At 42.5% G+C, this 114,412-nt stretch overlaps 5 protein-coding genes across 15 annotated transcripts; 1 reads left to right on the top strand and 4 right to left on the bottom strand.

Annotated features, from left to right (window-relative positions):
- Positions 1-8,363: 8,363 nt before the first annotated feature.
- Positions 8,364-15,671, bottom strand: LOC109906578 (transcription factor p65). Of its 2 annotated transcripts, none has more exons than XM_020504336.2 (11): positions 15,531-15,671; positions 14,090-14,125; positions 13,625-13,761; positions 12,815-12,960; positions 12,311-12,402; positions 11,728-11,859; positions 10,473-10,577; positions 9,866-10,081; positions 9,665-9,742; positions 9,498-9,575; positions 8,364-9,296 (listed from the first exon to the last, which is right to left on the bottom strand). In XM_020504336.2, the coding sequence occupies exons 1-11, from the start codon at positions 15,535-15,537 to the stop codon at positions 8,482-8,484; spliced, it is 1,842 nt and encodes a 613-aa protein (XP_020359925.1). In that variant the 5' UTR covers positions 15,538-15,671; the 3' UTR covers positions 8,364-8,481. The 2 variants fall into 2 exon arrangements, with proteins under 2 accessions (XP_020359925.1, XP_020359926.1); XM_020504337.2 differs by lacking the exon at positions 15,531-15,671 and adding an exon at positions 15,192-15,288.
- A 6,255-nt stretch (positions 15,672-21,926) lies between these two features.
- LOC109906577 (serine/threonine-protein phosphatase PP1-beta catalytic subunit) lies at positions 21,927-55,337 on the top strand. The gene is made up of 8 exons (XM_031792160.1): positions 21,927-22,085; positions 43,213-43,344; positions 43,667-43,897; positions 50,538-50,642; positions 51,073-51,144; positions 51,664-51,815; positions 54,312-54,446; positions 54,855-55,337. The coding sequence occupies exons 1-8, from the start codon at positions 22,034-22,036 to the stop codon at positions 54,957-54,959; spliced, it is 984 nt and encodes a 327-aa protein (XP_031648020.1). The 5' UTR covers positions 21,927-22,033; the 3' UTR covers positions 54,960-55,337.
- Positions 55,338-55,345: 8 nt separating this feature from the next.
- On the bottom strand, positions 55,346-84,509 carry LOC109906576 (equilibrative nucleoside transporter 2). 3 transcript variants are annotated; one of them, XM_020504335.2, is made up of 13 exons: positions 84,248-84,509; positions 70,479-70,535; positions 70,034-70,115; positions 69,031-69,176; positions 68,592-68,731; positions 68,208-68,342; positions 67,912-68,009; positions 67,255-67,324; positions 66,505-66,683; positions 62,838-62,940; positions 62,575-62,660; positions 62,134-62,333; positions 55,346-58,935 (listed from the first exon to the last, which is right to left on the bottom strand). In XM_020504335.2, exons 2-13 carry the CDS (start codon positions 70,508-70,510, stop codon positions 58,824-58,826), a joined length of 1,383 nt encoding a protein of 460 aa, XP_020359924.2. In that variant the 5' UTR covers positions 70,511-70,535; positions 84,248-84,509; the 3' UTR covers positions 55,346-58,823. The 3 variants fall into 3 exon arrangements, with proteins under 3 accessions (XP_020359924.2, XP_031648017.1, XP_031648018.1); XM_031792157.1 differs by lacking the exon at positions 84,248-84,509 and adding an exon at positions 72,069-72,562; XM_031792158.1 differs by lacking the exon at positions 55,346-58,935 and adding an exon at positions 60,697-60,980.
- A 1,415-nt stretch (positions 84,510-85,924) lies between these two features.
- On the bottom strand, positions 85,925-98,824 carry LOC109906575 (uncharacterized). 5 transcript variants are annotated; one of them, XM_020504333.2, is made up of 6 exons: positions 98,255-98,764; positions 98,050-98,141; positions 95,973-96,099; positions 95,696-95,838; positions 86,947-87,033; positions 85,925-86,794 (listed from the first exon to the last, which is right to left on the bottom strand). In XM_020504333.2, exons 3-6 carry the CDS (start codon positions 96,055-96,057, stop codon positions 86,216-86,218), a joined length of 894 nt encoding a protein of 297 aa, XP_020359922.1. In that variant the 5' UTR covers positions 96,058-96,099; positions 98,050-98,141; positions 98,255-98,764; the 3' UTR covers positions 85,925-86,215. The 5 variants fall into 5 exon arrangements, 3 of the variants coding, with proteins under 3 accessions (XP_020359922.1, XP_020359921.1, XP_031648016.1); XM_020504332.2 differs by having other exon boundaries at positions 98,260-98,753; XR_004203393.1 differs by lacking the exons at positions 85,925-86,794; positions 86,947-87,033 and adding exons at positions 91,403-91,663; positions 91,765-95,164 and having other exon boundaries at positions 98,255-98,824.
- Positions 98,825-100,788: 1,964 nt separating this feature from the next.
- On the bottom strand, positions 100,789-110,589 carry LOC109906574 (uncharacterized). Of its 4 annotated transcripts, none has more exons than XM_031792152.1 (6): positions 110,498-110,589; positions 109,304-109,413; positions 108,634-108,745; positions 108,380-108,498; positions 104,257-104,349; positions 100,789-103,910 (listed from the first exon to the last, which is right to left on the bottom strand). In XM_031792152.1, the coding sequence occupies exons 1-6, from the start codon at positions 110,529-110,531 to the stop codon at positions 103,197-103,199; spliced, it is 1,182 nt and encodes a 393-aa protein (XP_031648012.1). In that variant the 5' UTR covers positions 110,532-110,589; the 3' UTR covers positions 100,789-103,196. The 4 variants fall into 4 exon arrangements, with proteins under 4 accessions (XP_031648012.1, XP_020359919.1, XP_031648014.1 ...); XM_020504330.2 differs by lacking the exon at positions 110,498-110,589 and adding an exon at positions 109,557-110,370 and having other exon boundaries at positions 100,798-103,910; XM_031792154.1 differs by lacking the exons at positions 100,789-103,910; positions 104,257-104,349 and adding an exon at positions 104,493-105,522 and having other exon boundaries at positions 110,498-110,588.
- Positions 110,590-114,412: the final 3,823 nt, after the last annotated feature.

Genomic DNA, 114,412 nt, shown 5'->3' with positions numbered 1-114,412 from the left:
CACAAAGTTGGGAGCACAGAATCATCTAGAATGTCATTGTATGCTGTAGCGTAGAGCTGTCCCCGACTAAAAAAATCTTGGCCAACAGTTGTCCTGCTCTCTCGACCAATTGATTGGGCGAAATGTTTAAACGTATTTTTCTATATATAGACAATCTATGTGTTTGAATTAAATCAACTACATATGCACTGAGCTTGTCTGATGCTTTAGCATACTGTTTAATGAAATAATTAAGACACAAAAATGACTCAAGAAAGAGCCCAATAATCACACTGTGTTAAAGAAAATGACAGCGAAACAACGCAGCGAAAAGCGAACACAGCACAGTAAGTGTTTATTGTGCTGTTCGTGCTGAAGCTTCAACATCATTTCAGCCATTTTGTTTCTTACTTGTTTGTGACTGAAAAGTTCTGTTACCGAACTCCCTAATTTGTCTCGGGAAAACATTCTCTATTACCTCAATCTTGGCTCTCTTTACGTGAAACATGTAAGCATCGCATGCATGTGACCAATAGGGCCTGAACTATAGCCTATCATAATCACATCAATAAATGTGTTATAACAAACTCTGAATAGAGTAAAACATAACAGCAAAATGTATGTGGAGGACGTGAAAAAGAAACTCGAAATGGGCAAATGTTTACTGGTTGCTCAGGAGGAAAAGGGGAAGTCAGATCTGTGGCATTTGACTTAGTTGTGGACTACTTGAGATCAAGAAAACGGAGGGTATAGGAGCAAGCATTATGTGTGCCAAACAGTTGCTATTAGATTACATTATTATTATTATTATCTTTTGACCATTTGGAACAGTGTACATGTAAATAACACTAAATAAATAAGTGTGAAAAAATATATATACACTACAGTTCAAAAGTTTGGGGTCATTTAGAAATGTCCTTGTTTTTGAAAGAAAAGTAATTTTTTTGTCCATTAAAATAACATACATTTGATCAGAAATACAGTGTAGACATTGTTAATGTTGTAAATGACTAGTGTAGCTTGAAACGGCTTATTTTTAATGGAATAATGGCAATGCAAATAGTCTATGTAGCCATTTGATTAGCTGTTCAGGAGTCTTATGACTTGGGGGTAGAAGCTATTTAGGAGTCTCTTGGACCCAGACTTGGCACTCCGGTACCGCTTGCCGTGCGGTAGCAGAGAGAACAGCCTATGACTAGCGTGGCTGGAATCTTTGGCAATTTTTAGGGCCTTACTCTGACACCGCCTGGTATAGAGGTCCTGGATTGCAGGAAGCTTGGCTCCAGTGATGTCCTGGGCCGTACGCACTACCCTCTGTAGTGCCTTGCGGTCGGAGGCAGAGCAGTTGCCATCCCAGGCAGTGATGCAACCCTTCAGGATGCTCTCAATGGTGCAGCTGTAAAACCTTTTGAGGATCTGATGACCCAAGCTAAAATCTTTTCAGTCTCCTGAGTGGGAGGTTTTGTCATACCCTCTTCACGACTGTCTTGGTGTGCTTGGACCATGTTGGTTTGTTGGTAATGTGAACGCCAAGGAACTTGAAGCTCTCAACCTGCTCCACTACAGCCCCGTGGATGAGAATGGGGGCGTGCTTGGTCCTCCTTTTCCTGTAGTTCACAATCATCTCCTTTGTCTTGATCACGTTGAGGGATGGGTTGCTGTCCTTGCACCACACACCTCCTCCCTATAGTCTCGTCGTTGATAAGGCCTACCACTGTTGTGTCATCAGCAAACTTAATGATGGTGTTGGAGTCGTGCCTGGCTGTGCAGTCATGAGTGAACAGGGAGTATAGGAGGGGGCTGAGCATGCACCCTTGAGGGGCCCCTATGTTGAGGATCAGCGTGGAGGATATGTTGTTACCTACCCTTACCACCTGGTGGTGGCCCATCAGGAAGTCCAGGATCCAATTGCAGAGGGAGGTGATTAGTCCCAGGGTCCTTAGCTTAGTGATGAGCTTTGAGGGCACTATGGTGTTGAACACTGAGCTGTAGTCAATGAATATCATTCTTGAATATCATTCTGTGTTCCTTTTGTCAAGGTGTGAAAGGGCAGTGTGGAGTGCAATAGAGATGGCATCATCTGTGGATCTGTTGGTGCGGTATGGAAATTGGAGTGGGTCTAGGGTTTCTGGGATAATGGTGTTGATGTGAGCCATGACCAGCCTTTCAAAGCATTTCATGGCTACAGACATGAGTGCTACAGGTCGGTAGTCATTTAGGCAGGTTAACTTAGTGTTCTTGGGCACAGGGACTATGGTGGATTGCTTAAAACATGTTGGTATTACAGACTTGGACTGGGAGAGGTTGAAAATGTCAGTGAAGACACTTGCCAGTTGGTCAGCGCATGCTCGCAGTACAGGTCCTGGTATTCCGTCTGGCCCTGTGGCCTTGTGAATGTTGACCTGTTTAAAGGTCTTACTCACATCGGATGCGGAGAGCGTGATCACTGTCTTCCAGAACAGCTGATGCTCTCATGCATGTTTCGGTGTTATTTGCCCTGAAGCAAGCATAGAAGTAGTTTAGCTCGTCTGGTAGGCACGTGTCACTGTGCAGCTCTAGGCTGTGCTTCCCTTTGTAGTCTGTAATGGTTTGCAAGCCCTGCCACATACGACGAGCGTCAGAGCCGTTGTAGTACAATTTGATTCAGGGTTAGAGTCTCGCTCCTTGAAATCGGCAACACTAGCCTTTAGCTCAGTGCGGATGTTGCCTGTAATCCATGGCTTCTGGTTGGGGTATGTATGTATGGTCCCTGTGAGGACGACATCATTGATGCACTTATTGGTGAAGCCAATGACTGATGTGGCGTACTCCTCAATGCCATCGGAGGAATCCCGGAACATATTCCAGTCTGTGCTAGCAAAACAGTCTTGTGGTTTAGCATCTGCTTCATCTGACCACTTTTTTATTGATCGAGCTTTATTTTTTGCTTGTAAGCAGGAATCAGGAGGATAGAATTATGGTCAGATTTACCAAATGGAGGGCGAGGGAGAGCTTTGTATGCATCTCTGTGTGTGGAGTAAAGGTGGTCCAGAGTTTTTTCCCCTCTGGTTGCACATTTAACCTGCTGATAGAAATTTGGTAAAACTGATTTAAGTTTCCCCGCATTAAAGTCCCCAGCCACCAGGAGCGACACCTCTGGGTGTACGTTTTCCTCTTTGCTTAAGGCGGAACACAGCTCATTGAGTGCGGTCTTAGTGCCAGCATCAGTCTGAGGCGGTATTGTAGACAGCTACGAAAAATACAGATGAAAACTCTCTAGGTAGATAGTGTGGTCTACAGTTTATCATGAGATAATCTACGTCAGGCGAGCAAAACCTTGAGACTTCCTTAGATATCATGCACCAGTTGTTATATACAAAAATACAGTCTGCCGCCTCTCGTCTTACCAGATGCCGCTGTACTATCTTGATGATGCTTCTACACCTGCATTGCTTGCTGTTTGGGGTTTGAGTCTGGGTTTCTGTACAGCCCTTTGAAATATCAGCTGATGTTAGAAGGGCTATATAAAATAGATTTGATTACCTTCCCTTTATTTAGCCCTCAGTAGCCTCAGTCATCAGGCAGTATTTGTTTGTTTTGATTCATGTTCTGTATGCTTATGTTTATCTGCATTTATCATTATTAAAGTCACCTTCTGCACCTACATCCTGACTTCCGGCCTATACGTGAAAATGTCTTTCCTTTTTTAATGTTTGGCGTCAACATATTTTGCACTCAGTTAATTACAACAGTTGCCAAATAGCTTAAAATAAGTGTATCATCAAGGCAAACGGTGGCTACTTTGAAATCTCTTCTTTTTTTTTATATTCTGATTTGTTTAAACAATATTTTGGTTACTACATGATTCCATATCTGTTATTTCATGCTTTTGATGTCTCCACTACTATTCTACAATGTAGAAAATAGTTTTAAAAAAATACAGTAAATCCCTGGATTGGGTAGTTGTGTCCAAACTTTTGACTGGTACTTTATACTTGTACAAAATGACATTTTTCATTAAAGCAGCACTGAATAAGTACAAGGTTATGGTTTAAATGTGCTAATTGACCATGTAAAATAAACTGCCACTGATGTTCATATACCATACAGCAAAATGTAATAATGAAAACTGCACTGAGAAAAAGCATAATTGACATAGTGATGGACAGAAATATATTGAGATACTGACTCAAAACTATTAACATGATATGGAAAGAGTCTTATTTTTAACTGATATATTAACAATGCATCTAATACATTCTAACATATTGTACATTTATAAACAGCAATATCCTTCCTGTTCCAAAGATGTATTGAACATTTTAACCTAAAATGACAAGTTATACTTGCAGATGTTGACATGGTAAAGCTGTACATAACGTTAAGATATCCCGTCATCAAGGTGAGTACTATAGGTCACGTACACAGAGTATACAAAACATTAAGAACACTGGCTCTTTCCATGACATAAAACAAATCAGGTGAAAGCTATGATCCCATATTGATGCCACCTGTTAAATCCACTTCAAAATCAGTTTAGATGAAGGGTAGGAGACAGGGTAAAGAAGGATTTTTAAGCCTTGAGACATGGATTGGTGTATGTGTGCCATTCAGAGGGTGAATGGGCAAGACAAAATGTAAGCGCCTTTGAATGTGGTATGGTGCCAGGCACACCGTTTTTTTGTCAAGAAGTGCCATGCTGCAGGTTTTTTTCCACGCTCAACACTTTCCAGTGTGTATCAAGAATGGTCCACCACCCAAAGGACATCCAGCCAACTTGACACGACTGTGGGAAGCATTGGAATCAACATGGGCCAGCATCCCTGTGGAACGCTTGACACCTTGTGGGGTCCACGCCCTGACGAATTGAGGCTGTTTCCGAGGCTAAAAGGGGGGGGGGGGGGTGCATTAGGAAGGTGTTCCTAATGTTTTGTATACTCTGTGTATATCATCACCTAAGGCTTATGTACATTGAAATTGCAAGCTTTATGGTGATATTCCACTACTTTAGTATACCCACTCAACTGTAAGTGGGGAAAATGCTAAACTCACCCTACTCCCCATAATAGAATAATGGTCACATTTTGTGATCAATTGGCAGGTTCAACTCCTGGTCTGTTGGCTCAGCAATTTCTCCTCACCTCGAATATTTAGCCAATACCCACAGGGCACAAACTGGTTGAATCAACATTTCAACCACAGGATTATGTCATCCATAACCTTGTATAAAATGTTGAAGTTAAAACAATGTCAGATCTTTAACGTATAAGTAAAAACAACAGGCTGGGCAGCACCTCCTACTAGAGAATTGATCCATCAAAGCTACCCTTTGGTCTCCCAGCCAGGGTTTTAACCAAGCCCAGCCCTGATTAGCTATGTTTGACACTGACTATTACCAATGTGCTATCGTGAGAATGATTGCTGAGAGATCTCCACTTTAAAACTAAATAGATTCACTGTTGCTATACGTTATTCCAAAGAGTAGGTTTAACAGAGCAAATTAAATGTGACCCTACTTTATCGCTTTTGTCATCAATGATGCTATTTAGGCCTGTATAGCATCTGCAAAGTAATCAACAGCCATGGTTGGAATTCAACACATAATTCAACTAAAAATAGACCATACAAAAAGGCCTAGGCTTTCAAGCTCTGGTTTGATTTCAAATGTAATGCTATTTAGAGGACGAACAGGACTACATCAAAATAAACTTTTAACGTTTGATTTGATTTCGTCCTATTCTCTAACTGAATGATTGAAGTGGAGTCATTTAGAAACCCTGAAGCTCGTTTGGGACCAGAAGGAAATACCACTGCCTTTGGAGATAAGAAACAAGCCTGGGCTTTATACACAACCCAGTGGGGGTGTATCTTTAGGGGTGACAAAAAGGGACGATTCAGCTCATCCTCGGGCGTTGCAATTGCTCACATACTGGCAGATACAAACGGGCTACTTCCCTGTAGCTCTCCCTTCCCTCTGTTAATTGTGTACAGGCAGGGTTCTGCAGCTGTCCTAATAAGCATGTCCACAATCCACATAGGGAAGAGAGCAGAAAGCATCACTTTCGGACTCTTCTATTTGCCAGCCTTCAAATGACTGTCCTTTGAAGCCCTTTAGAATAGCACAAAAGGTACAAAGGGAAGTTGGGTTGGAAGGGAGCTGGGCCAGTTGCATAAATCTTAAGTGTTTCCCGTAAGGGTTTACCTTTTGGACTAATTTCCCCTTACCTAAGGGAATTGTTCAAGGGCGTTGCATAGAGCCCCTCAAATATTTCCTTAGTTAAGGGCATACTTAAGGGGTTTTAGGGTAGTTTGAAGGCACGTATAGCGGAAGGAGTATCTGGTTACCATGGAGATGGCCTGTTTCACTGACTAAACATCTCCTCAAAGAGATGGCTTTCATTTTGTGAGATGGCAAAATAGAACTTCTACAATCAAGACAGGATAACCAAATTGCTTCAGATAATAAACCACTTCCTTGTAGTTACTTTTTTTCTCAACTTGTTTATATTATTTTCTCGTGCGTCAAGCTAGCTTACAGAGTACAGTGGGGCAAAAAAGTATTTAGTCAGCCACCAATTGTGCAAGTTCTCCCACTTAAAAAGATGAGAGAGGCCCGTAATTTTCATCATGGGTACACTTCAACTATGACAGACAAAATGAGAAAAAAAATCCAGGAAATCACATTGTAGGATTTTTTTATGAATTTATTTGCAAATTATGGTGGAAAATAGGTATTTGGTCACCTACAAACAAGCAAGATTTCTGGCTCTCACAGACCTGTAACTTCCTCTTTAAGAGGCTCCTCTGTCCTCCACTCGTTACCTGTATTAATGGCACCTGTTTGAACTTGTTATCAGTATAAAAGACACCTGTCCACAACCTCAAACAGTCACACTCCAAACTCCACTATGGCCAAGACCAAAGAGATGTCAAAGGACACCAGAAACAAAATTGTAGACCTGCACCAGGCTGGGAAGACTGAATCTGCAATAGGTAAGCAGCTTGGTTTGAAGAAATCAACTGTGGGAGCAATTATTAGGAAATGGAAGACTTACAAGACCACTGATAATCTCCCTCGATCTGGGGCGCCACGCAAGACTCACCCCGTGGGGTCAAAATGATCACAAGAACGGTGAGCAAAAATCCCAGAACCACACAGGGGAAACCTAGTGAATGACCTGCAGAGAGCTGGGACCAAAGTAACAAAGCCTACCATCAGTAACACCCTACGCCGCCAGGGACTCAAATCCTGCAGTGCCAGACGTGTCCCCCTGCTTAAGACAGTACATGTCCAGGCCCGTCTGAAGTTTGCTAGAGAGCATTTGGATGATCCAGAAGAAGATTGGGAGAATGTCATATGGTCAGATGAAACCAAAATATAACTTTTTGGTAAAAACTCAACTCGTCGTGTTTGGAGGACAAAGAATGCTGAGTTGCATCCAAAGAACACCATACCTACTGTGAAGCATGGGGGTGGAAACATCATGCTTTGGGGCTGTTTTTCTGCAAAGGGACAAGGACGACTGATCTGTGTAAAGGAAAGAATGAATGGGGCCATGTATCGTGAGATTGAGTGAAAACCTCCTTCCATCAGCAAGGGCATTGAAGATGAAACGTGGCTGGGTCTTTCAGCAGGACAATGATCCCAAACACACCGCCCCGGCAACAAAGGAGTGGCTTCGTAAGAAGCATTTCAAGGTCCTGGAGTGGCCTGGCCAGTCTCCAGATCTCAACCCCATAGAAAATCTTTGGAGGGAGTTGAAAGTCAGTGTTGCCCAGCAACAGCCCCAAAACATCACTGCTCTAGAGGAGATCTGCATGGAGAAATGGGCCAAAATACCAGCAACAGTGTGTGAAAACCTTGTGAAGACTTACAGAAAACGTTTGACCTCTGTCATTGCCAACAAAGGGTATATAACAAAGTATTGAGATAAACTTTTGTTATTGACCAAATACTTATTTTCCACCATAATTTGCAAATAAATTCATTAAAAATCCTACAATGTGATTTTCTGGATTTTTCTTTCTCATTTTGTCTGTCATAGTTGAAGTGTACCTATGACGAAAATACAGGCCTCTCATCTTTTTAAGTGGGAGAACTTGCACAATTGGTGGCTGACTAAATACTTTTTTGCTCCACTGTAGCTGTAGCTAACTAGCCAGCTAGCTTTGTAGCCATGGATCGTGCACCTTCCATTGTTTAGCTAGCTGGTTGACGTTTTCCTTTTGTAACCAGAGCAGATGAAAATCAACATTCACCTCTATACATGCTGTTTCCATTGACAACCATACATAATGAGGCAGTTAAGGGACCTCGTGGACACCCTTAACTTTTGTACTTAATTTAAAACGGGGAAAATTCACATCTTGTGCAACTGACTTAAAATGACAGGAAAATACAAGGGGGAAATTAACTTAAGTTGTTTTATGCAACCGGGCCCAGGGTCTCAAGGGCACAGATAAAAGTAGTCTACCAGGGGGATTATGTCAGTAAACATGTCAGTCAAATCACACGGTTGTCTCTTAGGTCTGATGTCCGGGCACAAAACTGTATTGGTTGCCACTGTTCAGGATGGACATGAGACGGTCTTCGTCCATGGAGCTTAAGACGTCCAGGTCGTCAAGGGCGGCCGGCTGGCTGGCGTTGCCGGGGGAACTGTCCATCATGCCCTCGTTCTGGAGCAGGCTGACAATGCTGTTGGGGTAGTTCATCCAGGTGCTGCCGCCACAGCCGGTGTGGTGGTTGGCTGGGTCTGCTTGGTTCTGGGCCGCGTTGTTGGCCACAGTGTTGGTGGAGGGTAAGTGGCAGGGTGCCTGAGGGGCTGACGCCTCACTGCTCTTTGGCCCTTCTCCAGCCAGACAACTCTGGCCCAGCATAGCCTGGAATTCTTCAATGTTTATACTATCTAGAGTCCCTGGCGCTTGTGCCTCAGAAAAGCTGGGGAATTCGGGTAGCTCCTCATCCACCTTGAACTGGGAGCCTTGGACCCCGAAGGTAGAGGTGGGCTCTGGTGTAGGGGCTGCACTCACCGGCTCCTGGGGACAAGCAAAGTTGTGGAAAGCGAATCCGTTGAAGTCCAACAGGTTTACGGTGGAAAAGGCCTGGGAGGAGGCGGCTGTGGCTGCAGAGGCCTGGGGGTTGGTGGTGAAGCTGGCCACAGGGGTGGCTTTGGGCTGGGAGTCCAGAGTCAGGCTGTTGAGGAACTTCCAGGTCTCGGCTGCGGTGGAGGAGGCTTCTGCTTTGGGCTGGGTTTGAAACAACTTGCCTGGCTGGGGGCCGTTGTAGTAGGGCTGGGGCTTCACAGAGAAGGCACTAGGGGGCACCACTGGGTTCATCACTGCAAGAGAAACACAGTCAATGCCACTGTCCCTTACCCAATTCTGTATACTGCCAAATGTACAAATAAACGTAGGGTCCCTTAACAGTAGTATCTATGTTAACTTTGAATAACATATAGAATGTTACATATAGAACAACACCCTTTACCGTATTAACGCACCCATTAATAATAAACAGCTAAATAAATAGTATGGTTTACCAGGCTGGCTAGCTGCTGGCTTGGCGGTGACTGTTCTCCTGGCAATGTTGAACGGCCTTGTCTCTGCTGGCATGGTCCCTGGAATTCAAACATACACCATCACACACTAAAACCATCAGAGGACACAGCTGTCTAGTTCAGCGACATGGATCATTTTAGACACTTACCCGACATCAGGGACCCCAGCTTCAGATTCTGTAACATTCCCTCTGTCCGTTTTCTCTTCTCCATCAGTCTATATTCATCTGTACAGTGAAAGATTCTAGAGTTAGCCTGGGTAAAATGTTTTGCTTGACAACCACACAGGCCACAGGAGTTATGCCATAGAAAACAAAGTGGATCGCCATCGCAACGGAAAGGGAAGTGACCTGGGTCGGAGGGCAGGAACTGGAAGTCCATTGGCTCGCTGACCTCACGATCCGAGGGCCTGCGGAGCTGCATCTTCACTCGGATTGGCTCGGTCAGGTTGGTGTCGCAGTAGGGCGGGGTGCAGAACACAATGGCCACCTGCCTGTGTACGTCCGCCTGGGAGAAGGTGCCCTTCCCCTCCCACGAGCCCTGGAAGAACCGCACCTCGATGTCCTCTGTGGAGGGGAGAAAGAATGGGGTGGGAGAGGGGATGGGAAGGAGGAGGGGTGGGAGAGTGAGATATGAGAGACCGGCTTAGAATCAATTCCCCCAGCCAGTCTAACTGACTTGGTAACATTCTGTAACAACATTCTTTCATTGGCCCCCTTTTTATGTCATACAGGAAGGATATAGAACCAATGAACTAGGTTAAGTTTGACCAATTAAACAAGTGGTTACCAGTGGGCTTATATACACACAATACTTTCAAATCTGTGTCTGGCAAAGAGGAACTACAACAACAAAAAAGGCATACATGAACAAAGCCGTTGGCGCAAGGTTAAAGAAACTAAAAGGCTCAACTCATTAATGCCAACAAAAATAGAAGCGTGTGCGTGTGACAGAAACCTTTTTGCACTTTGTCACAAAGTAAGAAGATCTCATCTCCCCCTATGCAGCTTCCAGAGTTTCTGTTCACTCGACAGATCTTCAGTTCTGCTGTGTTGGGTGCTCCTGTGAGACAGAAACGATAGAGATGAAGTGTGAAGGGGCTTCATAAATGAGTGAAACTGACACTGAGTCAAATGTGAAACATATGTTTTGGCACTGTTTAACTGTTGGAAGTTCTTTGGAAATATGTTGTTGAGTTCTTAGGAAAATTATGTCCCGCTCTCATGCTCTTGTGGTTATAACCCAAATGTCCACATTTATTTTCAAGAAATGTAATTTGAGCAGTTTCAACAGCTGTGAAGAAGGGGGGGGGGGACACTCTCAAAAGCTGGTTTGAACCGAACGTTGTACTGTGCAGGCTTTGGGTTTTAATGTACAACAACATTTGTATATTAGTAAGATCACCTGCCAAAATTGTGGGGTGTGTATGATTGTGTGTGTGTGTGTGTCAGAGAGGATGTGTGTGAGAGTGGGAGTAAGTGAGAGAGGGTGTGGGAGGAAGGGAAGAGCACGTAGGCCTATGTGTGTAAAGTTACCTGAACAGTAGATGGTTAGTGTTTTCATAACATTGTCAGACAAGTTTAAAAGCTCTTTGTATCCATAAAGCCAAGTCTTTTTTTCCCTATAGTCACACCCATTTAGAATGCCTGAAGCTTTAACAGTACTTAAAAGGTGTGTGTAAGGAAAGAAAAGTGTGTGTGCAAGTGTTAAACAACAAGGGCATTGATGAGAGGGAGCAGGCCGACTTAAAACATTGGGAGCATCAATAGCTGAATGTTCCAGTGACTTTTGTGTTAATGGGGAAGATGTTCAAACGTTCTGGTGTAGGTCCTTCTGTGTTTGACACTTACAATCAACGCATCGTTTGCCTGCTATTTAATGCACTGATGATCCAATAGAAAGAAAAAAAACGTATTTAGCGCAAAATTTGTGCAAATTCAAAAACTGTTATCCATCGCAATTTACTCATGCCATTAACTCACTTATTTGAAACGTTTCACAGCCCAAATGTGAATATATATGTACGCAATTTGTTTTGCGTTTCCCGTGATTCTTATATTTATTATTTCGTTTTTTTCTCCTCTTTTTGTGTGATTTTGCTCCCTCTGGGTTACTGCTTGTATGTACACAATAAAACAGGAACACCCAGGACAGAACAGTCAGAAGAGTCAGTGTGTACTTGGTGAGCGTTTGGTGTGTGTAGCAGACTCACTGTTGTCGTAGATGGGCTGGGACACCACAGGCTCCAGAGGGCAGAGTTCCCCGGTAGGCAGAGTGATCGAGGCCTGGAAACACAGCCTCACTGCATTTAGGTCAAACTCCTCCCACATGTTCGCCTCAGGAACTGCAGACAAAACAGCACATCAGACACAAAGCAAATTGGTGTGGCATCGGGGATAGGATACAGTCGGTATCAGATAGCCAGTAAGTCACAGTCAACAGAGGAAAAATACATTCCTACTCACATGATATCATTGGAATTAACCAAGGCAAACAAACATGAAAATTCGATTGGAGGAATGAATTTTATAACTGGTATAATGTTATGACAGTGGATTGTCACGTACGGTGTGTGTGTTTTTGGTTTACCTATCCTTATGGGGACCAGAAGAACTCACAAGGACAGTAAAATAAGGACAATTCGGACAAGTGGGGACATTTCGCCAGTCCCCACAAGGAAAAAGGCTATTTTAAGCGTAGGGGTCAGGAGTTAGAGAAAATATCATTTTGAAAGGGAATCAATTGTTCGGTCCCCACAAGGACAGTAAAACAAATGTGTGTGTGTGTACACTCACTGTTGAAGGGGTTGTTTTGGGTCTGCAGCCTACAGGAAACTGCCTCGGCCACATCCTTTTTCTTCACACACTGAATGCCCAGGTTCTGAAAACTGAGAGCAGACAGTAAAACAAGGAGTCAGAGTGAACGTGTGTGAAAGTGAGATACTGTAGATATCGACACACAAGAGGGTGCTTATTCAACCATCCTCTGCTTCTGGCCTTTACAAACCAAGACTATGTGAAACAACTTATCCTGAATGGTTATATAAATCATTAACTGGTACCCTTTTGTCATCCAAGTATATGTCCTCTATCAAGATGTTGGCAGGTACACTCTGCACAAAACAAACATTATGTTTCTTTGTATTTCATCACACCCCCACCCACTAACAAATCTGCCCACACACACACACACCCACACAGGTACACACATATCCACACCTGTCTAGTAATTTTCACAGACCTGCCCTCACACCCACCCTCAAGCCCCGGACACACACACACAGGGACCCTCCGTCTAACCTGTGTACTCGTCTCTCCTGCAGGTCTGCCTCATAGTAACCATGTTTGCAGTCTTTCCCCACCAGTTCGTGGGGGTGGGGCTTGTGAGGTGGGTTCTTGGTCACCAAGGAGACGCGGACACGCAGGGGGCCATTGTAGTTGTGCACCTGCATGGGACCAGCCAGGTTAGCAGGATGAGTATCATCACTCACCTTAGAATCTCCACCACTTCCTTATCACCTTCAAATCTCTATAAATCAAGTGTCGTAAAGCATAATGTAGGACTGATTAGACTGCTATACCATGGTTATAACTAGACAAAACGGCTCGTTTGTATAACAAATCTTACTTTGATTAATAGTTGAGCCATCGACTATCTCAGAATATATGGTGACTTAGCTACAATTCTTAAAGGAATACATCGAGATTTTGGCAATGATGCCCTTCATCTACTTCCTAGTCAGATGAACTTGTGGATAGCATTTTTATGTCTCTGCGTACAGTTTGAAGGAAGTTGCTAGCTAGTGCTAGCACAATTGCTACCTAGCGCTAGCGCAATGACTGGAAGTCTATGGGTATCCACTACCGATAGACTTCGTCATTGCACTAACACTAGTTAGCATTGGCTCGAGAAATCGACCTCTAACTTCCTTCATACTGGATACAGAGACATACAAATGGTACCCACGAGTTCATCTGAACTGGTGAAGTAGATAAAGGGTATCCCTTTAAGGTCTCGGAATGAATTCATTAAGCTACAGAGTAAACAATGGCATGGAATCATTTGAAAATGACAGGTTGATTATCCGTGTGATTAAAGGGCGCCCTCACCTTAATGGCGGGGTGTGTCTTGGTGGTGTCATTGCTCTTCTCTCCCGGGGTGCTTCCCGCAGAGCGCCCCTCACACTTGTACCTGAACCTCATGCCCCTCTGCTTGGGCTGTTCAATGATCTCAATGAAAGGATTACCTGCACACACAGAGAGACAGAGACAGATATGATATATATATGGAGAGAGAGAGAGATAGATAAATATATATATCTATAGATAGAGAGGGGGGGAGCCCAATGTAATGAAGGTCCTAGTGCACCTCTAAACTATCACAATGTAATGTACCTAAAGCAGTGTTGAGCTTTCGCAACAGCTGTGATTCATCATGTTTGTATGTGTTTTAAAGCAAAGCTGAAGATCCAAGTCAATACATTCATGAGGGAGAAGCCAAAAAGTTGACTCACTGATTGTCACCCATCAACATGAACAGGAAACAGTTACACAGAGTGATAGAAATCTCATTACCTTGGTTCAAAGGGGGCTGTTCCCATCCATAAATTCCTAAGGAGATGGGAGGAATTGACAAACATTTACTATAAGAAAGAAATCAGTAAGAAATGATCAATCAAAATCCACAACCTATAATTTCCCTCAACTACTCTCTGGTAAGTAAAGGCCCACAATAACTGGTGCCATTGAAGATCACAACAGTTCAGCACAGATCTGCGATAGAGATTAATCTCCTCCATATGCAGAAGGGTGTTAACTAACAGTAGAATTCAATAGGTTTGCATTGAAAACACTGGAGGTTGATCTTAAACACAATAGCAGACAAGGCATGATCGCTCATAATGTTTGACCTGCCAGGATTGCCCTGAAAGTGTACGGCGAATGAATAAAGAAATGTATTTAGACAGGGACAATAAAAGGTCTCAGATTACATTGCTCCTATTGTGTCTGTGAGCAGTCGGAGTCCAATTTAACACATCTTCACTAAAGGCACTGCCCTGGTTCATGGAAAAAGACTGTCCTGGTTCTTTGAAAAATACTGTCCTGGTACATAGAAAAATACTGTCCTGGTACATAGAAAAAGACTGTCCTAGTTCATATTAAAATATTGTCCTGGTTCATAGAAAAAGACTGTCCTGGTTCATATTAAAATACTTTTTCTATGAACCAGGACAGTCTTTTAATATGAACTAGGACAGTATTTTTCTATGTACCAGGACAGTCTTTTTCTATGAACCAGGACAGACTGGAAACTTGATTTGTGGCGCTTGTTCATAGCCCCACCCACCACTGTTTCGTGATGACTTTTCTTTGAAATGGCCACTCTCTAAGAGAAAGGGATGCCTTCCATGTTTGTTGATTGTCGACCTTCAAGTCTACAACGTAACTTTTCGTAATGTCATATTGTTGCGTGGCTTTATTAACAAGCTATTAACCTATATATAAGCACAAAACATTGATGACGTACGATCATTTCATAACGTTACATTGCAAACGTTTACCCACAGCTAGCATACGTTCATCATTTATTTTACGACGTAATCTCGGGTACAACGGCGTCCCCTGATTAAGTGTCAAAATTGTATATATTTTCATAGGCCTACGAGTTAAATATTACCTTGCGGCGAAAGTCAAAAATCTTGGAGAATCACATAGGCGCTTGACTGCCGTTCTACTCTAATGTTTGGATAATAAACATTTTTAAAGCATCCATAATGAACATAGTTCTACTAGATATTATGTGCAATTCTAGAGCTATAGCCTAATAGACGTAGGCCGATCTACTTCCTAGTACAGTGCTGGCAAGTCAGCGCCAATTATCTCCATTATTTTGTATTGACGTAGTACAACACCAATAGTATGCGGGCTTCACCCTTGTGCGCAAAACAAATTGCTAAGTTTCCCACGACACTCCAACATGCATTTACCTTGCGGATCAGTTTGTAAACAAACTTACCATCCATTTCCAACGTCGGCCACCGTGATTAATCGAATAGCCTTTTCCCTATAGGTTGTTTGTCCCTTAAACACCGTGTCACCTTCTCTTGACAGCTTGTTCTTTCGCCTCCCTCTCGCCACCCCCAACTTCGAGACTCCAATGCAACTTACCACCTCCCCCTCAAATGGTGCGGAAATACCCAAATGACGTGGGCCTATGTTAAAGGGGCAATCTGTAGTTGCTACATCCATTTTTGGATTTCTAATTCATTATATGTACCCATCGATTCTTGAAAATATAACTTAGAAATTGCCTCATGAGCTTAGTTCAACTCTCCAAACCCCATCGTAGCCCCAAATATAAACTTGTTTTCCTTGTAAACACAGTCAACTTAAACACTATAGCCACAAAACATGGATAAACAAAATGTTGACATCATGGATGGTCAGTTACATCATCCATCGCTCTGTCTATGAATTTGAAAATGCTCTAATTTCTTCAGCCCCATCCCCCCAGCTTTCTACCGAAACAGAGGAAGGGAAACGCTTTCATTTGTTTTACTGCTTATTGCTGCTTTAAAACTATATAGTACAATGGCAAACAAGTAGCCTACACAAATAATCATATTCTGTTTGTTTTTTTATTAAACATGAAATCTTGAATGAATCCAATTAACCGAAAAGTACCCAATTGTCATACTTGAGGAAAGGTAAAGATACCTTAATATAAAATGTGAAAGTCACTCAGTAAAATACTGCTTGAGTAAAAGTCTAAAAGTATTTGATTTTAAATATACTTAAATATCAAAAGTAAATAGAATTGCTAAAATATACTTAAGTATCGAAAGTAAAAGTACAAATATTTAAAAAAAATCCTTATATTAAGCAAACCAGACAGCACAATTTCTTTCTTTTTTAATGTATGGACAGCCAGAGGCACACTCCAACACTCAGACATAATTTATAAACAAAGCATTTGTGTTTAGTGATTCCTCCAGATCAGAGTCAGCAGGGATGACCAGGGATGTTCTAATGATAAGTGTATGTATTGGACCATGTTCTGTCCTGCTAAGCATTTAAAATGTAACGAGTACTTTTGGGTGTCAGGGAAAATGTATGGAGTAAAAATAACATTATTTTCTTTAGAGATGTAGTGAAGTAAAAGTTGTCAAAAATATAAATAGTTAACAGCAGTTTTAACAAGTGCCTTGTTAAAAGTTCATTTGTGGAATTTCTTTCCTTCTTAATGTGTTTGAGCCAATCAGTTGTGTTGTGACAAGGTAGGGGTGGTGTACAGAAGATAGCCCTATTTGGTAAAAGATAAAGTCCATATTATGGCAAGAACAGCTCAAATAAGCAAAAAGAAACGACAGGCCATTATTACTTTAAGACATGAAGGTCAGTCCATCCCGGAAAATATCAAGAACTTTCAAAGTTTTTTCAAGTGCAGTCTCAAAAACCATGAAGCGCTATGATTATACTGGCTCTCATGAGGACCGCCACAGGAAAGACTGAGTTACCTCTGCTGCAGATGATAAGTTCAATAGAGTTAACTGCACCTCAGAAATTGCAGCCCAAATTAATGCTTCACAGAGTTCAAGTAACAGACACATCTCAACATCAACTGTTCAGAGGAGACTGCGTGAGTCAGGCCTTCATGGACATAAATAAGAAGAGAAGAAGAGACTTGCTTGGGCAAACAAACACGAGCGCTGGACATTAGACTGGAGGAAATCTGTCCTTTGGTCTGATGAGATTTTTGGTTCTAACCGCCGCGTCTTTGTGAGACGCAGAGTAAGTGAACGGATGATCTCCGCATGTGTGGTTCCCACCGGGAAACACGGAGGAGGAGGTGTGATGGTGTGGGGATGCTTTGCTGGTGACACTGTCTGTGATTTATTTAGAATTCAAGGCACACTTAACCAGCATGACTTCGACAGCATTCTGTAGCAATACGCCATCCCATCTGATTTGTGCTTAGTGGGAATATCATTTGTTTTTAAACAGGACAATGACCCAACACAGCTCCAGTCTGTGTAAGGGCTATTTGACCAAGAAGGAGAGTGATGGAGTGCTGCATCAGATGACCTGGCCTCCACAATCAAACAACCTCAACCCAATTGAGATGGTTTGGGATGAGTTGGAGCGGAGAATGAAGGAAAAGCAGCCATCAACTGCTCAGCATATGTGGGAACTCCTCCAAGACTGTTGGAAAAGCAGTCCAGGCGAAGCTGGTTGAGAGAATGCCAAGAGTGTGCAAAGCTGTCATCAAGGCAAAGGGTGACTACTTTGAAGAATCTCAAATATATTTCGATTTGTTTAACACCTTTTTTGGTTACTCTATGAATCCATATGTGTTATTTCATAGTTTGCATGTCTTCACTATTATTCTACAATATAGAAAGTAGTAAAAATAAAGAAAAACCCTTGAAAGAGTAGGTGTGTCCAAGCTTTGGACTGGTACTGTATATGCTCCGAATCTATTTACAGAAGATATAGGCCTACTGAGAATGGATATGTACAGCAGTAGATATATAGGAGTAAGCTATGTCATGAATCCAGTGGGCCCTGTATTAATAAATACGCAATGTGTATATACAGTGTAACAAAAAAAAATCCTATTTTGTTGCATTACAACCTGTAATTTAAATGGATATTTATTTGGATTTCATGTAATGGACATACACAAAATAGTCCAAATTGGTGAAGTGAAATGAAAAAAAGTACGTGTTTAAAAAAATTATTTGCCTACCTCCTCATGCCTTTTGCACACAATGTATATAGACTCTCTTTTTTTCCCTACTGTGTTATTGACTTGTTAATTGTTTACTCCATGTGTAACTCTGTGTTGTCTGTTCACACTGCTATGCTTTATCTTGGCCAGGTCGCAGTTGTAAATGAGAACTTGTTCTCAACTGGCCTACCTGGTTAAATAAATGTGGGGGGAAAAATACAAATGTTTTTCATCTGCAGGAACTGGGAAACTGGTCAGAATTGAAGGAATGATGGATGGCACTAAAATCAGGGAAATTCTTAAGGGAAACCTGTTTCAGTCTTCCAGAGATTTGAGACTGGGACAGAGGTTTATCTTCCAGCAGGACAATGACACTAAGCATACTGCTAAAGCAACACTCGAGTGGTTTAAGGGGAAACATTTAAATGTTTTGGAATGGCCTAGTCAAAGCCCAGACCTCAATCCAATTGAGAATCTGTGGTATGACTTGAAGATTGCTGTACTGCAGCAGAACCCATCCAACTTGAAGGAGCTGCAGCAGTTTTGCCTTGAAGAATGAGCGAAAATCTCAGTGGCTCGATGTGCCAAGCTTATAGAGACATACCCCAAGAGACTTGCAGCTGTAATTACTGCAAAAGGCGGCTCTATAAAGTATTGGCTTTGGGGGGGTGAATAGTTATGCATGCTCAGGTTTTCCGTTTTTTTGTCTTATTTCTTGTTTGTTTCACAATAAAAAATATTTAGCATCTTCAATGTGGTAAGCATGTTGTGTAAATAATACAACCCACCCCCCAAAAAATACATTTTAATTTCAGGTTGTAAAACAACAAAATAGGAAAAATGTCAAGGGGGTGAATACTTTCGCAAGCCACTGTATGTATGTGAATGGTGTGTATAGACAATATGGACAGTAGCAAGTTTGTACAGCAGTAGTTACATAGGATGAGCCACAACTAAAATGCAGTATATGCATATGGAAACATTATTCAAGTGACCAGTGTTCAATGAGTCTTTATGTACAGTGCATTTGTAAACTATGTCTGGCAAGGACATTCAGAGACTTGTCCCGAAGCCAATCCTGCGTTGTCTTGGCTGTGTGTTTAGGGTCGTTGTCCTGTTGGAAGGTGAACCTTCGCCCCAGTCTGAGGTTCTGAGCGCTTTAGAGCAGGTTTTCATCAAGGATCTCTGTACTTTGCTCCGTTTATCTTTCCCTCAATCCTGACTAGTCTTCCAGTCCCTGCCACTGAAAAACATCCCCACAGCATGATGCTGCCACCACCATGTTTCACCGTAGGGATGGTGGCAGGTTTCCTCCAGACGTGATGCTTGGCATTCAGGCTAGAGAGTTCAATCTTGGTTTCATCAGACTAGAGAATCTTGTTTATCATGATCTGAGAGTCCTTTAGGTGCCTTTTGGCAAACTATAAGTGGGCTGTCATGTGCCTTTTACCGAGGAGTGGCTTCTGTTTGGCCACTGTACCATAAAGGCCTGATTGGTAGAGTGCTGCAGAGATAGTTGTCCTTCTGAAAGTTTCACCTCCACAGAGGATCTCTGGAGGTCTTTCAGAGTGACCATCGGGTTCTTGGTCACCTCCCTGACCAAGGCCCTTCTCCCCCGATTGCTCTGTTTGGGCGGGCGGCCAGCTCTAAACTTCTTCCATTTAAGAATGATGAAGGCCACTGTGTTCTTGGGGACCTTCAATGATGCAGAAATGTTTTGGTACCTTAACCCAGATCTGTGCCTCAACACAATCTTGTCTCGGGGCTCTACAGACAATTCCTTTGACCTCATGGCTTGGTGTTTGCTCTGACTGGCACTGTCAACTGTAGGACCGTATATAAACAGGTGTGGGTCTTTTCAAATCATGTCCAATCAATTGAATTTTCCACAGGTGGACTCCAATTAAGTTGTAGAAACATCTCAAGGATGATCAATGGAAACAGGATGCGCCTGAACTCAATTTTGAGTCTCATAGCAAAAGGTCTGAATACTTATGTAAATAAGGTATTTCTGTTTTTCATTATGGGGTATGGTGTGTAGATTGATGAGTACAATTTTTTATTTAATCAATTTTAGAATAAGGCTGTAACGTAACAAAATGTGGGAAAAGGGAAGGGGTCTGAATACTTCCCGAATGCAGTCTCAAAGGTGCAGGGTAGATTACCAAGTGGTAATCGGCTAGTGACAGTGTCTAAAGTTCAGAACAGGCCGGAGGTTAGCTGGTGATGACTGTTTGACAGTCTGATTGCCTGGAGATTGAAGCTGTTTATCAGACTCCAGGTCCCAGCTTTGATGGACCTGTACCGTCTCCTCCTTCTGGATGTTAGCGGAGTGAATATGCCATGGCTCAGGTGGCAGAAGTCCTTATTCAACGAGTTTTAGTGCAATTTACAGCTGTATTAGTTGTATGTTACATTCTATTCTATTCATAAACCCATATATTCTATTCTATTTTATTATTTTTGCCTATATTGAATGCCTGTTAATATGTTGAAGCTGAGTAGGGACGTCAGAGACTAGGTCAGCAAGGCAGAATACAGTGGTTTGGTATATACAACTGGGCCAGTAGACCTACAGGCATGTGCTATCACTATACTATACAAAAAAAAAAAGTTAAGTCCTTATTGTACCTACATGTAGTGTGGGTCGTGCTAAAGTACAAGTACCTGTATATGATCTTTGTAGAACATACATTGGTACTGTCTTCAAGCGAGTCTAAAGGGGAAAGTCACCAGTGTGCGCATGTATCCTCGTGCGCTCTTGGATCATGAGCCAAAAGGCCAAGAGAGAGCGCCAAAAGCCAAGTTAAGAAGCGCGAGCTGACCCATCACACTCTCTCCAGTCTCTACTAGCTCACTCAGAATGTCAACTCAACTCCAGGAGGAATAAAATGTTTCACTCCAGGAGGAATAAAATGTTTCACTCCAGGAGGAATAAAAACCGGCCAGTCTATAAGATTGACAGTATTTATATCAATGAAATTCACCATTGATTTTGAAGTGATTTACAAATCTAGGCTACCCTGTGAGATGTATTTCATTGTTACTGAATTATTTACTCATTTATTTAGGTTTCTGCTTTAATCAATAATAACATAAGAGTGCATTTATTACTATTATTATTATTTATTATGCCTTGATCAAGGGCATATCGTTACTTTTTCATTTATAGGCTACATGGAGACGCCATCAATTATTAGACATGGAAATGTTAAAAGTCATGGAGAAGTCATGAAGAAGTCATGACATTCCATCTGTCAAAATGTGTATGAACCCTTAACAGTGAATAATCAGAGCTCTTTATAGCGTAATGTAATTTGTGAATTTCAGTTAACATATGCTAGTCTAATGGACCGACCTCTTCCATCCGTAATCAAGCACTGACATAAACAAACCATGAATGAAGAAATCGCTTCTTGCAATTTCCTACAGCCTACCTTACTGAATATTGCGCATGGGCTATGGGCATATAGGACTTCATTCCAGACTATTATTAGGATATGACTGCATTGTTTTTGATCTATAAAACATACACTAGACTAGCTATTATGATTAGCCTACATGTTCATATTGGAACGGTGTTATTATCGTGAACCTGTTCTATTATATAAGCTTATACCATACATTTGATTCCCTCCCAGTACAAATAAAATTTCGGGCGGAGAGACCCGGGAGCATGCATTCCGCGGCTGTGAGTCGGCGCCGGTGTTCAGGCGGTGCCTGCCAGGGTCTGTGGCAGCAGTTAGCAGTGGAGAGAGCCCTGTCTGTCAGCAGCACCCACTGTAGAAATGGCGGAGGGGGAGTTGGACGTCGACTCGCTGATCGCCCGGCTATTAGAGGGTGAGTTTATCAAAGCCTTTACATTCTTTATTTTACATTTCAAAACAAGGCGCTGGCCATTGCGTTGCGGTCCCTGTCCTTGTAGTGGTTAGTTTACAACAGGAGGCCCTAGTTCGAGGGAAGGAGAGCCCGGAGTTGTATAGGACTATCCGGCACTTATCAGAAACACAGGCACACCTATACGTTTAACACCCCCTCTTTCTGCAGTTGTGCAAAGTACTTAAGAAAAAACATTTGAAAGTACTACTTGAGTAGTTTTTGGGGGTATCTGTACTTTACTATTTATATTTTGGACTACTTTTACTTTTCTACATTCCTCAAGAAAATATACTTTTTACTCCATACATTTTCCTTGACACCCAAAAGCACTCGTACAGTTTTTTAATGCTTATCAGGACAGATACATGGTCCAATTCACGCACTTATCAAGATAAAGTTCCTGGCCACCTGTAAATGTAAAAAATATATATGTAATAGAAAATGGGGCAGTCTGGTTTGCATAATATAAGGAATTTGAAATTATTTATACTTTTCCTTTCAATACTTAAGTATATTTAGCAATTACATTTACTTTCAATACTTATGTATATTTTAAACAAAATACTTTAAAACTTTTTACTGGATGACTTTTACTTGAGTCATTTTCTATTTCACTCTTGGCATTCTCTCAACCAGCTTCACCTGGAATGCTTTTCCAACAGTCTTGAAGGAGTTCCCACTAATGCTGAGCAGTTGGCTGCTTTTCCTTCACTCTGCGGTCCAACTCATCCCAAACCATCTCAATTGGTTTGAGGTTGTTTGATTGTGGAGGCCAGGTCATCTGTTGCAGCATTCCATGACTCTCCTTCTTGGTCAAATAGCCCTTACACAGCCAGAAGGTGTGTTGGGTCATTGTCCTGTTTAAAAACAAATTATACTCCACTAAGCGCAAACCAGATGGGAAGGCGTATTGCTGCAGAATGCTGTGGTAGCCATGCTGGTTAAGTGTGCCTTGAATTCTAAATCACTGACAGTGTCACCAGCAAAGCACCATCACACCTCCTCTTCCATGCTTCACGGTGGGAACCACACATGCGGAGATCATCCGTTCACCTGCTCTGCGTCTCACAAAGACATTTGGACACATCAGACCAAAGGACAGATTTCCACCGGTCTAAAGTCCATTGCTCGTGTTTCTTGGCCCAAGCAAGTCCCTTCTTCTATCCTTTAGTAGTGGTTTCTTTGCAGCATTTCGACCATGAAAGCCTGATTCACGCAGTCTCCTCTGAACAGTTCATGTTGAGATGTGTCTGTTACTTGAACTCTGTGAAGAATTTATTTGAGGTGCATTTATTTGAGGTGCAGTTAACTCTAATGAACTTATCCTCTGCAGCAGAGGGAACTCTGGATCTCCCTTTCCTGTGACAATAATCATGAGAGCCAGTTTCATCATAGCACTTGATGGTTTTTGTGACAGCACTTGAAGAAACTTTAAAAGTTCTTGAAATTTTCCGGATTTACTGACCCTCATGTCTTAAAGTAATGATGGACTGTCGTTTTCTCTTTGCTTATTTGAGCTTTTCTTCCCATAATATGGACTTGATCTTTTACCAAATAGGCCAATCATCTGTTTACCAACCCTACCTTGTCACAACACGACTGATTGGCTCAAATACATTAAGAAGGAAAGAAATTCCACAAATGTACTTTTAACAAGGCACACCTGTTAATTGAAATCATTCCAGGTGACTACCTCATGAAGCTGTCTGAATATGAATATCAAGAGTGTGCAAAGCTGTCATCAAGGCAAAGGGTGGCTACTTTGAAGAATACAAAATCTACAATATATTTGGATTTGTTTAACACTTTTTTTGGTTACTACATGATTCCATATGTGTTATTTCCTAGTTTTGATGACTTCACTATTATAGAAAACAGTATAAAATCAAGAAAAACCCTTAATGAATAGGTGTGTCCAAACTTTTGACTATACTGTATATATAGATAGTTAGTGTCAGGTTGAATGAAAGGATATACTCTATTTTAGGAAAACAAACTGAGTATTGAGTCAACAATCCTATCTCTCTCTCTCTCATATATATATATATATATATACACACACACACACACACACACACACACACACACACACACACACACACACACACACACACACACACACACACACACACACACACACACACACAGAGTCAGTGGTGGAAAAAGTACCCAATTGTCATACTTAAGTAAAAGTAAAGATACCTTTTATAGAAAATGACTCATGTAAAAGTCACCCAGTAAAATACTACTTGAGTAAAAGTATTGGGTTTTAAATATACTTAAGTATCGAAAGTATAAATAATTTTCTTTGGTGTATTTTTTTATGGATAGCCAGGTGCATGCTCCAACACAGCACGTGTTTAGTGAGTCTGCCGTATCAGAGGCAGCAGGGATGTTCTCTTGATAAGCGTGTGAATTAGGCAATTTTCCTGTCCGCTAAACATTCAAAATGTAACGAGTACTTTTCGGTGTCAGGGAAACCGTATTAAGTAAGAAGTACACCATTTTCTTTAGGAATGTAGTAAAGTAAAAGTTGTCAAAAATATGAATTGTAAAGTACAGATACCCCCCCGAAAAAAAATGCTTAAGTAGTACTTTCAAGTATTTTTACTTAAGTACTTTACACAACTGCTACTCACATATGGTAAGAGGTAGAATTTTTTTAAATTTTGGTCAAACGTTTCGGTTAGCCTTCCACAAGCTTTCCACAATAAGTTGGGTGAATTTTGGCCCATTCCTCAGTAACTGAGTCAGGTTTGTGGGCCTCCTTGCTCAAACTTTTTTTCAGTTCTGCCCAAAATGTTTCTATAGGGTTGAGGTCAGGGCTTTGTGCTGGCCACTCCAATACCTTGACTTTGTTGTCCTTAAGCCATTTTGCCACAACTTTGGAAGTATGCTTGGGGTCATTGTCCTTTTGGAAGACCCATTTGCGACCAAGCATTAACTTCCTGATGTCTTGAGATGTTGCTTCAATATATCCACATAATTTTCTTTCATCATGATGCCATCTAGTTTGTGAAGTGCACCAGGCCCTCCTGCAGCAAAGCACCCCCACAACATGATGCTGCCACCCCCGTGCTTCACGGTTGGGATGGTGTTCTTTGGCTTGCGAGCCTTCCCCTTTTTCCTCTGAACATAACGATGGTCATTATGGCCAAACAGTTTTATTTTTGTTTCAACAGACCAGAGGACATTTCTCCAAAACGTATGATCCTTGTCCCCATGTGCAGTTGCAAACCGTAGTCTGGCATTTTTATGGTGGTTTTGGAGCAGTGACTTCTTCCTTGCTGAGTGGCCTTTCAGGTTATGTCGATATAGGACTCGTTTTACTGTGGATATAGATACTTTTGTACCTGTTTCCTCCAGCATCTTCACAAGGTCCTTTGCTGTTGTTCTGGGATTGATTTGCACTTTTCGCACCAAATTAAGTTCATTACTAGGAGACAGAACGCGTCTCCTTCCTGAGCGGTATGACGGCTGCGTGGTCCCATGGTGTTTATACTTGCGTACTGTTGTTTGTACAGATGAACGTGGTACCTTCGGGCGTTTGGAAATTGCTCCCAAGGATGAACCAGACTTGTGGAGGTCTACAATTTTTTTTCTGAGGTCTTAGCTGATTTCTTTTGATTTCCCATGATGTCAAGCACTGAGTTTGAAGGTAGGCTTTGAAATATATCTTCAGGTACACCTCCAATTGACTCAAATGATGTCAATTAGCCTATCAGAAACTTCTAAAGCCATGACATAATTTTCTGAAATTTTCCAAGCTATTTAAAGGCACAGTCAACTTAGTGTATGTATGTTTCTAACCCACTGGATTTGTGATTAAATGAAATAATCTGTCTGTTAACAATTGTTGGGAAAATTACTTGTGTCATGCACAAGGTAGATGTCCTGACCGACTTGCCAAAACTCTAGTTTGTTAACAAGAAATTTGTAGAGTGGTTCAAAACCTAAGTGTATGTAAACTTCCGACTTCAACTGTGCTCTGAGTCCGATGCCTAGTATTATGTCACTAAGGAAGCTGGGTAATGACCTTATGTAGTCATCATAAAGAATTTAAGGAGGGCTGTGCTCCCCTTCTTGCATGCCAATTATTTTGTACAAGCCACGGAGCGATGGACAGGCTTCTCTGTTCACGAGTAGGCACTTTTCACACTGTAAGGTACACCGTAACTACACAGACTTTAGGTCTCAGCCATTTGGAAAGTCCCTGCTTGTGCAGAAGGCTACATTTTGGCAGTTCTTTCCTGAAGTTAAGAAGCTGATCTGGTAAACATGGCAAAAGAAAATATGTTGTGTTATTAATGCGACACAGCATTCGAGTTTTAACCTTAAATCTACTGCATCAATAAAAAATACTCTTAAGTGCTCCTGACCCAGTAGGTAACCTTTTTATCTTTCAAAGAAGCCTTTTGTGCCCATAGCCAGTGTTATGAGCAGAGTTAGTTGGGGATGATGCCTCACTGAAGCAAGGCTAAATAAGATATTTCCAGATAGGTGTGGCTATGTGCTCTTAGGAACGGCCGTCAAAGATACTGTTCTTCCTGTGTGTTTTGTAAACCTGTATATGGACCGAAGTACTGATGTACAAACGTTGAATACACACACACACACAGACCAGCAGACGGACACACACACACACACACACTTAGTGGAATGTAGTCTCTGGACAAACAGAGAGAGAGCCAGTAGTGGAGAGGATGGATATCTTCAGAACAGAGCCAGTTGTGCCCAGAGACTGAGCCAGAGGCAGGCTGCATTTTTGGCCAAGCGCTCCGTAGCACTGAGGAAACTCAGATGGGGAAATTTGCCTGATCTGTTCCTAAAGGCTTCTAGGTGTATGTGTGTGTATGTGTCCTACCAGAGACCTAGCAGGAGGAGAATTAGGCGAGCTAGCTCCATGCACTACTGCTAGCCCACTTTCTATCCTGTTGGCAGGAAAAACACTGAACATCAACCCTTAAAGGTGCAATCTGATGTTAAAATGTCAAAACCGATCACCCTACCACTGTTTTGGTAAACAGCTGAAGGATGGGTCTGGAGAAATGTAACCACTCTTAAATTCAGAGACAGAGCTATGGATCCAAGGACTGACCATACTGTACATGATGTCAAAATGATAGTTTCAACCACGTTTTTTGTTGTTGTTGTTGTTTTTGTTTTTTAATTTGACCCCTTTTCTCCCCAATTTCGTGGTATCCAAATGTTTAGTAGCTACTACCTTGTCTGATCGCTACAACTCCCGTACGGGCTCGGGAGAGACGTATGTTGAAAGTCATGTGTCCTCCGATACACAACCCAACCAAGACACACTGCTTCTTAGCACAGCGCGCATCCAACCCGGAAGCCAGCCGCACCAATGTGTCGGGCGAAACACTGTGCACCTGGCAACCTTGGTTAACGTGCACTGCGCCCGGCCCGCCACTGGAGTCGCTGGTGCGCGATGAGACAAGGATATCCCTACCGGCCAAACCCTCCCTAACCCGGACGACGCTAGGCCAATTGAGCGTCGCCCCACGGACCTCCCGGTCGCGGCCGGTTACGACAGTTTCAACCACGTTTTGAGGCTATACAGTGTTTGTTTACAATTACATTGTTTTCAAACCAGTTCATACTTTGGGTTATGATGGAGTATAATATTTTGAACTCAGCTCACGAGGCATTTATAAGTACTATTCTTCAAGAATTAATGGGTATTTATCATTCATTTAAACGTCTTAAAATGTATGTACCAATAGCAGAATACCCCTTTTTAATAGGCGCACAATCAAGAACTCGGGCCACGGATAGACCCTCATCACACACACACACACACACACACACACACACACACCTAATGAACACATCCCAGGGTTGGAGGTTCCGGGTTACTCCCTCAAATCGTTGCCTCACCTCTTTAACGGTGAGCCCTAGTGCCATTCAGCTCCCCTCCACCCGACCCCTGTCGGATCCACCATTAAATGTCAACAGACGCAGCTGTCCCCCTTCTGAGGAATTACCCACACACTCCTTCTGGTGACACAAACACATGGCAGCAGCATACTGCACAGTTGTGGAAATGGCCTCTTATGGTTCACATCTATTGCTCTCTTTCTTCTTTATCTCCATGTCTCTCTCTCACATATACCCACTTCTATCTATCTCTCTCTCTCACATATACCCACTTCTATCTATCTCTCTCTCTCTCACATATACCCACTTCTATCTATCTCTCTCTCTCTCTCACATATACCCACTTCTATCTCTCTCTCTCTCTCTCTCACATATACCCACTTCTATCTATCTCTCTCTCTCTCTCTCACACATATACCCACTTCTATCTCTCTCTCTCTCTCACATATACCCACTTCTATCTCACTCTCTCTCTCACATATACCCACTTCTATCTATCTCTCTCTCTCACATATACCCACTTCTATCTCTCTCTCTCTCTCTCTCTCTCTCTCTCTCACATATACCCACTTCTATCTCTCTCTCTCTCTCTCTCTCACACATATACCCACTTCTATCTCTCTCTCTCTCTCTCACATATACCCACTTCTATCTCTCTCTCTCTCACATATACCCACTTATCTCTCTCTCTCACATATACCCACTTCTATCTCTCTCTCTCTCACATATACCCACTTCTATCTCTCTCTCTCTCTCTCTCACATATACCCACTTCTATCTCTCTCTCTCTCTCTCTCTCTCTCTCTCTCTCACATATACCCACTTCTATCTATCTCTCTCTCTCTCTCACATATACCCACTTCTATCTATCTCTCTCTCTCTCACATATACCCACTTCTATCTATCTCTCTCTCTCTCACACATATACCCACTTCTATCTATCTCTCTCTCTCTCACACATATACCCACTTCTATCTCTCTCTCTCTCTCTCTCTCACATATACCCACGTCTATCTATCTCTCTCTCTCTCACATATACCCACTTCTATCTATCTCTCTCTCTCACATATACCCACTTCTATCTATCTCTCTCTCTCTCACATATACCCACTTCTATCTATCTCTCTCTCTCACATATACCCACTTCTATCTATCTCTCTCTCTCTCTCTCTCACATATACCCACGTCTATCTATCTCTCTCTCTCTCACATATACCCACTTCTATCTATCTCTCTCTCTCACACATATACCCACTTCTATCTATCTCTCTCTCTCACACATATACCCACTTCTATCTATCTCTCTCTCTCACATATACCCACTTCTATCTATCTCTCTCACACACACACAAACACGCACACATACCCACTTCTCTCTCTCTCTCTTTTTTACATTTTTTCCCAATTAATTTCACCTTTATTTAACCAGGTAGGCCAGTTGAGAACAAGTTCTCATTCAACCCTGCGACCTGACCAAGATAAAGCAAAGCAGTGTGACACAAACAACAACACAGAGTTACACATGGAATAAAGAAACGTACAGTCAATAACACAATAGAAAAAGTCTATTCACAGTTTGTGCAAATGGTGTGAGGAGGTAAGGCAATTAATAGGCCATAATAGTGAAGTAATTACAATTTAGCAAATCAACACTGGAGTGATAATGTGCAGATGATGATGTGCAAGTAGAAATACTGGTGTGCAAAAAAGTACATCTAAACTATATGGGTACGAGGTAGGTAGATTGGATGGGCTATTTACAGATGGGCTGTGTGCAGCTGCAGCGATCGGTAAGCTGCTCAGATAGCTGATGCTTAAAGTTAGTGAGGGAGATATAAGTTTCCAACTTCAGCGATTTTTGCATTGGAAGGAAAGGCGGCCAAAGGTGTTGGCTTTGGGGGTGACCAGTGAGATATACCTGCTGGAGTGCGTGCTACGTGTGGGTGCTATGGTGACCAGTGAGCTGAGATAAGGCTGAGCTTTACAGAGAAAAGACTTATAGATGACCTGGAGCCAGTGGGTCTGGCGACGAATATGTAGCAAGGGACAGCCAACGAGATCATACAGGTCGCTGTGGTGGGTAGAGTATGGGGCTTTGGTGACAAAACGGATGACACTGTGATAGACTTCATCCAATTTGCTGAGTAGAGTGTTGGAAGCTATTTTATAAATGACATCACTGAAGTCGAGGATTGGTAGGATGGTCAGTTTCATGAGGTTATGTTTGGCAGCGTGAGTGAAAGAGACTTTGTTGTGAAATAGGAAGCCGACTCTAGATTTCATTTTGGATTGGAGATGCTTAATGTTGAGTCTGGAATGAGAGTTTACAGTCTAGCCAGACACCTAGGTATTTGTAGTTGTCCACATATTCTAAGTCAGAACCGTCCAGAGTAGTGATACTAGTCTGGCGGGCGGGTGCGGGCAGCGATCGGCCACGGAAGGAGTGTTGTATGGCATTTGTTAACACAGTGTCCAAAGAAGGGCCAGATGTATACAGAATGGTGTCTTCTGTGTAGAGGTGGATCAGGGAATCACCCGCAGCAAGAGCGACATCGTTGATATATACAGAGAAAAGAGTCGGCCCGAGAATTGAACCCTGTGGTGCCCCCATAGAGACTGCCTGAGGTCCGCACAACAGGCCCTTCGATTTGACACACTGAACTCTATCTGAGAAGTAGTTGGTGAACCAGGCGAGGCAGTCATTTAAGAAACCAAGGCTGTTGAGTCTGCCGATAAGAATGTGAGTCGAAAGCCTTGGCCAGGTCGATGAATACGGCTGCACAGTACTGTCTTTTATCGATGGCGGTTATGATATTGTACTACCTTGAGCGTGGCTGAGGTGCACCCGTGACCAGCTTGGAAACGGTCAGTGATCTGCTTGTTAACTTGGCTTTCGAAGACTATCTCTCTCTCTCTCTCACATATACCCACTTTTCTCTCTCTCTCTCTCACATATACCCACTTTTCTCTCTCTCTCTCTCACTCACATATACCCACTTTTCTGTCTCTCTCTCTCTCACTCACATATACCCACTTTTCTGTCTCTCTCTCTCACATATACCCACTTTTCTCTCTCTCTCTCTCACTCACATATACCCACTTTTCTGTCTCTCTCTCTCTCACTCACATATACCCACTTTTCTCTCTCTCTCTCTCTCTCTCTCTCTCTCTCTCTCTCTCTCTCTCACACACATAGACCCACTTCTATCTCTCTCTCTCACATGTACTCACTTCTACCTATCTCCGTGTCTCTCTCACAGACAGACAGACAGACAGACAGACAGACAGACAGACAGACAGACAGACAGACAGACAGACAGACAGACAGACAGACACGTACGTACGTTGTGGTTTATTGATGGTGATGTGCAATAGGCAGGAACAGGGGGAGCCTGTGTTTCTACTGCATAGCTGGCTAACAGATCTAGTGATAAGAGTATAGTCTGCCCCCCCTCCTGTTGTATGACTAGAGAAAGCCTTCTGGCCGTATCATGTGGAAGGAGTAATGTAACGATACTTTAAAATAAGCTTTGCTCTGTGTGTGTGTGTGTGTGTGTGTGATGAACTGTTTACATCAGTCCCATGCCTGTGGTCTTTGATGTTACGGCCACACACCCAAGAACCGATGTTGTTTGGCATTTGTTCCGTCTGCTTTACTATCTGTCTGTCTGTCCCTAAACCACTAGCCTCTGGCTGTATAGTACGGTCTCCTGATAGGTGGACTCTCTATCTCTCAGGGGGTCTCTCTCATTCTCCATACCGTACATATACAATATGTTTTCTTGTCACACTCTATCTGTGTTATTTAGTGCCTAGCTTTTGTCATTTTAATTTGCAAATAAATTCATAAAAAATCCTACAATGTGATTTTCTGGATTTTTTTTCTCTCGTTTTGTCTGTCATAGTTGAAGTGTACCTTTGATGAAAATTACAGGCCTTTCTCATCTTTTTAAGTGGGAGAACTTGCACAATTGGTGACTGACTAAATACTTTTTTGCCCCACTGTACTATCAGTTGTCTATACTATCAGTTTCCTATACCAGTTGTCTATACTATCAGTTGTCTATACTATCAGTTGTCTATACTATCAGTTGTCTATACTATCAGTTGTCTATAACACCATTCATTTTCATCTAGTGTGTTTTTATGTTTGTTTCAGTTTTGCATCCCCCCCTCCCTTCTTCTCGTTAGCTTTATTAGTATGTGTGTAATATGCAAGGGAGCCAGCACTAACTATTCCACTGCATCTCTCTCTCCCTCTCTCTCTCTCTCTCTCCCTCTCTCTCTCTCTCTCTCTCTGTATGCCCACATGCCCTAGCTTACCAACAACATCCCAACAACAGCCTCTCTGTCTCGTTGCCATCACAGGTGGCCCGTGGCCCTTTTATAGGGCACAAACAACACCATTCGGCCGTACATGAGCCTGCAGTTAGAGCTGGAGTCGTGTTCTGTTATCCTTGTGTACGGGGCATCAGGTTGGCTTTTTTTTCTTTCTTCCTATTCATGAAGTCAACTGACTTGAGTTGATTGAGCCTTCACTGTGGGGGCGCAGTGCAGCTATGGGGTTGTGTCCAAAATGACACCCTATTCCCTAGATAGTGCAGTACTTTTGACCAGGGCCCATAGGGTGCCGTTTGAGACGCAAGCCATGCTGTTTGTGTCACTCTGGACCGAAACCTACATGAGATCTTTACTTACTTGTAATCTTGAGATGATGTCAACGGAAGATTTACACGAAAATGTACGCGCATAAATGATGCTCATGGACCACATATTGGGATGTGTCCAAATCCATTCCTGAACTGAGCACAGTACAGTGTACGTTGTATAGCTATGGTTTCTAAGGTGTTGTTGTTGTTGTTGATGGGTATGATGGTGCTCTCTGTGAAGGGGTAGAGGATGGATGGATGTCGAGCAATGACAGTGAGGGTGGCGCTCCACTGTTGTGGAAACAACAATGGTGGTGCCTGTGTGTGTGGCCCGGTGGCGGGCAGTGCGGAGCGTCTCCCCCTGGCACCAGCCATGGCACAGCATTGGACTCGTGGAGGCTTTTCAGCTCGAGAGCTTTTCAGATAAACTGTTCTCATTCTCTAATCTGTGTCTCTCTCTCTCTCTCTCGTGTGCTTTCTCTCTCTCTCGCTCTCTCTCTCTCTCGTGTGCTTTCTCTCTCTCTCTTCATCCATCTTTCTCTCTCTCTCTCCATCCATCACTTGATCTTTTTCTCTCCCTCACTCTCTCTCTTTTCTCTCCCTCTCTTTCTCCATTTCTCCCTCCCCTTCTTACTTTCTCTCGCTCCACAATGATGGCCATTCACCACGACACTTCACAAAGAACAAAAAAGCACTCTGAAGAAAAACTAAGGAGAAAAACATTTCTGAAATGCCATGGAAAGCAGTTGGGATTTCTGCTTGACATTCTCTCCTGTTCTCGGACCCAGATTCGAGCCACTGCGTGTCCACTGTGGGGGTCACTGGTTTCCATCCCCTGTGTGTGGGAGAGGAGGACGGAGGAGGTATGGCGGGAGTGGATGACGGGGGGGGGGGGGGGGGGGGGGGGGGGGGGGCAGCTGAGCCAGCCTGGCCTGTTGCCCGATGGGAGAAACCGAGATGCATGGCAACAACAAAGTAGAATGGAGATGGAGACTGGCGAAAGGTCACAAAGTTTATTACCGTAGTTATTGTTCACTCGTGTGAAGAGACTGCAATGTTTTTGTCGAGACCTTTAGCCTTGATTGGAGTTTGAATATTTCTAGCTGGATTGGATGTAGAAAAAGCAAATATATTTCATCTGACAATATACTGTTAAAATATATCTGTTAAAACCACACTAAAAAGCATTCCCATTCAGCGTGGTATGTCAGTGTGACATCAGTCTGAGTCGCCCTTTCTGCCACATAGTGAATGGGCTGACGTTGTGATTGGCCGACTGCAGCTGACAGGGGATGTATTGTTATGGGCCTCAGTCGTCATGGCTGCCAGTGGTGTGACTTGTTGTTGTTCTTGTCAGATTGTTGTTAAGTGAACCAGGCTAGCTAGTGGCTACAGGGCCGTAGTTACAGTACCTATGAGGACACCGAGGTCCGGACCTCGGTCATTTATTTGAAGGAAATCAAATACAATTTGGGAACTCAGTCGGGGTCTCAACTTACTGTTGCGAGTTGGAAGAGTAGAATACACAAGGTGAAATTTAGAAACTTGGTTGTGCGTCAGGAGTTTTCCTCTTATGTCACTCACTGACAGTCACTCAATTAGCCCATGTCAGTAAACATTTTTTTTTTTTAGATAGCTGGCTAGACTAACTAGACTAATTTAGGAATCTTACCTTGTAGTAATCATGGCCGAATTACCAACCAGGCCCAGGGGCCCTGACTTACAGGGGGGCCCCATTGATTTTCTTAGTCACTCTCACTTAGATATTATATTACTGCAACTTGGCATAAGTCATGGCAAAATGTGTAGAGTTGCAGGACATGAGTTGTAGAACTGCAACAACAAAAAGTGATGTAAAAGCAAATGTATTTATTTACCTTTTTGTTTATAAAGTACTTGTTCTGTTAACAGGTCCCTCTGTACGTATTAAACTGTAGCTTTTAGTCCCAGAGTTAATGTGTAGCGGCTAACTGTATAGCTAACAGGCTATGGCCGCTATGTGTTTGTAGATCGACTAACGTGATTGAAGCTACAGAAGCTAATGTGATAATGGCTGATGTCATTTTAGCTTCTTTTTGCTGTTCTCCAGACCTCACTAAAACCCTGACCCTGGCTACAGCCCTGAGTGGCTAGCTAGTGCACTTAGCATCAGTTGGTGGTGGCTGAAGACTTTTGAAGTGCTCTCTCTCGCTCTGTCCTCCTTTGTCCTGAGAGATTACTTCCTACTTCCTCTCCTACGAAACAGCACCCATATATGGTAATGCTGGGAGAAGCACGGTCTGAATCGGTTTCTCTCTCCTTCTATGCCAACATTAACGGAGCCTTGCTCTCTTCAATGAATGGAAAACTTCTCAACCCACCTGACCTCTAAATAGAACACAGGCAAGGAAGTGAAAAAGATGACGGCTAAGTGGGCTACAAGTTGCCCTATAACTAGCCACAAGACCATCTTCGTGTTGTCTAGAATACAACCACATACGTACACAAACTGAAATCACCCCCCCCCCCCCTCTGCTTTAGTTTCCCTCTCCACACCTTCCTTTCAGGCTCATCATCTACCAGGGATCGCTTTGTGGCACAACCTTCTCTCTCTGGTTGGGTTTGTTGCATCAGGGTGTAGTGTAGGAACGTGACTGACTCGCCCAGACAAGACAAGCTAGCCCTCGGGAGGTGTTCTGCTGTGTGATGTGTTGTGTGTCTGTGCTTTGAGGAAACTTGTAGGAAACGTTATGCTGAAGTACTGAAATTCCCACAGAAGATTGTTGTTTCTATCCTTGCATCATTCCCAGAAAGTTGTGGGAAGATTGTGTACAATATAAGCATAGGGCAACCACGTTCTTACCAAGCTCTAAGAAACATGATTCTCAGAATGTTATGCGCTAGCTGGGGTGTATGTGTGTGTGTGTGTGTGTGTGTGTGTGTGTGTGTGTGTGCGTGTGTGTGTGTGTGTGTGTGTGTGTGTGTGTGTGTGTGTGTGTGTGTGTGTGTGTGTGTGTGTGTGTGTGTGTGCGTGCACAGGTCATGTGGAATGTTGTGTATCTCAGGGCAGGGGCAGGGCCAGACTGTCCTGTGAAGTCACACACAGTTCACAGACAGATACATGATAGAAGGGAGGGGGTGGAAGGACCACCCAGCTAGCACATTTGGTTTCTTGGAAGTTGTGGGAATGTACGTGTTTGGTTTCCCATTGGTTCTGGGAACGAAGCCATGAGTTTCCTGACCGGTAAAACAGACTGTTCTGAGAACGGTAGTGAGAATTTTGCCTGTTCTAGAAACGTACATTTTTTAGGTTGCAGGGAGATTCTGAGAATGTTTTACTATGGTTCCCTGAGTTTTCCTTGGAGTTTTTTATTAACGTTCTGAGAACAGAAATTCTAGGTTATTTGGAGGTTTTTGAGTAATTTAATTTTAACTGAATGTTTCAATACAACTTTTAATAACACTGCTGGCTTAGTTTGGGTTAACTGTTTGGAACTTCAAACACAGGACACATGGAAATTCATTTGCTTAGACATTAATGCAAACACATTTATTTTTATTGTGGCACGGCGTCGGTGAGATTTGAATCTATGATATTTTGTTCTCTATCCATGAATTTAGTCCACTGCACCACCAAGATGGAGCTAGCACACCATGTGTGCTTTTTTTTACTCGTACAAAGCTGTTCATTTTAGTCTATTCAAACAGACCCCATTTCAAAAGGAAACACACCCTCGTTAAGATCAGGTGTGGCCAATTAGTGGGCGTGGCCAACACACCTGAACACACTTAACAAAATAGAGGGTAGAGAGAGAGAGTTGTTGACGCTGAGAATGAAATGTTTTTAAATAACATTCTTAGAACGTTCTTTGAACGTTACTAATGTTTTCTTGTGGTTTTTATGGAACGTTTTCTTAATGTTCTGAGTACATGACTTTAAATAAAACCACGAGGAAGCTAGTAAGAAATGTTATGAAATACTGAAATCCCCACAGATGAACGTTGTTCGTTAATGTTCTCTGAATGTCAAACCAGTTGGAAAACGTTCCAAAAATGTTATTAAATGTTAAATTGGTTAAAGTAATGAAATTCCCCCAAAATTACATTATTTTGTCAAGTTCCTTAAATGTGCTGAGAACGTTCCAAAGCCAAACAACTATCCTGCACCATCCCCAGAAAGATGTGGGAAGGTTGTATGCAAAATAACCGTAGGACAACCATGCTCTCACCAAGCTCTAAGAAACATATGGTTCTCAGAACGTTATGCGCTAGCTGGGCAGGATTCCACAGCTTTTAGAAGAACCATAAGATGAGAGCGGGAGAAAGGGGGAAAGAAGAGGAGAGGATAGAAGGAGAGGGTCTGGATGAGAGCGCTGCATAGCAGTGATCTGATCTGGCAGAGGGAAGTTTGCAGGGCACTGGAAAGGACATTTTGTACTGGCTTACGAAAGGTCAGGTTCTGTACCCCTATTCTCCTCTTACCCCCCTTTGCAGTCTGTACACACACACATACACACACACACACTGTCAGAACATGGCCAAATTAGGAGTGATGAATTGGATGTTGGAGCGAGAGATTTCCTTTTCAAACAAAACCAAAGGAAAACCTAACTTGCAACCCGTACCAACCTCTCATGCAAAGCAATAGCAATCCATGACGGAACTTCAATGTCTTTTCAAGTCGAGCACATTTGTCAAAATTACACCTTATTCTATCGGGCTCTGGCTCATTTTGACTCGGCACAAGCGAACAAGTGGTGCCGCCTATTCATAAACATCCAGGACCCAGGGTGTGCTGTTCTAGTCTGCTCGCCACGTCAGTCAGTGGCCATGACATGCCACATTAGTATTCACACCATGGGGTAGGTGGAGTGGTGGAGGCTCTGTGTCTGCCAATCGGCTCTGCCTTCAGCTAGCAACCCAACGCTCATCAACAACTTGCCTCGCAGATGACCTCCCTGGTGTGTTGCCATGGTGACTGCCTGCGGTACCGCCCCTCGCCGTCGAAACGCTGCAGTGCAGAGAAAAGGGGCAGGATCAGTGGGTTGATACCTCCCGCGAATCCACCAGTGGTTGCAGCTGAAGTCAAGGTCACAAGACTGTGGCTGGCAGGCAGCAGTGTACGTGTCAGTGCACACGTCTTTTTCTGTGTGTGTGTGTACACCTTTATGCGTTTTACAATGATGTGGACATGTGTGTGTGTGTGCGCACATCTTTGTGTTTGTGTGTGGCATTTCCATCTAAAAGGACCCATGAGCACCAACATGTGAAGTTCATAGGAGCATGTCAAATTGGGTGTCTAATGAAAGCTAAGAGTCTATATTTTGGGGGGAAATGAAGGCATAGATACATTTGTCAACCATTTCCCATTCTAAAATTTGGGAATAAGCAAAAGCTTTAATTTCTGGTAAACCAGATGGAAAAGTGGTCTTAGACAACATCTACTGGTATTAGAAATACATCCAAACACAATCATGTTGACATAAAGACCCTTGCAAACCAATATCAACATTTATATTTAGTTTTGTATCAATTATTTTCCTTCTGTAAGTTGAAGAAACGTTGCCTTGTAATTCCATTGATTCATTATTAAGTGATTAAAACTCAGTTCCGTTACCAAATCAGTAACGAAATTACTGCAATTGAACTGGCAACAATGGGAAATTATAGTAGTCACAAACTACAGTTGTGTCACCTGCAACTGTCCTCCCTTCCACTGGCATACTGTTATGTTCAGCTCATGACTGTTTTTCTGTTGTTAAAGCAAGACTGTGAACAGTCAGGACAACTCTTTCTCACTTTCCCTCTTTCTCTCTGCCTCTCTCTCTCTCGTATTTTTCTCTCTCTCTCTCTCTCTCGTATTTCTCTCTCTCTCTCGTATTTCTCTCTCTCTCTCGTATTTCTCTCTCTCTCGTATTTCTCTCTCTCTCTCTCTCTCTCTCTCTCTCTCGTATTTCTCTCTCTCTCTCTCGTATTTCTCTCTCTCTCTCCCTCCCTCTCTCTCGTATTTCTCTCTCTCTCTCTCGTATTTCTCTCCAGTTAATGTCACCTCTCCTGGCTCTTGCTGACACCTACCACCCACACTCTTAGAAAAAATGGTTCCAAAAGGATTTCTCGGATGTCCCCATTGGACAGGGGCGTCAAACTCATTCCATGGAGGGCCTAGTGTCGGCTGGTTTTTAGTTTTTCAGACCTGGACAACCAGGTGAGGGGAGTTCCTTACTAATCAGTGACCTTAATTCATCAATCAAGTCCAAGGGAGGAGGGAAATCCTGCAGACACTCGACCCTCCGTGGAATGAGTTTCACACGTGCCGTAGGATTCCAGCTAGAACCATTTTGGGTTCCAGGTAGAACCCCTTTGGGTTCCATGTAGAACCCTCTGTGGAAGGTAGCACCTTTCTAAAAAATGTACCCCCTTTCCATTTACTGTGACGAGCATCCTCACCCACTGACCACTGACCCACAGCGGATGTCCATGGACTCTGAAAAGTAGTTGAAATTCGGTCAGTCTGCCCTGGCCGGGCCAAATCTGAGCCAGTCATAGACATCTGTTTCTGTCGTTCTGCCCTTTAGTAAGGCAGTTAACCCCCCCTCAACAACAGCTCCCGGATTACCAATGTGGCAGTCCCCCACACCTCTCTGATTCAGAGGGGTTGGGTATAAATGTGGAAGTCAAATTTTGGTTGGACCTTGGGTCCAATTGACGGTACAAATAAATGTAATCCTTTTGTGGCAGACATTTTGAAAGTGAGAACTCTGAGTCAACGTGTAATTCCGTTATCGTAGAATTGCCCTGTAGCTTCGGCTGTGAATGTGCATTTCTGTCATGTAGACCTTTCCATTACATGTAATGCGATCCACTCCGGTCCCGTGTTGCAGTGCGGTGGTGGCCCGGCTGTGGAGTCTGCGTTGATTCTCTCCTCTCATATGTTGGGACTCCCAGTCGCTTCTCTGCAAACACCTCACCACTGGTCTGAGGTGGAGGTGGTGTGTGGAGGGTCTGAGGACAACACACACAGAGACATGCACACACCCTCTGACCCCATCCTCCTCAGGTTTCATCCTCACTGGAGAGTGTGTGTGTGTGTGTGTGTGTGTGTGTGTGTTGGAAGTCAGACGGTGTTGTTTATATTCCTGATTGTGACTATATTTTCTGATAGAGACCCCTGTCTAAATCACCAACTAGGAGGGCAGACTGTTCAATAGAAAGGCTAGGTCCACTTAGTTCTGCCTCCAGGCCTCATTATATAGGACTTTCTTAGGGATACTAGACATATGGTATCTTTTTAGATAACGTTCTCCTGTGGGTTTGGAGGAGAAGAGGGAATGTTTACACAGCTTGATTTAAGGTCTCAATGCAGAAATAGCCGGGTCACACAAAGTACCAGGCGACAGCGGGTCAATCCATTTGAATTGAATTTTCACTTTTTGACAGCATCCCTTTTGATTTAAACAAAACGTTTCATATGTTTGCCCGTGGAAAAAGTGGTCAGAAAATGACTTTTGGACCTGAATGCCAAAACATAAAGTTGACCCATTTTGAAAACCCCAACATACTGAGCCGTTTGTGTCCTTTATCACTGGAAAAGATAAGCCATTGAGTTTGATATCATTTAAAAGCTTACAAAACAGGGTTGTCAAACTATTTGATAAATGATGCCTTTAAAAAAAAAAAAACGTTTAACTTCAATTATCTAAAAGCGTAAACTCTATTTTTTTGTTGTTGTAGTGTAGACCCTACTTTACCTCAGGTTTCTGTGTTGTGCCTGCTATCGGTTGAGACACAAAATGCTCTTGAATACAGGGTGGGTGTCAATTCAATCATAGAAATATAAATCACAGAATGGTCATATCCCATCAGACCACTGCAATTTCGTTGGTACACCATTTACATTTTAATAGATTTTTAACTTCTAATTGCGACCACAAAGATGGCCACCGGTACTCCCACCCTCAAACGTCAACTAAAATGGTTGTGTCCATTCTAGTATCTATATTTCTATTATTTCAATAGGTTTCCTATGGAGGATTGACAGTGTAATTTAAAACAGATATTCTCCGATCTGCGAACCTCCAACCATCGAAAGTTGAAATTGTAATTTTATTCCCCTTTTAGCACATTTGTCAGCCAAAACATGACCCCCCCTCTGTATTCAAGAGCATTTTTTGTCTCAACCGTTGGGGGGCACAACACAGAACCCTCAGCTGATGTAAAATAGGGTCTAAGCTACACGTTTTTAGATCATTAGCATTTTAAGGTTAAAAAAATTACATGATTTTATTTTTAATTAAATCAATGATAAAATAGTTTGACAACCCTGTTTGTAAGCTTTTAAGCGATATCAATCTCAGCCATTTATCGCTTTCTGTGCAGTTCAAATATGTTTGGAAGGTTCCATTCAAATCAAATGGATTTACCCCTGTGCTATGGGTCGGGTGCTAGGCAGTGGCCCAGTCACTTCTAGGAATCTCTGGTTCTCTGGCTCATGCCGGAACTGTAGTCTGTCATTAAATGGGCAGTAATGAAACTGCTAAATGGTATACATGCTTAGGGATATGGCAACTAATCCATTGTGCATGACTTTGGGAATCTGCCATCTACATCTGCAATGTGCTATTTTTTAACAGACTGAATATTTTGTGCTTTTTTTCCCCTCCCAAATGCATGCTGTGAAAACCCTTTCTCTTAGTTATAACTGAATAAACCTAGTTTGCTAAAATCTAGGATGAATTGTGCCTATTGTTCACAATTGACTTTTTCATTTGGAATACTTTAGGGACACCTGTGTCGACATAAATGAATGTGACCTAATTACAGTGCATTCGGAAAGTATTCAGACCCCTTGACCTTTTAAAAAAAAATTACGTTACAGCCTTATTCTAAAATTGATTCAATAAAATCTAAATCAAATCTACACATAATGACAACGCAAAAACAGTTTTTTTGAAATGTTTACACATTTATTAAAACAGGAATATCTTATTTACATACAGTACCAGTCAAAAGTTTGGACACAGCTACTCATTCAAGGGTTTTTCTATATTTTTACTATTCATTGTAGAATAATAGTGAAGACATTAAAACTATGAATTAACACATATGGAATCATGTAGTAACCAAAATAGTGTTAAACAAATCAAAACATATTTTATATTTGAGATTCTTCAAAGTAGCCACCCTTTGCCTTGATGAGAGCTTTGCACACTCTTTGCATTCTCTCAACCAGCTTCACCTGGAATGCTTTTCCAACAGTCTTAAAGGAGTTCCCACATATGCGGTCCAACCATCTCAATTGGGTTGAGGTCGGGTGATTGTGGAGGCCAGGTTATCTCATGCAGCACTCCAGCACTCTCCTTCTTGATCAAATAGCCCTTACAGTCTGGAGATGTATTTTAGGTCATTGTCCAGAGAAAAATGGGAGAAACTCCCCAAATACAGGTGTGCCAAGCTTGTAGCGTCATACCCAAGAAGACTCGATGCTGTAATCGCTGCCAAATGTGCTTCAACAAAGTACTGAGTAAAGTGTCTGAATACTTATGTAAATGTGATATTTCTGGTTTTTATACATTTGCAAACATCTCTAAAAACCTGTTTTTGCATTGTCATTATGGGGTATTGTGTGTAGATTAATGGGGCGATTTAATCCATTTTAGAATAAGGCTGGAACGTAACTAAATGTGGAAAAAGTCAAGGGGTCTGAATATTTTCCAAATGCACTTTATGTCATGTAAAATAACAACAACAACAACCACAGCCAGTACTGTTTTACTGTTACAATAGGAGTAGGTCTACCTGTACCTGCCATAGTGTGAGAAAATGCACTTACTGTACACAGTCCCAGCCCTGCCCAAGTTATTCTGAATGGCTGGCGTTGTGAGGTCAAATAGACTGTCAGTCTATTTGGACCGCTGTGTTGACACAACCCAGGCCCTCATATTTACCCTTTTTGGCTTTTTCATGAAAACCTCACCCTCGGGACACTGGGCCGGACTGACTCGCCATGTGTTCCTGTTGTGGTTATAAAAACACAGATTTTAAAAACGTGAAAAGTAAGTAAAAAGGAATTCGAGGTGCGTGCTTGGGGGTAGTAGGCGGTACCTGCTTAGTAGAGTGTTGTGCCTGAACTGGATTAGTCCCACCCCCCCTCCACTCCACCCCCCTTTAGTCATCACTTCAGGCAGGCCTCGGTAGTACTGCACTATCACGCTGACTACTGAGAAGCCAAAAAAGAACACCGTCACGTATAGAATGTAGGTCTGTTGCACCTGGCAGAGAGATGGAAGTGTCACTACAGACGACATGCAGTTCTTAAAGGGACATTACACTTTCAAATCAAAGTCTGTCAGACGTTTTCAGACCTCTGAAGTATTCTAATGTCAAGATTTAAACCACAACTGATGCCGTGGGATGGGGTTTAATCTTGACCCCACTCTACATTTTCAGGTCTGAAAACATCGTCCAGTTTTTTAAATAAAAAAATAGAAATTGGAGTGAAATGTGTCTTTTAAGTTCCAGTACCCTTTGCCATCAAATCTAACTGTCTCTGTCGGTCTCTGTGTCAGTGCGGGGATGTCGCCCTGGGAAGATCGTGCAGATGTCAGAGGCTGAGGTGAGGGGCCTCTGCATCAAGTCCAGAGAGATCTTCCTCAGCCAGCCCATCCTCCTGGAACTGGAGGCTCCCCTCAAGATCTGTGGTAGGTGATGACGATGATGATGATGGACGAAGATGAATCCCCACCCATCCCCTCCACTTTTTAACCTCATCACGTTGAGTGTGATTATTATAGCGCCATACAATTACATTATCATCGGGTATTTGTCGAGCGCATTGAGTAAAAGCCTCTCCGGTGATTTTGAAGATCTGTTGGTCAGCGCAGAATCTGTGCATCTCGAACACACATTGTTTCCCCTCCATGTCCAGTTCTGCACCTGTCATTCATGAATTGCCCTGACTGTGGATAGCTAGGCTAGGGTAGTTACGCTCCTCCTTTCTCTCCAACCTCCTCCCGCTCTCAGGTGACATCCACGGCCAGTACACAGACCTGCTGCGGCTCTTCGAGTACGGGGGCTTCCCGCCCGAGGCCAACTACCTGTTCCTGGGAGACTACGTGGACCGAGGCAAGCAGTCCCTGGAGACCATCTGTCTACTGCTGGCCTACAAGATCAAATACCCCGAGAACTTCTTCCTCCTCAGGGGCAACCACGAGTGTGCCTCCATCAACCGCATCTACGGCTTCTACGACGAGTGTGAGTAGCACGCCTGCTTGCACACACGCTCTGCACACACATACTGTAACGGTTTTGACTTGAGGTTATTATTTATAGGGGTGCCCGGTAGGTTGTGCCTACCAGAGAAAACATTGGTTTCTCCTTTTAGTTTGGGTTGGAATGAGTCCCATCTGGTCCGTCAAGTCTACACCAATACAAAGGACTTATGTAAAAGTCAGGATGGAAATAAACTTTTCATAAACCCTTAACATTGGAAAGAACTTCAAAAACAACTATATTATTTTGCGTGGGTTGTATTAACAACATCAATGATTACACACACACATATAATAATATCACAATGAGTTCTGGTTCCTCCAGAAATGTCCTGTACCTTGGGCCTAAAAAGAGTCCAGCCCGGTAAAGGAGTTCAGGGAACTCCCGTGACCTTAGTCACGCAATGTTTGTCCGTTCATTCAAGTGTAGCCTAAACCCAGTATTAATCATACAATCAATATAACAATTATTTTACCACAGAACTTTAAAGCGTATCAACTCTTACTAAGTCCTCAACTACAACTAACTACATAAATCATCACCGTATACATGACATCAAAACAAATGAAATACCGTATACAAAAAGGTTGTCAGTCGGTCAGTCCAATCCGCCAATAGATCTCCAGCGGAGAAAGGCCACGAAGAACGGAGAGGTGTAGTCCACGGACGCAAAGAGTGGATCCAATCCTGGGTAAATTCTATTAGGCTACAAAACACACGTTTAACGGCAACAAAATAAACGGAATAGAGAAGCTTCGGAACTGAGGGTTGAACACATCCTCATTCACGTCTCCATCACAACCCCACTTTTGCGCAGCTGATGCTGGCTATTTAATTGGGAATTAAAAGGGAAAGCGCCCTATTGGAAGGAGCTGCACGGAGACGGTTCAGAATAATTCAGGGCCGTCACACACCCCCTCCCCTGGAAAAAGCCGACCATTGCCCTGGAAGGCACATCTTGGGTCGGGGAAACCGAGAAAGGTCTCATCACTTTCCTCTACAAAAATATTCATTACTTTTTGGAGCTCACGCTCCTCAGCTGAGGGGTCACAGGCCTTAAGGTGTGAGACTTCTGGGTCTAGGAATCCAAGAAAAGTCTCCTCACTTTCTTCTTCAAAGATATCCAGGACCTTGCGGCGCTAAATCGCCTCCAATTCCTCAGCCGAGGGGTAACAGGCCTTAAGGCGTGAGACATCTTCACCTGTGTCCTCTTTCACCACTCGGTAGTTCAAAGGGCCCATCTGCTCCACAATCCTATATGGTCCTTGCCATTTAGGAGCGAGCTTGGCAGAGAAGAATTGTTCAGCTTTCGAGTAAGGATGAGAGTGAAGCCACACCCGATCACGAAGCTGGAACTGCATGTCTCGTCTGTTCTTATCATAATTTCTCTTCTGCTTGAGTCGAGCCTGGATCGTGTTCTTTGAGACGAGCTCTCAAGTCGTGGGTGATGGACTACCTGGTCATAGCAAGCAGCGTCTGGAGTAAGCTGCTGGGGCTGTAGCACCATCTCCAAGGGTCCTCGGAGAGGACGACTTAGGTTCAGCTCTGCAGGTGTGAGTCCAGTGGACTCTTGCACAGCAGAATTCAGGGCAAATCGAATCTCGTGAAGGTGCTTGTCCCAGTGTTTGTGCTGGGTCCCTACATAGGAAGCAATCATAGTCTTCAAGGTTCGATTTACTCTCTCAGTGAGATTGGTCTGTGGGTGATAGGCCGTGGTCAACTTCTGTCTCAGGTTCCATCTTTGGCAGGTCTCCTCAAAGAGATCAGAGACAAATTGGGAACCTCGATCAGACAGGATGTAATCAGGCACTCCCCAGCGAGTCAGGATCTCTTTCGTAAGGATGTTAGAGACGGTCCTTGCTGTGGCCTGACGCAGGGAAAAGAGCTCCACCCACTTTGAATAATAATCAACAAAAACAAGCATGTGCACATTCTGATTGGAGCTTCTAGGAAATGGACCCATCAAATCCACGCCTAACATTTCCCAAGGTCGGGTAACCACCGTTTGCTGCAACTTGCCAGCAGGCTTTCTACCTTCTGGTTTGTACATTGTACATTTGACAGTTTCGGATGTGAGACTTCACATCCATGCTCAGATTTGGCCAGTACAGTAACGCTTGCAACCGCTTGTAGGTTTTGAACCTGCCCAAATGACCAGCTAATGGGTCTTCATGGAAATGTTGAAGCAGTTGAAGGCGTAGAGTTTCAGGTATGTACATTTGGTAGAGTGTTCTGTGAGGTAGTTGTACAACATGGTAGACTTTGTCTTCAATGGTGGTCAGCTTTGTGGTAGGATTGACCATCTTTTCTCCATCTTCCAGGATAGTCTGGTACAAAGCCTGTACTTCTGGATCATCCTGTTGGGCTTTCCATATGGCCTCATCAGAGATGGGAAAGTCCGTTTTGGGCGAGTCTCGACTGCTTGACAGGACAGTAGCACATGTAAGAGGAGGGCCACCGTTATCACAAGCAGGAGCTCTGGATAAGGCATCTGGAACAGTGTTGTATTTTCCTTTCCTGTATTCTACTGCAAAGGTGAACTCTTGCAACCGTAGAGCCCATCTTATGAGTCTGGTACTTGGTTTGTTGGTCTTGAACACCCACACAAGGGAGGAATGGTCAGTGACCACAGTGAAGTGTCTTCCCTCCAGGTAGTACCTCCACTTCTCCAAAGCCCAGACAACTGCAAGGCACTCTTGCTCGGTTGTGGAGTAGTTCCGTTCTGCTCCATTTAATGTCCGACTGGCGAACGCTAGCACTTCTTCAGTGCCAAGTCCAGTCTGTTGGACTAGGACAGCACCAAGTCCAACATCACTTGCATCAGTGGAAACAACAAAAGGGCAATCAAAGTTGGGATGACCTAAAATGGGAGGTGTGACGAGGTGTCGTTTCAGGGTTTCAAAGGAGGTCTGGCACTCTGCCGTCCATAGGAATTTCGCTCCTTTTCGCTTTGAGGGGTTCTGCCACCTGGGAGAAGTTCGACACAAACCGATGGTACCATCCAGCCATCCCAAGGAACCGTTGAAGGGCCTTGAGTGTGGTTGGCACAGGGAAGTCTTGTACAGCCTTCGTCTTTTCAGGATCCACATGAATGCCGTCAAAAGACACAATATGGCCAAGGAACTTCAGGGAGGTTTGGCAGAAGTTGCTCTTCTTCATATTCAAGGTAAGACCAGCTTCTCTTAGCTTGTCCAACACTGCTTGAAGATCTTGAAAGTGTTGTTCTCTGTTCTGGGAGTAGATAATTATATCGTCCAGGTAGACTAAACAGATCTTCCCTTTGAGCTCACCTAACGCAATCTCCATGAGTCTTTGGAAAGTGGCAGGGGCATTCTTTAATCCAAAGGGCATCACCTTAAAGGAAAACAAGCCCTCAGCACAGACAAAAGCAGTCTTGTCCTTGCTTTCCTGGTCCATCTCAACCTGCCAATAACCACTATTGAGGTCAAGGGTAGTGAACACAACAGCGCCAGACAATGACTCCAGGATCTCGTGGGTGGTAGGAAGAGGATAGGCATCAGTCTGGGAAACATTGTTGGTCTTCCTATAGTCCACACAAAATCTAAGACCACCAGTCTTTTTTGGGATGAGGACAACAGGAGCAGCCCAGGGAGAGGAGGAACGTTCTATTATATCTTGTGTTAACATATCATTAATGAGTCCCTTTTGGATGATTAGCTTCGCTGGGGACAAACGATATGGCTTTTGCTTGATCGGCATTTCCTGTGTAAGGAATATTTTGTGCTTCAGGAGCCCGGTGCGTCCCAGCTTTGAAGTACATACATCAGCATTATTCTGCAGCTGTTCCAACAGCCTTAACTCCTCTGGCTGTTCCAGCTGAGCTCTTCTCAGCCTGTAAAAGGAGATCATCAGAAGGATTATCAAGGGTTAGTGGTACCGGAGCAACGGCAGAGAAGAGTGCCACATTTGAACCCCAATCATGTAACTTCATAGCTTCTGATTGGAAGAAATGCTTCTTGCTCGGCTTGTATGGAAACCAGTAGCAATTGTGTGCGATATCAATCTGGACACCACTGAAGTACATGAAATCAATTCCCAACACGACAGGAAAAGCAAGGTTCTTGGTTTGTAAGATAACAGAAGGAATCATATAGGAGCGGTTACACAGGCGGAACTCTACCTCACTCCATCCAAGTGGTCGTCTAGCCTCACCATCAGCCAGATAAAGTGGACCTTCTGAAAAGTCACGGATACTCTCTTTCTCTCTTTGTACTCGATTTCTGACTCTGTCTGCCAATTCATCTGTGTAGTCCTCAGACAGAAATGCAGAGGAAAACTTGGCCTCAAAGTCAGCCCAGGAGGTAGTGGTGAGACGTGCCACATCCCACCAGTCTCGAGCTGTCCCATGCAACACATTCCTCAATGTGGCAAGGAGTTCTTCGTCAGCCAGGGGATTGAGGGCAAGAAAGTCACGACATCTTTCTAGATACATTAGCGGATCAGGACTGTCATCTTTTTTCCCAAAGGTGGGAAATTGCAATTTAATGGGCATCGCCCCCACATGACGTCTACTCAAATCACCATGAACAAACGAGCTAGGAGGGATTGAGGAAGTAGAGGGGGAGGGTGTTATCGGACAATGAAAATGAACACCAGGATGCATGGTGGATTGCATCCTGCAAAGGGTGGCTGCAGCATGGCCTTGTCTTGGCTGTTCAGAGGTGCCAGCTTGGCCCTTAGTGGTCTGAACAGAAGTGGACACCAGAGAAACTCTGTAAGGAGTTGTGCCTAATGGAGGCCATGTCCACAGACACGTCATCCAACATTTTAACACAATTAGAGAGTTCTGTTTGCAAGTGGTCTACAGTGTTAACCATGGGAGAAAAAACAGAATTAACGTCCTTGAGGACCTCAGTGTGGTGATGTTGCAGGCGCCATTGGAGAGTGGCAGTGAGTTGGTTTCGTTGGTAGTCAAACTGCCTGTCCATGGCACCAGTAATTTCCCGTCTCCCACTCTCACTGAGCTCTGTCAGCGTGTGGGTTAGAGTGCTCAGTGAGTTTCTGAATTCCATGGCACTCTAATGTTGCTCTTCCCTCAGACATTTGAAATTATGGTGGATAAGAGTTTGGAGATGTTGTTGAGTCCGACGAATATCAAGGATGTCACCTTGAAGTTGTAAGACTACAACCTCTGGAGATAAACCAGACAATGGAGGAAGGTTGGGTGTCAGAGGGAGGGCTAGCTCAGTACCTCCACACAGATCCATGTCAATAAGTGAGTAACTGGTTAGACCTCCTGTGGCCTGTGGTCCAGACCGAGCATTCAGATTCCTAGGGCTCTGGCCCAAATCAACTCCATTATCTCCATTCACATTATGATTTGTATTGTCAGCTTGATGGTCAGAATGGCCCTGTGTATTCCCATTGACAGGTATGACATGGATGAGCACATTATCTTGGGGTGAATCCATTGTTTTAATTCCACACAAAAGATTTGCTTTGGTTAGTTCTCAATGTTGAGCTGTCCCATCTGGGGTGCCATTTTTTATGTAACGGTTTTGACTTGAGGTTATTATTTATAGGGGTGCCAGGTAGGTTGTGCCTACCAGAGAAAACATTGGTTTCTCCTTTTAGTTTGGGTGGGAATGAGTCCCATCTGGTCCGTCAAGTCTACACCAATACAAAGGACTTATGTAAAAGTCAGGATGGAAATAAACTTTTCATAAACCCTTAAAACATTGGAAAGAACTTCAAAAACAACTATATTCTTTTGCGTGGGTTGTATTAGCAACACCAATGATTACACACACACATATAATAATATCACAATGAGTTCTGGTTCCTCCAGAAATGTCCTGTACCTCGGGCCTAAAGAGTCCAGCCCGGTAAAGGAGTTCAGGGAACTCCCGTGACCTTAGTCACGCAATGTTTGTCCGTTCATTCAAGTGTAGCCTAAACCCAGTATTAATCATACAATCAATATAACAATTATTTTACCACAGAACTTTAAAGCGTATCAACTCTTACTAAGTCCTCAACTACAACTAACTACATAAATCATCACCGTATACATGACATCAAAACAAATGAAATACCGTATACAAAAATGTTGTAGTCAGTCAGACAATCCAATCCGCCAATAGATCTCCAGCGGAGAAAGGCCACGAAGAACGGAGAGGTGTAGTCCACGGACGCAAAGAGTGGATCCAATCCTGGGTAAATTCTATTAGGCTACAAAACACACGTTTAACGGCAACAAAATAAACGGAATAGAGAAGCTTCGGAACTGAGGGTTGAACACATCCTCATTCACGTCTCCATCACAACCCCACTTTTGCGCAGTTGATGCTGGCTATTTAATTGGGAATTAAAGGGAAAGCGCCCTATTGGAAGGAGCTGCACTGAGACGGTTCAGAATAATTCAGGGCCGTCACAATACACTTCAATACATTGCCTAGTGCAATTGTTTGGGTTTCATACAAGTAATTGAGCCAAATACCCCCACCGCGACATGCACATTAATGAATGCTTATTTGGAAAAACAAATGCAGCCATTCAACACAGGGCGGCCTCTGTCACAAGAGTAAAATTGTTGGAATTACAAGATCCCTGATGTTACAAAGTGTGTTTTTTTTTCTTTCTTGTCTCTCTGTTTCTCCAGGTAAGCGCAGATTCAACATAAAGCTGTGGAAGACATTTACTGACTGCTTCAACTGCCTTCCCATCGCTGCCATCGTGGATGAGAAGATCTTCTGTTGCCATGGAGGTACAGCACTGCTGGGGGAGCTGCCACTCAAACTCCCTGTCTATGACTTGGCTGTTAAACGATCATCGTCTTGCTCAGCAAATGAATATGACAGTTGATGTAGCAAAACTTTACTCCTGTCAGTCAAATGAACACCCTATAGAACAAATCAGTCACATCATTATTTTGTGCATTACAATAATTATTACATACTACGCATGTATTCAACATGTGTACAATGGAATAACAATGCAAGCAGGACATTGGACAGGAGTCATGACTATGACGAGGTGCAAAAAAAATAGTTAAAGGCTCCGTGTCGAGCGGTATCCTACAACGGGCTGGTTCTGGCAGGAAAAGTGACCTTGAAAGTGTGTGGATTTTAAATGGATGTGTTTTTGATTACTGTGACTGAGTGCTATTGTCTCTGTGCTCCTCTGTCTCCTACCAGGCCTCTCTCCAGACTTGCAGTCTATGGAGCAGATCCGTCGCATTATGAGACCCACAGACGTTCCTGACACGGGTAGGTCCACACACACACACACACACACATATATATTTATATACACACACCTCTCCAACATTACAAAAACAAGTGCTATTTCCTTTAGCGGACAGTAGTGGTCATTATTTCCTAAGCAAAATTTGATTGAATTGCCCACAGTCTGTTCCCAGATTATTGTACTGTACAATGTAGCTAATTCTTTAAAGATTTTCTGATTCTCAAAACCAATTGACTTTTGACATTACCATATGGGTTATTTAAAAATTATTTAAAAGACTGTTCATGTGTCCAGGATAAACCTATTGTTATGTCAATACAGTAGACCTATGTATAATTATATCTAAATAAGGCTCTGATACTCACAGAAAATCTGACTGTCTGGTTCATTTTTAAAGAGAAGTACATTTTGACCAAGTCCAGTATCACAGAACTTTCTAGAACACATCTCCTTATATGGTCACGATGTGAACCACCGAAGCCATTGTTCACGTCTCAGATCCTGCTGTGTGTGTGTGTGTGTGTGTGTGTGTGTTCCAGGGTTGCTGTGTGACCTGCTGTGGTCGGACCCAGACAAAGACGTTCAGGGTTGGGGGGAGAACGACCGCGGGGTCTCGTTCACATTTGGGGCTGATGTGGTCAGCAAGTTCCTCAACCGTCACGATCTGGACCTCATCTGCAGAGCCCACCAGGTACAACTGAAGTGACCTGTCATTCTGATAGGGAAAAAAGACACTACCCACTGGGCACAAACTGGTTGAGTCAACATTGTTTCAACAGAATCAGTCAACGCATTGTGACGCGGAATCTACGTGGAACATAAATTGTATTTGAAAAAAAGTTGTCAACGTAAACTGTTGTTTTGACGGTAACATTTCAACCACACGATTATGTCATCATGGTAACCAAATGTCAACAGAGACAAACCTTGAATAAAATATGTTGAGTTTGTACCTTTAAAACAATGTCAGATCTTCAATGTTATATCCACTACTTCAATGTTATATCCAAAAACTGAAAACAATAGGCTGGGTCAGCACCTCCTACTAAAGAATTGATATTTCTAGTCTCCCATCCAGGGTTTTAACCAAGCCCAGCCTTGATTATCTATATTTGACAATGATTATTACCAATGTGCTGTTCGTGAGAATGATTGTTGAGAGATCTCCACTTTAAAACAAAATAGATTCACTGTTGCTATACGTCATTCCAAAGGGTATATTTAACAGAGCAAATGAAATGTGACCCTACTTTATCACTTTTGTCATCAATGATGCTATTTAGGCCTGTATAGCATCTGCAAAGTAATCAACAGCCATGGTTGGAATTCAACACATAATTCAACTAAAAATAGACCATACAAAAGGCCTAGGCTTTCAAGCTCTGGTTTGATTTCAAATGTAATGATATTTAGAGCCAACGCAAACCAAATATCAACATTTGAAAGCGATGTATCTTCTGCTTGGACACTTCCATCTGTGCCACTGAATTAGTCTGGCGTTAATTCCAATTGGTTTTCAAATGAATCATTGATATGTTGGATTCACATCTCCATCTCAACCAAAAAATGAATGTTAAAAGAATGGAATTGTCAGATGGAAGTATCCCAGCAGTAGATACATCTCCTTTAAATGTTGATATTGGGTTATATTGTCAACCAAACACAATTCAGTATTACATTGTAGTACCGTAAAAATAGACTAAAGTTAAGGGTCTTTTACAAACGTTCAACCTTAAAACGAGTAACACATCCATGGCCACATTTTAAGGTGACTGTAACTATAAAGGTCTTCTTCTGTAATCATATAAAGCGTGTGTGTTCAAGGTGGCATGCATAGGTTGTCGCAGCTCTGTAGAGAACTTCACAATTGCTGTAATAGTCTGCGCAGAATCTTGAACAGCATTGATTACTTGTACCAGGTATAATTTACATTTTTTAAACTTTCTTTAAACCTAATTTGGTGAGTTCCGTATGGACTCAGGAGAGGCGAAGGTCGAGAGCCTCCGAAACGCGACTCTGGTCAAGCTCGCTTAACCCGGGAAGCCAGCTGCACCAATGTCAAAAGTCAGCGTGCATGTGCCCGGCACACCACAAGGAGTCACTAGAGCGCGATGGGACAAGGACATCCCAGCCGGCCAAACCCTCCCCTAACCCGGACGACGCTGGGCTAATTGTGCGCCACCTCATGGGTCTCCCGGTCGAGACACAGCCTGGTATCAAACCCGGGTCTGTAGTGACGCCTCAAGCACTGCAGGGCAGTGCCTTAGACCGCTGCGCCACTCGGAAGGCCCTGTACCATGTACTTTGAATGTAATCTCAACTGCAATCTAAGTAATTTGGTTCTTCTATTAGATGAACCACAGTGATAACACATTCATCTGTTATCAAAAATATCTGACATTGTATACCCATTTGAACTTTGCTGTGCTTTTAAATGGTTGAAATCACAGCATACGTCATTCAGGTGACAAAAGAACTGAACCAAAAATCTGACCTAATTTTTCCATTGGAATTTGATTGTGCTTTTAGGTGCAAATTCAACTAATATTTGGCTGTCTTTTTGAGTGGGTGAATATAGGTTATAAACTTATTAACATCTCAACCAAATATGACACAATTATCCACGTATGCCCAGTGGGTAGCCTATAGTTTAGTCTAGTCTAGGTTCTAGACTAAGCAAGTTCATAATCATAATGTCCTACATGGCCAGTGTCTTTCCAACTCTCTATCTTTCCCATAAAGGAAAGGGGTATACCTAGTCAGTTGTACAACTGAAATGTGTCTTCCGCATTTAACTCAACCCTTCTGAATCAGAGAGGTGCGGGGGGCTGCCTTAATCGACATTACACGTCTTCTGTGCCCGGGGAACTGTGGGTTAACTGCCTTGCTCAGGGGCAGAACGACAGATTTCTACCTTGTCAGCTCGGGGATTCGATCCAGCAACCTTTCGGTTACTGGCCCAACGCTCCTACCGCCAGGCTCATAAGCCACTTCTTAAAAAAAGGAAGACATTTACTACCTTCACTCTTAGATAAAGCACTCTTACACTGACATACACACAGACAACAGCACATGAAAAGTATTATACACCTCACTTGCAATACTACAACTTAACTCTGTAGAATACATTGACTAGCTTGACTGTGATACTGCGGGTCCTCTGATGTGCTGACTGTGTCTCCACCAGGTGGTGGAGGATGGATATGAGTTCTTTGCCAAGCGGCAGCTGGTGACTCTGTTCTCAGCTCCTAACTACTGTGGAGAGTTTGACAACGCCGGCGGCATGATGAGCGTTGACGAGACCCTGATGTGCTCCTTCCAGGTAAAAGCAGCGTCATTGGCATCACTGACAACCGCAGCTGGTTTCCGTCTGTATGGAGTACGATTGGTGTGGATGTAAAATCAGAGACACCGACTACGAACATTCTCATAAGTCCCTAAAATGTATCATTCCACACAGTGAAGTTTGTACACCGTTTAAGCAATAAGCCTCTTGTCCATTCTATATCGTGACTATATCACGACTATCACTCGGATACACCTGGGGCCCGAACTACCCTTAGGTGTGATATAATTATACTGTTTAGTCTCTTATTGTGTCTATTAGTATTAATGATTCACCAAACATATTAAAGAAGAATTAGGTACAATTATACAGGTGGTATATGCCTTTGATTGGGATTTAGGTGTATGATCCATGTATCTGTCCTTGTCCACTACAACTGTGCAGATCCTGAAGCCGTCTGAGAAGAAGGCCAAGTATCAGTACGGAGGGATGACTTCCGGCCGACCCGTCACCCCGCCCCGCACAGCCGTCCCGCCAAAGAAACGGTGAACGTGGGCGCGAGGAAGGAGATGAGCGGACGTCGTGGATGAGCGATGGTCCCTCATCCGCTTTCCACGAGAGAAACACTTGTCAGAGAAAGTAGATAAAACCCAAAGCAAAGTTTGATTTTATGCCCCCCCCCCCGTTTTTCATTTTAATTCCCCTCTGAACTTTTGTCACGCACCGCTCTCCTGCCAAAGGCTTTTTTAGCAACTGTGTAACCAACCACACTTGTTTTTTTTAAGTAGTTTTTTCTTCTTGCGTTTTTGGGCTTATGGCAGAATGACCGGCTACTAGCTCCAGTTGAGCATTTCATTCCTATCCAGTAAGAACAGGTGTTAATGACGACTGCTGGGTTTTCAATAAAAAAATGAGGAATAAACCTTATTACATGGTCTGTTTTTTAAATATTTTTTTATTGATAGTGCCTTCCATCCTTGTTTGTTTCGATGTCCACTCAAGTACTAAACAAAGACATGAACCAAAATCTAAAAACAATCCATTTAATGTCATCAGAAACTATCCCAACAGCAAGTCAAATTCCTCAACACAGAATAACTACGCTAATGCATGCATATACACACAGAGCCACGATTCCCTTCGCTGTGGTAGCGCACGTTAAATGTTTGTTGCCCAATCATACAGTACGATCCTGACAGATCAAATCCCTGCTCACAGCCACCGCCTAACAAACTGATTGGCATGATTGTGGCGCCATAAAACAAGCTGAAATTGTATTAAAACACTGTACAGTAACATGTATGTAACAATGGCATTTATATTCCTGAGAAGACTCTCTTCTCATAACCGGGGTCTCAAAAACCACGTTACGGCTTAGTGCCTAAAGTACTTTTACAACAGGTATTATTTTAACTATCTACAACTAATAATTGAATCACTATTCCCTCGATCTGGTCTCGCTTCCTAAAGAAGAGGTTACTCAAAAGTATGTCGGACTCTTGGCCTTTGCTATATTTCAGTCTTTCCTACTCAAGTAATGTGTTATTACGCAACTCTATGCTGTCAACGGTGATCCACAGTATGTCGACAATCCCATGTTAAATCATTCAGACAAGCTCATGACCCCGAGTCCTGACAGAAATAAGTCATAGCAAATGGTTTCCCGATTCTCCACCATTTTCCTGAAGTGTACACTTGCACACTCCTCGCCATGGATTTAAAAACATTGGTTGGAGGGATTTTCCACTTTCCACTACTGTTAACGCCAATGCAAGAAAGTGCACACTTTGGGAGATGTATGGAGAATTGGGGTGTATTCAAACAGGCCATTGTCTACATCAGCCCTTCTGAAACCAAACGGCTGTTTCACTCAACAACACTTTATGCACAGGTACCTAATTTATGACTTAGTTCACTCCATTCCGAAAACTCACTCATACACCTTGATCAAATCAGAATGAAGAGATTCTCCGGTACTTTTGTATACCTTTTAGCTAGTAGTTGTGAAAGTAGCGCTCAATGAGCCAAAAGCAGTTCCCGAAAATTGCGTACCACGTCACGTGCAGATATGTGCCCCACGTCATGGCTCTCCCTCTGCTGTGTGTGCATCTTGCTAGCTGTCACTCGAATGGCGAGCTGAAGCTCATTGGCTCTAACTCGAATTGCTAGGGTGGCCCAACGCGGGGGAAAATGTAGGGAAAATGAAACAGCTTCTAGAGAAGGTGGCATTCAAACTACGGATTTAGTTGCAAATTGAGGTAAAACAGTAATTCTGCTCATAGACTACGCATGTATAAACTACACCTTGGCACAGCCCAAAGTGGAAGGTTAAAAAAAACACTTAGAAGTCACACGTTCCAGAGCATTAAACAATAAAACGATGGAGAATAAAATGAGAGTAATGGAGAGTCTAGAAACCAAAAAAAAGCAAACACACAAAAAATGGTTCATGCAATAGTTTGTAAGTTTCTAATGATTGCGTTCATTTCTAGAAGAAAATTGTAATGGGCAAAAATAAATACATTTATAGTCCTAAAAATCTATAGCTTGAAAGCCCAGTTTTAGAAAATAAAGTGATTTGTTGTCATTTGTGTTCTTGGCACTCTTTATACTGGCAGTTTATAAATGTAAAATCTGACTCCAAGTCAGTCATCGTGGCCATGACACATTCAAGAAATGAAAATCGCCAGGGAATTGTCTCGAATTGTGATTTTGTGTTATGGTAATATCTTAAAATGTAAGGCCCTATAATGGCCTACTGCAATGCAGTTTAGCTAGTACTCCCACTGTCTGTGTGACACTCTATGAAGTATGAAGCTCACAGATTGGCAGATACAGACACCTTGCCCAGAGCCAACGCCTCAAACAAAGGCAGCTAGCAGCCATTCTAGTTTGTGATCCTACTTCAAACACTATAGTTTACTCTAGTAAATGAAGAACAGCGAAACAAAACCGTTACTTTAAATCCAACCTCATCAACACTACAGAATAGCTGCCACTTTTTTCGTGGTCATTGTCAGAAGTTAAACATTTAATTACATAGGGACAAACACACCCTGCTTACGACAAAGCACGAAGCCTGGGTCTTTCCTTTTTGAAAAAGCTGGAACAGCACGCCTTTGTACACCACATCTAAGGCAAAACTATTATTTAAACAAAGTGACTAGGTAGGTTGGCCAAGCGGAATGGTGTTAAGGTCAGACTCAATGCTACCCTTAGAACAAGAGGACAGGAATGGGTTAGGAATATGGTTAGGCTCCCATAACCCGCCTGTCCTCGTAAAAATAAATCAAAACAGAAGCTGCTTGGCTAACAGGGGGCTGGAGTGGTCCTATCAAACATATTTTGTTTCTAAAAGAAACAGTCCTACTGGGCCATTATCCTCACGTAAACAGGAAGTGAGTCAGACATGGGCCAATCGGATGACTGCGACACCTAGGTCAGGTGGTGGGAAACGATGAGTCACAGATCAAAAGGTAACATAATTGAGCAGACGCGATAATCTTATAACGTGGAATGGTGAATAGTTTTTTTTTATCTGTACATGACATCTGTTTCACTCTACTGAACACGCCATAGGTGCTCCTCTCCACTCCAACGGGCTAAAAGGTTAGGAATGTGCTGATGTCGACAGACTAATGTCCATGTTTTCTGTGTAACGTGGTAACTTTGTTCTGATGTGTAAATAAAACCGAAATATACGTTTTAAATCAAATAAAATGCTTAGTTGAAAAGAATAAGTAAATCAACTTCAGAGCCGGTAGCCGTATGATTTGCTCTGCCGTTTCTAGGCAGGATTATAATATAATGGAACTACTTAATGTAACAATACATTAGCTCTCCAAACACTCACACAGCTACAGTACTTGGCCTCAAGTTAACGCCTTACATAAAAAAGCTCTAAAGCTAAGAAAACAAATAACTTTATACAAAAACACAAAAGAAATCCTTAAAATGGTCCAACTCAAAAATAACGAAAACAACCCAAGTTTAGAGCGGTCTGGCACTGACTGTGTCCATTATTCCGAGAGGCAACCAGTGATGCATTCTTATCACTGTAAACCACTTGTTCAGTAGGTAGCTAGCATTCATGTCGCATTATTCCCTTAAAGCCGGCTCCTAAGGCCATTCTCTCAGTTATTTCAGTGAGTATAGTATATGTATGTGGCAGATGGAGAGGTAATACTCAAATCCCTTGTATAATATCTATTGTGGTCAGTACCAAATTCATTTTTTGGATGCAGGCTTTATATGCAGGCAGCTCTATATTCCCAGCCTAGGTCCTTCTAGGTATTAAAAAAATATGGCATTTGGTGGCAGTGGTCGCTAAATTTATGAATGGCCATGGAGGCGACCGTCGTTCGAAACAGGGACTGGCGACGGATGGTGGTGGGGTCCCTCTGGTGTGCCTGTCTAGACCAGTAGACGCAGCAGGAAAGAAAAGCCAGCCCCGATGGAGAGGCCCAGGCCCAGGAAGAAAGTCATCAGGGCCCCAGCCGTCTCTGCATCTTTGGACGCCACCAGCCTGGGAGGACAGAGAGAAAAGGGTTACAGAGATGTAGAAATAGACGATGATGCATACTGACAGATGTGATGATGAGCCAGGCGGCATACACATAGATACAGTATGCAGGTACAGTGAAATGTCCTTCTTGCCCAACAATGCAGTAATCCGTATCAGTAGACTATTTAATAAAGTGAAGTAGAACAAAAACACAATAGAAATAAGAACACAAGAAAGTAAGTCAGCTATATACACATGGTCAGTTCCAATACCATATTTACAATGGGCAGGGATACTGGAGTGATGGAGGTAGATATGTATACGGGTAAGGTGAAGAGGCATCAGGATATAAGATAAACAGAGTAGCAGCAGCGTATATGATGATTGTATGTACAGTACCAGTCCAAAGTGTGGACAACTACTCATTCAAGGGTTTTTCTTTCAAATATAATTTTTCATATTTTCTACATTGTACAATAATAGTGAAGACATCAAACTATGAAATAACATATGGAATCATGTAGTAACCAAAAAAAGTGTTAAACAAACCAAAATATATTTTATATTTGAGATAAGTAGCCACTCTTTGCCTTTGACAGCTTTGCAAACTCTTGGCATTCTCGTTTCCAACAGTCTTGAAGTAGTTCCCACGTATGCTGAGCACTTGTTGGTTGCTTTTCCTTCGCTCTGAGGTCCAACTCATCCCAAACCATCTCAATTAGGTTGAGGTCAGGTGATTGTGGAGGCCATCGCTCTCCTTCTTGGTCAAATAGCACTTACACAGCCTGGAGGGGTGTTTGGTCATTGTCCAGTTGAAAAACAAATGATAGTTCCACTAAGCGCAAACCAGATGGGATGGCATATCGCTGCAGAATGCTGTGGTAGCCGTGCTGGTTAAGTGTGCCTTGAATTCTAAATAAATCACTGACAGTGTCGCCAGCAAAGCACCTCCACGCTTCACGTGGGAACCATACATGCAGAGATCATCCGTCCGATCACCTGCTCTGCGTCTCACAAAGACATCTGGACATATCAGACCAAAGGACAGATTTCCACCGGTCCATGTCCATTGCTCGTGTTTCTTGGCCCAATCAAGTCTCTTCTTCTTATTGGTGTCCTTTAGTACTGGTTTCTTTGCTGTAATTCAACCATGAAGGCCTGATTTACGTCCCTCCTCCTTCTTAGCTGTTCTTGCCATGATATGGACTTGGTATTTTACCAAATAGGCCTATCTTCTGAATTACCACCCCTACCTTGTCACAACACAACTGATTGGCTCAAATGTATTAAGGAAAGAAATTCCACAAATTAACTTTTAAAAAGGCACATCTGTTAATTGAAATGCATTCCAGGTGACTACCTCATGAAGCTGGTTGAGAGAATGCTAAGAGTGTGCAAATCAAGGAAAACGGTGGCTACTTTGAAGAATCTCAAATATGAAATGTATTTTGATTTGTTTAACACTTTTTTGGTTACTACATGATTCCATCTGTGTTATTTCATAGTTTTGATGTCTTCACTATTATTCTACAATGTAGAAAATATGAAAAATAAAGAAAAACCCTTGAATGAGTAGGTGTCCAAACTTTTTACTGGTACTGTATGTGAGTGTGTAGTCAGTACATGGTTCTGGTTTTACAGGAAGTAAACACAGAAGTTGGCCTGAGATAGAAAATGTCATTTCAGAAGAAGAGTGTGTATGTGTGGGGGCTGGGTTTCTACTAAGCTAACATATGGAATTGTTTTAAGATGGTCATGGTGTCAATACAGACCCGGGTTCGACACCAGGCTGTGTCACAGCCAGTCGCGAGTGGGAGACCCATGAGGCGGCGCACAATTGGCCGAGCTTCGTCCGGGTTAGGGGAGGGTTTGGCCAGCCAGGATGTCTTTGTTCAGCTGAACGGTGTTTACTCCGACACATTAGTGCGGCTGGCTTCCGGGTTAAGCGAGCAGTGTGTCAAGAAGCAATTCGACTTGGCGGGCTCGTGTTTTGGAGGATTCTTGGCTCTCAACCATCGCCTCTCCCGAGTCCATACGGGAGTTGCACCGATGGGACAAGACTGTAACTTTTAAAAAATAAAACATTTAAAAACATCGCTGAATTAAATAAAATATTTGATAAAACATTGAATTTGGCCTTACTGCTATTAGCGATTAGAAACACATTGAATAACATTACATGGCAAAACAGATGTATCAAAAAGGAGTTTGTTTTGAAGCGTCTGTCCTATATAGAGTGTATATTCCTGATCTTTCTTATATCTATATGACCAAAAGTATGTGGAAATCTGCTTGTCGAAGTTTTCATTCCAAAATCATGGACATTAATATAGAGTTGGTCCCCCATTTCCTGCTGTAACAGCCTTCTGGGAAGGCTTTCCACTAGATGTTGGAACATTGCTGTTGGGACTTTCTTCCATTCAGCCACAAGAGCATTAGTGAGGTCGGTCGAGCACTGATGTTGGGCGAGTAGGACTGGCTCGCAGCCTGCGTTCCAATTCATCCCAAAGACGTTCGATGGGGTTGAGATCAGGGCTCTGTGCAGGCCAGTCTAGTTCTTCCACACCGATCTCGACAAACCATTTCTATATGGAGCTCGCTTTGTGCATATTAGTTTGTAGGCCAAACCGTTCAGACACTACAGATGTTTTCGTGAGAAGACCCATTTTCGCTATGACTCCTAGTCTGACAAACACTGCTGTAGCTCAGCCACCTTCAACCGTGGATGTGGAAGACCGACATCAGCGGATTGAGACACAGCCCACGCAAAAAAAAGACGGATTTTGACGGGAACTTTGCTATTATTAGAATAAGTCAACAGAGTGACATGCCAGAGAGAGAGATTCTGTGTAAACAAGCCATGGAAATGAGATTGAAGGAGCTAATATGTGCACAACTGGCGTATTGTTACGACAGTGGACTGTCACGTACGGAGCGTGCACGTGTGCTTGTCCTATTTCACACGTTACCAAGTGTGTGATTTAAATGTTTTTTTTTTTGCATATCCCACTCTCCCTGAGACACCCTTAGAGAGTAGGGTCACAGCCAGGGTTTACCATTATGAACGGCACACCTGGAGCAATTAGTTAAGTGCCTAGCTCAAGGGCACATCGGCATGATCTCTCGCCTTGTCTGCGCGGGGACTTGAACCAGCGGCCCTAACCGCTAGGCTACCTGCCGGGTAAGCTGCCGCCGTGTGTGTGTGTTACTTCTACTCACTGTGGGGCGTAGGACATGGACAGGCAGACGCAGTAGCCGCTGGAGAGGGAGAAGAGTATCATGATGAAGGCGAAGGCAGCGTCGTGGGAGAAGAGAACGGGGAGGTAGGAGCGGCTCTGGACGTTACAGAGCATCAGCAGGGGAACAAACACCACCCTGGAGACCACCAGCACCGGGAACAGACGACTCTCCTTGGGAGGCTGTGGAACAAACAAAGAGAAATGTTACTGGTAAGACAAAGTAATAATAACAACTAAATGTAATACGAGTAATAACTGAAGCTTTCGTGCAGGGGTAGAAAGTGAGAGAATTTCAATTTGTAGAGGATTATAAAAACCCTGAGAAGCTTGGAAAAATGTTACAGAAATCTAATCCATCGTGATCCTATCAAGTGTGTAATAAAATGACAATCCACACAGATCAAATTAATCAGAAACCTACCCATTGGAACAGGGTGGTGACGGTTCTACCGATCCAGTCACACACGTTGAAGATGAGGAAGCAACACACAGAGATGAAATAGGACTCTGATAGGGAGAAAGAGGTGGTTAATAGGTGGTTTTAAGTCTCATGACATGCATACAGTATACAAAATGGTGCTATATAGAACCTAAAAGGGTTCTACCTCGAACGAGAAAGGGTTCTCTTATGGAGACAGCCGAAGAACCCTTTTGAAACATATTTATCAAAGAGAGTATACATACCCCATTTCCCAGGGTATATGGTTTTGACGTCCACAGTGATGGCAGGAAACACAGCGAGAGTGACGGTGAAGACAAAAACCACACAGAACGCCATCACCCATATCTGAAGAGAGACAGGGACAAGGTAAAAAATATGGTGGAAATATTTAGTCCATGCTTACACTACTTCAAAATGCATGTAGGGGAGTGAACAAGTGTACACTTTGAGAAAAGGGTAGGGAATTGGACCGCAACTATAGACCAGAGCCATATATAAATAAAATATATAAAATTAAAAATTATATAAACTCAGCAAAAAAATAAATGTCCTCTCACTGTCAACTGCGTTTATTTTCAGCAAACTTACCCTCTTGGTGTTAGGCGCTATTTTAATTTTTGGATGAAAAACGTTCCCGTTTTAAACAAGATATTTTGTCACGAAAAGATGCACGACTATGCATATAATTGACAGTTTTGGATAGAAGGATAGAAAACACTCTGACGTTTCCAAAACTGCAAAGATATTGTCTGTGAGTGCAACAGAACTGATGTTACAGGCAGATAAAATCCAACCAGGAAGTGCCGCATTTTTTGAAACCGCCTCATGCCAATGACTCCTTATATGGCTGTGAATGAGCTGCGAATGAGCTTACGTTTTCTACGTATTCCCCAAGGTGTCTACAGCATTGTGACGTCTTTTTGCGCATTTCCGTTGAAGAATAGCCGTAAGGGACCATATTTATAGCAAGTGGTCACATGGTGTCTCCCGCAGAAAATCTTGCGTAAAATACTGAGGTAGCCATTTTTCCAATAGCTTCTTATGAGAAACCAATTGCCTCTACGGATATATATGTTAAAAACACCTTGAGGATTGATCCTAAACAACGTTTGCCGTGTTTCTGTCGATATTATGGAGCTAATTTGGAAAAAAGTTTGGCGTTGTAGTGGTAGCATTATCCGGTGGATTTCTCAGCCAAGCATGATGAACAAACGGGAGCTATTTCGCCTACAAAAATAATATTTTTGGAAAAAAGGAACATTTGCTATCTTACTGGGAGTCTCCTGAGTGAAAACATCCGAAGTTCTTCAAAGGTAAATGATTTAATTTGGTTGCTTTTCTTATTTTCGTGAAAATGTTGCCTGCTGCTAGCAGAGCTTAGCATAGCATTATGCCATGATAAACTTACACAAATGCTTGTCTAGCGTTGGCTGTAACGCATATTTTGAAAATCTGAAATGAGAGTGTGATTAACAAAAGGCTAAGCTTGTGTTTGAATATATTTCATTTGCGATTTTCAAGAATAGGAAAAGTTTCTAGGGGTATTTATGTCCGCTGCGTTATGCTAATTTGTTTGAGGCTATGATTACGCTCCCGGATCCGGGATTGCTAGTCGCAAGAAGGTTAACATGTGTAAATATTTGTATGAACATAAGATTCATCAACTGAGACAAACTGAAAAGTTCCATAGACATGGGTCAAAAATCAAAGTAACAGTCAGTATCTGGTGTGGCCACCAGCTGCATTAACCTCGGTGTTAGGGGGCAGTATTTTCATTTTTGGGAAAAAAGGTTCCCGTTTTAAATGGGATATTTTGCCAGGAAAAGATGCTAGAATATACATATAATTGACAGCTAAGGATAGAAAGCACTAACATTTCCAAAACTGTAAAGATATTGTCTGTGAGTAAAACAGAACTGATGTTGCAGGCGAAAGCCTGAGAAAAATCCAATCCGGAAGTGCCCCAGGTTTTGAAAGCGCTGCGTTCCAATGACTCCCTATATGGCTGTGAATGTACCATCAACAAGCTTACGATTTCTACGTATTCCCCAAGGTGTCTAAAGCATTGTGACATTGTTTTACGCATTTCTGTTGAAGAATAGCCGTATGGGGGCACATTTCGTAAGTGGTCACATGGTGGCGCCGAGAGAGATTCTCGCATAAAGTGCAGAGGTATCCATTACTCCAATCGGTCCTAGAGAAAAAGGAATTGTCCCGACGGATATATTATCAAATAGATATTAGAAAAACACCTTGAGGATGGATTCTAAACAACGTTTGCTATGTTTCTGTCGATATTATGGAGCTAATGTGGAATATTTTTCGGCGTTGTGGTGACCGCAATTTCCGGGCGATTTCTCAGCCAAACGTGAAGAACAAACGGAGCTATTTCGCCTCCAAAAATAATATTTTGGGAAAAAATGAACTTTGGCTGTCTACCTGGGAGTCTCGTGAGTGAAAACATCCGAAGTTCATCAAAGGTAAACGATTTAATTTGATTGCTTTTCTGATTTCTGTGACGAGTTTGCCTGCTGCTAGCAAGGCATAATGCTATGCTAGGCTATGATAAACTTACACAAATGCTTGTCTAGCGTTGGCTGTAAAGCATATTTTGAAAATCAGGTTGATTAATGACAGGGGTGATTAACAAAAGGCTAAGCTGTGTTCCAATATATTTCACTTGTGATTTTCATGAATAGGAATATTTTCTAGGAAGTTTATGTCCATTGCGTTATGCTAATTAGTGTCAGATGATGATAACGGTTCCGTTCATGGGCTGGGCGTCACTACAGGTTAAGTACTGCAGTGCATCTCGTCCTCATGGACTGCACCAGATTTGCCAGTTCTTGCTGTGAGATGTTACCCCACTCTTCCACCAAGACACCTGCAAGTTCCCAGACATTTCTGGGGGGAATGGCGCTAACCCTGACCCTCCAATCCAAGAGGTCCCAGACGTTCTCAATGGCCATGGCAGAACACTGACATTCCTGTCTTGCAGGAAATCACGCACAGAACGAGCAGTATGGCTGGTGGCATTGTCATGCTGGAGGGTCATGTCAGGATGAGCCTGCAGGAAGGGTACCACATGAGGGAGGAGGATGTCTTCCTTGTAACACATAGCATTGACAACAAGCTCAGTCCGATGATGCTGTGACACACCGCCCCAGACCATGACGGACCCTCCACCTCCAAATCCCGCTCCAGAGTACAGGCCTCCGTGTAACTCTCATTTCTTCAACGATAAACGCGAATCCGCCATCACCCCTGGTGAGACAAAACCACGACTCGTCAGTGAAGAGCACTTTTTTCCTGTCTTGTCTGGTGCAGCGACGGTGGGTTTGTGGCTATAGGCAAAAAGAAATTGCCGGTGAACCTGTCCCGCAGGTGTGATGATCGGATATGCCGTTCCTGTGCAGGTGTTGTTATGTGTGGTCTGCCACTGCGAGGACGATCAGCTGTCCGTCCTGTCTTCCTGTAGCGCTGTCTTAGGCCCTGGGCACATCTGCAGTCCTCATGCCTACTTGCAGCATGCCTAAGGCACGTTCACGCAGATGAGCAGGGATCCTGGGCATCTTTCTTTTGGGTGTTTTTCCAGAGTCAGTAGAAAGGCCTCTTTAGTGTCCTAAGTTTTCATAACTGTGACCTTAATTGCATACCGTCTGTAAGCTGTTAGTGTCTTAACAACCGTTCCACAGGTGCATGTTCATTTATTTTTCATGGTTCATTGAACAAGCATGGGAAACAGTGTTTAAACCCTTTACAATGAAGATCTGTGAAGTTAATTTGATTTTAAGAATTATATTTGAAAGACAGGGTTCTGAAAAGGGGACATTTCTTTTTTGCTGAGATATATATATATATATATATATCACACACACACAGCTGAGTAATAAAAGAGGTCAGCGTTACCTTTTTAAACACCTCCATGACGGTGGACTTCTTGTCCCTGTCCTCAGCCTGCTCCAGGGGAAGGAAGTTATGCTTGGGACTGCCCTCCTCTACCTCCACCTCCTCGCCGCTGGCATCACCATTGGCCAATGAGCCGTTGGCCTTGCCCTTCAGCTTGCCGTTCTGCTCCGTGTCCCTCTCTGCCAGGTGAGGAAGAACGGGGAAAATGCCAGGGAAAACGGTCAACTTGACCTCACATTGATAAATCAACAGGCAGAGGTATATGTGTGAGGGAGTAATGGGCAGTGTTGGGGGGAGGGAGGGAGGGATGCAGCACCATATATGACACTAGTTTCTGGGGCATGTGCCCACCAGACTACTACAGTTAGTGAGGGCCACAGCCCGGGGGAAGAAATTGTTAAGGTGGTGGGTAGGTTTTGGTCATGAGTGATCTGAACTGCCTGCCAGAGGGGAATTGTTGGAGGAGGGGGTGACCGGGGTGGAAGGGGTCAGCAAAGATCTTTCCTGCACACTTCCTTGTCCTGGAGTCGTGCAGGATCTCGATGGAGGGCAGGTGGCAGCCAATAACCCTCATGGACATGGGGACCTGATGCTAGATCGAAACTCCTACTCTGAAATGCTTGATACATACAGCCCCCCTGAGTTTAAAGAGGAATACTAGCAGTGACAGGCCGCACTGTACTGGATGGTTATTTAGATGTATAGGAGCATAAAATGAATAGGCCTCTCAGCAGCTTTCAGCAGCCTCACCTTTCAGCAGCTCGTCTGTGGTCTCCACCTCATAGCTCCTGCTCTTGTCCAAGTAGAACCGGGCAAACTCCTAGATGAGACCGGAGCAGAGGCCAAATGAGACAGACAGAACATTCGCCGAACTTGAACACGGATTCCTTAGATGAAACATAGTAATGCTGTACTGGTCAGCTACAAGCCCAACCTGCGACACAGATTCTTTAGATATGTCACTCCCACTCCCACTCCCTGGTGCTGGACGTCGCCGGTCTACTAACCACAGGTCCTGGCAACTGCCATTACACACACCTGGCAACCGTCATTACGCACACCTGGCAACCGTCATTACGCACACCTGCGTCTCATTATCAGTCACACCTGGACTTCATTACTTCCTTGATTACTCACCCTTTATATAGCACTCTTTTGTTATCAGTCATCGGATAGTATGTTTGTGTTTCCATGTCAGACGCTGCTCTTGGTTTTTGTTATCGGTCCATTTTTTGTTGTCATTTAACTCACTAACTGCTCCTGCTTCCTGTCTCCCTGCGTCGACGTTACAAAATAAAACTTGGCTGTAGTCCCGAGGGATACAGGGTCTGTTCTGAGGCCCAACGTGTGATATCTATCTATCTATTACATTCCAGTCCTGGGGCTTCGTAGGGCTGAGCCACTCACCAGGCGAGGCAGGAGGAGGTAGCTGATGAGAGTGAGCAGGGTTCCTACACAAGGAGTGATGAAGTAACCCAACGCGGCCGTCTCAAGGTCTGTGTCACCTGTCACACACACAGGAAAGAAAAAGGAGAGGTCAATTCCAAGTGGAGTTGCAAAGGCCACACCATACTCACTTGACTACTTGCCGCATTTGAATGATTTGCTAGTCAGTCACTGAGCATATCTGATGTGAGCGGTGCGTGTTTATTTCCAAGTATTTCTTTGTATATTTGATATATTGGTTTGTGTGTGTGACTCACTGGCTATGGAGACCAGCATGGCGAGAGCAGCGAAGGTGCCGGCCAGCCCCTGGCCACTCATAAACACAGCGCTGTACCTCTGAGGCAGCAAGCCCACCAGGCCAAACAGACTGCCCTGTAACACCGCTCCAAACGCTACAAGGAGAGAGAGAGAGAGAGACAGGGTTAATAATATAGCGCACATCATCAACAAACAGTTAATGATACCACCCCCTCCTGCCCACACACACCTTACTCATACACACTATATTAATGCCATCACACACATCTTGTGACAAATGGTTTCTCTTCCACACACACACACACACACACACACACACACACACACACACCACAATGACCCCCCCCCCCCCACATACACACAGACAACCACGTCCTACTCACAGTTGATGAACCAGATGGTCGCCATGGTAACAGAGAAGAAGCAGTCCTCCTCCATAGTGACCTTGACCAGGATGGCAGTGAGGATGAAGAGGACGAGGATGAAGACCAGGCTGCCCGCTATCCGCACCATCTCTGATATCCTACGCATAAATTTAAAAAAGGTTAGTTCACAATCTCACTGGATTAGACAGCAACACACCACCTTCACGCAATATTACACATTTTTACTTTTTACTTTAAACTGAGGCCAACCTAAAAATCCACTCTATCACAAAGCATATTAGCTTTTTTGCACCTATTTGCAGTTGAATAAAATGGCTAACACAAAAGGGTTGTTCACACACACACACACACGATTGTCAGCCAAGTATGCAGTAAAAAAAGTGTTTGTTTAGCATTTGGAGGACATGTAGACCTGAGAGAAGAAGTGCTGTCTCACCGCTGATAGAAGAAGGAGTTGAGCAGAGTGCAGACCAGCAGGGGGAGCTGGGACAGCAGAGTCATCCAGTTGTTGAAGTAGTACTCTTTCTGGACCACCACCGTGCCGTTGCTCCATTCTGTCTTGTTGAGGCGTCTATTGAAATACTGTTGACAGAAGAGGTAAAAATGGTATTTTTGCAAACACTTTTATCCACATGTTGGTACGTTACAAGGATGCCCGATCAACTGAGCCACACAGGACTCAAGAGATGACCCAGTTTACATCAACAATCGATATGGTTGTTAGTTGCTATCGGCTAAGTACATACAGTAATGGTACATCAGTGGTCACACGTCACTTGTTCCTATACAAATAGGTCTAGTCATTCTACAAACGTGAACTGTATACCAAGAATCAAAGCAAACCCTATGAGCTAACCCTACGAGTTGTGGGGTTTGACATTTGAACATAGAGCGAGCTTAGCCTTAGAGGCTAGGCCACACACACACACACAGCTCCAAAGTGGAATACTCATGTGATGTTCTATAGCTTAAGGGGTCTCCAACCACACCATAAGGGGTTAACTTCAACATACAGATACTTAGTGGACACCAAGACTACATAACAACAGGGGGCCAGTCACATTAAATCCCTCTCGGACAAAATACTTGACTTGAACATACCAACAACTCAGCTAATCCTCTATGTACAATACACATACAGGACAAATACAAACATTTCAGAGGCTGCTTTTTAAAAACGACTTTTCCAAGATAATTCCTTAAGAAAGCCAATGCTCTACTTTGGCATGACACATAAAGTATTGCACTTGTTGAACCCGAGCCAAAGTAGATCTGCTCTTCGATCTGTAGCTTTGGGAAACTTTAATACAAACGTTTCCCAAAGCTACAGATCTAGGATCAGATCTACCTTGCCCTAATCCTGACTGTAGCCTTTAGGGTGGTGAATAACTATCTGACCCTGAACCTGTTGTTATGAAGACATGTGAGGTTGGGTTTACCATGGAGGCGGTCATGAAGAAATTCCATGGTAGCAGCGTCCCGAGGCCCAGAATGAAGAAGGTGATCCCCACCAACCAGCCCCTGGGAACGGGAGGAAAATATGAAAAGATCAGAAACAAGCATGTCATTCTTACGTTTTTGGTATGTATTTACCATGTTATTTCTTTAAAAAATAGCAGGTAGTTTATGTACCGTGAAATAAAGTGCAACCAGTTTAAAATACGACAATAGTGAACTTTATTGAAGTACATCAGAAATGAAATCAAATCAAATCAAATCGATTAAAAACAGTACAAAGTTCCTTTTCAGCACCACTGATTTGCTTGGAGCGCATTTCACTTCAACTCAAAATGTAAAAATAGGACTCTGGTTGAGAGTGAGAGCAGAAACGAGAAAGAAATAGATACTTATAGTTTGCAAGAGGAAGCGGCGCCAGCTACTCACCTATCACGGGGAGCGTCTGTCCGGTCCTTCATCCTGTGCTATGGGGTTCGGTTTAAACTAGGGGCAAAAGGAAGGGGAACATAGTCAACATAAAGACCAAGTGTAGATTTGTCTATCCTCTCTAAGCACTTTATTTACAGAATACAAATACAGTTCAATTTCCACATTCTAGAACATTGCGGCAAGGAGTAGGAGCCATTCCCACTACACGATAGTATGTCCAAGATAGGGTTGGGCAGGATTCAGATTTTCATATCGTGATACCGGCCTTCTCTCATCCCGGGATTTATGGTATTACAGTCTTTAGTATATAAAGGGGGCTCTAAAAACGCAAAAAAGCCCATTGGGCATCTATAAACAGAATGCTAACAAAATTGTCACCAACTAATAGAGAATTTCAATAGAGGATGCTAGCTAAATATGATAACAAGCGCAAAGTCAGGCAATCCAGCTCATAAAGTTATACGGTAGGGGGTGGTAGGTAGTCTAGTGGTTAGAGTGTTGGGCCAATAACCCGAAAGGTTACTAGATCGAATCCCCGAGCTGACAAGGTAAAAATCTGTCATTCTGCCCCTGAACAAGGCAGTTAACTCACTAGGCCGTCATTGTAAATAAGACTTGGTTCTTAACTGACTTGCCCAGTTAAATAAAGGTAAAATAAATAAATACAAGTATAGGTAGTAGCTGAGTTTGGACCATTACAAGCAAATGTGAACGAGCGAGATTGTGCAAATGAACAACGTTTTGACGCATGCTTGTCTGAAGGAAGAACGGGGCTGGTTCTGGAGCAGTATGTGTATATGCTGTGTGTGTGGAATCACTAGGGCAACAGGCCTGCCTGCTCTGCTCTAAGAATAGGGGGGAGGAGCAGACGGGCTGAGAACGGAGGAGAAAAATAAAAACACAGGAAATCAAGTTAACAGCTGTACAGATCACTCATCCAAAACGCATTGACTTCTCAAACAAGGCAAAAAGCTAAACACACACACACACATACATACATACATACGATGCCATGTCTCCTTGTATATTCAGCCACTTACTTGCAGTGCATTCAGAAAGTACTCAGACCCCTTAACTTTTTCCACATTTTGTTATGTTACAGCCTTATTCTAAAATGGATTAAATTAATGTAAATGTGATATTTCAGTTGTATTTTTTTATTTTCTTCAAATAGACAGTTTTCCCCTTTGTCATTATTGGGTATTGTGTGTCGATTAATGGGGTAATGGGGGGGGGGGGGGGGGGGGGGGCGACAATTTAATCCATTTTAGAATAAGGCTGTAACGTAACAAAATATGAAAAAGTGAAGCAGTCTGAATACTTAACGAATGCACAATAGCTAACTAGCAATAGCAAGTTAAACCCGCTTTCTCCCGTTGTACTACTTACAAACACGTGACTGGCTCAACTGTTCTGGTGAACTACGGTAAGCTTCATAATGTAAAATAATGTGACACGTGAAATGAAGAACACAATCTGCTTCACCTCCTAGCGTATTACACAAGTTGACTGCAGGTGGTAACTTAAAGTAGCTACAAATATTCAAATGTATAGGAACACTTCAAAGAAACAGTTGACGGTACTGACGTTTTTGAAAAAGCTTCCCGTGGTTTTTTCCAAATATCTCGGTATAGGGCCCAAGCCTCGTCCAAGATCCACTTGATAGTAGCCTGTACTGTTAGGCTGTTAGATGGATAGAGAGAGACCCGACCCCTCTCCCAGTTCAACAACTTCACACTCTATCGATTTCAATAGGAACAGTCAGTTCTACAAAACTGTAGATTAAGCAAGAGTCCACTCCCTGTGTACACACTTGGTTCTGTACACACACACACACACAAACTGATAGGCTCCACACTACAACCCAACACAAATAGAAATTGCCCAGGTAGCACAGCTGCGTAGTTTACAAAAATCTATCCAAAAGTTGTTTGGGTCCTACAGCTTCCGCCGTACGAAGAACGTAACTCTATTTGAAAGATGTACCCCATTGACAATCCCGTCAGTTGAAACCTATCATCTGAGTCTGCCATTGAGCTCTGTTGTGGGAGCAAAACATGGCTACCCAACTTGTTTTGACTAGTCTGTGTGGAACAGTGGCAGGGTGGATGTGAGGGTGTGGGTTGGCAAGCCCTACCCGTGCTGACTGGGAGAAACCATATCTGTGAGCGTCAAACAGAGATATGCTTTTCAATGCAGAAATCCAGAAATTGAAGTGGGGGGGGGGACTTGTTTTTTTTATATATACATATCCCAGTTGTTGAGGTAAGATTGACATTTTAAAAGGGCTGTCATTTGACAGAAAGCTCTTATGTTTTGGGTTTCCTTTGTTTCCCTCTTAGACATAGCTGACCTCAGTCATCAACAACGCCCTGTCTCCACAAACATACACTGCCTGCACACACACGCACACCAGAGCTGGGAAGATAAACCGATCGCATTCTGCTGATATCATTCATTGCTTTTGAATTTTTTTTAAATTTCACCTTTATTTAACCAGGTAGGCTAGTTGAGAACAAGTTCTCATTTGCAACTGCGACCTGGCCAAGATAAAGCATAGCAGTGTGAACAGACAACACAGAGTTACACATGGAGTAAACAATTAACAAGTCAATAACACAGTAGGGAAAAAAAGAGAGTCTATATACATTGTGTGCAAAAGGCATGAGGAGGTAGGCAAATAATTACAATTTTGCAGATTAACACTGGAGTGATAAATGATCAGATGGTCATGTACAGGTAGAGATACTGGTGTGCAAAAGAGCAGAAAAGTAAATAAATATAAACAGTATGGGGATGAGGTAGGTAAATTGGGTGGGCTATTTACCGATAGACAGCTGCAGCGATCGGTTAGCTGCTCAGATGTTTGAAGTTGGTGAGGGAGATAAAAGTCTCCAACTTCAGCGATTTTTGCAATTCGTTCCAGTCACAGGCAGCAGAGAACTGGAACGAAAGGTGGCCAAATTAGGTGTTGGCTTTAGGGATGATCAGTGAGATACACCTGCTGGAGCGCGTGCTACGGGTGGGTGTTGCCATCGATACTATACTAGAGAAATGTGATGTAGGAAATTAAATACATTTGCTAATATGAGTGATTGTTACACCCATTCAACTATAACACTAGTAGTAGTAGTTTAAAATGATCATTTAAAAACAATCTGCAGAGAACATTAATGTTATAAACTTATCATTCAATTTATCGTTATTGTATCAATTCAGGCAATTTATCACGATAGGGATTTTTTGGCCATATCGCCCATCTCCAACATAGACACCCGCCTGTGGCCTACCAGGAGAATACTAACGAAGAATTTAAGTTGGAGAGTGATATTTCCATTCAGAATGTGAGTGGGTGAGAACAAGCAAGGCCCTCATGCAAACAACTCTTCTGCTCTTTGCTTTGTTACATTTCATTTCAGAGAGAGCAACATTTCTGCCAGGAGGCATGTTTTCACCAAGAACCGACCACTTGCCAGCATGTTCACACCAGGGCTGAGTTAAAAGCCACGCTTTCTATTGGTGTGGTGTCTGATTCATACGCTCCATTTCCTTTGAAGCGCTCACCAATGCGTGAAAGTCACAGAGGCATTATAGACGGTCGCTGGTGAAGGTCTTGGAGCACCACCGCAAAAGGTCATATTTGACCAAGAACACTGCACAGCAGAGGCTAACCTTCCTCCGCTACTCTCTTCTCCGCGTGAGGCTACAATACGTTGAGTTTCCCCGGGGAAGCTGTGAAGCTCCGGGGAATCTGAAGCGAGCTGTAGTCTATAGGCGTGATTGTGTTTATTAGTCTGTTAAAGAATGTGAAACAATGTTATGGTTTACTACGTTTCGTTAAATCATGTGTGGCTATAAATATTGTATTTACACTATTTTTTTTTAAAGAAAAGCACATTCTTCGTCCATTAAAATAACATAAAATTTATCAGAAGTACAGTGTAGACATTGTTAAGTTTGTAAATGACTATCGTAGCTGGAAACGGCAGATTTTTTATGGAATATCTACATAGTTGTACAGAGGCCCATTATCAGCAACCAACACTCCTGTGTTCCAATGGGATGTTGTGTTAGCTAATCCAAGTCTATCATTTTAAAAGGCTAATTGATCATTAGAAAACTATTTTGAAATGATGTTAGCACAGCTGAAAACGGATTTACAGATGCAATAAAACTGGCCTTCCTTAGATTAGTTGAGTATCTGGAGCATCAGCATTTGTGGGTTCGATTACAGGCTGAAAATGGCCAGAAACAAATAACTTTCTTCTGAAACTCGTCAGTCTATTCTTGTTCTGAGAAATGAAGGCTAATATGAAAAATTGCCAAGAAACTGAAGATCTCGTACAACGCTGTGTACTACTCCCTTCATAGAACAACAGCGCAAACTGGCTCTAGCCAGAATTGAAAGAGGAGTGTGAGGCCCCAGGGCACAACTGAGCAAGAGGACAAGTACATTTTATTTTACTAGGCAAGTCAGTTAAGAACAAATTCTTATTTTCAATGGCGGCCTAGGAACAGTGGGTTAACTGCCTTGTTCAGGGACAGAATGACAGATTTTCACCTTGTCAGCTCGGGGATTAGATCTTGCAACCTTTCGGTTACTAGTCCAACGCTCTAACCACTAGGCTACGCTGGCACACATTAGTGTCTAGTTTAAGAAACAGACACGTCACAAGTCCTCAACTGGCAGCTTCATTAAATAGTACCCGCAAAACACCAGTCTCAACGTCAACAGTGAAGATGCGACACCGGGATGCTGATCTTCTAGGCAGAGTTACCAAGAAAAAGCCATGTCTCATATCTCTAGACTGGCCAATAAAAAGAAAAGATTAAGATTGGCAAAAGAACACAGACACTGGAGAGGAACTCTGCCTAGAAGGCCAGCATCCCGGAGTCGCCGCTTCACTGTTGACGTTGAGACTGGTGTTTTGCAGGTACTAGGTTGCCAGGTGTACGGTGTTTCCTCCGACACATTGGTGTGGCTGGCTTCCTGGTTGGACGGGCATTGTGTCAAGAAGCAGTGCGGCTTGGTTGGGTTGTTTTTTCGGAGGACGCACGGCTCTCGACATTCGCCTCTCCCGAGTCCATACGGGAGTTGAAGCGATGAGACAAGACTAACTGCTACGAATTATATACCACGAAATTGGGGAGAAAAAAGGGGGAAAACATTTTTTTTTATGAAAAAAATGTCCAGATCAACTAGCCCATGTCAGCAACTGTTATTTTTTGTATGTAGGTTTTTTAAGCCTATAGATATTGTTGTAATTTATTACTCACTCAAATATCACATGAATACACATTAGACATGGCAAAGTGAATAGAAGTGCATGACCTTTTGCTTTAAAAAAAACTGCAACATTATCGTTGCATAACAATGTGTAGAACTGCAGGAAATAAGCTTTAAAACCTGCAAAATTCTCTACCAAGAAGAGGGGTGTGAACAGTTTGTGTCATGAAGAATAATTGTGCTCATAGAAATAGATGTGGCGCCCTCGCACGCAGGGGAGGGGCATGGGATGTTCCCCAGTACTGGAAGAGGGGGGTGCCTGAGTGAAAAGGTCTGGGAACCCCTGGGCTATATAAATTCATTAATATGGGCAGAATATTGTATATAAATTCATTAATATGGGCAGAATATTGTATATAAATTCATTCATGTGGTTATATAAAGACAAAGCTAAAAACAGACTATACTATATCTATATAGTTTTTACATTGTATTTTCATTTTAAAGATTGTATTTTAATTGTATCTAGTGTTTACACCATCCATTAACACCAACCATTCACTATAAAACATGTATTTATTAACAAATAAGGATTAGCAAAATACTAAAAATGGGGCAAAAATAAGTAAACCTAAAACATTTATTTCAAATAACCAACAACAACAAACAGCACCATAAAAACAAGTTCACAAACAAAGACGGTGCTGTGTGTTCTGGTCCAATAAGGCTTTGGGAGTCATTGAAAGGGTTGAAATTGATAAGTGTCACAAAGAAGTGTCCAACTAGGCTAGGTACTCATTTTCCTCAGATGGATTTTGGAGCATTTGAAAGTGTAGGCAACGCTCCTCTCCCAAATGGTGGGGTGGGTAGTGCCAAGATTTGCAGAAAATGGTTCTACCTTTGACACACGTGTCCATAGAACACTCTTCTAAGAGTCTTGATGATCATCCAGGTGCTTTTTTGGCAAAGTTGAGTCCACTTTTTGGACGACATGGGTCCCATTATGTCTGGTGAAAACCATACACTGCATTCCCACAGTAAGAACCTCACCCCAACGGTCAAGCATAGTGGAGGCAGTGTGATGGTTTGGGGACGCTTTGCTGCCTCAGGTCCCGGATGACTTGCCTCAATAAAAGGAACCCATAAATTCTGCTCTGTATCAGAGAATTCTACAGGACAATGTCAGGCCATCTGTCTGTGAGCTGAAGCTGAATCGCAGCTGGGTCATGCAGCAAGACAATGATTAAAAAAAAAACACATTCAATCAAAAATCTAAAATTGATAAAAAGCAACACATTTTAAGTTTTGGAATGGCATAGTCAAAGTCCAGACCTAATCCCAAATGAGATGTTGTGGCTGGACTTGAAACGAGCAGTTCATGCTTGAAAACCCACAAATGTTGCTGAGTTAAAGCAATTCTGCCTGGATGAGTGGGCCAAAATCCCTCCACAGTGACGTGAGAGACTGATCAACAACTACAGGAAGTGTCTGGCTAAAAGAAGCACAACCAGTTATTGAGTGTAAGGGGGAAATTACTTTTTCACACAGGGGCATTGGGTGTGGCATAGCTTTGTTTATGAAATAAAGGCTAATATGAAAAATTGCCAAGAAACTGAAGATCTCGTACAACGCTGTGTACTACTCCCTTCATAGAACAACAGCGCAAACTGGCTCTAGCCAGAATTGAAAGAGGAGTGTGAGGTCGCAATCCAGGTCGCAATTGTAAATGAGAACTTGTTCTCAACTTGCCTACCTGGTTAAATAAAGGTAAAATAAATAAAATAAAAAAGGGGGGAAAAGTATGTAATTGTTGTGTTATTTGTTCACTCAAGTTCCCTTTAACTAATATTAGGTTTTGGTTGAAGATCTGATAACATTCAGTATAAAAAATACGCAAAAATAGAGAAAATTAGAAAGAGCGCAAATAAGGTCACTCAGTCGAGCACTCAATTTCATACACAGTTTCAACCACAAAGATCAGGGAGGTTTTCCAACGCCCGCATGAAAGGGCACCTATTGGTAGATGGGTAAAATTTAAAAAAGCAGAAATTGACTATCCCATTGAACATGGTGACGTTATCACACTTTGGATGGTGTATTAATACACCCAGTCACTACAAGGATACAGGCATCAATCAATCAAATGCATTTATAAATCCCTTCTTACATCAGCTGATGTCACAAAATGCTGTACAGAAACCCAGCCCAAAATCCCAAACAGCAAGCAATGCAGATGTAGAAGCAGCGTGGCTAGGAAAAACTCCCTAGAAAGGCCAGAACATAGGAAGAAACCTAGAGAGGAACCAGGCTATGAGGGGTGGCCAGTCCTCTTCTGGCTGTGCCGGGTGGAGATTATAACAATACCTGGCCAAGATGTTCAAATGTTAATAGATGATCCTTCCTAACTCAGTTGCCGGGGAGGAAGAAAACCGCTCAGTTATTTCACCATAAGGCCAATGGTGACTTTCAAACAGTTAGAGTTTAATGGCTGGGATAGGAGAAAACTGAGGATGGAACAATATTGTAGTTACTCCACAATACTAACCTAAATGACAGTGTCACACCCTGACCATAGTTTGCTTTGTATGTTTTGTTTGGTCAGGGTGTGATCTGATCATTCTATGTTGGATGTCAAGTTTGTCTGTTTCTGTGTTTGGGCCTGATATGGTTCGCAATCAGAGTCAGGTGTTAGTCATTGTCTCTGATTGGGAACCATATTTAGGTAGCCTGTTTTGTGTTGGGTTTTGTGGGTGGTTGTCTCCTGTGTCCGTTTTTGTACCACACAGGACTGTTTCGGGTTTTCACGTTTCTTCTTTTGTAGTTTATTCATGTATAGTTTCTTTATTAAAGAACCATGAATTATAACCACGCTGCATTTTGGTCCGCCTCTCCTTCCCAGGAGGAAAGCCGTTACAGACAGAGTGAAAAGAAGGAAGCCTGTACAGAATACAAATATTTCAAAACATGCATCCTGTTTGCAAATAAGGCACTAAAGTAATACAAAAAAAGGTGGCAAAGAAATGTACTTTATGTCCTGAATACAAAGTGTCATGTTTGGGACAAATCCAACATCACTGGCATCGGCATGGACTATGGAGTTTTTTTAGGACAAAAATAAACGGAATAGAGCTAAGAATAGGCTAAATCCTAGAGGAAACCCTGGTTCAGTCTGCTTTCCAACAGACACTGGGTGACAAATTCACCTTTCTGCATGACAATAACCTAAAACATGCAAACATGCACTGGAGTTGCTTACCAAGACGACATTGAATGTTCCAGAATGGCCTAGCTACAGTTGACTGAAAACTTCTTGAAAATCTATGTCAATAATTGAAAATGGCTGTCTAGCAATGATCAACAACCAACTTGACAGAGCTTGAAGAATTGTAAAAATAATCATGTGCAAATATTATACAATCCAGGTGTGCAAAGCTCTTAAAGACTTACTCAGAAAGACACAGCTGTCATCACTGCCAAAAGTGACTCAAACACATATTGACTCAGGGGTGTTAATATTTATATAAATTAGATATTTCATTTTCATTAAATTAGCAAACATTTCTAAGAACATGTTTTCGCTTTGGGGGGTATTGTGTGTAGGAAAAATGTATGTAATGAGTGAGGAAAAATGCATCCATTTGGAAATCATGCTGCAACAACAACAAAATGTGGAATAAGTGAAGGGGTATGAATACTTTCCGAAGGCACTGTATGTTGCCGTAAGAGTTGCGCAAAATTGGTAGAATATGATTCACAGCTGTATAGTCTGCCAAAGGAAATCCACTAACTATTTACTCTGGGGTGTAAAAACATGTCAAAAACGATACACTTCAAATAACACTATTTGACGCGTCAAATAAGCTTTTAATTTCACACGTCAAATAACATAATTCTATTATGGAATGGTGTGTGTGCTGAATTTGCATGTTCAAGCCAAGCTCCACCACTACTATTCAGTAGCACTGTCTGCAAACAAACACACACCGGCCACGAACGATGCGTTTGCAATACCGCGTTTGTAACGACGTTCTTCGTTTGAAGGAGAGTCGGACCGAAATGCAGCGTGGTGGTTACTCATGACTTTAATGGAAAAGTGACACATGAAATAACTATACAAAAATAAAAAACAACAAACGGAACGTGAAACCTAATTACTACACTACACAGAGACAGGAACAATCACCCACGAAATACAAAGTGAAACTCAGGCTACCTAAATACGGTTCCCAATCCGAGACAACGAGAATCACCTGACTCTGATTGAGAACCGCCTCAGGCAGCCAAGCCTATACAAGACACACCCCTAATCAACCACAATCCCAATGCCTACAAAAACCCCAATAAGACAATACAATAACCCCATGTCACACCCTGGCCTGAACAAATAATAAAGAAAACACAAAAATACTAAGACCAAGGCGTGACAGCGTTGTTAATCATTTGTTCAACCAAATGGGAAAAGGTCTGTGTGAGCCTTTGAAATAAGATAAAACATTAAAAAAACATTTGCAAATATCTTCGATACAGATGTTATTAGCAACATCTGCGGAAGCTAGCTAGCTTTATCTTGGTACCTAGCTAGCACCAATGCAACTAGCCTGAAAACAATGACCAGTAGAAACTGCAGTCATTTTCAATATTCTTAGCAATGATTTAGGAATCCATGTGAGTAAGTATTAGCTAGGTAGCCACTTTTGTTGAACTTCAGTTCATGTAAATAACTAGCTAGCATTTGTTGTCCAAAGCTTATGTTATAAGCAACCAGCTAGCTTCCTCTGACTAGTGAGGCTGCTTGACCTGACCGGGTTATGTGTTTTGTCTAGCCACAATAAGGATTAGCCACAATAGTGGAATTTGTGGTTGGCCTTCATGCTAAAGGTTCTTCTTTGAAAGTGACACAGAAGGTTACAAATTGGTGGAATCATGCCATATTTAGACTAGATAATGTTAAACAAGGTTGGAGTGTTGTAATGTGGAGCAATGAAATGGGGAATCAGTCTACTCGGTGACACCCACTGAACACAACTGCGAAAAGTTTATGCAAATATCCTCTTATCAGGGACTTTGAATGAGGGAAATCACCTCCCCAGTCAGCCTATTGCACGTACTGACAATCATATTGCACTGTACAGCCTTACCTACGGTTGGGGGATCAATTAAATGGGGTACCAGTCTACTCAGTGCCCCCCCCCCATGTCTTCCTCAGATTTCAGAGTTCTCAGACTCCAAAACATCCACGCAGTATTGTTTTCCCTCTGGAATAGTGTTCAATACACATAGTAGGTTGACTGGTACAATAAATGTGGCTCAATTCAGTGGTCTCAGAGTCCCGCAATAACAGCTACAACATTAATGTTCTCTGGCTGTCACGGAGTAGACTGTTACCCCATGTCATTGATCCACAATCCATACGTAAGGCTGTACAGTGAAATAAGTACACCCCCAATGCAATTCTAAAATCTAATATAGCCAGTGTGATTACAGATTTTTATCAAATTAACTAATTGTATTTTGTTGAATTTCTATGACATTCCAACCTCGTTTAGCATGATATATTCAATTATGACATAATTCCACTATTTGTATTCATTTGCATCACTGTCAATGACAGACTTTTATTTTGAAGGCAAACCGCAAATTCCACTACTGTGGCTAATCCTTATTGTAGCTACCTTCACATTGGTGGATCCGCCCACCATCAATCAAATAAGAACTGTCTTATAAATGAGGGGTATTTTAGATGTAGCTACTGAACTAGATGGTCGTTTTGCTATGATAAGGTAAGAACATTGCTTTGTATCCATCAGCTAGCTAGCTTTTTTATGACCAGCACTGTCTGCGCTTCTGCGGCAGCGCCAGGTGCACGAGACAAAACTTTACCAGCATCATAGCATACGTATCGGTGAATCGCTGTGCATATGAAATACGACCGATGGTTATTACACATTGATTACACTATGGAAAAAAATGTATGAACGTGTTAAATTATTATGTGACGTCATATTCAGGTCCTGATTGGTCAACAAGTTTATTTAACGCGTCAAATGGTGTTATTTGACACGTAAAGACCAAAGCGGCGTACCATATGCAAGGGGTGTGTCGACTTCCACTAGGCACTGTAGTAGTTTCAAGTTTTTAATGTCACGTGCACAAGTACAGTGACATAAAAAGTGTTCAGTCACCGGGTTCTAACCTTGGTGACAAGCTAGGAGAGGACAATGCTGTTGAACGCTTAGCTGTAGTCAATGAACAGGACTCTTACATTGGTATTCCTCTTATCTAGGTGGGTGGGTCTAGGGTGTCTGGGATGATAGAGTTGATGTGTGCCATAACCAGTCTTTCAAAGCACTTCATGATTACAGATGTGAGTACAACAGGGAGGTAGTCATTGTGGCATGAAGCCTTAGAGTTCTTAGGAACAGGAATGATGGTAGCCATTTCAAGACATGTGGGGATTACATGTGAAATTACAGTGAATATGCCTGCCAACTGATCTTCGCATGTTCTGAGAAAGCGCCCTGGAATACCGTCCGGCCCCGCAGCCTTGTGAGTGTTGACCTGATTCAAGACCTTCCTCACATCAGCCTCGGTGACCGAGATCACCCAGTCCTCTAGTGATAGACCGGAGGTAGGCCTATATCTGTCTGGTCAAAGTCATTTCAGCATAACTAACTACACAACAAGCAGTCAAGCAGAACTGTTGAAACTGGGTAAAACCATGGATAACGCAACCTTGTGAAGGAGTGAGAGAGAGAGAGAGAGAGAAAGAGAGAGAGAGACCTGCTCAACCTCATCACCCAGAGAGAAGGGGAACTTTAGACGATAAAGAGAATAGCACGTACACAATCACTGCCCCATGACAATTTAATCAGCTGATTAAGCAGAAACTTGGGAGACTGAGGATTCTTGTGTACTTATTTTCGCAGACTAGAGGCTAAGAATTGATGGGTTGGGGAATATGTAAAAAATAAAAAATAAACGTTCTGGGCCACTGCCCTACACACAGCCACAGCCACAGACACCAATTCAGCACCTTGCTGTTCCTCTAGACTAGAAGTCACACTAGCAGACTAGTCCACACAGACAGTAGCCTATTAACGGTAGAGTAGGATAAATGACATTCATTTTAGGTTTTTCATTCCATGACTCCGAATGGGCCGTCTTGCATACAAAATAGCTGTCCATCAGATTAAAGCGGCATGTATTGGGGGAACAGCAGGACTAAAAATAGATCTTTACCGGTTTTCCCAAGCCATAGATGTGTCATAGCACTGTGTAATTGTGAAATTACTTTCATGGGCAACACACATACTCTCTTGCTCTTTCTTCTCTCCATCTCACACACACACAGACAAGTGTGTAGACCAGATTGGAAGTGGAGCAGCTCCCTGAGTTATCAGTGTCTCTGAGCACCAACTGGTCTAGTTGTTACTGTCATAACCAAAACAGAAAGATTAGGATTTATCTATTCTGTCATTGTTTTCATATCTAACATGATAACAAAAGGTGGAATTTTCTCAAATCCTTTCCATTGTGATTTTTATATTTTTTATTACTCAAATAAGCTAATTTGATTATTTACTTAGGCTATACAAGGAAACATTTTAAGATCCTATTTGTCACATGCGCCAAATACAACAGGTGTAGGTAGACCTTACAGTGAAATGCTTATTTACAAGCCCAATGCAGTTAAGAAAAATATCTTAAAAAATATATAAGAAATAAAAGTAACAAATAATTAAAGAGCCCTTCTCAGTAGAACTGTTGATTTTCACTTCCAAATCATATGGCAGACACCAGTACAGAAAATAAACGCGTCTGACCGATCACCCAGAATTTCCAGAAGAGGCCGCGCAGTTTATCACTGAATCTCTTATCAGGGATTACGAGTAAATCTCGACTGCGTCAGTCTTGCGTCAGTCTTGCCCATGTGGTGTCCAAAAAGCCCATGATGAATATTGAATATTCAAAACTGCGTATGAGGTGAAAGAGTCCGTTTGTAAAGGCTGACTGGCTGACTGTTGAGAGCAAGCCGCAATGCACCTGCCGCGCCATTCTTCAACAGATATGCAATTTCAATAGAATTAAATACATGTAGTTCAATTGAAAATACGGTTTAGGATTTGACGTAAACTTCTGTGAATTACAGCATGCCTCCGTGGGCATATGCATTACGAGCAAACTTGAGTAACGTTACTTGTACTCAGCCTAAAGATGTCGGGGAATGTGATGTATATTTCCCTTCAGCATATTAAGTACCAATAATCTAATTTCACTAAACAACCCATTTGACAGTTGTAGCAGGGGACATTATTCTAGCAACACTACAAAAAGGGGCCCCTTTATAAATCCCAGAAGCCCGGTGAACAAGAGCGGCTTTGTCTGTCGCATCACCTAACAGACAATGACGAAAACCAATTCACACGATTATACTCCCAAACAATTGATCGCTACGATTAACTGAAACAATTGTAGTAATTCATTCCCGCTTTCCGTATCAAACCGCGGAAGAGGCCAGACTCACGTTGCGCCCACTCACCTTGTAGTGACGAGAAACGTGGTAGTCAGCTCAATGTTTTCACTGTCGCGGCGGTAAACAAAGCTGATGTCGTTGTGAATACCAAAGCGACGACATGAAGGTCATAATTAAAAATTGTTAGACGGTAAATGTAACACTCCACGTGGCCCGAGCGCCAAATCGTTACGGCTACGCTGAAGTAAGAGGCTCACGTAGAGCGTAACCTTCATTTCCCACGATCCCGGCAGAATCAAACACAGCATCGCATATGGCTGAGATGCTCCTCCCCGTAATATAGATCGGGGACTACAAAACATTTTCGGCAATAGGAAGTGATAACGGGAGGGCTGCAATGAACTGTTGTATTCAACTTCTCACAGGAGGCAAGGGAAAGGAGGATACCTAGTCAGTTGTATGCATTCAACTGAAATGTGTCTTAATGTTGCGGGTCATTTTGACCCATTTCCACTTTTGAGTTGTCTAAAATACTAGTTAACCTGTTTGTTTTCTCCATGAAATGAAATACCTTTTCCTCATTTAGGGGCATGAGCCTAACTTCAAAATGTGGACACTGGTATGTTGTGGAATGTCTGTGCATATTCTGTATACAAACATGATGTTGTGGGTCATTTTGATCCGGAGGCTTTCATGTGTATCGATATTGGCACGGGTCCAAAATAAACAAGTGTCTCTGATGTATTTTGCTTTGACTGGTTCTGGTTGCACTTGTATGATTATGTTTGGGTGAAAATGAGTTTCCAAAGCTTCTCCTTCTCAGTGCGAGAGCAGCAGATCTCTGACACAGACAGTCAAAAATGAGCTCCGAAAGATTTTCAGTCAATGAAGCCTTATCACAAATTCTGGACTGTGACAGTCAAATAGGAGAAGAGGTTTCAGAGATGGGAGGACAACGCTGTTGATGATCCAGATAGTGCATTTTTCTTTGGTGAAGAGGATTCAGAGGAGTCTGCCATACCATCCCCTCCAACAGATGAGGAGAGAGAGCATACAACAACCATCACCCAGAGAAGAGAGGACATGAAAGTCTAAAGATGGTGCTATAGAATGGTCACCATCACCACAACGAAGTCAAGGTAGACTGTCAAGCACACAGGTACATTGTGTTCAACACGCGGAGAGAAAGACTGTGCAGGGATACATTTGAACAATAGGGTCAAATGACACCTAAGTGTTATCGTTACTGGGAAATACAAAACAAATGCCTACTTGGGGAAACAAATGCTTGTTTGTGAGATATGTTTGACAAATAGTTGTTAAATATAGAGTTTTGGTATTGTATTTCTTCTTCCTGAAAGGTCTGAGAAGACAAAATAAAGTTGTTTTGTTTTGACTTGATTCTTTGACTGTCTGGAGTGTTTGAACTGTGCGGGTCAATCTGACCCATCTCACAATGGGCGTAGTATTTTTTCAGCAAAGCACAAGCACAATCGCCCAATCAAAGGTGCGGGGGGCTGCCTTAATCGACATTCCACCTCTTCTGCGCCAGGGGAACAGTAGGTTAACTGCCTTGCTCGGGGGTAGAACGACAGATATTTACCTTGTCAGCTCGGGGTTTCGATCCAGCAAACCTTCGGTTACTGGCGCAACGCTCTAACCACTAGACTACCTGACGCCTAACTAAAGAAAGGATCATAAACAAATTCCACATCAGCAAAAAATTACATTGGAGACCATTGGTACAAACAAAACAAGTCCCAGTTTTAATACATTGAGTAAACATTTCCACGCTAAATTACTGTATATACATTATGATCTAATGAATCAAAAATATATGGTAATTGTGTCCTCAAGAATTAGGCAGTTGAGTCTATTTGATGCAATCTAACTAACGTGATAAAGATACCCCCATCAAAATCCGTCAGTTTAAACTATAGATATCTGGGGTGGAACGCGGCAGAGCTACAGCCCTGATTGTCCGACCAATCGGTGGTGTTCTAAGCGCAACGTTTACTGTGTATAGGCCGGGCCCTACGCGCAGCGCGTACTCTGTGTATAGGCAGAGGCGGCACTGACTACAACCCCAAAATCGCGGACACTGTGTGCCTTTGTGCAAAGATAGAGTCGTAGACATCCCACTTTGGTTTCCTCATAAAGTTCTTCCACAGTGCTTGAATTGTTTACTTGAGAGTACCTCCATCTGATTTCTCGATGATAGTCCTCCAGTTGTGTGTTTTTCTTTGAAAGTCCATTTGGGAAAAACATTTCCTCTGCCATTACTTTGATTTCCTCAACAGATTTCTTTTTGTCAACATAGAGGTGTCTTGTACCGCCACCGTTTACTGTCCTGACTTGCTTGAACTCTTTCCCCTTTTCATTGAAGTCCATCCAGCCGAGTTCAATTATTCTCTGTTTCTTCTTGGCATTGGTATTCCCCAACAATCCAGTTTTTAATCGTGTGGTTTGTTTATCCCTAACAGACCCTAATCTGCCTTTCAAGCTCTCTGTCATGGCATCCATGTAATTCGCTTGGCTGCAAAGTGTGGATAGTCCGTCTCCATACTCTGACAAATCACTGTCCGCCATGAATGGGATGACTGAAGTATCAATCTGCAAAAACATGGAAAACAATGATTTGTTTATTATAAACAAGGTTTCAATTGTAAAATAACATTCTTTTTGACTGTAAATGTTGTGCTACTAATTGACCACTTAACATCCATTTCACCAACACTAAATATGGTTACTCGCCAAACACTTACACTTTCATTGGTTTCCACTGGTACGCCCTCCTCTTTAATCCAGTCCTCTTCAATCCAATCATCTGCATAATGGACAATTCTCCTTTTCTGTGAAAAGTCCAAATAATGATTATTTAATTAATTATCAAAATGATCAGTTGTCAAAATAATATACAGTGCTGTCGGAATGTTTTCATACCCATAGACTTATTCCACATTTTTGTTGTGTCACAGCCTTATTTCAAAATGGATTAAATATTTTTTTCTCACCCCTCTACACACAATATCCCATAACGCAGTGAAAGCGTGTTTTTAGAAATTGTCACAAATGTATTGAAAATTAAATACAGAAATATCAAATTTACATAAGTATTCACACACTCAATACTTTATGGAAGCACCTTTGGCAGCATTTACAGCTGTGAGTCTTTCTTGGTAAGTCTCTAAGAGTTTTCCACACCTGGATTGTGCAACATTTGCCCATTATTCTTTTAAAAAAATGATTCAAGCTTTCCCAAGTCGCGCAGCAGTCTAAGGCACTGCATCGCAGTGCTAGAGGTGTCACTACAGATCTGGGTTCGATCACGGGCTGTCACAGCCGGCCGCGACCGGGAGACCCATGAGGCGGCGCACAATTGGCCCAACGTCGTCCGGGTTAGGGGAGGGTTTGGCCGGCTGGGATGTCCTTGTCCCATCGCGCTCTAGTGACTCCTTGTGGTGGGCTGGGCGCCTGCAGACTGACTTCGGTCGCCAGCTGTAGTGTTTTCTCCGACACATTGGCGTGGCTGGCTTCCGGGTTAAGCGAGCAGTGTGTCAAGAAGCAATGGCAGGGTTGTGTTTTGGAGGGCTCATGGCTCTCGACCTTCGCCTCTCCCGAATCCGTACGGGAGTTGCAGCAATGGGACAAGACTTTAACTATTAATTGGACATCATGTAATTGTGGAGAAAAATTTGTAAAATGTACACACAAAAAAATACAAATTCTTCAAGCAGTCAATTTGGTTGTTGATCATTGCTAGACAACCATTTCCAGTTCATGCCATAAATGTTCAAGTAGATTTCAGGCAAAACTGTAACTCGGCCACTCAGGAATATTCACTGTCTTCTTAGTAAGCAACTCCAGTGTAGAGATTTGGCCATTTGTTTTAGGTTATTGTCCTGCTGAAAGGTGAATTAATCTCCTAATGCTGGTAGAAAGCAGAAAAAAACAAGGTTTTCCTCTAAGATTTTTTGCTCCATTTTGATTATTTTTTATCCTGAAAAACTCCCCAGTCCTTAACGGATTATAAGCATACCTATAACATGATGCAGCCACCACTATGCTTTAAAATATGGAGAGTGGTACTTAGAAATGTGTTGTATTGGATTTGCCCCCAACATAACACTTTGCACTCGGGACAAAAAGTTAATTGCTTTGCCACCTTTTTTCCAGTATTACTTTAGTGCCTTGTTGCAAACAGGATGCATGTTTTGGAATATTTTTTACTCTGTATAGGCTTCCTTTTCACTGTCAATTAGGTTAGTATTGTGGAGTAACTACAATGTTTTTTATCCATCCTCAGTCTTCTCCTATTACAGACATTAAAACAGTTTTCAAGTCACCATTGGCCTCATGGTGAAATTCCTGAGTGGTTTCCTTCCGGTTCAATAACTGAGTTAGGAAAGATGCCTGTATCTTTGTAGTGACTGGGTGTATTGATACACCATCCAAAGTGTAATTAATAACTTCACCAGACTCAAAGGGATATTCAATGTCTGCTTTATTATTTTATCCCATCTACCAATAGGTGCCCGTCTTTCGAAGCATTGGAAAACCTACCTTGTCTTTGTGCTAGAATCCGTGTCTGAAATTCACTGCTCAACTGAGGGACCTTACAGATAATTGTGTGTGGGGTAAAGAGATGAGGCTAGTAATTCAAAAATCAGGTTAAACACTATTATTGCACACAGAGTCCATGCAGCTTATGTGACTTAAGCAAACATTTACTACTGATTTTATTTAGGATTGCCATAACAAAATGGGTTGAATGACAAGGATTTTTTAAATAATTTGCAAAAATGTTCTAAACTCCCCAAATACAGGTGTGCCAAGGTTGTATTGTCATACCCAAGAAGACTCCTGGCTGTAATCGCTGCCAAAGGTGCTTCAACAAAGTACTGAGTACTTCTCCAGCAGCAGGGACTGGAAATGTTCTAAAAACACAATTCCACTTTGACATTATGGGATATTGTGTTGGCCAGTGACCAACAAGCTCTATTTAAAGCTGCAATATAACATTTTAGGCGACTCAATCATATTGAAATAGAAATGTGAGTTAAAGATCTGTCTCTCATTGAAAGCAAGTCTAAGAAGCTGTAGATATGGGTTGTGTGTTCTATTTCTATGCTTCCCATCTCCTTTTTGAGTCTTTTACTTTTCAGTTTTGTACACCAGCTTCAAACTGCTGAAAATACAATATTTTTAGTTATTGAAAATATCACAGCGGTTTAGATGGTGCAATGATTCTGTACACTATATACAGTGCATTTGGAAAGTATTCAGAACCCTTGACTTTTTTTCCCCACATTTGGTTACGTGACAGCCTTATTCTAAAATGGAATAAATACATGTTTTCCCTCATCCATCTACACACAATACCCCATAATGACAAAGCGAAAACAGGTTTAGACATTTTTGCACATTTATTACAAATAAATAACAGATACCTTACTTACATAAGTATTCAGACCTTTGCTATGAGACTCGAAATTGAGCTCCGGTGCATCCGGTTTCCATTGATCATCCTTGAGATGTTTCTACAACTTGGGAGTCCACCGGTGGTAAATTCAATTCATTGGACCTGATTCAGAAAGGCACACCCCTGTCTACAAAAGCTCCCACAGTTGACGGTGCATATCAGAGCAAAAACCAAGCCATGAGGTCTAAGAAATTGTCCGTAGAGATCCGAGACAGGATTGTGTCGAGGCACAGATCTGGGGAAAAGTACCAAAAACGTTCTGCAGCATTAAATGTCCCCAAGAACAGTGTCCTCCATCATTCTTAAATGGAAGAAGTTTGGAACCACCAAGACACTTCCTAGAGCTGGCTGCCCAGCCAAACTGAGCAATCGGGGGTGAAGGGAGGTGACCAAGAACCCGATGGTTCACTCTGACAGAGCCCCAGAGTTCCTCTGCAGAAATGGGAGAACCTTCCAGAAGGACAACCATCTCTGCAGCACACCACTCAGTAAAATGCACGACAGCCCACTTGGAGTTTGCCAAAAGGCACCTATAGGACTCTCAGACCATGATAAACAAGATTCTCTGGTCTGATGAAATGAAGATTGAACTCTTTGGCCTGAATGCTAAGCATCACATCTGGAGGAAGCCTGGCAACATTCCTACAACGAAGGATGATGGTGGCAGCATCATGCTGTGGGGATGTTTTTTCCAGCAGCAGGGACTGGAAGACTAGTCAGGATTGAGGGAAAGGTGAACAGAGCAGAGTACTGAGAGATTCTTGATGAAAACCTGCTTCATAGTGCTCAGAACCGTAGACTGGGGCAAAAGTTCACCTTCCAACAGGACAAAGACCCTAAGCATACAGCCAAGACAATACAGGAGTGACTTTGAGACAAGTCTCAATGTCCTTGAGTGGCCCATCCAGAGCCTGGACTTGAATCCGATCGAACATCTCTGGAGAGACTTGAAAATAGCGGTGCAGTGACGCTCCCCATCCAACCTGACAGATCTTGAGAGGATCTGCATAGAAGAATGAGAGAAACTCCCCAAATACAGGTGTGCCAAGGTTGTATTGTCATACCCAAGAAGACTCCTGGCTGTAATCGCTGCCAAAGGTGCTTCAACAAAGTACTGAGTAATGGGTCAGAATATTTATGTAAAAACCTTTTTTTCTTTGTCATTATGGGGTATTGCTTGATGAGGAAAAAACGATTTAATACATTTTAGAATAAGGCTGTAACGTAACAAAAATGTGGAAAAAGTCAAGAGGTCTGAATACTTTCTGAATACACTGTATTGCTTGTTTTGTCACAAACTGAAATAAGGCGAACTATTCGAATTTTAGCAACCAGGAAATGGTGTAGCGATTTTTGCATATTGCAGCTTTAATCCAGTTTAAATTCAGGCTGTAACAACAAAATGTGGAAAAAGTCAAGTAGCATATTAACCGTTGTGTGGTGGTTCATGTTTTTTTGTTATTCACCCAATGTTCTTGGGTCTGATGGACCCACAACATTATTGGGTTAAAACAATACAGCCTTAATTTACATACAAATACTTAAAACGTTGACTTATATTAATTACAAGCAATATAGACAGCATACATGGTTAGTATTTGCCATTTACCTCTGGTAGATCACATTTATCAATAAAAGCTCTACTCGTTTAAAAAAAAAAATCTATTAGAAAAATCTATTATAATCAAGATATGGGTGGAATAAATCAAGGTTATATTGTACAAATAAACGAAACAAGGTTTTCATCACTATCGATGTTTAATGCTTTGAACTGAACAAATTGGAAGGACAAATTTTACTTACAGTATCTTATGGAAATGATAAATGAGCCTCATTGTACACAAATTAAGGCCGGTCTACACACCACATGAGGGACAGAGTTTTACTGTGTGTGTGCTGCAAATGTATTTCTTGCACTTGACGCATGTGTACTGTGTCTTCCTGTCCTTCTTGGGTCCACACACGTCGCAGCGCTTCTTCTTGTTGCTACCAGTTGCAATCTAGAATGATGAAAACACTTAGTTCAGGAATTTTACTAAACATCACACACAGCAGGCCAAGGTAGGAGAGTCACACACACACCAACGTCACTCAAACTTACTTCCGGTATTGGAGTAGTTGATTCCGTGGGTCAAGCGGATGCGGCACCAGCATCATCCTCCTGAATCCTCACGATGGCTGCAGAAGCTGGGGTCCTTGGGATGTTGCCTCCTCTGGATCTGAGGTCTTACCAATGTCTTGCCCAGCTCCTCGAGAAAGAGCCGTCTTCTCTGGCGCTTCCCTCTGTTCCAATCTGGGTTCAACGCCATCCACATGATATAAGTGTTGTATGCTGAGATGTCCAAGAATATCACAAGTGGCCAGCATAGGGTGCTTCTTTTTGCAGCGGTAGCCAGTCACCAGCTTGTTTAAATTGTCCACCCCTCCTTTTGTGGCATTGTAATCCATTATGATTTCTATTTGATATTCCTGGGCACAAATTCTCCCATCCCTATGCAGCGTACTCAAGAATTGATAGACCAGTTCTGTGTATTCAACAGCTGAGGTGGGAGCTCTGGCTTGTTTTTCCGTATCCCTCCTACCATTGTCAGCTTCCTCTTGAGGAGCTCCTGTCCCAGCTTGCGAAGTAAAAAATAAAAAATAAAGTTATCGCAGGTGATGTGGCCACAGAGTCCCTGTGCAGGACAACCTGCATCCCTTGGTCCCTCTCAGAGGCTCCATCGGGCTTCCCCATATACACTAGAAGTTCCATGCATATGATGAAGCAGCATCACAGGCAGCCCAGATCTTGATGACATATTTTGCGAGTTTAGACGATATGTACTGCCTGAAGGGGCAGCGGCCCCTAAATGGCGTAACCTGCTCATCAACAGTAACGTTGAGCACAGGGTTGTAAAACAGTGGAAGGCTGTCCACCCACTTGTCCCACACTGACCTGATTGCAGCTAGCTTGTCTCTCTGCCGCCGAGCTGGTCTGGTGTCTCGGATATAGAAGCGGATAATCCTGGAAATAATGTGGAAGTTTTCCAGAAACATTGTTGCACAGAAAAGTTATCTGCCAGTTTCTGCCTCCCATAGGGATTCTGTGGATTCCCCATTGGATCTGAAAACACCAGTAAGGATAAGAACCCCAAAGTATGCATGTAAATGAGTTTGGTCCATCTCCTTCCATCCCTCTTCAAAAACACACATTCCATCCAAATTAGCAGTCCAGAATGATTATCTGGATGGTGTCTGAGATGAACAGTTCATTAGAAGACTTTATGTCCTGCACATTGGCATGCGGGGTGGCTCATTCCTTGGTCAAGAAGACCATTCAATTTGAATTTTGTCATCAATACTTCTCCTCCTGCAGACCGCTGATGAGCTGGTTGGTGACAGGTTGGTCCTAAGGCTGGCTGCGGGTCAATCTCATCCTCCTCTTCCAACTCAATGCCAGACTCCAAATTGACAGAGACATGATCCTCATATTTGAAAAATTCTTAATCTTCCACAGTGGAAGACACTCCTTCAAGACTAGCTTCTCTCTGAAAAAAGTATTTCTAAAAGGCCCTCTGAGCAGAGATTATTTTTGCCATACTGAATTATTGTGGTAAGAAGCCACACACAAAGCTATTTATTTGTTTTGTCCCTCCCCCAATTTGCACCTGGCTGGGGAAGAGCGTGGGAAAATACAGATTTTTTCTATTTAATTTTACAACGTATCGAAATTCCAGGCAAGACATTGTGTACTTTCACACACCACAAAGGGTAAAGAGTGTGAGAAAAGCAGGAGACAGGAAGGAAGACAAACAGGTTCTTGGTGCTGTTGAAATAGCACGTGCAGAGAGGAGGAAGACGGAGTGAAGGCACATCGCAAACTTTTTTTTCCTCACCTACAAACACACTTTTATTACCCTCTGGTCCAGTGAACCCGAACACCACATAGGTAATATAGATTTGTAGGGGGGTGCACAGTGTTGACTCAATGAAAATGTGTTATTTTACAAGTTGTTCACAGAAAATGAGCCACGGCCAATGAGTCTCAGGTTTTTCATTTTAGTAAACATTGAAAATGGGTCCCACAGACCCGAACACCACACAAGGTTAAAGCATTCAGTAACGACATAAGAATACAAGGATGGTTTGGTCCGTTTCATCACTGGTATACAATGCATTAGTGGTTGAAATACGCCTGGCATTAGGAACTTTTCATGTATTTTCCACTAAGGTAAAATGTCCCTTTAGGTGACACAATGAAAAGGGCATAATCAAAGACTTGAATGCATACCACATGCAGGGCTGCACTGCAGACCACAGGGGATGCTTTTATTGTCCATACAGTAATAACAATTTAAATTTAAAAAAACTAGTTAGAATACCAGTCCCACAATCACACCATACCAAAAAAACAAACAATCGTGTTTCACTTCACCATGTACAGTATAAAAAAATATATATATATATAATTTGAAATAAAGTGGAGGATCTTATACATGGTACTGTATACAAGCATTAGAATAGGAGAGGTGACTTTGCTAAATTGTTTCACGAAAAACATGAAAGGTTGGCAGCGACAGTTCCACCACCGCTTATTGGCTCCTGAGGTAATCAATTTCCACCATGTTTGCCGGTGCAGATGTCCCTTGCCCATCATTCACTGAGGCCATTCATTTCATTGTAGAGATCTGTTAAGCCAAACTGTCCCTCAACGCCTTTCTGCTGGTCTCATTCGACACTAGCCACTCCTTCAGAGCCTCAGTCACCTCGTTTCTGTCCTCAATCTTTACTGGCTCCAGCACATCCCCGGACCGGAGGCAGATGTTATGCGGCACAGTGCACATTGCAAGCACTTTCGGGATGAAGAATGGGTGGAGCTTGATGGGCTGGAGGAAGATGTGCCAGCGCTTTCTCATGATGTTGAAGGTCCTCTCGATGGGGGAAGAGAGCCTTGGCGTGGTTCTGGTTAAACTGGTCGTGCTCTGGGTTCTGATCAGATTTTGGATATGGTGTGATGAGGCACACAGGCATCTGTAGACAGGGGTACCCGCCGTTGCCCAGGAGGAAGCATCTGGGGGGAGGGTACAGGGCACTTTTCTACAGGGGACTATGCCTGAGCACCTTCAAGTCGCTCATAGACCTAGGCAGCCCCGCGAAGATATTGATGAAGCGGCATGTGGTCGCAGACCCCTTGGAAGTTGATGGTGGGGAGGGGGATGTTCACCTGGACATTGTTGTGGGTGCGGTGCACTGGGGATCTTGACCCTGACGTGGCACACGACTACTGTCCACCCCCCTTGAGACAGTTTTATAGGAGGTCCCGTGGGCCAACCAGTAAATAAAGACAAGGATCTTTAACGTTGCCGTCTATCTGTCATGACCAGTCAGTGACAAGGAGAACAGAATTCAGAAATTCCCTCTTAAGTCATTAGTCGGGATACGCGTCTCGTTCAGGATCACAGAAGACTTTGAAGATAGGAGTGGATGGACTCAGCTTACTGCACTGAAGTGGAACCTCCGTTCTGTAAGAAGACGACGAATTGTATGTAAATAAACACGTAAAGGGACTTGGTAGCCTGCCTGGTAGTCTGAGGCCCATGTTGATACAAAGGGCTATTTCTGTACATTCAATAAGCTTAGAGTTTATTTTTTATTGTTCTCCAGTGTCTTTTGAGGGGATTTGAGTTTGTTGTTCATTTCCTATTACTGCAGGACCTTGGGAGACGCAAAGCACTTGAAGAGCTGGTACAAGATTCCTTCTTGAAGAACATTTGCATTGTTTGGTTTGACTGTTGGAATGCGGTGTTTTAGTTTGCTTTCCCCATCCTTCGTAATGTCTGATTCGTTTGTATTTTATGACCACAGCATGTCTCAATAGAATCAAATCATGGAATGAAGCACTGTGTGAGTTCCATCTTGGTGTGTGTGTGCGTGTGTGTGTATGTATAGGTCACAATCAACCTGATAATCGCAACCATGTCAACATCACGTGCGTTTGTATTACATAAGCCTTCATTCAGATAAAAAAAACTCTGAGGGGGAAGGGGACTGACCTGATGCTGGGTCATTGATGGTCCTGGAGTTTCTTTCTCCTCTGTTCCGTCGCTGCGGTCTCCTATTTCTTTTCCGTCTCGCCACAGGCTTTGGCTCCACTCCTTGCCATACACCATGTCCACTTTGGGACACGGCTGCTCACCTGCAAACAGAGACCGTTGCCATTACAGTGTGTCTAGGGGAGGAAAAATAATGATCCACTATTCTCAAACAGAGTCGTGATGTATCCATTTTTCCAATACCTATGGGGCAATGATGATTTACTGTCGCGCTCACCGGTCATTGGACATGGTGTGTCATGTTCTGTGCCTTCATTTATTTCCTTCTTGATGCGAAGTACTTGTATTCCATCCTTCTCCATGGCAACAACTTTTAGGCCTTCCCCTTTATTGAAAGCTGTAGCCTGCATCAAACACAATGACGTCCCACATGATTTCCACTAGGAAACAACTGCACGTAACACATAGTACATGCATTGAACACCTCATCTGAATATACAGGTTAGTATATAATTATAGGCAATTCCACAATAATTAACTGAGATATTTCACTTTAAAATATGTCAAACTAAAAATAAATGATTGCAGAGTTAAATAAAGCATACAAACTCTGATGATAACAGAAGAATGGTATTTTACCAAATAAGGCTAAGTCCATATTATGGCAAGAACAGCTCAAACAAACAAAGAGAAACGACAGTCCATCATTACTTTTAGACACAAAGGTCAGTTAACACAAGAGTTCAGAACTTTGAACGTTTCTTAAAGTGCAGTCGCAAAAACCATCAAGCGCTATGATGAAACTGACTTGCATATGACGACCTTGACGATCTTTCCATGTCTGTGAATTTAATTACGTGAGTAATGGTGGTTGAAATGCCTTTATGCGCAAATATTGATATAACAACCATATCGAAGTAAACACTATGACATGTTGTGTGGTCCTCCCACTACGACTCGGGAAAGCATACCGTTTATTAGGTTACAGATGACATAAGTTACGATGAACTTCACAGGGCGATGAAAGTGCACAGTGGTGAGCTTGATGCTGCATTCCAATAAATAGTGTCTTATTCTGGTGACATGACGGTCAATGACCTTTTTTTTTATTTTATCGCACTTTTGTCCATAACAATCTCACCCTGAAGTAGGCTATAAATCACATTTAAATTTGTCACATGCGCTGAATACAACAGGTGTAGACCTTACAGTGAAATGCTTACTTACAAGCCCTTAAACAACAATGCAGTTAAGTGTTAAGTAAAAGATAGATAAGTAAAAAATAACAAATAATTAAAGAGCAGTCGGAAATAACAGTAGCAAGGCTATATACAGGGGGTACCGGTACAGAGTCAATGTGCGGGAGCACAGGTTAGTCGAGGTGATATGTACATGTAGGTAGAGTTAAAGTGACTATGCATAGATAAACAGAGAAGCAGCAGCGTAAAAGAGGAGGGACAATGCAAATAGTCTGGGTAGCCATTTGATTAGCTATTCAGGAGCCTTATGGCTTGGGGGTAGAAGCTGTTAAGAAGCCTTTTGGACCTAGACTTGGCACTCCGGTACCGCTTGCCGTGCGGTAGCAGAGAGAACAGTCTATGACTAGGGTGGCTGAAATCTTTAAAAAAAAAAAATTGGGCTTTCCTCTGACACCACCTTGTATACAGGTCCTGGATGGCAGGAAGCTTGGCCTCAATGATGTACTAGGCCGTACGCACTACCCTCTGTGGTGCCTTGCGGTTGGAGGCTGAGCAGTTGCCATACCAGACAGTGATGCAACCATTCAGTATGCTCTCGATGGTGTAGCTGTAGAACTTTTTGAGGATCTGAGGACCCATGTCAATTTTGGGGGGTTTCCCGAGGGGGAAAAGGCTTTGTCGTGTCCTCTTCACAACTGTCTTGGTGTGTTTGGACCATGATAGTTTGTTGGTGATGTGGACACCAAGGAACTTCAAGCTCTCAACCTGCAGTGTATCTGCAAGCTGTTGGCCAGAGCGCACATACCAAGACCCTAACCTTACCATTTAAAAATGTGAACTTTGATGGTATAGGGCCTTCCCAAGGATCAGTCCGTTACCATGGAACTGATCTTATACCAAAGATGTTTTATAACTAACACAAGACGGACCACAGCCTGTCATATCCAATGGGAACAAATTATTCATAGTTGGCAGAACAAAAAAAGGAGGGTGGGGCAGAGCCAAGGACGATCTAGCCAGAAGATATTGGCGTGTTCTAGCATGTTTCCGTTTGGGCACGCCTATTCTGAAGCGCATGTGCAGTAACTCCTCTTTACCATATTTGGCAATGAATATTCATCCGGTGAAATATCTGTGTTTATACAATATACTAACCTGGGATTGGCCTGCTGGCTCCAAAGATTGCAGCCTTGCACGGGTCTTCTCTGCACAAGCCTTAACATCTTCCTTTGTTTGGACAAATTGATCTATATAATTACCATAAACAGAAACCATGACATTTTTATTTGCCCAGAAAGAAATCGTGTAACGTTAACAAAATCAATACAATAGAAAGCTTTCAACTATCCACACACACTACCTTACCGCCACCAGCTTCGGCTACATGACAACCAAGAGAACGCTGCTCCGCAGCTAGTTTTGCTTCCAAATGTTGCATCTTATTTTTATTCGACTCGTTCTCGGCTTTCAGTGCTTCGTTCTCCCGTTTACTCTTGGACAACTCGTCGCGAAGGGCCACGGCGCTGCCCTCTACAAGTCTGACTATTTCCACGACCGCTGCCCTCATTACCGCGTTCATGAGAGAGGTTAGCTGACTTTGGAGGTGGGCAGCATTCTCCATTGTCATTGCTAGTAAATCTTTAACTTTGTTGAGAAAACGAGAATGTTTAGACTTGATCTAAATAGACTCGTATCCACGTTTACCTGTTCCCTGGCAAAACAAATGGTTGAACAATGGTTGTGCACGACTTCCTATTTGGGGCGGAGCTATTGACGAGATTTATCACGAGGTCACGCAATAAGTATCGTGTTGTGCGAATACAAAATTCCTTTCGAATTGAATTCGTTTAATTTGAGATTGATTTCAAATGTAATGGCCATCAATTCAACTATACAACAAGCAACTGTGATGTCACTAGTCAAAATATTATGTTTACTTAAATGTGCTACAAATGTCTCTCAAATGATGTTTTAAATTCTATTTCTATCTCAATATTCATCAACTATTTCTAATACCACTAAATTTCATGAAAAACTTAGTCGATCTTATATCGATTGTCTGGGGCCAAGTTAACGTTTTTTCCCTCCTAATCTCGCAAATCTCCGTTTTGGACAACACCACACATAAACCTCGATATGAGTCAAACATGTATTCTAGTGTCAAAATTGACTACAAAGTGTAAATAGGATCATTTCGGTCATAAAGTCTTGTCCAAAACGGAGATTTGTGAGATTAGGAGAGAAAAAAAAACGTCACAGAATAAAGAATACCATTAAATTTCCATTGGTTTGGGTTTATTTCAAACCTGCCCACAGCTGGCAGCATCCAAGTAAATCATAAATTCTGAGTGCTGCTGTACGCGACCCGATCCCAAATCCTTGTCCAGACGCTGAGACGCGATAGTCCGGCATCCCATTGTGACATAGATACACTGCTCTGAAACACTGAACACCACCTCCCCACAATTCCGGTATGCGTCCTCTACTAATTTGAATGTGTTGAAAGATAGAGAAACTGTTTGAGCTGTGCCGAGAATTTAAAAAGTATGAAAGTCAACGGTCCATTATTCTACAACACTGCAGTGTGTACGCATACACGTTTTGGACTATGATAGACGCATAATGCCCATTGTCAATTTATTGTGGCATTCGATATTTCCCAATGGGACTAGTTAAGAACCATCAGAAAATTACACAATTACATGGGACAATATTGTAAAATGTCAGTAGCTCTAAATTTCAATGACAACTTCAAACCAACTATAAATTGTAAAAATGCATATATGAATATTGAACGCATTTAAATTAGATAACGAAAAGGTGTGCAACATGAAAATATTGTCCCATTTACATTGTGTAATTTATTGACGGTACCTAACTCTGGTTAAAGCAACAAAAAAATGTCATGACTGAAACTTAGTCGATCTTATATCGATTGTCTGGGGACAAGTTAACCTCCCCTTTCATACTTTAAGGAAAGAGGTTCATTTTGTGTGTTAAACTGCGAGTTTTACCAATTCCAGTCCCCTTGCTTAGATGGTACGGGGTCCTCCCCGGGATCATTTTCATGTAGATGAACTGGCTTAGATGGTATGGGGTTCTGATTCTGGTTCAGTTCTGATTACTTGTAAAAAAGTACATTCTACTCCATTGCCATTGTTTGGTACCCTTCCCCAGATCTGTGCCGAATCCTGTCTCGGAGGCCTATGGACCATTCCTTTGACATCCATTTATTTTGTATTTAACCATTATTTTACCTAGGCAAGTCAGTTAAGAACAAATTCCTATTAACAATGACAGCCTAGGAACAGCATGGCTTGGTTGTTGCTCTGACATGCACTGTCAACTGTAGTAACAGCTCAGGGATGATCATTGGAAACAGGATGCACCCGAGCTCAATTTCAAGTCTCATAGCAAAGGGTTTGAATACTGATGTAAATGTGAAATTTCAGTTTGTTATAAATTTGCAAAAATTTTAAAAAAAACTGTTTTGCTTTGTCATTATGGGAGTATTGTGTGTAGATGGATTAAATTGATGTTTTTCTCCATCAATTGTAGAATAAGGCAAAATGTGGAAAAAGTGAAGGGACCCAGATTCACAAAGCATTCATAAGACATTTTTTTCATAACTATAGACTTAAGAAAGTTGGTATTCCTCAACTATTTTTTTTTTTTTAAATGTATTGCACTAAGCAAAAAGTTAAGAAATTAGATTCTTGAAAATAAAGTTATTGGAAATGTTCTTAATTCCAAGATAGCAAAACCCTCGTCTTAAACTTAGGGCAGTGAGAGAATAAACTCATGAAAGCAAATTAACATGTTCTTGCATTTAAAATAATCAATACTGAAACTTTGAGTAAGTTTGTGTGAATTAAACATGTTTTAGCAACAAAGGCCAAAAGTGTTTTCCTGCGAATGCATATAGAACTTTTGTGCATTGACTTGTAAGAATACTTTTCCCTCTATGGCTCTAGCAACGTGAATGCATCTTGAGAGCACAGGAGGCTGCGAAGGGGAGGATGGCTGATGATAATGGCCGGAATGGCATCAAACACATGGAAACCATACGTTTGCTGTATTTGATACCACTCCACCGATTCCGCTCCAGCCTTTACTACGAGCCCATCCTCCCCAATTAAGGTGCCACCAACCTACTGTGCTCGAGTGGAATATTTATCTTGCAAACAGAATACACAAGCTAACTAGGTAAACTATTCTACTATTGGTCTGTCTAAATTTTAATAACATTACATGGCAAAAATAGTAGCACTGGAAAGTTACATACTGAGTGATAAAGTATAAGCTTTGAATTATCAGCTACGGTAGGCTACACACCGCTGTTTGAGTTAATCGCTGTTTTGGTGCACATTATAGACTATTTAATTCGCTTCATCTGAACATCAGTGTCATCAACAATCATGCATGTCACTTCAGTGCACACAGCGTAACAGAGAAAATAAAATATTAGAGAATACATTTATTTGGGAATACATTTTGTAGAACAGACATGCTTCTGTCTGTATTAGGCTATGTCATCTCCAAACCAGCAGTGACTAGGAACTTTAACTCCTGCTAGCCTCACAGGTAGGCTAACCAAATAAATTCAAACCAACTGCCACGGTCGCACACCTGTCGGCTGAAGCTAATTGGCGAAAGAAGTTGGAAAGCTTGCTAGCTAGTCTAAGCTACTTCAAGGCAACACGGTTTCACGTTATCTAGAAAGATGAGTGACTAATGTTTTGGCAGGGTGGAAGTACAAACGCTTCCCAAAACACACACAAACAAACACACCAAAGCACGCCTCCGAAACCCAAATCTCATTCTGTCGCATTTCCTAAAGAGGAGAATTTAAACCGAGGCTAAATCAGGATATTCTTTAAAAAAACAGAACAACAAAATCTGACAGTCCACTCTGAACACTGTTGGGATAATTTATAGAGTATTACACATTATGGTTCCAACCTGGTTTATGAGTTTAGCGATTTGAGTTCAGCCCCTAACAGAGCTGCTATACTGGGGGCGTAGCGTTGGTGTAACGAAAGTAGACCGTCATTGTAGGCATTTAGCTGCTACAGAATGTATCCTGGAGAAAGCTTGAGCCACTTTATCAAACGCTCTCACGGTACCTTTTAACTAAAGACGATTAAACTACGGAAAGCCATTCATTTTGAGTGGAAGAGAATTGAAATTGGGCAGGGAGCGTTGGGCAATGTGAGCGTGAAAAGAGCGGGACCTTAGTTGGGGAAAGATTAACTTTATGCAAAAACTCTTAGCTTGAGTATTCGAAGGCTGATTTCAAGGGTTGGGCCTGCCGTACATACCTACATATGCTACGGTCACAAGACGCAGGCCTTATTGTCCTTAGAATTTCTAAGCAAACAGCTGGAGGCAGGGCTTTCTCCTATTGAGATACATTTTTATGGAATGGTCTACCTAGCCACGTGAGAGACGCAGACCCGGTCTCGACCTTTGTCTTTATTGAAGACTCATCTCTTCAGTAGGTCCTATGATTGAGTGTAGTCTGGCCCGTTCCCCTCTCCATTAGGTTCTCTGCCTCTAACCCCATTACGGGGGCTGAGTCACTGGCTTTTTAGTGCTCTCCCCTGCCGTCCCTAAGTGGGTTGAGTCACTGACGTGTTCTTCCTGTCCGGTTTTTGTCGTCTCCTCGGGCTCGTGCGGTGGAGATCTTTGTGGGCTATACTCGACCTTGTCTCAGGATGGTAAGTTGGTGGTTGAAACCCTGACCTGTTCAACGGATTTGCTACCTTGTCCCAGACCTCCTGTTTTCAACTCTCCCTCTCTCTACCACACCTTCTATTTCGACCTCTGAATGCCCAGCTATGAAAAGTTGTGACATTTACTCTTAATACACTGACCTGTTACACACTCTACAACCACTGTGATTATTATCTGACCCTGCTGGTCATCTATGAATGTTTGAACATTTTGGAGAACAATCTGGCCTTAATAATCGCCACCCGGCACAGACAATAGGACTGGCCACCCCTCAGAGTCTGGTTTCTTCCTAGGTTCCTGCCTTTCTAGGGAGTTTTTCCTAGCCACCGTACTTCTGCATTGCTTGCTATCTGGGGTTTTGGGTAGGGCTTCTGTATAGCACTTTGTGACACCTGCTGATGTATAAAAAGGGCTTAATAAATACATTTGATTGATTACGCAGCACTATTGACCAATTTAATCTCACTATAGCTTCTAGACCCTAATGGATTGGCTGTTGATGCCTAGCATGCTTGCTAGCACCCAAACGAGGGCAAAGACAGCGTGGCGAGGCAAAAATACAAGTGCTAGTTAATCCCCCCGTCAGGTGTGAGCTGCACATCAATTTTATTAAACATGCTGCTCACTCGTCCAGTGTAGCAGCTCTGTAAGTACTGCTTCTTGCCATAATGATGCTCTTGGTTTTTATCTCCCCCCTCAGGTCTACAAGGGCATCTTCCCATGTGCCTCCGCACATCTTGCCAAATGAACATACCTTTACAGTAAAGACAAGGTTCAAATCTCTTCGCGCCACTATTCGGTTTGGGTTTCCTTTTTACTTTGAGACACCCGGATCCCTTATTTACGACGTTAGTGTTGTGTTGGAAATTTCCCTTGTTCCTCAGTTTCTCCAGCAACACTTTCCTCTGTCTTGAAGCTATGTCAAGACTTAAGACATAAGCAATTTCAGCATTTTCCTTCTCGTGCTGTTTCAAGTGGCGGGAGATCTTCGATTGGGGCTCTCCACATACAAAACAGTAATTTACATTGCCTTTACAAGGGCCATTTTTTCTCCCTCTCTTCTTTCTTCCAGAGTTGTTCATGTTGTCAAAGTCCATGGACTTGTCTAATTGGGTGTCCATGACAGCTGCTGCACCTGGTAGCTTCACACATTTCGGGACCATGATGTTGACTGGTGAAGTCAAGAAGTGGTTTCCTTCAAAGTTCAAACAATTTTCTGGTTCAAAACTTCCAAATGCACAACTTTTCTCCACATCACAGGATTCAGTGGTGTTCTGGTGCTGTGGAGAAAGACCAAGAGGAACGTTTGTCACACTGTCTACACATACATTTCCATATACTGAAGTTGTACCTGATACAACACATTTGAGTCCAACACTGCACCTTTCCATTAATTATCTTATACTAGTCTGTATTCTGTTTGTACATTGTCCATTGCTGGCAGCACCTATTCACTAAGTCATATTCCGGGTAATGTAAATGTACTTGATTCTGAGTAATCAGCCTCACTCAGGGCTTGACCGATCAGAAGCATCATTTTTCTTCTCACATTCTGAGTGCAACAAGCAGCCCCCCCCTCCCCTATTTTATACCACAAATAATGGAAAGAGGTTCATTTTGATGTACCTGGGTACCAGCATCTGAGTCAGCAGGTTCATCTTCTATGACGGACTTCTTTACACAAACACTCCGCCTTTTCTGAGCCGAAACAGTCTTGACCTGTGTGTTTGACATATTACATGTTACAGCTTTCATTTGTTACTTTTTCCATGGCACATGCCGAGGCTTCTGTAATGGGAACACATTCTCTCTCACACACACGCTAAGGTACTAAAGAAATAAAACATAAGAGGCACTAAGGATTGAGGTGTATATATATTTATTTTCATAAACTTGATTTAACTCAACTTTTATTTAAGCAGGGAGTCATGCTGATATCATGGTCTCTTTTGCAGCTGAGCCTTGCATGATAACATCAATTACACTATACACATCAATATACATAAAAAGCAAACGAAAGCATATGTGGTTACCTCATACAACACATAATACCATTTATTATAACACTAAACCCATCTAGCCCCTTACAAAATTTGAAAAGCATTTATCTGAATAGTTCGCTTCAAAAAGTTTGAATATTCATCAAATGTAAATACTAAAGATATGAACTGCCAACACTAACTTCAGAGAACACAGCACAATGGCATCCGGTTACATACTGCATGCAGATTCTCCTAACCACACTGGGCACCAGTCAACACGCAATGTTACACATCTTCCTTAACTTCAACACACAAACACGAGAAATTCTCATTAATGTAAAAACACTGTCCTAACAGTAGAGGACTCCTGCAAATATCTTCACTACCTCTTTGACGTGATTCTATTTCCTGCCAACCGCCGGAGCCAACAACGGGCCCAATTTGTGCTGATTAGGATATGACCGCCATTCTCTGCCAGCATCTCTGGGTTTCTGCGCATCACAATGTCTCGTGTAGCTACCATCAGCATGGATGGGCTAACCTGACCTCCAGCTCTTTTCCTCACCATTACGAAGCGAGTAATCTCCTCATCAAACATGTCTGTTCTGAATGGCCTCAAATGGGGTAGGTCTTCCACTTTCTGGACGCCCATGCTTTCGACCGTCTGTTCGTAGCTGATCCTCATGGACCTCACAGTGTTGGGGCTGATGCGTCTCCCCAATTCCTCAGACATCATGGCTGCGGCCATCTGTGCACCCACCTCCATGCACATCCGCGCAATCTTGGCCCTTTGCTCGGGGGTGTACCTGAGGTAGGTCCCTCTCCTTTGCGGGTGCGGTTGAGTTCTTACTCTTCGGCGCCGGCGCAGATTTCGTAAGTCCACAGAGCTTGACTGCCCAGGTGTAAGCCACTGTGGAGAGAGAGCTATGTTTTTCAATCAGTGTGTTAGAGATAAATCAAATAAAAAGTGTGTGTTTGTGCGCATCAATGGTGTGTGTAGGGTACCGGAGCTGAGCCATAGATCCATGCTATCCGGGATCCCTGGGACATCCCTACCCCATTGAAGTGTAACTTTAAAAATGGTTATGGTTAATGTCCACCAATCTGGTTTTAGACTTGGGCATTGCACAGTTTCAGCTGCTACTCTTGTTTTAGATATGTTAAATTGCTTAGATCATAAAAATCACTGTGCTGCCTTATTTATAGACTGTTCGAAGGCCTTTGACAGTGTTGATCATCGCAATTTAATTCAAAGGTCAACTAAAATAGGCCTGTACCAGGCTTCTTGCAAGTGGTTTGAGAATTGTCAGACAGAACATTAATTTCTGATGGTGTTAAGTCTAAGTTCCTGGATATTAACGAAGGTGTACTACAGGGTTCGGTACTGGGACATGTTCTCTTTACATAAATAATATTGGTCTGTTAACTTGTAATATTAATCTGTATGCAGACTATACTGTAATGTATGTTATTGCCCCAACGGTAGACCAGGTGTTAGAGCTGTAATCTGACTTTGTTGCCTCACAAAATGCCCTGCTTGGCCAAGATTAAATATGTTGTTCTCTAATTCTCGCAACAACAAAATCAGATGGACTACATAGTGTACAAAACATTAGGAACACCTCAATATTGAGTTGCACCCGCCCACCCCTTTTGCCCTAAGAACAGCCTCAATTTGTCAGGGCATGGGCTCTACAAGGTCTCGAAGGTGTTCCACAACGATGCTGGCCCATGTTGACTCCAATACTTCCCACAGTTGTGTCAAGTTGGTTGGATGTCCTTTGGGTGGTGGACCATTCTTGATACACACGGGAAACTGTTGAGCATGAAAAACCCAGCAGCGTTGCAATTCTTAACACACAAACGGGTGTGCCTGGCACCTACTACCATGCCCCATTCAAAGGCACTTCAATCTTTTGTCTTGCCCATTCACCCTCAATGGCACATATACACAATCCATGTCTCAATTGTCTGAAGGCTTAAAATCCTTCTTTAACCTGTCTCCTCCCCTTCATCTACACTGATTGAAGTTGATTTAACCGGTGACATCAAATGATCATAGCTTTCACCTGGATTCACCTGGTCAGTCTGTCATGGAAAGAGCAGGTGGTCTTAATGTTTTGTACACTCAATTTATTAATTAAATGGTTCTCCCATTGATTGGGTTCCCACCTATAAAAATCTGGGCTTTTGGATTGACTAGGATTTAAAGTTAAAAACATACCGATGAGCTAGTTAAAAAGCTAAGAGTTAGTTGGCTTCTTTTTTAATTTATTTTTTAGAAATCGGTCTTGCCTTTCCCTAAACAGCAGGAAGCAGATTGTACAGTTCACTTTTTTATTAAAGAATAATAAGAAAATTAGGGTAGGGACGTCCCAAGGATCCCAGATAGCATTGTCCCTAAGCCATAGGGCAGACAGAGCATCTCACTATCAGATCAGGGGTGTGGGCAATTTATGCTTTTTGACCCCAACCCCCCCCCCCCCCAAAAACGTATCATTTTTACTGATAAAAAAATAGTGAGCTCGTCCTATGACAATATTTATCTTTAGAAATTAGCCTGGCATTAGCCAATTAATATAACAAAGCTTTGGATTTTACAGGGTCTCAAAATCAAATGGTTATACCGTTTGGAATTTTAAGCTTTGACCAATGAATGAGACCATGCTCAGCTCCAGAAAATGTTGCCGTCTTAACCTGTTCCGGTAAAAAAATATTGTTTAAAGAAAAAACTACCAATACTATTTCTTATGGCGAACCTGAGTAATCTAAATAGAATCTGACTGAAAGCCCCAATCTGCAGTTGGATGCGAGTTGTGTCCACGCCCCTAGGCTACACAACTCCGGTAAAACACAATTTTCTACAGTGCATTTGGTAACAGTTTAGTTACAATTAGTTTATTGACAAGCAAATTACAGTGCTTGTCACTAAACTAATAAAGTCTGATTTATGACATTGTGAAAGACATTTTATAAGCATCTGAATGTTAAAGATGCCACGCAGATGTATGAATAGCCTATTGGAACAGGGATAGGCCTACCTCTCGTTGGCTCGAGCAGCTGTCTCCTGAACTGTGCGCACAGTTGTTATCTGACAGTCATACAGTTACAAGCATAACAGTTCATAGGCTACTGAACCAAAGGAGGGGAAGCATCAATTCAGTCACAACAGATGAGATATTTTCAGAATATAACAATGACTAAAAAAACATTGGTGAACCGGTGATTCAATGTTCAATCGGTTTGGCTCCTCTTAAAACATTTGAACCGGGGGACCTGTACATTTAAGTGAATTATTACATCCCTACTGTTCTTGCCATCATACTCCTTCCTCCAAGTTCACTTCTGTCAACTCTGAGTTTGCATTACATCCTTTCGTTTTTTCCCCATTCATTGTCAAAGGCTCGGAGTCTGTTGTGATTGGAATGTGAACTCAGTCAAGTGAAGTAGCCAGAGAAGGTATGAGACTTATCTACTTAAAAGGGATATTTTACTCAAAATAACCATGTAGTATTGTTTCATTAGTCCACTGTTGAAATGGTTCCCAAATGTTTTTGCATGCCAGCAGTAAAGTTAATATCTAAAAGTGTTATCATATGATGCACTTGCGTCATCACATTTTGCACTGAAGACAGAGAAACATTTTCCAATCTAATTCTGTGGCTGTAGGTCTCAATCGGACACTCCCAAACATGTCAACAGCTTCTGTATGTAAAGCTTACATGTCTTTACCAGATAAGGACCTCTGCATTAGAAAGAGAACTGACCTGTCGATGGGTCACCGATGGTCCTGCAGAGTCCTCCTTGACAGCATCTCTGTCTCGCCACAGGCTTTGGCTCCACTCCTTGCCATACACCATGTCCACTTTGGGACACGCCTGCTCACCTGCAAACAGAGACACAAGCTTTGTAAGTGAGGTGTAGGACAGTTTGAAGGACATTCTTTCAAATCATAGACAATGGGACCTGATACAATCTAATGTAACAACACTTTCGACATGAGGCAAATGTGAATTGTTACCTTCTGTTGAAATTCCAGCCTGTGGGTCCTTCTTCCGATGTGTGCCTTCATGCCCCGCTTCGTTCTTAATGACAACGATTTGAATCCCATCCCTCTCCATGGCTGCTGTAGTCTGAATCAAGTACAGTGGAATGAAGTCCCACATGTTTGCATACAGACCATGAAGTAATATGCACATGGGATGCAAATTATGCATCTATGTAAGTCCAAGATTTTACTCCTGGGCTAGATGTAACGTTACTCTTATAAACGTGAATTTCTGGCGGCCTTCTTCCGTTACAGAGGTGTTCAGAGAACGCTAGACAGCTCATCAGCACAGGCGGTCGCTCGGTCTTTCATAAACACACGCTGTAATATGGCGATAACCATATAAACAGGTGTGTATCAATTGAACCTTTTGTTTATTGGATATTATTTCTAGCTGGTATGAAAAATAAGGTCATTATGCTTCTAAAACCGTACAGTACCGCAAGCAATGCGTCTTAATGTTCAGATTGAGTGTCGGGGGCTCTTAAACTCTTAACAAAACTCTGCACAGTCCGATTTATGTGTAATAGAACAGAATTATGATCAAGGGCTAGCATCTAACTAGCTAAATATATTAGGTGACAGACTGCTGTTGTGACATTAGCTTGGTAGCAATATAGGTTAGACAGCTAGCTACTTGTACCTCGTCCATGGTATGAGCAGATTGTTGCAGCCATGATGATGCATTGTCCTCCTCCGAAGAATTAGGAGGACCAGCAGCATCTCTATCTCTTTTGGGGCTGACGCATCCACCTGGGCCACAAACAGAAGAAACACAATAAGCAAGCGAACGTCAACTAGCTAAATGCTGTCTCTTGCTTATCCATATGCACTGTCCAGTTTGTAACGCCTCCATCATTGCAAGCGAATAAACTAACGTTAGCAAATTGCCCTACCTTTACCGCGAGCTGGAGTTCCAACACAACGATAACACATGGAACATGGTCGATTTCCCGCTGTCCACAGTTCTGCTTCCAAACTCTGTAACTTGTTTTTGTTAGACTCGTTCTCAATTTTCAGTGCTTCGTTCTCAAATTTACTCTTGGACACCTCCAGACGAAGTTCAACGGCGCTATCCTCCACAATTCGCAGTAGTTCCACGACCGCAATTTTAACAAGCGAGTTCAAAACAGAGGTTAGCTGAGTTTGTAAATAGTCACAATTCGCCATGGTTGTCTCTTTCTTTATACAATGGCAAGTATGTGAACGTGCTAAGTAGTTTGAAGGTGATAGTGCTAGCTAGCACCTATGTGAAACTAGCCACAATAGGGGGATTTGCTGTTCGTTTTTATAAAATAAAAGTCCTTCATTGAGGGGCAACTCAATATTACAAAGGTGTTTTGTACGCTCGGTGTATATGCATCCATATCAAACAGGAATTTAACCTGAACAACAAACGCAACATTTAAAGTGTTGGTTTCATGAGCTGAAATAAAACATCCTAGAAATATTACATATGCACAAAAGGCTTATTTCTCTAAAATGTTGCACACAAATGTGTTTACATCCTTGTTTAGTGAGCAAGATAATTGCCTTTTGCCAAGATAATCCACCCCCCTGACAAGTGTGGCATATCAAGAAGCTGATTAAACAGCATAATTGTTACAGGTGCACCTGAGGACAAAAAAGGCCACTCTAAAATGTGCAGTTTTGTCACACAACATAATGCCACACGTGTCTCAAGTTTTGAGGGATCGTGCAATTGGCATGCTGAGTGCAGGAATGTCCAACAAAGCTGTTGCCAGATAATTTAATGTTCATTTATCTTGCATAAGCCACCTCTAACATCGTTTTAGAGAATTTGGCAGTACATACGACCGGCCTCACAACCACTGACCATGTGTAACCACACCAGTTCTGGACCTCCACATCTGGCTTCTTCATCTGCGGGATCATCTGAGACCAGCCACCCAGGCAGCTGATGAAACTGAGGAGTATTTCTGTAGGTAATAAATACTTTTTGTGGGAAAAACTAATTCTGATTGGCTGGGCCTGGCTCTTCAGTGGGTGGGTCTATGCCGTCCGAGGTCCACCCATTGCTGAGCCCCTGCCCAGTCATGTGAAATCCATATATTAGGGCCTAATGACATTATTTAAATTGACTGATTTCCATCTATGAACTTGTTGCATGTTGCTTTTACATTTTTGTTCAGTATATATTAAATTAAATGAATACACCATTCTAATATTATTAATGCATTTCTCTCCTTGCAGGGGATTAGACAGATGAACTGCAGCCCCCAGTTGCCCAAGCCTCAAAACCAGAACCGTGGGGAGACAATACTTGTAATTGTAAGAAATATTAACTTATTGGCTTTCCTGTATCTGTGCATGAGTCTTTAGAACACAGTCCATTGTACAAAATAAGTCATCCCCAAGTGGGGTACATAACAAGGGGAGGAACCTCAAAAGCTTGTTTAGTACATGAGGGAAAATTTAGTCCTGACAACCACCGGTTGTTGTTGTTTTTACACAGGACAGGAGTTTACAGGTATTTGTTCCAGCCCTTCACTAACACCTCAATCAATACTCCATGTGTAACTCTTTGTTGTATGCTCACACTGCTATGCTTTATCTTGGCCAGGTCGCAGTTGCAAATGAGAACTTGTTCTCAACTAGCCTACCTGGTTAAATAAAGGTGAAATAAAGGTGAACCACACTGCCAGGTCACTGACCTCCTCCCTGTAGGCTGTCCCATTGCCGCCGGTGATCAGGCTTACCATGTTGTTTTTAGCAAACTTAATGATGGTGTTGGAGTTGTGAGTGGTCATGCAGTTGTGGGTGAACAGGGGCTATAGGAGGAGACAAAGCACACATCCCATGTTGAGGGTCAGAGTGGCGGAGGTGATGTTGCCTACCCTCACTACCTGGAGTCAGCTGTCAGGAAGTCCAGGACCCAGTTGCAGAGGGAGGTGTTCAGTACCAGGGTCCTAAGCTTGGTTTCGAGCTTGGAGGGGACAATAGTTTTGAACGCTGTGCTGTAGTCAATGAACAGCATTCTCACATAAGAGGAATACCTATCTTAGTGGGTGAGGGCAGTGTGGAGTGCAATTGAGATTGTCCTATGGATCTGTTGGAGCAGTATGCATATTGGAGTCTGGGATGATGGAGTCAATGTGTGCCATATCCAGCCTTTCAAAGCACTTCATGATTACATATTTGAGTGCTACAGGGAGGTTTTTGGGAACAGGAATGGTGCTGGTCAGTTTAACACGTGGAGATTACAGACTGGAACAAGGAAAGTTTGAAAATAACCATGAATATCCCTGCCAGCTGTTCTGCGTGTGCTCCGAGAACGCGCTCTGGAATACCGTCTGTCCTTGCGAGTGTTGACCTGATTAAAGTCCTTACTGTTGTTGGCCTTGCAGAGTGAGATGACCCAGTCCTCTAGGTCGGTGGGGGCCCTCACGCGCATCGACCCATTTTGAACCTATTGTGGATGAAACCCTCTTGGGCAAACACGTGGGGGCCGTGTGGGGGACACAAACAAACATTGCTTTCCTAAGGACAAATGGATTGAGAAAGTTAGGTCGACGCAATGAAAAATATACTTAATTGAACCATCCTACAGCATGGACTGTCAATCATAGTATGTATGTGTTCAGATGATTTTCCAGAGTTTCATTGATCTCCATATATTTCTGTAAACACAAGTATATACTTACTATATCAGAAGTTCTATAAGGATACTTGGGAGATCTGGGAAAAAAAGCATGCATGAACCATATTTTATAGTTTGCTTTGTAGATTCGAGCCAATGTCTGAAGTGTAGGGTTCGAACCGATTCAGGGAACAGAACCAAAAACATGAAAATAAAGAAATTATTTGAGGAACAGCACCCAAACCGAAAAACAAAAGTGATCTATACTGTTCCAGAACAGAACCTCTATTTTAAAAGCATGGGAACCAGTTAATGACGTTAATTTACATTCAGGGCATTTTTTCTGTCCCACAAAAATTAACACAAAAAAAAGCACCTATGCAAAAGCCCTCACTCTGTCAAAAACAATTTTATATCAAAGTACTGCCTTTGATTTGACAGCTGTATTCTTTCTAGTCAAAACCCTTCGCCGGGGACCGTATCCCATAACATATTGCGACACAAAAATCTCTGTATTAACAATGGACAGAAGTTCACACTTGGAATAACCTTGTGAAATGTAATTATTACGTGTATTTATTCACCAAATTATGTTAAAGTTCAACAAATTACAAATTAATTTTGAATTAACATGTTTAATCACTGGTGACATTTATCAGCCAAGCTAAGTTAGCTTACTTGCTAACCAACATCTGACTTGATAGCTAGCTAGCAGGCGATCTTTAAGGTCAGCATTGTGTCAATTGTGAAGACACTAACAGTTGTATAATCCTGAATTCGTGAATTTCCTAGCCAGCTAAAGACAAATCTAGCAAATCGTTTTTTTCAGGGACAGCTGGCAACTGATGTGTTCATTTCACTCCATGGCATCGGCTTGGCAGGACATAAGTCATATCCTACTGGTTTGGAGGTACGATGTTTTAACATTTGAGTAAAAACGTAGGAAACGCAGTTGGCTGTGTTTGGTTCAATCTATTCTTGCTAGCCAGCCAGGTTATTTATGCATTCTTATGTGATCGGTAAGTACATGCATGTAGTGTCTGTTTGCTAACTTTCTTGTTGTCATTTTCTCCTCCCAGCTCATGTTGCACAATTGCATATGAAGACAATTTTTTAAATTATCAAGTTTTTTCAGCAGTGCGCAACATCCCTATGTTAGATAGAGAATAAAGTGTGGATCTACTTCTGTCATACAGAATTGTCAGCTCATTCTAAAATAAAGATGTGGGCGATTTGTGTCCCAGGGTGTGTGTGCAAGTTTTTATTCCTGCCCAGCACAAACACCTTGTTCAACTATCCATGGTCTACAACTGTGACAACAATGTTGGAGGTTCATCTCCTTCATTTGTCCCCCACTTGGGGATGACTTATTCTGTACAATGGACTGTGTTCTAAGGATTCATGCACAGACACAGGAAAACCAATAAGTGGTAATATTTATTTTTTAAATGACAAGTGTTGATGTCTCGCCATTCTCCAAAGTTCTGGTTTTGAAGCTTGGGCATCAGGGGGCTGTAGTTCATCTTTCTAATACTCTTCAAGGAGAGAAAGGCAATAATAGTACAATAGTGCATTCATTTAATGTAATATATTATTGTTTTATATGCATGCAAATAATTAAATTGGACATGTTATCCTTTACAATATGCCAGTGATTGTTTTGTATCCAATGCATTTAGCTTACATTAGGATGAAGTAGCCTAGGCCTTCTAATCGCGTTATATTGCATCATATCGGCTAGCAATATTAGTTAACAATGCATGAGTTGAATAGAAACCAAGCTATCTTGACCATCAGAGTAATTTAATAATATGAATGGGTGTTGTAGTAGTATGATTGTATGCAATGCAAGCCTGATCATTAGAAATTAAACACCAGCAGTCCTAATGCATGCAATATTAGCTTTACAGTAAAACACGACAAGTCTGGCTATTTATCATTCTTCAACAGTAAGCAAAATAGCTTATCTATTTGTTAAATGTTTAGCTTCAGCCTCTGTAACATGCATGCAACTGCAAGCAATACCTGTCATACGTTCACAACAATGTAGCAGGAGGCCAACCAATATGCAAGTAAAGGACCCCACATAAAATAATTATTCTGGTCTGTGTCAACTTAATACACTAACAGGTACTGAGAAGATCGATTCTG

The sequence above is a fragment of the Oncorhynchus kisutch genome, linkage group LG16 (genome assembly GCF_002021735.2).
Source record: "Oncorhynchus kisutch isolate 150728-3 linkage group LG16, Okis_V2, whole genome shotgun sequence".
NCBI lineage: Eukaryota > Metazoa > Chordata > Actinopteri > Salmoniformes > Salmonidae > Oncorhynchus > Oncorhynchus kisutch.
Note: the sequence above shows the minus strand (reverse complement) of the source record. Positions and strands in the feature narration are given on the sequence as shown.

Coding starts and splice junctions, on each gene's coding strand:
- LOC109906578 (XM_020504336.2), bottom strand. Junction 13,762..14,089: donor ACAGCCCCCTTTGAACCAAG/GTAATGAGATTT, acceptor CTGTGTGTGCAG/GTAATCCTTTCATTGAGATC. Junction 9,576..9,664: donor GCTGGGGTCCCTGATGTCGG/GTAAGTGTCTAA, acceptor TTTGAATTCCAG/GGACCATGCCAGCAGAGACA.
- LOC109906577 (XM_031792160.1), top strand. CDS start 22,034: ATGGCGGAGGGGGAGTTGGACGTCGACTCGCTGATCGCCCGGCTATTA. Junction 51,816..54,311: donor TCATCTGCAGAGCCCACCAG/GTACAACTGAAG, acceptor TGTCTCCACCAG/GTGGTGGAGGATGGATATGA. Junction 54,447..54,854: donor CCCTGATGTGCTCCTTCCAG/GTAAAAGCAGCG, acceptor ACAACTGTGCAG/ATCCTGAAGCCGTCTGAGAA.
- LOC109906575 (XM_020504332.2), bottom strand. CDS start 98,521: ATGACAATGGAGAATGCTGCCCACCTCCAAAGTCAGCTAACCTCTCTC. Junction 96,100..98,049: donor AGCCAGCAGGCCAATCCCAG/GTTAGTATATTG, acceptor TGTTTGATGCAG/GCTACAGCTTTCAATAAAGG. Junction 95,839..95,972: donor CACACCATGTCCAATGACCG/GTGAGCGCGACA, acceptor CTCTGTTTGCAG/GTGAGCAGCCGTGTCCCAAA.
- LOC109906574 (XM_020504330.2), bottom strand. CDS start 109,830: ATGGCGAATTGTGACTATTTACAAACTCAGCTAACCTCTGTTTTGAAC. Junction 109,414..109,556: donor AACTCCAGCTCGCGGTAAAG/GTAGGGCAATTT, acceptor TTTGTGGCCCAG/GTGGATGCGTCAGCCCCAAA. Junction 104,350..108,379: donor CATCGGTGACCCATCGACAG/GTCAGTTCTCTT, acceptor TCAAACACACAG/GTCAAGACTGTTTCGGCTCA.
- LOC109906576 (XM_020504335.2), bottom strand. CDS start 70,510: ATGAAGGACCGGACAGACGCTCCCCGTGATAG. Junction 70,116..70,478: donor ACAGACGCTCCCCGTGATAG/GTGAGTAGCTGG, acceptor TCCCGTTCCCAG/GGGCTGGTTGGTGGGGATCA. Junction 68,343..68,591: donor GACCATCTGGTTCATCAACT/GTGAGTAGGACG, acceptor CTCTCCTTGTAG/CGTTTGGAGCGGTGTTACAG.